At 41.0% G+C, this 144,179-nt stretch overlaps 6 protein-coding genes and 1 non-coding gene across 7 annotated transcripts; all 7 read right to left on the bottom strand.

The window, feature by feature from the left end:
• Positions 1–36,924: 36,924 nt before the first annotated feature.
• TRNAG-GCC (transfer RNA glycine (anticodon GCC)) lies at positions 36,925–36,995 on the bottom strand. The gene has a single exon. It is a non-coding gene; the product is annotated as a tRNA-Gly (tRNA).
• Positions 36,996–42,111: 5,116 nt separating this feature from the next.
• LOC132709850 (vomeronasal type-2 receptor 26-like) lies at positions 42,112–54,705 on the bottom strand. The gene is made up of 4 exons (XM_087894414.1): positions 54,412–54,705; positions 49,444–49,671; positions 44,026–44,152; positions 42,112–43,037 (listed from the first exon to the last, which is right to left on the bottom strand). The coding sequence occupies exons 1-4, from the start codon at positions 54,703–54,705 to the stop codon at positions 42,115–42,117; spliced, it is 1,572 nt and encodes a 523-aa protein (XP_087750540.1). The 3' UTR covers positions 42,112–42,114.
• Positions 54,706–64,939: 10,234 nt separating this feature from the next.
• LOC117657451 (vomeronasal type-2 receptor 26-like) lies at positions 64,940–76,941 on the bottom strand. The gene is made up of 5 exons (XM_087893227.1): positions 76,922–76,941; positions 74,795–75,086; positions 70,750–70,971; positions 69,117–69,243; positions 64,940–65,861 (listed from the first exon to the last, which is right to left on the bottom strand). Exons 1-5 carry the CDS (start codon positions 76,939–76,941, stop codon positions 64,963–64,965), a joined length of 1,560 nt encoding a protein of 519 aa, XP_087749353.1. The 3' UTR covers positions 64,940–64,962.
• On the bottom strand, positions 72,642–73,487 carry LOC148113645 (vomeronasal type-2 receptor 116-like). Its single transcript, XM_087891548.1, has one exon. It carries the CDS (start codon positions 73,485–73,487, stop codon positions 72,642–72,644), a length of 846 nt encoding a protein of 281 aa, XP_087747674.1.
• A 4,082-nt stretch (positions 76,942–81,023) lies between the features above and the next one.
• Positions 81,024–105,965, bottom strand: LOC117657450 (vomeronasal type-2 receptor 26-like). Its single transcript, XM_087891729.1, has 5 exons — positions 105,675–105,965; positions 94,939–95,802; positions 93,490–93,717; positions 84,359–84,485; positions 81,024–82,303 (listed from the first exon to the last, which is right to left on the bottom strand). Exons 1-5 carry the CDS (start codon positions 105,963–105,965, stop codon positions 81,402–81,404), a joined length of 2,412 nt encoding a protein of 803 aa, XP_087747855.1. The 3' UTR covers positions 81,024–81,401.
• Positions 105,966–109,389: 3,424 nt separating this feature from the next.
• On the bottom strand, positions 109,390–122,906 carry LOC132709872 (vomeronasal type-2 receptor 26-like). Its single transcript, XM_087893226.1, has 6 exons — positions 122,665–122,906; positions 120,379–120,670; positions 119,556–119,879; positions 117,218–117,445; positions 111,508–111,634; positions 109,390–110,460 (listed from the first exon to the last, which is right to left on the bottom strand). The coding sequence occupies exons 1-6, from the start codon at positions 122,904–122,906 to the stop codon at positions 109,559–109,561; spliced, it is 2,115 nt and encodes a 704-aa protein (XP_087749352.1). The 3' UTR covers positions 109,390–109,558.
• Positions 122,907–125,062: 2,156 nt separating this feature from the next.
• Positions 125,063–142,907, bottom strand: LOC132709871 (vomeronasal type-2 receptor 26-like). Its single transcript, XM_087891728.1, has 5 exons — positions 142,617–142,907; positions 141,047–141,910; positions 129,187–129,414; positions 127,123–127,249; positions 125,063–126,125 (listed from the first exon to the last, which is right to left on the bottom strand). The coding sequence occupies exons 1-5, from the start codon at positions 142,905–142,907 to the stop codon at positions 125,224–125,226; spliced, it is 2,412 nt and encodes an 803-aa protein (XP_087747854.1). The 3' UTR covers positions 125,063–125,223.
• Between the last annotated feature and the right edge of the window lie 1,272 nt (positions 142,908–144,179).

Below are 144,179 nucleotides of genomic sequence, written 5' to 3'. Positions count from 1 at the left end.
TATTTGGTACTTCCGAGTTTGGTATTTATTCTGCAAATAATCAATCCATTTCTTCCACTCCCATACATAAGTCTCTTGAGTCCCGTCTTTTAAGTATGCTGTTATCTTCGCCATTTCTTCAAAACTGGCCATCTTCAAAGTCCATTCTTGAATTGTAGGCATATCATCCCTTTTCCAATATTGACCAATCAGTAACCTAGCTGCTGTCACCATATACAATATCAATTTTGTTTCACCCACTGAAAAACCCTTAACTATACCCAGGAAATTTTTTTTTTCTTCAAGACATTTTGCATAACCCACCAAATTTTTATCCAAAAAGCCTTTGCTTTCTTGCATGTCCACCATATATGATAATAGGTAGCATCTAAACAATCACATCTCCAACGATCTTTATTAGGCTGACATACAGTGGTGAAAACCTTACTTTTCTAAGAGGCAATAGGACTGGTTTGTGAATTTTGGAAGGGAGGGCGGGAGGGAGAGAGAGAGGAACGAAGTAAGTAAGTAAGTAAGTAAGTAAGTAAGTAAGTAAGTAAGTAAGTAAGGAAGGAAGGAAGGAAGGAAGGAAGGAAGGAAGGAAGGAAGGAAGGAAGGAAGGAAGGAAGAAGATGTACTTTATCTACATCCTCTTATTGAATACAAACTCTCCACTGAACCTGGCTTTCTAGGAGCATCTTTATACCTCACTAGGAATATGCAAATATCATCATGAAATCTTCCTCTTTATAAGCAAGGTCCTCATTTTAAATCTTTACATTTCCTTCAAATCGTACATTCAGAGTTAAGGAAAAATAGTTTAAAAAGAGACTATGAATTTCTTGCTATTTTTCTTTTCCCTGATAGCCATGCCAAAATGTAAGAACGCCATTTTAGAGAAAGCAACTGTGACTTTTTATTTTTCAGAGGCTTGTGAATCCTGATTATTTTTTTGTCTTTTACTTCTTTAGGGTCACTTTCTGAGGTGCAACTTGTGTCATCGGGGCCAGGAACTGTAAGACCAGGGCAAAATCTCAACTTGGTCTGTAAAGTTACTGGTGTCTCCATCACGAGTAGTAGCTATACTTGGCACTGGATCCGTCAGCCTCCAGGGAAAGGCTTAGAATGGATAGCCAACATCTACCCTTATGATGGCAGAAAATGGTACTCATCTTCTCTTCAAAGCCGCACCACCATTGCTTCAGACAACTCCAAGAATGAATATTCCCTTCAGTTGAACTCCGTGTCAGCTTCTGACACTGCCATGTATTATTGTGCCAGAGAGACACACTGACTGATTTTGTCTGCTCTTCTGGGCAAAAACAGGAAACTGATTCTGACAGGGCATTTCTGTTCCATGCAGCAGATCAACATTCAGACAAATGAAATCATATGAATTCTTGGAGTAAATTTTCCCAGAAAAAAAAAACATTCTTAATGAATGTACTCAGTCACTGAAATGTTTAATGAAAAGAAGGAATGGGGGTGACATGATAGCAGTGTTTTAATATCTAAGGAGTGGCCACAAAGACCAGGGGGTCACCCTGTTCCTCAAAGCACCTGAAGGCCGGACAAGAAGCAAAGGATGGAAATTAATCAAGGAGAGAAGCAACCTAGAACTAAAGCGAAATCTCTTGACAGTCGGAACAATTAATCAGTGAACAACCTGGCTCTAAAAATTGTGGGTGCTTTAACACTGGAAGTTTGTTAAACACTTGGAAATCTGAGAGATTTCATCATCAGAGATGTAAGGGATCTTGGAGATCTTCTTTTCCAACACCATGTTTTGGGAAGAGGCCCTATAACATTTCAAACAAATGGTTGTCCAATCTCTTCTTAAAAGCTTCCAGTATTGGACGATCCACAACTTCTGGAGGCAAATTATTCCACTGGTTGATTGGATTCATTGTCAGGAAATTTCTCCCTAGTTCTAAGTTGCTTCTGTCCTTGGCTAGTTTCCATCCATTGTTTCTTATTTTACCTTCTGGGGCTTTGGAAAATAAAGGTATGCTTTAGACATTCTGTATCTGAGAGACTTAGTACATATGTTTCTGTATATGCAATGAATTTATTGAAGGGATGTGATTTATTGACAATGTACTGTGTTATTTTTTAAATTTTGTTGATTGTTGGATATTGTGAATCTCCTAGAATTGGCTTTTGGAATAAGCACACTTAAATATAAGTTCAAATGTATAAAAAAATACATCTCTTTAGTGATGGGGAATTGTAGTATAGCTGAGGTGCCTTGTAATAAGAATGGAAAAAAGGGAAGGGAAAATCTAGAGGAACACAAAAGAAGAAAATATGGAGGCAGAGTGATTTAATTTTAATTTAATTTAATTAATTCAATTTATATGGTGCTGCTCTCCGAATACTCAGGGCAGCTCACAATACATTTAAAAAAATCATTATAAAAAACATTTAAAAATTAAAAACGTTAAGAACATTAAAAACTCATTCACGCCATTCATGGCCAGATCTTGCCAGATCACAAGAGCGAGATCAACGGCCCCAGGCATGCCGGAAAAGCAAGGTCTTCACTGCTTTTTGGAAGGCCAATAGGGTGGGGATAGTCCGGACCTCAGGAGGTAACTAGTTCCAGAGAACTGGGGCAGCCACAGAGAAGGCTCTTCCCCGTGGGCCCGCCAGCTGGCATTGTTTAGCTGATGGGACCCGGAGGAGACCAACTTTGTGGGATCTTTCCAGTCGCTCGGAGCTATGCGGCAGAAGGCGGTCTCAAAGATAACCTGGCCCTGAGCCATGTAGGGCTTTAAAGGTAATAACCAACACCTTGAATTGTGACCGGAGACCAATAGGGAGCCAGTGCAGCTCACGGAGAATTGGGGTAATGTGGGTGTACCTAGGTGCACCCACGACAGATCTTTTCTAAAACTCAAGACAGCTATGGCTAAAACAAAGGAAAATGAGAAATTAACAGAAATTAATAGAGTAACAGAGTTGGAAGAGAACTTGTAGGTCTTCAAGTTCAACCCCCTGTTCAAGCAGCAAACCCTACACCACTTCAGACAAATGGATGTCCAATCTCGTCTTAAAAACCTCCAGTTATGGAGCACCCACAACTTCTTGAGGCAAATCGTTCCACTGGTTAATTGTTCTCACTGTCAGGAAATTTCTCCTTAGTTCTAGATTAGTTCTCTCCTTGATTAGTTTCCACCCATTGCTTCTTGTTATGCCTTGCACCTCTGGCTCACTTGTAATTTACAGATTGTCTTCTAGGGCTGCCCCATGCAGAGAGTCTTGAATGAGCTTTTCTTATTAAGTACCATAACATTTAAAAATATGTAACAGAGTACGTAATATATAGAAATATAAAATTTCATATCTTGTTGCAATTCTCTCTTAGTAAGGAGCAGCATTTAGGATCACTTCCCTTGTTTACATGTTCTTAATGTAGATAATTCTCTTTTTGGAACTCCAAGAGGGAAGACAGAGAGGTGACCATAAGTGGAGAAGATGGATTTTCACTAGTGATCGCTGTCCCTCAGGGATTACATGGGACCTGAGATATGCATTGTCCAGTGTAGAAGACAATCTTGAATGCAATTAATTATTTTTGAAAGATCTTGTCATTCAAATCTTTGCCCCTCAGTTTAATTGTCTATATTACAACAGACGCCATTGCTATGCTGTTGTGAATAGCTCAAGAATGTCAGTCTATACTCAAGCCATGGTTTTCTATACTTGTCATAATTTTGAGATGTTCGAGGAAACATCATGGGTCAAGAGAGCAAAAACCTCAGGAAAAACAACTTCCGACCTGTTTGCCTATACTAGGTATATTTCTGAATTTTTCAGAAAGCTATTTCTCTCTGAATAGCTAAGTGCTAAGAAGAAACATCATGGGTCAAGAGAGCAAAAACCTCTGGAAAAACAACTTCCGACCTGTTTGCCTATACTAGGTATATTTCTGAATTTTTCAGAAAGCTATTTCTCTCTGAATAGCTAAGTGCCAATCAAACAGCAGAATTCAAAGAGGAAGTCCAATATGGGAAATAAGACTTTTTTCTCTGACAAGGTATGAGTGTGGTCTCAAAGGGAAATTTGTCCTAATTAATATTGGGAAATTTGCCCAAAGATCTTGATTACGCTGACATACAGTGGTGAAAATCTTACTTTTCTAACAGGCAATAGGGCTGGTTTGTTAATTTTGGAAGGAAGGGACGGAGGGAGGGAGGGAGGGAGGGAGGGAGGGAGGGAGGGAGGAAGGAAGGAAGGAAGGAAGGAAGGAAGGAAGGAAAAAGATAGACTTTATCTACATCCTCTTATAGAATACAAACTCTCCACTGAACCTGGCTTTGTACGAGCGTGTTTATACCTCACTAGGAATATGCAAATATGATCATGAAATCTTCCTCTTTATAAGAGGGTCCTCATTGTAGATCTTTATATTTCCTTCAAATTGTACATGTCAGACTGAAGGAAAAAGACTTTAAAAACAGACTATGAATTTCTTGTTGTTTTTCTTTTCACTGATAGCCATGCCAAAATGTAAGAACACAATTTTAAAGAAAGCAACTGTGATTTTTTAAAAGATGCTTGTGAATCCTGATCATTTTTTTGTGTTTTACTTTTCTAGGGTCACTTTCTGAGGTTCAACTTGTGTCATCGGGGCCAGGAACTGTAAAACCAGGGCAAAATCTCAATTTGCTCTGTAAAGTTACTGGTGTCTCCATCACTAGTAATAGCTATGCTTGGGACTGGGTCCGTCAGCCTTCAGGGAAAGGCTTAGAATGGATTGTTAGAATCTACCCCTATGATGGCAGAAAATGGTACTCATCTTCTCTTCAAAGCCGCACCACCATTGCTTCAGACAACTCCAAGAATGAATATTCCCTTCAGTTGAACTCCGTGTCAGCTGCTGACACTGCCGTGTATTATTGTGCCAGAGATACACATTGACTGATTCTGCCTTCTCTTCTGGGCAAAAACAGGAAACTGATTCTGACTGTGGTTTTTTTGTTCCACGCAATAGATCAACATTCAGAGAAATGAAATCATTTGAATTTTTAAAATTCATCTTGAGACTATGACAAAACTCATTCTACCCAATTGATCTCTCTGTCTGAATGCACCCCAGTTAATTGAGATGAGTTTTATAAAGCAAAACTGTAGGCATAAGTCTTGATGGCATGGAAATGAGATGCTTTTTTTGCAGGGGTAAAAATGGGGTAAAGCTCGGATCACAATTTCCTTAAACAAAATGAAAAGAATCAGAAATGGTAGGAAAAGAAAGCTATCGGAGGTGTACACAGACATAATAGCAGTCTTTTGCTATGGGAGGTTCACACAAAAAGAAGGAGTGGACTTTTTTCTTGTGGGATGTTTAAAACAATGGATTAAAAAGCAAAATAATAATAATAATAATAAGGAGATGTCTATATAAGGTATCAAGCATGCTCCAGGCTTTCCAATGGCATGTTTAGTTCTCTTTCACTAGTGTTCATAAGTCATAAGTCATAAGTTTATTTGTCAAGCATATATAAGATAACAGGTAAAAGTATAAACATGATTTAAATGCATGAAAAGAGTAAGTAAAAAGGAATATTAGGACAGGGACGGTAGGCACGCTGGTGCACTTATGCATGCCCCTTACAGACCTCTTAGGAATGGGGTGAGGTCAATAGTAGACAGTTTAAGGTTAAAGTTTTGGGGGTTTGGGGAAGAAACTACAGAGTCAGGTAGTGCATTCCCGGCATTGACCACTCTGTTACTGAAGTCATATTTTCTGCAACCGAGTTTGAAACGGTTTACCTTGAGTTTGTATCTATTATTTGCTCGTGTATTGTTGTGGTTGAAGCTGAAGTAGTCATTGACAGGAAGTACATTGTGGCAGATAGTTCTATGTACTCTGCTTAGGTCAGACTGAAGTTGTCTAAGCCCAAAATTTGAAGTCTGGTGGCATAAGGTATTTTATTGCGGTTAGAGGAATGGAGGACTCTTTTCGTAAAATATCTCTGACCTCTCTCGATTGTATTTATGTCCCATATGCAGTGCGGGTTCCAGACAGATGAGCTGTATTCAAGAATTGGTCTAGCAAATGTTTTGTATGATCTAGTTAGTAGTACTACATTACCAGAGAAGAAGTTACGCAAGATTAGGTTAACTACTCTTAATGCTTTTTTGGTAATGTTGTTACAGTGGGCTCGGGCACTTATCGGTCATCTGTCAGAGGAACTAGATTAGATCTCACACCAGATACAGAGCTAGGCTGTTTTTTGTCAGAGTATGAATATTCATAGACTGGAATAGAACAGCCAATGGGGACTGTTGGGATAGACATGGTAAGAGGTCAGCCATTAGGGACTGGCTGGAATAGGACATGGTACCAAGGTCAGCCTATGTACAGGCCTAGCAACTAAATCAGCCAATGAGGGCTGTTTGGGAGCTGAAACAGTTTAGAGCCTGGGTGTGGCTTAGGTTAACTGATATGTATAAATATAAATTGTGTTCTCCTATTATTGTCCTTCCTTCTGTTAACTGTGCTTCTGTGATTATGCTTCTGATTCTGAGAACTGCTCTTGGTATTGTATATATGTCTCATGTATTATTATTATGTACATAAAGAAGTTTCTTATTTAATGAATCCTGCTGCATCAGTTATCTGTGTGTGCTTTCTGGATGTGATTTCTTCCACAAACTCTGGCAGTTTTTTCTTTAAGATCATTTTCAGCTCTAAGATTTAGGTCAGGATTTCATGATACAATTTTCTTATTTTCTTCTTTCTCACTTCTCACAGCAGAGGCCCATGCAGAAGCTAAACCCCCTTTATAAAATTTGAATCACAGAGAAAACTCAGTGAAAGAAATACTCTGGATTGAAACAACAACAAACATAAGGGTCTTAATCTGGAATTAAATTAAAAACAATCTTTGATCTTGGGATGAGGTAAAAATGTCATATGCATTTCTTAGTTTATATGGTTAGTGGATGAGCAATTGAAAATAGCTCTTGGTTAATAGGGTTAACCAAGAAACCCCAACTCTAACCTGAGGTTCTCAAATAATTATGGTCACAAAATATGAAAATGTAGGCAAAGAAGAATTCCAAAAAGCCATTCCTTGTGAAAAAAGATGAGTATCAGATGTTTTGTCAATAGCCTATTTCCAAAACAATCAATACTTTTCCTTCTTAAAACAAACTCTACTGCAAAGCCAAGTATATTTTTTTTCAATATTTTACAAACCCTAAGTGAGACAGCTTACATAGTTTAGTGGCTAAGGGACTAGATCTATGGTGTACTTTTGGTTCATACTTAAAATATTGGGCATATCTGCATTGAATGTTGCACTTCATTATAAATAGGGTCACTTGTCCTGTCTATAGGATTTACCTCTCTCTCCCTCCCTCCCTCCCTCCTTTCCTCTATCTGTGTCTGTCTGTCTGTCTGTCTATAGAATAGAATAGAATAGAATAGAATAGAATAGAATAGAATAGAATAGAATAGAATAGAATAGAATAGAATAGAATAGAATAGAATTCTTTATTGGCCAAGTGTGAATGGACACACAAGGAACTTGTCTTGGGTGTATATGTTCTCAGTGTACATAAGGAGAATAAAATTTATTTATTTTATTTTATTTATTTATTTCAAAATTATATACCGCCCTTCTCCCTGAGGACTCAGGGCGGTGTACAGCCAGATAAAAACATATAATACAAACATTAAAAACAATTAAAAGAAATATCTCTGTTTGGCCCCAAATTTAAAAAGACAAAACCAATTAAAATTATTAAAATAATTTGTTAAGCCTGCCCGGCTTGCTGAAATAAGAAAGTTTTAAGGGCGTGGCGGAAGGCACCGAGGTCTTGGATTCTCCTTATCTCTGGGGGCAGCTGATTCCAGAGGGTAGGACCTCCCCCTGGGAGCATACGGGTCGATGGGAGGTTGTCGGTGGCAGCAGGCGGTCTCGAAGGTAACTAGGTCCTATACCATGGAGCGCTTTAAAGGTGGTAATCAACACCTTGAAGCACACCCGGAAGACCACTGGGAGCCAGTGCAGCTCACGCAGGAGCGGTGTTATGTGGGAGCGCCATGCAGCTCCCGTAACTACCTGAGCAGCTGCATTCTGGACCAGTTGGAGCCTCTGGGTGCTCTTCAAGGGGAGCCCCATGTAGAGAGCATTACAGTAGTCCAGGCAAGAGGTGACGAGGGCGTGAGTGACTGTGCACACGGAATCCCGATCAAGAAAGGGGCGCAACTGGCAAATCAGGAGAACCTGACAAAAGGTCCCCCTGGCCACAGCTGTCAGATGTTCCTCCAAGGACAGCTGCGTATCCAGATTGCGCGCCGTCTCCATGGGGGCCAAATACTTGCCCCCAATAGTCAGCAATGGAGTCAGCTGACTATATCGGGATGCCGGGAACCACAGCCACTCAGTCTTGGAAGGGTTGAGCTTGAGCCTATTCCTCCCCATCCAGATCCGCACAGCTTCCAGGTGCTGAGACATCACTTCAAGGGCATCGTTGGGGTGGCCTGGGGTGGAGATGTACAGCTGGGTGTCATCAGCGTACTGGTGGTATCTCACCCCAAAGCCATGGATGATCTCACCCAGCGGCTTCACATAAATGTTGAACAGAAGGGGCGAGAGGACCGACCTCTGAGGCACTTGACAAATGAGAGGCCTCGAGGTCGACCTCTGCCCCCCTGCCAACACAAACTGCGACTGGTCAGAGAGAAAGGGGGAGAACCACTGTAACATGGTGTCCCCCATCCCCAACTCTTCCAACCAGTGCAGCATAATACCATGGTCAATGGTATCAAAAGCTGCTGAGAGGTCTAACAGGGCTAGAACAGAGGAGCAACTCCTGTCCCGAGCCCTCCAGAGATCATCAACCAACATGACCAATGCCATTTCCGTGCTGTGCCCAGGCCTGAAACCCGACTGGAACGGATCTAGATATGATGTTTCCTCCAGGAATTGTGGAAACTGTTGTGTGACCACACTCTCAACAACCTTCGCCACAAAGCAAAGGTTGGAGACAGGGTGATAGTTGGCCAATACTGCCGGGTCCAGGGAGGGCTTCTTGAGGAGAGGCCTCACCACCGCCTCTTTCAAGGTAGCGGGGAAGTGGCCCTCACTCAGCGAAGCGTTGATAACACCCTGGAGCCACGTCATCCGGGGTCACAGAGTCAAACTCTTCCCAGATGATGTTCTCAAGACTGTTCCTCGTCACCCTGCCTGGATCTACCCAGTCAGAGTCCAAATCCCCCCAGATCTGAGCGATTTTGTCATACAGATATCGTCTGAAATCCTCAGCCCTGCCCTCCAGGGGATCCTCTCGCACTCCCGGTTGAAGCAGGGAGCGGGTCACCCTGAACAGGGCCGCTGGACGATTCTCTGATGATGCAATAAGAGCAGAAAAGTAGTTAAACTTTGCCACTTTTATCACCACTAGGTAGGTCTTAATATGCAACCTTACCAGTGTTCGATCGGATTCAGCAAGACTGGCCCTCCAATCACTCTCCAGGTGTCTTTTCTGGCGCTTCATCTCCCTCAGTTCCTCAGTGAACCAAGGAGCCACGAGGGATCTGCACCAGGTCAGAGGCCGCAAAGGCACGACTCGATCTAAGGCCCCAATAGCGGCCTGATCCCAGGCCGCCACCAGGTCCTCGACCGAGTCATGTGCTAGATCCTCAGGAAATGGCCCAAGCTCCATCTGGAATCTATCAGAATCCATCAGGTACCTGGGGCGGACCCATCTTGTAGGCACCGCCTCCCTGCGGTGGGGTGTAGCAGTTTGAAGGTCTAGGCGAAGGAGCAAGTGATCTTACCATGACAAGGGTTTCACGTCTATATCCCCTATAACAAGACCACTCAACCACTGGCCAGAGACAAAAATCAAGTCCAGAGTGTGACACCCCCCCCCGTGGGTGGGGCCATGAACTAGCTCGGTCAGGATTCACAAGCATCTGGGGGGTGGGGAAGTCCTTCCTCCCTCCCTCCCTTCCCTCCCTTCCAAAATTCACAACCCAACCCTAATGCCTGTTAGAAAACTAAGATTTTCACCACTGTATGTCAGCCTAATCGAGTAGGTGAGATGGCTAGCATAATAAAAATAAATAAAACAATAAAGCAATAAATAAAGCAATAAAGCAATGAGCATAGAGAAGTTTGGATGAATATCTGGATGGGGCTGACATAAGACTGTGAAAAAGTGACATGCTACAAGGATGAGGAATGGTTTTGTATTGTGATCTGAGGAAGGAAGGAAGGAAGGAAGGAAGGAAGGAAGGAAGGAAGGAAGGAAGGAAGGAGGGAGGGAGGGAGGGAGGGAGGGAGGGAGGGAGGGAGGGAAGGAAGGAAGGAAGGAAGGAAGGAAGGAAGGAAGGAAGGAAGGAAGGAAGGAAGGGAGAATAGAGGTTGAAAGGACCTTGGAGGTCTTCTAGTCCAAACCCCTGTTCAAGCAGGAAACCCTATACCATTTCAGATAGGTGTCAAGTCTTTTCTTGAAAATGATCAGTGATGAAGCCACTACAACCTCTGAAGGCAAATTGTTCCACTGGTTAGCTGTCTCCAACTGTTAGGCAATTTCTCCTTAATTCCAGGTTGTTTCTCTCCCTGATTAGTTTCCATCCATTGTTTCTTGCCCTGCCCTTTAGTGGTTTGCAAAATATTTTGACCTTCTCTTCTTTATGGTAGCCCCTCAAATACTGGAATCCTGCTACCATGTCACACCCTAGTCCTTCTTTTTTTGTCTAGATTGGTTTTGATATCAGTTGATATCGATTGATATCAATATGCTATTGATATCCTTAAGTTATATTCATCCAAGAGGAGCTGAAGAAGCTTCTTGGATGAGAAGCAAAACGTCTTCAAAGAAGAACCGGAAAGTCCAGTTGCCTCTTGAAAAAAGCACCTTTGGATCAGTAAGAGACATTTCCCATATGCTTCCTCATATTACTTTGTTGTCTGAGTCTTCTAAGTACTAATGAAGTACAATAGGGGAAAGTTGGGTTCTTCTTTGACATCTACTTATCTCACAAGTTATGATGAGGCACTCAACAAGGAACATTTCCAAGCACATTGATAGCTAATGAGTGAGGGTTGCAATGGCCTATAGGTGGAGCTCTCTCAAAAGGAAACTTGCCCTAATTTACATTATAATGAATATTGGGAAATTTGTCCAAAGATCTTGATTAGGTTGACATACAGTGGTGAAAATCTTAGTTTTCTAACAGGCATTAGGGTTGGGTTGTGAATTTTGGAAGGGAGGGAGGGAGGGAGGGAGGGAGGGAGGAAGGAAGGAAGGAAGGAAGGAAGGAAGGAAGGAAGGAAGAAAAAACATAGACCTTATCTACATCCTCTTATTGAATACAAACTCTCCACTGAACCTGGCTTTCTAGGAGCGTCTTTATACCTCACTAGGAATATGCAAATATCATCATGAAATGTTCCTTTTTATAAGGAGGGTATATTAGATCTTTACATTTCCTTCAAATTGTCCATGTCAGACTGGAGGAAAAAGACTATAAAAAGGGACTATGAATTTCTTGCTGTTTTTCTTTTCCCTGATAGCCATGCTCAAATGTAAGAACACAAAATTAGAGAAAGCAACTGTGACTTCCCCACCCCCCAGATGCTTGTGAATCCTGATTGTTTTTTGTCTTTTACTTCTCTAGAGTCACTTTGTGAGGTGCAACTTGTATCATCAGGGCCAGGAACTGTAAGACCAGGACAAAATCTCAATTTGGTCTGTAAAGTTATTGGTGTCAACATCACTGATGGTAGCAGTGCTTGGCACTGGGTCCGTCAGCCTCCAGGGAAAGGCTTAGAATGGATTGCCAGAATCTATAATGAGGAAAAATTGTATTTACCTTCTCTTCAAAGCCGCACCACCATTGCTTCAGACAACTCCAAGAATGAATATTCCCTTCAGTTGAACTCTGTGTCAACTTCTGACACTGCCGTGTATTATTGTGCTGTATAAGCACACTGATTGATTTTGTCTGAGCTTCTGGGCAAAAACAGGAAACTGATTCTGACAGGGCGTTACATTTAAAATTGCACTCAGTCATTGAAATCATTTGAATTTTTCTGAGGAATATATCTCCAAGAAGAACATCAAAACAGTGGCCTCAGCAGTGAAATTCATGTTGAGACAATAACAAATCTCTTTCAAACCCAATTGATCCATCTGTCTGAATCCACTAAAGTTAATTGATACGAATGTTATGATTTTTTTTTTTTTGCAGCTCACTTACACAGATTGAATTAAACAAAATGAAAAGAATCAGAAATGGTAGGAAAAGAAAGCTATCTGTGGTGTTGACAGATATAAAAGCAGTTTTTCCCCTATCTGAAGGCTCACACAAAAAGAAAGGGTAGATTTTTTCTCTAATGTCTCTCACAGAATGATCAGACTTATGAATTAAAATTACAAAAAAGGAGATGTCCATACAATGCATCGAACATGGACCAGTTCTTTTTCACTAATGGTCTTTGCATCCATCCATCCATCATATCTATTTGTCTGTCTCTCTCTCTCTCTCTCTCTCTCTCTCATCTATCTATCTATCTATCTATCTATCTATCTATCTATCTATCTATCTATCATCTTTCTGTCTCTCTCTCTCCCTAGTTTTCCATCCATCCATCCATCCATCCGTCAACTCACAAAGCCCTGACATCTCACTAATGGTCTGTCTGTCTGTCTGTCTGTCTGTCTGTCTGTCTGTCTGTCTGTCTGTCTGTCTGTCTGTCTATCTATCTATCTATCTATCTATCTATCTATCTATCTATCTATCTTATCATCTATCTATCTACCTATCTATCTATCATCTCTCTCTCTTTCTCTCTAGTTTTCCATCCATCCATCCATCCATCCATCCATCCATCCATCCAGTCAACTCGCAAAGCCCTGACATATCCGTCCATCCATCATCTATCTATCTATCTATCTATCTATCTATCTATCTATCTATCTATCTATCATCTATCATGTTCTACATCATGTTCTACATCAAATGTAATATTCACATCTTTTCTGACTCCAATACAATAGATTGGTTGTCATCTTTAAAGCCCTTCCAGGGCATGGGACATGAGGAACCATTCTGAGGAACCATTTTGTCCCAATTACATAGACCCATCCCACCAAATAGGGAGTCAGGTAGGGAGTTTATGCTTTTTAATCCATTGGGTAGGGAGTTTTGACTGGCGGGCCTTTGAGGGCCTTTCCCTGCATTTTATGGATTGTTACTCAGAGAATTGACGCAAGATCCCATTCTTTCCGTTTTCTCAAAGTGTATTAACACCTGACTTTGCCAATTTCAAGGGCCTAAAGGTATGTTGCAGCTCTGGAGATGGATAGTGCCCAGTCAGAGTATACTCCTGCTGTCATGTTAACTTTCTGATCTTCAAATTTTAACTTGATTTATTTTTCTGTGTAAGAAGTAACTACTTTTTAATTCATTTTAAGCTATATTTTTCTTCATGTATTTATATGGATTTATTATATAGTTGAAAACAGCTAAGAATCACTTAGGTGAGGTGGATAGATAGATAGATAGATAGATAGATAGATAGATAGATAGATAGATAGATGATAGATAGAGCAACGGGTATTGAGAAATTTTCTCAAAGATCTGGATGGGGCTGATGTAAGACTGAAAATCTGGCCTGAGCTACAAACATGAGAAATGATTTTGCACTGTGATCTGAGGAAAGAAGGAAGGAAGGAAGGAAGGAAGGAAGGAAGGAAGGAAGGAAGGAAGGAAGGAAGGAAGGAAGATGTTCCAAAGGTGTTTTTTCAAGAGACAATTGGACTTTCTGGTTTTTCTTTGAAGACGTTTTGCTTCTCATCCAAGAAGCTTCTTCAGCAAAGAAAGAATACAAATTAATGAATACAAATTCTCCACTGAATCTGGCTTTCTAGGAGGTTCTTTATACCTCACTAGGCATATGCAAATATCATCATGAAATATTCCTCTTTATAAACAGGGTCTTCATTTTGGATTTTTAAGTTTTCTTCAAACTGTTATATGTCAAATCAGAGAAAACTCGTTTAAAAAGATACGATGAATTTCTTCTTGTTTTTCGTTTCTCTTCTAGCCATGACAAAATGTGAGTACTTAATTCTAGGAAAGCTAACTATGTGATTATTCTTTTCAGAGGCAGGTGAACCCTGATAACTTCTTGTCTCTTACTTCTTTAGGGTCCCTTTCTGAGGTTTAACTTGTATTGTCAGGGCCAGGAACTGTAAAGCCAGGACAAAATCTCAATTTGCTCTGTAAAGTTACTGGTGTCTCCATCACTAGTAGTAGCTATGCTTGGAACCGGATCCGTCAGCCTCCAGGGAAAGGCTTAGAGTGGATTGCCAGAATCTTCCCCAATGATGGAAGCAAATGGTTTTGCTCTTCTCTTCAAAGCCGTACCATCATTGCTTCAGACAACTCCAAGAATGACTATTCGCTTCAATTGAACTCCATGTCAGCTTCTGACACTGCCGTGTATTATTGTGCCAGAGATACACACTGAATGATTCCGCCTGCTATTCTGAGCAAAAACAGGAAACTGATTCTGTTGATTTCTGTTCCATGCAGTAAATCAACATTCAGACATGTGAAATGCAAAGAAAAGTATCTGAAATAGTCCACAGATTTAATAGCAGTGTCTCACTATCTGAAAACTCAAACAAAAAGAAGGGATCGACTTTTTTCTCGTGACACGATTGTTAAATCATAAATTTACAACACAGGGCTTTCCACAGGATTTCTACATCTACTTCTCTAAATTCATAGACTTGCTGTTCATATAGCAGAGCTAGCTATATCACGGATATTTTCAATCTATGCCTGTTGCAGTGCTCTATCCCTACCTGCCTGAAGACATCCATTATAGTGCCAGTCCCTAAGCAGACAGTAGTGGTATCCCTTAATGATTATAGACCAGTAGCTTTAACATCTGTTGTCATGAAATGTTTTGAGAGGCTGGTGTTGAACTATATTAAGGCTAGTCTTCCATCTACTTTGGACCCATACCAATTTGCATATAGGGTTAATAGAACAACTGACGATGCTATGTCCTTTGTTGTCCATACTGTATTGAATCATTTGGAACAACAGGGGACATATGTGAGGCTGTTATTTGTGGATTATAGCTCTGCCCTTAACACCATTCTACCCAACAGGTTGTTTCTTAAAATGTCCAATTTGGGTATAAATCAGAGGATTTGTTTGTGGATAAAGGATTTTCTGACAGATAGGCCACAGTCAGTAAGGATGGGATCTCACCATTCCTCTACTATGATACAGGAGCCCCCCAGGGTTGTGTGCTAAACCCTTTCCTTTATTCCTTATATACACATGACTGCATCTCATTGTATAACACCAACACAATTATTAAATTTGCAGATGACACAACAGTGGTGGGGCTCATTAATAAGAACAATGAGTCTGCTTATAGAAAGGAAGTACAAGGAAGTAACACCAAAAAAACTTTATAAGAACTTATAGTTGACTTCAGGAGGAAGAGAGATGTACAAATAATAATAATAATAATAATAATAACAACAATAATAATAATAATAATAATAACAACAACAACAACAACAACAACAACAACAACAACAGCAACAACAGCAACAACAGCAACAACAACTTTATTGTCATCGTACAACGAAATCCACTTAACACCCAAAGACCAGGTCCAACACACATAACAATCCCCAAACACCCCCCCCCATTGTACATTTATTATTATTTACCATTGTACATAAATGGTGAGGAGGTGGAGAGGGTGGGTAGTTTTAAATTTCTGGACATTTATATCTCCGAGGACCTCTCATGGACTATGAATGCTAACATGCTTGTGAAGAAGGCACAGAAGAGGCTGTACTTCCTGAGAATGCTCAGGAAGATAAATCTATCTCAGCATCTACTTCTGTCCTACTATCGCAGCACCATTGAGAGTGTCCTGACATACGGCATTCTTGCATGGTATGGGAGCAGCTCTGCAGCGGACAAAAAAGCTCTACAGAGAATCATTAAAACTGCCCAGGATATCATCAGACTCCAGCTACCAGCCCTGGACGACATCTTCGAATCTTGCTGTTTGAGAAAATTGCATAACATTCTCAGAGACTCTTCCCATCCTGCTTACAATCTTTTTGGACTTGCCTTCTGGCAGAAGATACAGAACAATTAAAACTCATACCATACATTTTCTGAATAGTTTCTATCCCAGAATTGCTGCAGTCATTAAGTTACTAATCCAGTTGTTAAATGAATCTGGCTTTGAAATAATAGAAAATACTTGTAGCTCTGGTTTTAGATTTTGGCAGTGCTTTGCTCTCCAGGCTTGTTTCAATTTAGTGTCTGAACGTTTCATTAGTTAACAACATCAGCAGGATTTTCTTGTCCTATCCTCCATAGCTTATAAATGTCTTGTGTGCCCATGTGGTCATTTGGTTGTTTGATTGATTTGGAGCTATATTTAAATTCTGAGCAGCTAATTGGTTCTCTTGTTGATTGGTTGTTTGACTGGTCTGGTTTCTCATATATCCATATGTTGCATCTAGATCAATATGCTTGTTAATTGTTCCTTTGGTAAAATTCAATAAATTAACGTGTGTGGCCGGTGTTGGCATGACCAATGATTTTTTTATCCTTTCCGATCAAACTGGTTGTCAGAGTTTGTTGCAGCACACACAAGCAGACTATTAAGCAGGATTCAAATGTCTTTGTATACATCACAACACATAAGGCACACAATACCCTTGTAGGTTTTTCCACATTGTAGAGAAGAGAAATAGCAAGTACAAACACAGCACAAAATAGAAGCACAAAATGGAGAAGGCAAAATGGAGGAGAGAGAAGCTAGTGCCCTCAAGCTTATATACAGAACAGTGAAGGCTCCAAAATGTCTCGTATGGTCCCATACAACAAATACTATGTTTCAGTTACCAAACAGTCCTCATTGGCTGACCTGTTGCTATGCCCTATTCCAGTTCATGAATATACTCTGACACTGGTGTTGCTTATTATCAATGTGGGTTGAGAACATTTTTGGTCATGCTGTTTCACTGCTATTTGATAGATTTAGGCTTAGAATAACTTTATTGTCACTTTGAATGTACACTAATCGGCATACATTAAAATGAATTGTTGTACATTGGAGGAGGGTCACCACCTCCAATGTACACTCCATAAACATGACAAATTAAACAAATACAAAATTGTTGAGTCCCAAATTCATCTTGAGACTGTAGGCACAAGTCTTGATGGCATGGAAATGAGATGCGTTTTTGCAGCTCACTACATGGGTAGAAATGGGGTACAGTTTGGATCACAATGTCCTTAAACAAAATGAAAAGAACCATAAATGATTGGAAAAGAAAGCTATTTGAGATGTACACAGTTTTAATAGCAGTCCCCCCCTCCCCCATCTGAAGGCTCACACAAAAAGAAAAGGTAGACATTTTCTCTACTGCCTCTCATTGCATGATCAAACCCATAGGTTAAAATTGCAAAGGAGGAGATGTCCATATAAGGTATGAATCATGGACAAGGCCATCCAATGACGTGGTTAGTTCTCCTTCACTAATGGTCTATCTGTCTATCTGTCTATCTATCTATCTATCTATCTATCTATCATCTATCTATCTATCTATCTATCTATCTATCTATCTATGGATATCTGAGGAGTCAATTGTAATTGTCCCAATTACATAGACCCATTCTACCCAGTCAAGCAGGGAGGTTATGCTATTTATCCCATTGGATAGAGAGTTTTGATTGGCGGGATCTAGGACATTTTATGGAATATCTTACTTGGAGAATTGAGACAGAATCCCATTCTTCCCATTTCCTCAAAGTGTGTTAAGACTTGACCCTAACCCTGGTCTTCAAATTTTAACTTGATTTATTTTTCCGTGTAAGATTTAACTACTTTTTAATCAATTTTAAGCTATATTTTTCTTCATGTATTTATATGGTTTTATTATATAGTTGAAAATAGCCCAGAATCACTTAGGTGAGGTGGATAAGATAGATAGATAGATAGATAGATAGATAGATAGATAGATAGATAGATAGATAGATAGATAGATAAAGCAATGGGTATTGAGAAATTTGCTGAAAGGTCTGGATAGAGCAGATGTAAGACTGAAAATCTGGCCTGTGCTACAAGCATGAGAAATGGTTTTGTATTGTGAACTGAGGGAGGGAGGGAGGGAGAAAAGAAGGGAGGGAGACAGGGAAGAAGGGAAGGAAGGAAGACATTCCAAAGGTGCTTTTTCAAGAGACAGATTGGACTTGTTTATCTTTGAAGACGTTTTGGTTTTCATCCAAGAAGCTTCTTCAGCAATGAAAGATGACTCTCTTAATGTTTTGTTTTTGTTTTTATTGGATTTGTATACCGCCCTACTCCCGAAGGACTCAGGGCGGTGAACAGCCACAGAATAAAACACATAAATACAAAAAATTAAAATAGAATAAAAACGAATTAAATAATTTGGCTGAGACAAATTAAAATACCCAATAATTTAAAAAACAAATTAAAATTTACATTTAACAGGGGAAAAGATTTAGGCAAGGCCAGCTTGATGAAATAGGAAAATCTTGAGCGTGCGACGGAAGGTGCGCAGATCCGGGATCCTCTGTATCTCTGGGGGGAGCTCGTTCCAGATCGTAGGTGCCCCCACAGAGAAGGCTCTCTCCCTGGGGGCCGCCAGTCAGTGTTTGGCCGACGGCACCCGGAGGAGCCCCTCTCTGTATGGGAGCGTACTGGCCGGTGGGAGGCTATTGGTGGTCCCATAGATAACCAGGTCCTAAGCCATGGAGCGCTCTAAAGGTGATAACCAAAACCTTGAAGCGCACCCAGAAGACCACTGGGAGCCAGTGCAGCTCGCGCAGGAGGGGGGTCACATGTGAACTCCACTTCGCTCCCATAACCACCCACGCGGCCGCACTCTGCACCAGTTGGAGCCTCCGAGTGCTCCTCAAGGGGAGCCCCATTTAGAGAGTGTTACAATAGTCCAGACGAGAGGTGATGAGGGCATGAGTGACTGTGCGTAAGGAGTCCCAATCTAGAAAGGGACACAACTGGCGAATCAGGCAAACCTGATGAAAAATCCTCCCGGTCACGGCCATCAAGTGCTCTTCTAAAGACAGCTGTGAATCCAGGAGGACGCCCAAGTTGCGAGCCCTTTCCTTGGGGGCCAATGATTCGCCCCCAATAGTCAGCGATGGCACCAGCTGACTATATCGGGACGTTGGAAACCACAGCCACTCGGTCTTGGATGGGTTGAGCCTGAGCCTGTTTCTCCCCATCCAGATCCGTACGGCCTCCAGGCACCGGGACATCACTTCAAGGGCATCGTTGGGGTGGTCCAGGGTGGAGATGTACAGCTGGGTGTTGTCAGAGTACTGGTGGTACTTCACCCCGAAACCACGGATGATCTCACCCAATGGCTTTACATAAATGTTGAACAAAAGGGGCAAGAGGACCGATCTTTGTGGCACCCCACATATAAGGAGCCTCAGGGTCGATCTCTGCCCCCCTGTCAACACAGACTGTGACCGGTCGGAGAGAAAGGAGGAGAACCACCGTAATACAGTGCCTCCCACCCCCAACTCTTCCAACCGGTGCAGTATGATACCATGGTCGATGGTATCAAAAGCCACTGAGAGATCTAACAGGACCAGGACAGAGGAGCAACCCCTGTCCCGAGCCCTCCAGAGATCATCAACCAACGTGACCAATGCCGTTTCCATGCTGTACCCAGGCCTGAAACCCGACTGGAACGGATCCAGATACGTTGTTTCATCCAGGTACTGGGGAAGCTGTTGTGCAACCACACTCTCAACAATCTTCGCCACAAAGCCACAAACTCTCCACTGAACCCAGATTTCTAGGAGGTTCTTTATACCTCACTAAGCATATGCAAATATCATCATGAAATATTCCGCTTTATAAACAGGGTCTTCATTTTGGATTTTAAAGTTTTCTTCAGACTGTTATATGTCAAACCAGAGAAAACCCATTTTAAAAGATACAATGAATTTCTTCTTGTTTTTCGTTTCTCTTCTAGCCATGACAAAATGTGAGTACATAATTCTAGGAAACCTAACTATGTGTTTATTCTTTCCAGAGGCAGGTGAATCCTGATAACTTCTTGTCTCTTACTTCTTTAGGGTCCCTTTCTGAGGTTCAACTTGTATCATCAGGGCCAGGAACTGTAAAGCCAGGGCAAAATCTCAATTTGCTCTGTAAAGTTACTGGTTACTCCATCACGAGTCGTAGCTATGCTTGGAGCTGGGTCCGTCAGCCTCCAAGGAAAGGCTTAGAGTGGATTGCCAGAATCTTCCCCAATGATGGAAGCAAATGGTTTTGCTCTTCTCTTCAAAGCCGCACCACCATTGCTTCAGACAACTCCAAGAATGAATATTCCCTTCAGTTGAATTCTGTGTCAGCTGCTGACACTGCTGTGTATTATTGTGCCAGAGATACACACTGACTGATCCTGTCTGATCTTCTGAGCAAAAACAGGAAACTGATTCTGTTGATTTCTGTTCCATGCAGTAAATCAACATTAAGACATGTGAAATGCAAAGAAAACTATCTGAAATAGTCCACAGATTTAATAGCAGTCTCTCGCTATCTGACAGCTCAAACAAAAAGAAGGGGTCGACTTTTTTCTCGTGACACGCTCAGTGGTGGGTTCCTCCTGGTTCTGCCTGGTTCTGCCGAGCCAGTAGCAGTGATGATATGATGTCACCAAATCGGTTCTGCCCCCCCCGCCCCCCCACCCCCATGTTATTCTTACCTTTCATTTGGCCCCACCCCCAATCTATTGCTGCCTCCTGAGTCCCAGCTGATGGGCTATAAGGAAAAAAACTGTTTAAACTCTTGCCGTGGGGCTTCAAAGGGCCGCCCTACAGCTGATCAGTAGTAAAAGGCAGTTTGGTGGTAAACCGGTGCCTCCAAAAACAAATGAGTAGACCGGTGCCTGCAAAAATACATGAGTAGACCGGTGCTTGCAAAAATACATGGGTAGACCGGTGCTTGCAAAAATACATGGGTAGACCGGTACAGCTCTGCAAGCAGTTAAAAGCCTGGTAGACCAGTACCTCTGTTGAGTCCAATGGGAGAAGGGTGGTATATAAATTGAATAAATAATAATAATAAATAATAATAATAAATAATTTCTATTCTGACTTTTAGACAGGTCATTCTTACTAATCCTAATGTTAATACACATGTTTATGTTAAGACATAGTCCTTTATATAAAGGTGTATATTCTTATTTCTACCTCTATTCCAGTTTTTAATCAAGCCATCATTATATTAGAAAAAAGAAGAAAAAAATAATTATTTTCTATCCATCATCTCTTGCCCATTTTAATACTTCAATTCTTATTCGTTTTTTGGCTTCCCTCCCATACTCATCTCTTGGATCTTTGTCTCGATCAACATATGTATCTTCATTATTCCATCTAAATAGTTCTCCCATCTCTATCCCCCTAAACTGCCAGATCTCCAGAGTGTCCACCCATACCCCTATCTCCCTTTCAAAGACATCTTCCAGGTTATCCAATTCCATCTTTGTATCTCTCAAAATACTTTTCTCGTCATGCTTTTTTGTTTGGTGATTTATCTGTTCTGTCTTTTCCTCCATTCTTTCCACCACATTCTCTCTTTCCTGGACTCTTTGATCTTCATTCATTGTCAGTTGTATCATATTTTCTATTTTGTCACTTATGCCTTTGATTAAATTTTTTATCTCTCTGTGGTTCTTTGTCATGGTATCCCTAATGCTTTGAAACATCCATGTCATTTCTCTTGAAATCTCACTCATTTCCCCCTGATAGAGCATCTTGTCTTAGTTTAATAAGACACTTTTAGTCAAGGAGAAAAACAATATATTCAGTTCTAATTTTGCTCATCAAAGAGTTCAATAATCGTATCTCTTTATATTTCAGGATTATTAATCAATTCCATTTAAGTAGTCCAGGCAGTTTCTGCAAAACAAAAGTCAATTTACTTTACTTAAGAGCCTTCCTTATTCTCACAATAGTAAAGTAATTAATTATAGAACAGTTAGTATCACCACAATCCTTCAAAAAAAAAAAAATGTTGCTTGTTTCTTCTGTCAGAATTTTCCTAGATTTCTAGGGGTGTAGTATATTCCATTGACCAGTAGATGGCAGCATCAACAGAGGTTTCAGCACTTGTTTCAAGAATAATAAATTAATTAATCCAAATTTAATTCAATTTATAGAGACAAAATTGAGTACTTGAGGAAATTCAGGTAAATAGTTCCAGCATTTTATAATGCCTTTCCATAACAATGCCTACCTAGTTAAAAATCCATTTTTTTTATAGTTAAAAGGTCTTTAACTTTTCTCCCATTAGTTCCTTTCATTTGCATCCAAGGTTCTTCTTTTTATGGTTGTTCTCCACTTTAAAAAAAGATAATTCTAAGAGTCTCTTTTCCTGGATTTTCTTATTTTTTTCTTTAAATTTAGGGACTAAATACAAAATAAATAAATAAATAAATAACATCTACTCACCCAGCTCCAATCACTGTTCATTTATACCGCTCCTGCACATTTCTTAGTTGTTTCCCAACTGCCCCATCTCATGGCAGCCATCTTTAGGCTGCCTCTTCTCCTTCTCATGGCTGAGAGGGAAACCCCCCCCCCCCGATCAAGCAGGAGAGTTGTGAGTCTCCACGACCTCTCAAGGCATCCCTCTTTGCTTTGCCTCCCCCTACAGAGTGGCTTTGGATCCTCTCGGAGCCAACCAATAGGGAGGACTCGGCACGGGAGAGCAGAGACCCGCTTCTCGTGTCTGATCTTGCAGCAAGGTCAGATGGAAGTCTCCTCTGTAAGCAAAGTCTTGATGGCATGGAAATGAGATACATTTTTGCAGCTCACTACACGGCTAAAAATGGGGAGGTGTTTGGATCACAATGTCCTTAAACAAAGAATTAGAAATGGCAGGAAAAGAAAGCTATCTGAGGTGTGCACAGATACGATAGGATTTTCCCCACATGATCAAACCTGTGGGTTAAAATTGCAAAGAAGGAGATGTCCATACAATGTATCAAGCATGGACCAAGCCATCCAATGGTGTAATTAGTTCTCTTTCACTAATGGTCTATCTGTCTGTCTGTCTGTCTGTCTGTCTGTCTGTCTGTCTGTCTGTCTGTCTGTCTGTCTGTCTATCTATCTATCTATCTATCTATCTATCTATCTATCTATCTATCTATCTACCTACCTACCTACCTACCTACCTACCTACCTACCTACCTACCTACCTGTTGTGGAAATAGGGAATTAAAGAAACATCCCTTTTAGGGCAGACAGAGTCAGCTTATTTATTTATTTCAATAAAGGATCAAACCCTGATATTGCTACCAAGAGTTTGAACGAAGTATGATTTTCAGCTCAAAGCATTTATACAGTTTCAAACAAAGGATTCTGTGAAGTCAGCAATTCATATGGTCATATACATTTGTCATTTTTAATTGACATTTCCTAATTACTGAGTTTGTTACTATCTTTGCAAAAACAGTTATAATTCTTCTTAAGAAATTACTGAAGCATAATCTGGTCATCTCCTCTCTCCGACCTTAAAATGTAAATCACCTAGACTGTCCTTATCTGTGACAACTGAGAGGCCTTGAAGTAAAAAATCCTACTTGAAAGGAATGTGCCTGCTTACGTGCTGGATACAATTACAAGCATTTTCTCTTTTACAATATTAAGAACAAAGAGGGCCCTTCAGTGATCATCTAGTTGGATCCGCTTTTACTTTATTTATTACTTTATTTGTCACTTTCCACATTATACCTACCTACCTACCTATTTATGTATCTATCTATGTATCTATCTATCCATCCATCCATCCATCAATCCATCCATCTATCTGCCAATCTATCATCCATTCATACCTCATTGGTCTTATGCAAATATCATCATGAAATGTTCCTCCTTATAATCAGGGTCCTCATTTTAGATTTTTACATTTTCTTCAAACCATATATGTCAAACCCGTTTAAAAAGATACAATGAATTTCTTTTTGTTTTTCTTTTCTCTTCTAGCCATGACAAAATGTGACTGCTTAATTCTAGGAAAGGTAACTATGTGATTATTCTTTTCTTTTCAGATGCAGGTGAATCCTAATAACTTCTTGTCTCTTCTTTAAAGAGAAAGTCCAATATGGGAAATAAATTTTTTTTCTCTGACAGTGTATGATTGTAGTCTCAAAAGGAAACTTGTCCTAATTTACCTTATAATGAATATTGGGAAATTTGCCCAAAGATCTTGATTAGAGTGACATACGGTGGTGAAAATCTTACTTTTCAAACAGACCTTAGGGCTGGGTTGTGAATTTTGAAAGGAAGGAAGAGAGAGATGGAGGGAGGGAGGGAGGGAGGGAGGGAGGGAGGAAGGAAAGAAGGAAAGAAGGAAGGAAGGAAGGAAGGAAGGAAGGAAGGAAGGAAGGAAGGAAGGAAGGAAGGAAAAAGATAGACTTTATCTACATCCTCTTATTGAATACAAACTCTCCACTGAACCTGGCTTTCTAGGAGCGTCTTTATACCTCACTAGGAATATGCAAATATCATCATGAAATCTTCCTCTTTATAAGCAGGGTCCTGATTGTAGATCTTTACATTTCCTTCAAATCGTACATGTCAGATTGAAGGAAAAAGACTTTAAAAAGAGACTATGAATTTCTTGCTGTTTTTCTTTTCCCTCATAGCCATGCCAAAATGTAAGAACACAATTTTAGAGAAAACAACTGTGACTTTTCTCCCCCCAGATGCTTGTGAATCTTGATTATTTTTTGTCTTTAACTTCTCTAGGGTCGCTTTCTGAGGTTCAACTTGTGTCATCGGGGCCAGGAACTGTAAAACCAGGACAAAATCTCAATTTGCTCTGTAAAGTTACTGGTGTCTCCATCACGAGTAGCGGCTATCTTTGGCACTGGATCCGTCAGCCTCCAGGGAAAGGCTTAGAATGGATTGCCAGAATCTACCCCAATGATGGCAGAAAATGGTACTCATCTTCTCTTCAAAGCCGCACCACCATTGCTTCAGACAACTCCAAGAATGAATATTCCCTTCAGTTGAACTCCATGTCAGCTTCTGACACTGCCGTGTATTATTGTGCCAGAGATGCACACTGACTGATTTTGTCTGCTCTTCTGGGCAAAAACAGGAAACTGATTCTGACTGATTTCTGTTCCATGCAGTAGATCAGCATTCAGACAAATGAGATTTAATAGCAGTCTTTCGCTACCTGAAAGCTCAAACAAAATGAAGAAGTCAACTTATATAGGATATAGGAATAGACATGCATTCATAAACAAGAGGAAACAGAAATTGTAGAAATGAAATTGTGTACGCTGTTAATTATATGTATATATGTAAATAAATTAATATTAGAATTATATGTATAAAGGATACATTGAAATAAAGGAGAAAAATTGGATAAGTAAGAAATATTTTACCAATGTGAACTTGTTGGAAAGAAAAAATTGTTACAGATTCCTTTTTGTTTTTTGTTTTTTAAATGTTTAATAAAAAATATTTTTAAAAAAAGAAGAAGGGGTCGACTTTTTTCTCGTGGCACTATTGATCTTCCCGAGTTATTTGTCAGAAGAACTAGAGCACAGGTAGTCCCCGACTTACGACAATTCATTTAGTGACCCTTCAAAGTTACAACAGCACTGACTTATGACCGTTTTTCACACTTCTGACCATTTCCGCATCCTTATGATCCCATGATCAAAATCCAGATGCTTGGTAACTGACTCATATTTATGACGGTTGCAATATCCCAAGGTCATGTGAAATTTGATAAATAAATAAATAAATAAATAAATAAATAAATAAATAAATAAATCCTCTTTTGCGACCTTCTGACAAGCAAAGTCAATATTCACTTAAAGAACTGCAGTCATTCGTTTTAACATCTGTGGCAAGGAAAATGTCGTAAAATGGGGCAAATCTGACTTGACAACTGTTTCACTTTAGCAACGGAAATTTTGGGCTCCATTGTAGTCGCAATCGAGGTCTATCTGTAGGCCTCTTACTGAATAGAGCAGAGGTGTCAACCTCAAGGCCTATGGGCTGTATGGAGCCTCTTGGAGCCACTCTGGAAACAGCAAAGGACTGGCCCAAGGTGTTTCTGCCAGTGAAAACGGGCTCCCAATCTCCGTTTTCAGCTGGGACGGCCTCCTGCAACCCTCTGCCAGCAAAAAGAGCTCAGGAGGGCCGCACCGTTTTCGCTGGCAGAGGTTGCAGGAGGCTGTAGCAGCCAAAAACGGAGCTCAGGAGCCTGTTTTCGCTGGCAGAGTGCTCAGACCACCACAGGTGCCTGTCCGAGTTTGTTGCAGAAATCAAATCCAGAAAGCACACACAGGTAACCGATTCAGCAGGATTCATTAACTTCTCTTTATATGTAATATAACACATGAAAGAAATATACAAGACCAAAATGCAGATTCTTCCAACGAGGTAGTAGTTACAAGCAAAAAGAGGCAGAGGAGAGCAGAGTTCTCCCAGCCTTGCGCACGCTCACTGCACACACCATGTACGTCTTCTGCGCATGCGCCCGGCCACAAAAACATGGCTAAATAGGATGGCATTACATCAGGGCGGGTAGCAGTCACCGCTACCAGTTCGCCAGAACCAGTCCAAACCGGCTCTATACCACCTCTGACCCTGAGGGATAGGAATCACGGAATGTTGTGTTGGGGGGGTGGGGTAGGAGAGGTCTTGGCAGGCCCAGGGCAAGGCCTGTGGTAGACCTCGTAGGACTTCCCCTAGGGCCGTGATGGCGAACCTATGGCACGCGTGCCACAGGTGGCACGTGGAGCCATATCTGCGGGCACGCAAGCATTGCCTTAGCTCAGCTGCAGCGTGCACGTGCACACCGGCCAGCTGATTTTCGGGCCTTTTGGGCCCGAAGTCAGGAAACAGCCTCAGGACTGGAGGCCGTTTTTGCCCTCCCCAGGCTCCAAGAAAGCCTCTGGAGCCTCGGGAGGGCGAAAAACGGGTCTACCTGGCCCACTGGTAACCTTTTTGCCGTCACATGCCAAAGCGGGGGGAGTGTGGAGGGGTCACGTGTGCATGCGTGGGTGGGCGGGGCACAGGGGGCATTCAATTTTGGGTATGGGCACACTCGCACACAACCCCCCCCGTGCTCCCCCCGCTTTTGGCACGCGACGGCAAAAAGGTTAGCCATCACTGCCCTAGGGCTTTGAGGCATCCCATGCTTTGCTTAATGACCTCAAGTTTGTTTAATAACTGCTTTGGGAAAAACAGGGATAGGGAGGGGGTGTCGTAAGGGAAGTGATGAAACAAGTGCTTCGCTTAATGACCGTCACAACTTCCAATTGAAATGGCCAGGTTCCGTTAGGGTCATGAGTCAAGGACTTCCTGTACATATTTAAATTTCTTTATGTATAGTCACCATGTCTGGATTTTCTCTAAAAGATTGCTGGCAATGTCATTTCCCTTGAGGAGAAAGATGGAATGATGGGCATTGTGTTTATATAGTGGAAATAGTCTACCTAACATTGTTTTCCTTACTTTGGTTAGCATTATGAGAGATGTCTAAAAAAAAGTCAGGTTTTTCTAAAATTAACCAATCTCCAAGCAGATGACAGTGGTCTATATTATTCCTCAAAAGAGAGAAATGCACACTGAGAAATCACTTCCTGATGCATCACAAAAACTGTTTGCCTGGTCAAATAAACAAATTACAGCTTTATCATTTTGCACCTGCTAGAAACAGGATGTGTTTTAACCCTCCTCTGCTGAAGTGTGAACTCTTGTCACATTCACAGACTTAAGGTTTTTTAAAAGCTGGTTTTCCTTTCCTTTCCTTTCCTTTCCTTTCCTTTCCTTTCCTTTCCTTTCCTTTCCTTTCCTTTCCTTTCCTTTCCTTTCCTTTCCTTCCCTTCCCTTCCCTTCCCTTCCCTTCCCCTGCCTTCCCTTCCCTTCCCTTCCCTTGCCTTCCTCTCACCTCACCTCGCCTCGCCTCGCCTCGCCTCGCCACCCCTCCCCTCCCCTTCCCTTCCCTTTCCTTCCCCTCCCCTGCCCTCCCCTGCCTTCCCTTCCTGGAAGCAAATAAGCAACCAGTACACCTCACGTAAAAAACAGTGTAACATGTGTCTCTCTAGGACCCTCTAGAACTGTCCCACCAATACAATCAATTCAAATAATTTAACAACTGGTTCTCTGCCCTAATGTCCAGTTGGGTGGCCATGGGGTGTTACAGGCATCACTTGGCCTCCTGCATCCCCCTGGGAGCAAAAACGTTCCATCAGGGGGCGCTGCCCTCCCATCCCCCTTTTGGGCCTAGTAGGCCTTGGGGCGTGGCCAGGGGATGTTACAGGCAGAACTCAGCCTTCTGCAGCCCCCTGAGAGCAAAAACAGGCCATGGGGGGTACTGCCCTCCCCATCCCCATTTTGGCCTAGTAGGCCTTCCTGCAGCCTCCTGGGAGCAAAAACAGACTGGGGAGGGCGTGCCATACCCTCCCCCCCGTACCCCATTTTGGGCCTAGTAGAGCTCTCTGCACTTACTGGGAGACAAAACTAGGTGTGTGGGGACTCCTGGAAGGGGAAGGGTGGGGAGAGGAGGGGCATGTCCAGCCACCAGTTTAACAATCGGTTCACCACAACCAGGCTGAACCGGCTGAATCCCACCACTGAATCTGTACCAATTGTATCTTCTGAATACTGAATGGGGTAGCCCCAAGTAGAGAAAATTTCAGTAATCCAAACAAGAGATAATATGGAAATGAATGACTGAGTGCAGGGCCTGAAACTATAATAGCCACATGGGTGACAGTACAAGATATTCTAAATCACTAAAACCCTTTTCTAGTTGGTGGAGCATTTCTCCTCTAATTAATTTCCTTCTCTTTAATGGCAGAACAAAAATCTTTGCTTTATTTCCTGTCACCCTGAAGCATTTTCAAGTGTTGTGCAAGGTTAATTGGTTGCATAACACGCTGTGATTAAAAAAAAAAATATCAGTGAAATTTTGGGGTGAAAATTTGATTCTTCTTCAAGATGATGGAAGATTCTAGAATTGTGCCACATGGAATTATTTGGAGCTGTAAAGAGAATAACATAAGGAATCCAGAGACCTTGAGGCCTTCAAAAGAGTTTCCCTCGGTGCCATAAAAGGCAGGAGCACAAGAATAGTGGGACTTACATTATGGCAGCAAACATATTATTTAATTCACTAAGCTGAATTTTATTTTATTTTATTTTATTTTATTTTATTTTATTTTATTTTATTTTATTTTATTTTATTTTATTTTATTTTATTTTATTTTATTTTATTTTATTTTATTTTATTTTATTTTATTTTATTTTATTTTATTTTATTTTATTTTATTTTATTTTATTTATGACCCTGTAATCCAGGGTGTCAAACTCAAGGCCCATAGGCCCATGATCCAGCCCATGAGGTACTTAGATCTGGTCTGTGGGGCCACCCTGGAAACAGCGAAGGACTGGTCTGCAATGCCTCTGTTAGCAAAAACAGAGCTCGGGGGGGGGGGCTGTGTGCGGCCCTCACGAGCTCTGTTTTCATTGGCAGAGGGTTGCAGGAGGCCATCGCAGCCGAAAATGGAGCTCGGGAGCCCATTTTCTCTGGCAGAGTGCTTGGGCCATCACAAGCGCCCCCAACAAGAGTGACATTGAGCTGGCCACACCCTGGCCCCCTGAGGTCAGACACAACCCTGATACAGCCCTCAATGAAATCAAGTTTGACACCCCTGCTGTAATCCCTTTCATTGGGATGGAGTTGGGGCAACTGAATGGAGCATTTACTGGCTGGATTCCCTTCTTGACGCCTATGCCAAGTTCACAGCAATTACTCATTGAACCCAGGGAGAGAAATATCTGCTGCTACCTAAGATCAAACTCACAGCCTCCTGATTGTGAGGCAAGAGCTCCATCTCTAGACCATTGTTGGGGGCAATATGCTAACTCTGTAAACCACTTAGAAAGGGCTATAAAGCAGTGTGAAGCAGTATATAAGTCTAAGTGCTATTGCTATTGTGCCACTATTATTGTTATTATTATTTTTATAAGAATTTATTTATTGGCTTATTATTGTGATCACCTTACTAGACCTGGAGGCCTTCAAAAGTGCTTCCATCATTAAAAGGCATGAGCATGAAAAGCAGAGAGACTTATATGACTGCGGCAAACTTCATTGAAATTCAGTGAGGTGAATTTTATTATTTGGGTTAATAACAAACTTCATGCTGTGGGAAGCCACGTACACCCCTAGAAGAATGAAATATTTTGAGAAATATTTAAAAAAGGCAGGGTAAAATATTTCCCCTAAAAATATTTAAAAAAAAATAAAATCTTAAGGGAGACAGAAACTCAGAGTCCCAGCTCCCTGTCCCCAGTAGATATTTTTTGTGCCCATTAAGAAAGATTGGGCCATCCTATCTACAAAACAAAAGAACTTCAGCTCCAGGATGATGGGATTAAGACATGACCCTTCAGGACATAATAGGATTAACCCACTATCATTTAGCAGCAGAGCTCACTACATTGCACAATCTCCCAAGGACCTTGCATCACCCTCCGAAATTCAACCAAACTTAGCTCAGACAACCTATAGAGCCAGCTATGACCCCTACATAACCTCTACAACAGCCAATAGAATACATGTTCTTGCACAGGAACAGGAAGCTCAAACACAGAGCCCAGAGAAGGTATACCACCAACTCTCAACTCCATGTGGTCAGTTGCCCAGAACCCCTGTGGTTCTGCTTCTTCATTAAACCATCTTTCCAATCAGCCTTCAGCCTCCATTTTGTTCCCAGTGCCTTTCTCCGAGCTTATTGGATATTTCTTCCAACAATGCATAGTGGAGTATAATTTTGCTGCAATGTTGATTTGAACATGTGTCATTTAATCAGTGCTCTTTTCACGTATCTAATGATTTAGCCTTCGCATGAAGCTATCTTTTGCTCTTTACCCATTAGAATCTAATTTCTTGGTGTTTTTTTTTTTTTAATATCCATTTATATTTTCAAAGTAGTATTAACTCCTAGCAAATGCCTGGATAAGTCCCTACATTTTTATTTTTATTTTTTTTTACTAATGGCTTTATCACACACTGGCTCATAGACTACCCATGTGGTTTTCTCAGAAATAAAGATAATGCTTATTGCTAGGCCTTTGTATTTTATTTTATCTTATCTTTTAATATTTCATTCCATTTAGTTTTTATTTTATTTTGACATAAAAATGTGCTGACATATCTTTGCCTAACATAAAGTTGACAGGAGGTGTATGGATTTGTCAGTCTTAAGATCTGCATAACATCATTCAATGAACTAAAAATATGTGAGAAGAATAAAATCCCAAATTATTTTGGTTTGAAATAATATAATACGCTTGTATTGGTTTGAAACTTGGCCATAGTTTGCAATTTGAAATATCTATTTTTCATACTGGAATATGAACTTTAAAAAACACATATTTGTCACAGAGATGATATTTTCTTAAGAAGCAGAAAGAGGCCTGCAGATTGCTAATTGCCTTATCAGAAAAGTTAGATGTGAAGAAGGGGGAGATAATGAGAATTACCAAGAGGGCATTACAACTTTTCTTCTTCAGCCGTTGTTCTGACAACACTAATCACTCTATCATTAAGTGATTCTCTGAGGTGTAATTACAACACAGAAAGTCTGGTTAACTAACTGACACTATTCCTGTCAGGACTTGTATTAATTCTTGGGTTGAATCAGCAACTAAAAATATGAATGTTTGTATCTGCTGGCCATAAAGCATGCCAAAGTAAGATAACTAATGGCCAATTCGACAGACATCTTATTATGCCGTTGTTTATTTTCCAAGATAATGACTCTGCAATTTGACTTTAGATGTTTTGTCAGACTAGGTGTTTGAACAAGAAAGTTCCAGACCTTTGAGACTTGCAGTCCCCAAGTGAGTTTCTCACAAAGTATCTCAGCACTTTTCACAGCTGAGATAGTTTTCAACTTTCTCCTAACTTTTCTGACATGTAAACTGAATGGCTCAGAGGACACGAAAGTGGCTTAGAGAAGTCAACGCACACAATCACACAAAGACACAAACATACCCAACTTTGATTTACATCTCTAGAGTCACAATGTGATTTTTTTCCTCCTGGTGAAAAATGGGCAGCTAAAGCTAGGGCTGACCCTCTCAGCATTATATATTGTATTTAAAAATAGGATTAAAATAATAATAAGATTAATAATTCATAATTAATAATAATAATTTTCTGAAGTGTAAATGGATGTATTCAGTCAAAAACTTGTGAGTTTGAATAAATGCACATTTTAAAAAATAAGTGACACACAATCTAACTATGTAGGAAGTTAGCACCCACCCCACTCCTGGAAGAATGAAATATTCTAGGAAATATTAAAGAGGCAGAATATTATATTTCCCTCGATGAGAAAAGGAGAAACATGTTTTTAAAGACAAAGCAGCTTCCTGCAGTTCCCTACCCACCCCCCATTCAGCTCCAGGGTGATGGGATTAAGACATGGCCCTCAGGACATAATAGGATTAGCCCTCTATCCATCTCACCACATGGTACCTGGGAATATTATATCACCCAGCAAGGCTTAACCAAGCCTGGGACACAGACAATTTACCAAGTTAACTAAGACCCCCGCCCCCTGGGAGTCTGATAGCCAATGGGATACATTTCTTATACGGGAACAAGAAACTTTAAGGCAGGGCCGAAGACAGTGTATACATATATCCCTCTCTCCACTCCATGTGCCTTTTTGCCTAGGACCTTAAACCATGTGGTCCTGTCCACCATTAAAAACCATCTTTCCAAACAGCCACCATGTTTCCAGTGTCTTTCTCCCCAGTTGGAACTAAACCCAGATGAACATTTTTTCCGACAAGAGAGAGAGAGCTATCCTTTAAAACATGGATTTGTACACACACACACAGTGTGTGTATGGTTATCCTTTAAATTTGTATGTATATAGAACAGAACAGAACAGAACAGAATAGATTTTTTTATTGGCCAAGTGTGACTGGACATACAAGGAATTTGTCTTTGGTGCATATGCTCTCAGTGTACATAAAAAAAAAGATACGTTCATCAACAATCATAAGGTACAACACTTAATGATAGTCATAGGGTACAAATAAGCAATCGAATCATACAATCAATATAAATCATAAGGATACAAGCAACAAAGTTACAGTCATGCAGTCATAAGTGGGAGGAGATGAGTGATAGGAACTATGGGATTAATAGTAGTGCAGACTTAGTAAATAGTTTGACAGTGTTGAGGAAATTATTTGTTTAGCAGAGTGATGGCGTTTGGGAAAAAACTGTTCTTGTGTCTAGTTGTTCTGGTGTGCAATGCTCTATAGCGTTTTTTTGAGGGTAGAAATTGAAACAATTTATGTCCAGGATGTGAGGGGTCTGTGAATATTTTCACAGCCCTCTTTTAGACTCGCGCAGTATGCAGGTCTTCAATAGCAGGCAGGTTGATAGTAATTGTTTTTTCTGCAGTTCTAATGATCCTCTGAAGTCTGTGTCTGTCTTGTTGGGTTGCAGAGCCAAATCAAACAGTTTAGAGGTGCAGATGACAGACTCAATAATTCCTCTGTAGAACTGAATCAGCAGCTCTTTGGGAAGTTATGAGCTTTCTGAGTGGGCGCAGAAAGAACATTTTTTGTTGTGCTTTTTAATGACGTTTTTGATGTTAGCTGTCCATTTTATATGTGTGTGCATACATATACATTTGAATGAATTGGCCCCACAACTCCAATGAACTGGTTATCCTTTAAAATGTGTTTGTGTGTGTGTGTGCCCCAGGGGTGGGTTCTAATTTTTTTTACTACCGGTTCTGTGGGCGTGGCTTATTTTGTGGGTGTGGCTTGGAGGTCATGTGACCAGGTGGGCATGGCTAGCTGGTCAAAGTCATTTCTGGAAGGTCCTCGCACTTACGACCAGTCCTCGCACTTACGACCCGACTCATTTGTTTGCTTTTAACACTGATCAGCTGTAGGACGGCCCTTTGAAGCCCCGCGGCAAGAGTTCAAGCAGTTTTTTTTCCCTCCAGTGATCAGCTGGGACTCAGGAGGCAGCAATAGATTGGGGGTGGGACCAAATAAAAGGTAAGAATAACGTGGGTGGGGGGGGTGGGAGGGCGGGGGGGAGAGAACCGGTTCGGTGATGTCATATCATCACTGCTACCGGCTCGGCCAAACCGGACCGAACCGGGAGGAACCCACCACTGGTGTGCCCACCTGCCCAATCTTACAGCGACAGGGCCACTTCAACTCCCCTCATGTGCCTACTTCTTTCTCCCTCATCTATGCCTTTTTGTCCATATGTTACAATGTAAAATAGTCCCAGAAATTCATAGCTATGGGGGCTGCTTGACATACTCCAGTAAGCCTCAGGTACCACAGCCTACCCCAGATAGCTGCAGCAAAAATTTGTTTGCCGATCTGCCTTGTCTCCCAGTTCCACACACTGATCCTTTTGTGCCCTCTAGCATGGCCATTATAGAACCATTGATTAACATTTTGCTGTGCACTCAAGACCCTGTTGTTCCGCCAGGCCGGGCTATCAACATAATAATTTTAAATTGGGTGTTTTAAATTTCTGGGGTTTTAAATTGAGCCGAATTATTTAATAATTTTAAATTATTTTAATTGATGTTTGTCTTGTGCTTTTAATAGGCTGTACACCGCCCTGAGATCTTCGGGAGAAGGGCAGTATAGAAATAAAATTATTATTATTATTATTATTATTATTATTATTATTATTATTATTATTATTATTATTATTATTATTATTACAATTTAATGTATTATTGTAGCGGCAGCCAAAAAAGCCAATGCAATCCTAAATTGCATTAAGAGAGGGATACAATCCAGATCAAGGGAGGTACTGATACCACTCTATAAAGCCTTAGTAAGACCACACCTAGAATCCTGCATCCAGTTTTGGTCATCGCACTATTAAAGAAAGGTGTTGAGACTCTAGAAAAAGTGCAGAGAAGAGCAACCAGGATGATGAGGGGACTGGAGGCTAAAACAGACGATGAACAGTTGCAGGAACTGGGCATGGCTGGTCTAGTGAAGAGGAGGACCAGGGGAGACAGGATAGCAGTCTTCCAATATTTGAGGGGCTGCCACAGAGAGGAAGGGGGTCAAGCTATTTTCTAAAGCACTCGAAGGCCAGACAAAGAATAATGGATGGAAATTGAACAAGGAGAGATTTAACCTGGAAATAAGGATAAATTTTCTGACAGTGAGAACACCCAACCAATGGAACAGAAGTTGCCTTTGGAAGTTGTAGGAGCTTCATCACTTGTGGCTTTCAAGAAGAGATTGGACTGCCATTTTTCAGAAATGGTGTAGGGTCTCCTGCTTGGGTGGGGAATTGGACTAGATGACCTACAAAGTCCCTTCCAACTCTGTTAATTTGTTAAATACAATCACAGGATTAAGTCTCCATTTGTGATGTGTTATGCGGTGGCTCAGTGGCTAAGACGCTGAGCTTGTCGATCGAAAGGTTGGCAGTTCAGTGGTTCGAATCCCTAGTGCCGCATAACGGGGTGAGCTCCTGTTACTTGTCCCAGCTTCTGCCAAACTGTTGTGGCTCCGTTGCCTGAGCCTGGGCTATCGACAGATGCAGACTCTGAGAGTGAGGAAGAGGAGTTGGCAAGGCCTCCCTCTCCAGGACCCTCCTCTCTGGCAATGCCTCCGGAGGACACCGAAGGCCAAAAGATAGGCTCAGATCCAAGCACGTCCCCACAGCCACAGGTGGACAGTGATGAAGGAGATAAGTGCTGGCTGGACCCTCGCCAGAGGCGCAGGTAGAAGCGTGCGCAGCAGAGGGGAAGGCGTGCCAGAGATTAGCTGAGTCACTGGACCACACCCCACAGGGTATAAATGTGGGTGTGGTAGCCGGTTCAGTTTGTGACGAGCAAAAACTAGAAATAATCCATGATCTCTGTGTTACTGGACTTTGCCTGCTTTATCGGACTGCATTTGGATTAATCCTTGTATTATTGAAAACTCTGCCTGTTTTATCAGAATGCTGGCAGTCTAATCTTTGTTTTGTGTGAGTAAAGTCTGAATTGGCAGCTAGCAACTGGGTTGCTGCCAGCTTTATAATCAAAGAGTTTTGTTGTGTGTCTTATTAACTCCGGGCCATCTGTGGGGGTGCGTGAGTGGAACGGAGACAGAACACAACCTAGCAGTTCGAAAGCACATAAAAAATGCAAGTAGAAAAATAGGGACCACCTTTGGTAACAGCATTCCATGTGCCTTTGGCATTTAGTCATGCCAGCCACATGATCATGGAGACATCTTTGGACAGTGCTGGCTCTTCAGCTTTGAAACGGAGATGAGCACTGCCCCCTAGAATCGGGAAAGACTAGCACATATGTGCGAGGAGAACTTTTACTTTTACCTTTATGCTTCCTATATGTGTCCACTTGGGATATGAGAGAAAGCTGTGTTGAATTGGCAAAGGGGAGGCCAAACTGAGTTCTAAAATCCAGTAACAATTTGCATATGCAAACGGTAATGTAGTTATAATGGAAGTTTCCATTTTTTAAAAAATAGCAGTTCTATCAGGAAATAAAGAGACTTGACACAGAGGGTCAAAGAAATTGTCCCAGTTTTATTAAACCACCACCACCAACAAATTGCTATATATTTGTACTTATCAGTCAGGCTCTCAGACTCTCTAATCCTACCATTTTAAATATTTTATTTTCATTTATTTTATTTATTTATTTATTTTGTCAAGCATGTGTAAGATAACAGATATAAGTATAAATATGATTATGAATACATGAAATGGATACAAATAAACGGGGACAGCAGGACAGGGACGGTAGGCACACTGGTGCGCTTATGCACGCCCCTTAAAAAAGTTGTGTTGCATTGGCCGGGAATCGAACCCGGGCCTCCCGCGTGGCAGGCGAGAATTCTACCACTGAACCACCAATGCTTGGATATGTCTACAAGGCTTACTTTCCCTGTCTTAAATATCTTCTCCAGTGCCTAGTTAAAAGAAGATTGTGTTCGCAAATAGAACACTCCCCCACACACCTTTTTATTACATGTGTAGAAAGTTAGCACCCACCCCTCTCCTAGAAGAATGAAGTATTTTGAGAAATATTTAAAAAGACAGAATATTATCTTTCCCTAAAGGAGAAACATATTGCTAAAGACAGAAACTCAAACCCTCAGCTCCCTGCCCCCAAGGAGATACTAAGACTAGGCCAGCCTTTAGAAATGCAGATTTAGTAATCCATTATTCCCAGCAGCAAGGTCTGAACACAGATAGGATTAGACCTCAGCCCCTTCATTGCATTACCCGGCAAGCTTCAACCAAGCCTGAGACATAGACAACCTACAAAATTAGCTATGACCCCTGCATAGCCCCCTGGAAATTTGACAACAACCAATACCCTGTTTCCCCACAAAAGGAGCCTTGGTGGAGCAGCAGACTAAAGTGCTGTTAAAGTAGCACGTAGCTGCCAGCTGCCTGCAATTACTGCGAGTTCAAATCTCACCAGGTTCAAGGTTGACTCAGCCTTCCATCCTTCCGAGGTAGGTAAAATGAGGACCCGAATTGTGGGGGCAATAAGCTGACTTTGTATAAAAAAGAACACCGCTTAGGGGGGGCCAAAAGCCCTACTAAGCAGGTATATTCAAAAGTATGAAGGCTATTGTTTAACACATTGTAAGCCTCCCTGAGTCTCCAGAGAAGGGCGACATATAAATTGAACCAATAAATAAATAAAATAAGACATCCTCTGATAATAAGCCCAATTGGGCTTTTGAGCCCATGCGCTAAAATAAGCCTCCCCTGAAAATAAGCCCTCCCCGAAAATATTTAAACGCAGAGCTGGAAATCAGGCAAGACGGCAAGAGGAGCCTGATCTTGCTCCATGCGCCCCAAATTAATAAGACCTCCCTGAAAATAAGACCAAGCACTTATTTTGGGGTTCAAAAAAATATAAGACAGAATATATTCCTTGCACAGGAACAGGAAACTCAAGGGCAAGGCCCAAGAGAGGGTATAAATACCCCCTTCTCTCTCTCCTCCATATGTTCAGCTGCCCAGGACTTCAAACCCATGTGGTCTTGTCCATCAATAAATCTTCTTTCCATCAGCCTCCATGCTTCCAGTGTCTTTCTCCCACTTGGAACTGAACCAGATGGGTATTTTTTCCAACACATGTAACATATATATGTTGTGGCCCGTCAGTGGCCGGTGCAGCTAGTAGCTGATTCCAACATTGAGGAGGCTGGTGTGGTGCTGCGCCAGCAGCCTGTGCAGCTGGCACTCAAGTCGGACAATGAGGAGGCTGGAGAAGATGTGGTGCCAGGGGCAGGGATTCAGCTAGGGCCTTCAGAACCTCCAGAAGCTCCCTTAAGTGAAGCGGACAAAGAGGAGGAGCCTCTTCTCGATGCACAAGCACGCAAAGCTGTAAAAAGGCAGGAGTGTCTCCTCAGGAGGAGGTCTCCTCGAGAGTAAGGCTTGGGGCTAATTGGCCACTCCCTTAGCCTTATTTATCCTCCCTTATTTAAGGAGGAACGCTGACTGAAGCAATTTGCAGGGAACAACTCCGTTCACATACCTTTGTGTCTTGTCTTGCTTATCTTATCAGCTTCCTGCAAATTGCTTCTGGGCATTCTGCCAACCACAGTAAGCTTTCAGTATTATTCTTTGAATTCTTGGTGGCTGTTAATGCAGTTAATTAACAGCCGTTGTTGTAAAAAACTGGTTTATTTAACTAAAGTTTGAACGGACTTTGTGTATGCTGTGTTATTTGGGATTCGTAGCTGGGATAGAACAATATATGATTCATGTAAAAAAAAAGGGGAGGGCTTCTTGTTAGCCCTACTAGGAAATGAATCTTAGACCAGGCTATCAATTCCACAGGAAGGATAAAGCTAGTTTTAGAAAGATTGGCTACAATAACAAAATATTGCAAGTCTGATTGTTCTGTACTTTCCTCTTCATTTTATATTCCAGTGAAGCCAGAAGGCATCTGCTGTCTGAGCAGCTTCCTAACATTATGTTATTGCTCTGGACTTTTTCAGCCCATGTTGGCTAGGTAACAGTTTCTGCATTCTACCAGACGATCATACCAGTGGTGGGTTCCAACCGGCTTTACTACCAGTTCTCTTCGTGCACGCGCTTCGTGCTCCTCTCACATGCGCACCAAACTTGCACTCCGCGCAAGCGCGTTAGGTATCTGGCCAGCTGAGGTGTGGCAATCCACTCTGCCGCACCTATCAGCTGGGCTAAAAAAGAAGAAATAAAGGTAGGAATAATGCAGGGGCAGACAGGAGGGCCCAGCTCCTGGACAAAGAGAACCGGTTTGGTGACGTCACATCATCACTGCTACCGGCTCGGCCGAACCGGGCTGAACCGGGAGGAACCCACCACTGGATCATACTCTTTATTCTGAACATTTTTATTATGTGGTTGTGGTCATCAGCTTGACTTTTTTGATCCTCTGCAGATGGTCCTGGTACTTGGCATACCCTATAAGAGCCTTTGTAGTACAGTGGTCTAAAGCACCCTGTTATTAAGAACAGCTGCCTGAAATTACTGCAGGTTCGAATCTCGCCAAGGCTCAAGGTTGACTCAGCCTTCCATCCTTTCTAAGGTAGATAAATTGAGGACCCAGTTGTGGGGGCAATAAGCTGACTTTGTATAAATATACAAAAGAATGAAGGCTATTGCTTAGCACATTGTAAGCCACCCTGAGTCTCCGGAGAAGGGCAGCATATAAATCAAATTTTAAAAAAAAATTAAAAAAATAATAATAAAAAAATAATATAAAGGTATCCCTGGAAGACCAATGTTAATTAATTTTCCATAGCACCCCATTCTGCGGATGAATTAAAAACCAAATTAAATTTGGTTATAAATTCAGAGGTGGCTAGAAAAAATGGTTGGACACCTATAGAATTTAAGACAGAATTATTTCTATTAGGCATTATAACAGATCGCTATATCAAAGGGTCAATATACTTAATACTACACATCCTTTTTTATATATAAAAGTTTTTTTAATTTTTTAACAAACATACACAAACAAACAAACAATGCATTTTTTCTGAACAGAGTATTGGCCGAGTCACAAATTTGTACAGCTTTTAGTTATCTCCAACACAATTTATATATTTCACTTTTTGCCATATTCTTTCTCTCTAATTTTTATTTTCTTTTCCTTGTTTCTTCTGATGTATAACCAATATTACCATTTGCCCTAATCTCTAATCTTAGTCAGTTTTTCTTTTTCCCCCTCCTCTCATTGTTTTCTCCAAGTTAAAACCCTTTAATTTAAAATCAACCATTTTTCTAATACCTAACCCTAACTCTAAATCATCATATTCAAATATTTTCCCATTGCACATCCTGAGGGCAGCGAGAATGGTATATGGACAGCAATGAAAATTTAAACTGCTTTTAAATTTTATATGTTGTGTTTTACCGTGGCTGTTCACCGCCCTGAGTCCTGTTAGAGAAGGGCGGTATACAAATAAAAATAAAATAAAATAAAATAAAATAAAATAAAATAAAATAAAATAAAATAAAATAAAATAAAATAAAATAAAATATAATATAATATAAAATGAAATGAAATGAAATGAAATGAAATGAAATAAAATAAAATAAAATAAAATAAAATAAAATAAAAAGATAAATAAAACACCCCTTCAGAAAATGAGATAATAAGGAAGATATTAGTGTGCGCAGAGATGGATAGATTAATGTTAGAATTAAAAAAACAAAGAAAAGTCAGAATATTATGACTCATGGAACAGATTTTATCAATGGCTGGAAGCACTAGGTGGGAATTGGAAGATAAAAAATTTAGGCTAAATAGACCCAGAATGAGATATTATATATGTGTCAACTTTGGAAGCCATATTAGGCCAGAAACTCCAATGTTGCCACCTTCTCTTTTGGGGGGGGGGGCAGAGAGGCAAGAGTTTGTTGGGGGACCAGGAAGGGAGGGAGGGTTGCCTCATAAAGACAGCTTGGCTTGCCACTCAGCTCCAATGAAAGAGGGGAGGATCGCCCATCACCAATCACCATTTCTTCTACCTGCCACCCAATTGGCTGGTTTGAGAGCCAAAGGCCTGGATCAAACGGTGTCTAGCCGACTGGACAGGGACAAAGGGTGAGGGACCCATGGAGAATGGCCGGGGGAGGGCCAGCAGATGAGGAAAGCCACCTTTGATGTTGCCACCTTCTCATGTGTGGGAAAGTAGGAGAGGGGGTTAGTAGACATAATAGCATTCTTCCTGTTGGTCAAGATCAGGGCAATCCCGCAACCGGAGAAGGAGTGGTCAGGGGGCTGGATTGGGATGTAACGGATGTTGATTGGAGCGTGTGACCGACTGGGTGGAAAAGGAGATGGTTTTGGCAGCTTTGACTTACTGAAGGAAAACCCAGGCTTTTCAGATTCGGGTTTTCCCAGATGTGCCAGTTTGCCTATTCTAGTAAAGAGGACTTTGGAAAATGCTTGCTTCCGCGTCTTTACTTGGAGTTGGGGTTTTTTCTGGAACGCTGACATTATGCATTAGAATGAATACGTTGGTCAAAAATAATTGTACAAAACTAGCACTGTGTAAGTACCATGTTTCCCTGAAAATAAGACTCTGTCTTCTATTCTTTTGAAACCTGAAATAAGCGCTTGGCCTTATTTTCGGGGAGGTCTTATTATTTTGGGGCACGTGGAGCAAGATGGGGCTCCTCTTGCCGTCTTACCTGATTTCCAGTTCTGCTTTTAAATATTTTCAGGGAGGGCTTATTTTTGGGGCGAGGCTTATTTTAGCGCATGTGCTCAAAAGCGTGATTGGGCTTATTATCAGGGGATGTCTTATTTTTGGGAAAACAGGGTAGCATATGTGTTATTTGTCTTTCTCTTTGGTTTTCATGGTGGAAGAAATGCAAGGATGTCATACTGAGTTCGGTATACTTATATTTAAATAATAAAAAACACCAAATTAAAACCCATTATCTCCTTAATGAGTATAGGTCTTGTGCCAAGTCCCAAGCTTAACACCTTCTCCAAGATTACTTTTATCTGGGATCTCTAGGAATTAAGGGAGAGAGAAAGACAATTCTTTCTACGTTGATGCTCTTTTTTGTTCAGTTCAGGCCTTAACACAATAATGTAGCATTTGGGAGAAAAGATACAGCCAAGCAAGCCAGCACTGGAAGCTAAGATGGAGAAGACCTCCACAGCTACCATGTATTTCCCTTTGGTGCTGAAATAGGTAGGAACAAAAGACAACCAAATGCTGCAAAACATCAGCATGCTAAAAGTGATGAACTTGGTTTCATTGAATGTGTCTGGCAACTTCCTGGCTAGAAAGGCCACGATGAAACTGAGGATGGACAGAAATCCCATGTAGCCCAAGACAAGGTAAAACATGATGGGAGAACCCGCATTACACTCTGCTAAGATCTCCGTTGCCTTGGAGTGTTTGTCTAGGTAAGGAAATGGGGGAAACATTCCTAGCCAGAAGGCACAAATGCTTACTTGAATCAAAGAGCAGGAAAAGACAATGGAGAATGCCAGTCTTTTCCCCAACCATTTCCTCATCTTAGATCCTGGCTTGGTGGCCATGAAAGCTACAACCACAGTTATGGTTTTGGCCAACACAGAAGAAATGGCCATTGAAAAGATGATGCCAAAGGTAGATTGTTGGAGGGAGCAGGTCACTTTTCCTGGCTGTCCAAGGAACAGCAAAGAAGAGAGGAAACAGAGTAGGAGGGAGACAAGAAGAATATAAGTGAGATCCTGGTTATTTGCTTTGACAATGGGCGAATGTCTATGCTTAATAAATAGTCCAAGCACCCAAGCTGTGGTTACTGAAAAGCAAAGAGCAAATGAAACTAGAATGACTCCTAAAGGTTCTTCCAATGCCAGAAAGCTTATTATTTTGAGCACGCATCCATCTTGCTCCATGCGAGGATACTGATCTTCTGGGCATTCGTGGCAGTCATCCATATCTGGAAGAGGAAATAGAAGCTCAAGGAAGATTATTGCTCTTTCTGACTTCTTTATACATGTGTTGTGACCAGTGCTGTTTAATTTCTAATGAAGCCTAGGTCAGAACCAGGGGTGAGTTCTACTTACCTTTACTACCGGTTCGCGCTGGTTCTATAGAACCGGTAGTAAAACCAGCGGGAGGTTCCATCCACTGACCCAACATCATCAGAATGCTTCTGCACATGCACAGAAGCTTCTGCGTGCGTGGCCCCATTGCAAACTGGTAGCAAAGGGAAGTAGAACCCACCCCTGGTTCTGACCTAGGCTTCGTTAGAAATTAAACAGCACAAACATAATCCCGACAAACCTCTTTAATTCATACGGCTGTAAATTACTTTCATTTACAGTATAGTCCGCAAGGCTTGATAAACAGTCTTTCAGAGGAAGGTTATCAACACCTACCTATCTCCCGTGGAACGCTGCCATAGAGCTAATTTCCAGGCGCAGGGCAAGGCCAAACTTGGCACAGAGTCACAAACAGAAGTTTCAACTCTTGAATCAGCCAGATGAACTAATTGCTTCCTGCAATTAGCTCATGTCCCGTTCGCTTCTCTTTTATCTCTTATGGGAGGGGCCAATCATCTCCAAGCCTTAGTCCCAAGTCGACCCTGTTTCCTTAATTGTTCCTGGCAGCTCTGCGCATGCGCACACTGGAAACAGGCTCACTCTGTTCTTCTGCCTCGCTGATGTCAGACTCCGGAGACTCCAGAGGCAGCAAAGAATTACCAGATGGCCTTGGCCCCCTCTCTGCCTCTGACTCAGAGCCATCGTCTGAGTCCTCCCCAGACTCCAGGACTAGCCCACATTCCTCCCCAACCTCCTCACTGTCTGAATCTACTGCCAGCTCTGCTGGCCGCTGGCGGGCCACAACAACATGTCAATGGCTCAGTTAAAACAAATACCCAAGCAGAATCCTTCCAAGTTCTGCCCATCAGAACTTTTATGTACCTCTTTGGGTTGAAATCTTCCCTTCTCCACATGGAGCACAGTCATAGCAGCAAAACATTGCTCCTTCCTTCTTTGTTTTTTGTTCTCCGGGATGGCAGGAATCACTGCACACCGAAAGGGGAGTTACCTTGGCCATAAAAATAGAAGAAAAATGGAGGATAACACAAAAAATTGAGGTTAGTATTGCTGTGGCCCGCCAGCTGCCAGTGGAGCTGGAGCCAGATTCAGACAATGAGGAGGTTGGGGAGGAACTTGGGCCAGTTCTGGAGTCTGGGGAAGGCTCTGATGGATGCTCTGTGTTGGATGCAGAGATAGAGCCAGGGCCGTCCAACATTTTCCACCCACCAGAGAGGCAGCTGCCTTTGGAAGCTGAGATGAGTGAGGAGGAAGAACAGTTGGAACCTGTTCCAGATGCACATATGCGCAGAGCTGTTAGAAGAGGTGAGCAACAGAGGACAAGGAGTCAACTCAGGAAGCAAAGCACACATGGACACTGAATTCCTCCCTGGCTGGGGAATAAATGGAAGGAAAGGGGAGTGGTTGTCATAGAGACAACAGTTCGTATTTCTGAAGATTTTGCTCATGGTGTTTCATGCCACAGAGACTCCTTGCCAGAACTTAATTTGCAGCCTTTCAGTAGGAGCTCACAGCCTTGCAATTATTGCAAGGAACTGATAAGGTCTGTTACTGCAGTTAACTCCTTGAAGGACTCCTGGCTGGACTTTTTGGTGGGTGAATGCAATTAATTCACAAGAGGTAAATAAAGAAGGGGTTTTTTTTGTAACAAGGAATCTATTTCTTGCTTCTGCTAAGGCTGGGTCAGTACAAGTATTTGAAACAAACATATTCTTTCAGAAATATCATGCCTGAAATCATTGATTGGGGATTGATTGGATTTAGTCTTCCGCTCCTCCCAAATCAATTTAGGGCAGGGAAAGAACTTTCTGTGAAACCAAAATGCATTCTAAAACATCCGATGGAATAGAATAGAATAAAAGAGTAGGAAGGGACCTTGGAGGTCTTCTTGTCCAACGCCCTGCTTAGGCAGGAAACCTTACCCCACTTCAGACAAATACACAGATGGATAGGAATACATCAAATTATATTCAGATGCTGTAAATCAGGGGCATCAAACTCAAGGCCCGGGGACAGGATCCGGCCCACTGGGTGTTTAGATCTGGCCCACGGGGGCTGCCCTGGAAACAGCAAAGACTGGCCTACAGTGCCTCTGCCAGAGAAAATGGAGCTTGGGAGGGCCACAGGTCCCAAACTCCGTTTTCGCTGGCAGAGGGTTGCAGGAGGCTGTCGCAGCCAAAAACGGAGCTTGGGAGTCCATTTTCACAGACAGAGCACTTGGGCCACCACAGGCATCCCTGATATGAGTGATGTTGAGCTGGCCACACCCACCCTGGCCATGCCCCCCCTGGTCAAACACAACCCTGATGCAGCCCTCAATGAAATTGAGTTTGACACCCCTGTTCTAAATCATAGCAATAGCAATATCACTTAGAGTTATTTGTTTGTTTGTTTGTTTGTTTGTTTGTTTATTTATTTATTTAAATTTCTATACCGCCCTTCTCCTTTCGGACTCAGGGCGGTGAACAGCCAAAAATAAAACATTCGTACACAAAAGTTAAAATAGTTTTAAAATAATTAAATAAAGTTTGGCGCATAATTTAAAACATTTCAATTAAAATCAGTATCAATTTTAAAAAACCAATATAAAATCAGGCCAGCCCGGCTAACTGAAAGAAATAGATTTTAAGGGCCCGACGAAAAGTCCGGAGGTCTGGGATCATTCGTATCTCTGGGGGTGGATTGTTCCAGAGGGTAGGCGCCATCACAGAGAAGGCTCTCCCCTGGGGGTCGCCAGCTGACATTGTCTGGCTGATGGCACCCTGAGGAGGCCCTCTCTGTGGGAGCGAACTGGCCGGTGGGAGGCAATTGGTGGCAGAAGGCGGTCCCGTAAGTACCCCGGTCCTAAGCCATGGAGCGCTTTAAAGGTGATCACCAACACCTTGAAGCGCACCTGGAAGTCCACCGGAAGCCAATGCAGCTCGCGCAGGAGAGGAATCACATGGGAGTGCCCCAAAGTGAATATATCACTTCACAGTGCTTTACAGCCCTCTCTAAGTGGTTTACAAAGTCAGCCTATTGCCCCCAACAATCTGGGACCTCATTTTACTGCCCTTGGAAGGATGGAAGGCTGAGTCAACCTTGAGCCTGATGAAATCTGAACTGCCAAATTGCAGGCAGCTAGCAGTCAACAGAGGTAGCCTGCCGTACTGTATTCTGACCACTGCACCACCATGATTCATGATCAACCTGTTTTGGAAATATGATTTGATTCAGATGTTTGACTAATGGTGCTTCATTTTAATCTCTGAATTGGTGCTTGAATAACAGAATAACAGAGTTAGAAGGGAACTTGGAGGTCTTCTAGTCCAATCCCATGCTGAAGCCAAAGACCCTATACCAGGGGTATCAAACCTGCGTCGTCATGTTGTCGGCACATGATATATTGTGATTTTTCCCCCTCCGCTAAACCGGGGGTGGGCGTGGCCAGTGCGTGATACATCCAGCATGTGGGCTGTGAGTTTGACAGCCTTGCCCTATACCATTTCCAACAAGTGGTTGTCTCAACTATTTTTGGAAGCCTCCAGTATTGGAGCATCCACAACTTCTGAAGGCAAGCTGTTCTATTGATTACTGTATTTTTCGGAGTATAAGATGCACTTTTCCACCCCCAAAAAAGAAGGTGAAAATCGGGATACATCTTATACTCCGAATGCAGCTCCACCCAGTTTCTCAAATGGAGGTTTCAGAGTCTGAAAAAAGCATCAGAAATGAAGCTTCATAAAAGAAGACCCCAAACAGGGCTTCAGAGGCTTTTTTTTCTGAAACTCTGTTTTGGAGGCTTTCAGAGGCAAGAAAAAAAGTTTTTTCTGAAGTGGAGTTTCAGAAGTTTCAAAGGCAGAAAAAAAAGCAAAAAAAAAAGCAAGGCACAGAGCTCACAAGCAAGGAACCCATTGCTAAAATTCACTTCTGGGAACAGCTTCCGGGTGCGATTCAAGGTGTTGGTTACCACCTTTAAAGCGCTCCATGGCATTGGACCTGGATACCTTCGAGACCATCTTCTGCCACCAGTAGCCTCCCACCGGCCAGTCCGCTCCCACAGAGAGGGTCTCCTCAGGGTGCCATCGGCCAAATTATGTCAGCTGGCGACACCCAGGGGGAGGGCCTTCTCTGTGGGAGCCCCTGCCCTTTGGAATGAACTACCTCCAGAAATTCGTAAAATCTCTGATCTCTGTGTATTTCGCTGTGCCCTCAAAACCTTGTTGTTCCACTGCTGGGCTATCAAGGTAAAGATTTTAATTGGTTTTTAAAAATGGGATTTTAAATTTGGGGTTTTAAATTGAGCCTATCATTTAATAATTTTAATTATTTTTAAATTTTGTCTGTCTTTGTGCTTTTAATCAGGCTGTACACCACCCTGAGTCCTTCAGGAGAAGGGCGGTATAGAAATAAAATTAAGAAAGAAGAAATAAGCTGATTGGAGGTATTCTGGGAGGCCGATCCACCCACCAATCAGCTTTTTTCTTATTTTCCTCCCAAAAAAACTAATACTCCAGTGCGTCTTATACTCCGAAAAATATGGTAATTGTTTTAAGTGTCAGGAATTTTTTCCTCAGTTCTAGGTTGCTTCCGTCCTTGATTAGTTTCCATCCATTGCAGCAGTGGGATTCACTTACCTTCCCTACCGGTTCACAAATGTGAGCAGTGCTCGCGCATTACATCCGGGTGGGTGGACAGAGCCTCCTGCAGTTGCCGCTACCAGTTCGCCCAAACCAAACAGAACCTGGGGATGGCTGGCAGGGGAGGAAGGAACTGTCCTTTGTGTCGTTTGCATGGGAAAATGCTACTTCTGTAACCATTTAAGTTTCAGTAAAGCATACTCTTGGCAAAAGAAATGGCCAGGAGCCTTTTTTTTCTAGAGGACGAAATTGTGATCTGGTGCTTTGGAAAATACATTGACTCCTTTTCTTTGTGGCAACACTCCAGAAGATAGGTTTAAGATACAGAAGGATCTTGACAGACTTGAACATTGGGCACTATCTTAAAAAAAATGAAATTCAGTGATGAAAAAAAGTAAGGTTCTACATTTAGGCAAGAAAAACAAAATGCACAGGTCCCGTATAGGTGGTACCTTGCTCAATAGTAGTAACTGTGAGAGGGATTTTGGAGTCCTATTGGACAACCATTTAAATATGAGCCAGCAGTGTGCAGCAGCTGTCAAAAAAGCCAACACAGTTCTAGGCTGCATAAACAGAGGGATAGAATCAAGATCACGTGAAGTGTTAATACCATTTTATGAGGCCTTGGTGAGGCCACACTTGGAATACTGCATCCAGTTTTGGTCGCCACAATTTTAAAAAGATGTGGAGACTCTAGAAAGAGTGCAGAGAAGACCAACAAAAATGATTAGGGGACTGGAGGCTAAAACATATGAAGAACGGTTGCAGGAAATGGGTATGTCTAGTTTAATGAAAAGAAAGACTAGGGGAGACATGAAACCAGTGTTCCAATATCTGAGGGGTTGCCACAAAGAAGAGGTAGTCAAGGCAGAGGTGGGTTTCAGCAGGTTCTGACGGGTTCCGGAGAACGGTAGCAGAAATTTTGAGTAGTTCGGAGAACCAGTAGTAAAAATTCTGACTGGTCACACCCCCATCTATTCTCTGTCTCCCAACTCCCAGCTAATTGGGAGGAAATGGGAATTTTGCAGTAACCTTCCCCTGGAGTGGGGTGGGAATGGAGATTTTACAGTATCCTTCCCCTGCTACGCCCACCAAGCCATGCCCACCAAGCCATGCCACGCCCACCAAGCCACACAGTTAGTGTGGGAATCAGTGGAAGAACTTGCCTCCAGAAGTTGTGAATGTTCCAGCACTGGAAGTTTTTAAGAAAAGATTGGATAACCATTTGTCTGAAGTGGTGTAGGGTTTCCTGCCTGGGCAGGGGGTTGGACTAGAAGACCTCCAAGGTCCCTTCCAACTCTGTTATCATATTATATTATATTATATTATATTATATTATATTATATTATATTATATTATATTATATTATATTATATTATATTATATTATTATATTATATTATATTATATTATAATATTATTATAATATTATTATTATATTATATTATATTATATTATATTATATTATATTATATTATATTATATTATATTATATTATATTATTATATGAATTTTGGTAAATATGTTGAGGAATGGTATTATTTTCTACATCTCAAATTTCTGAATGGGATGTATAGTACTATGCTATAAAGTATTATAGTGATGGATTATGCAAAACTTTAATTTCACCTTTAGTTTCATTTCCCTAATCAAAGAATCCCCACCTGATTAAAACTCCTGTGCCACTCGATTATATTTTTATTAATCGTGAGTTGGTTTCTTCCTAGCGCCTTGTGATCCACTTTTCCAATTTTGACTCGATGGAAAGACATGTTTGGAAATACAATTATGTTTATTATATCAAATTCAGCAATCATTTCTTCGTTTCCATTAAAGGACACCTCTTCTCCCGCAGAATTGTTAAATGAAATTTCCCGAAGAAATGGGTGGAGCTAGTGCAGAGAGAAATAATAATAAATAAAAAAAACAAAGGTGAAATTTCATGCAGAATTTTTGCAAATAGCAAAAAAAACCAAAAACAAAGATGTCCCAAAGCAGAGGTGGGATTCACTTACCTTCCCTACCAGTTTGCAAATGTGTGCATAGTACTCGCGCATTACATGAGGGTGGGTGGGTGGAGGCTCCCGCAGTCGCCACTACTGGTTTGCCTGAACCAGACAGAACCGGCTGAATCCCACCTCTGTCCCAAAGGTGCTTTTTTTCCGCAAAAGCCAACTGGACTTGGTTGGGTTTTTTGCTTCTCATCCAAGAAGCTTCTTCAGTTCTAGAAGCTTCTTCGATGAGAAGTGAAACATTTTCAAAGAAGAAAACAAAAAAAAGTCTTTAGAAAAAGCATCTTTGGGACAACCAGGATCTGGGTGATTGAGAATCTCCACAGCAGGGGTTGGTTCTAAATTTTTTTACTAACGGTTCTGTGGGCGTGGCTTATTTTGTGCACGTGGTTTGATGGTCATGTGACAATTCTTTAGGATTTAGCAGAGGTCCTGGTCTATCAGGCTTTTAACTGCTTGCAGAGGTGTACCGGTCTACCCGTTTGTTTTTCAAGGCACCGGCCTACCCATTTGTTTTTTTGAGCGCACTGGTCTACCACCAAACTGCCTTTTAACACTGATCAGCTGTACGGCAGCCCCTTGAAGTCCCGCGGCAAGAGTTTAAACAGTTTTTTTCCTTCTAGCCGATCAGCTGGGACTCGGGAGGCAGCGAATAGATTGGAGGCGGGGCCAAATAAAAGGTAAGAATAACACGGGTGTGTGTGTGTGGGAGGGCCCAACTCCCAAACAAAGAGAACCAGTTTGGTGACATCATATCGTCACCCAGGCCGAACCGGGAGGAACCCACCACTGCTCCACAGACAAAAAGCAGATATCAAGAAAGGCAATTATTTTTGTATCAGCTTCCTTTTCTAAGATTGCACATGGCTTGTTTAATAAATAAGAAGTTCAAAAGAAAGTTGTTGCTGATGTTGATGCTACTATTAACGATTTAAATATTGTGTTAATTTGTTCTGTATTGAATCATGTTTTATCATCTGTCTGCATTTTGACATATCTTTTAATATGGAAAGCAGTTGGAAAGTATGTTCTTCCTACCCTGTTTCCCCCAAAATAAGACATCCCATGATAAAAACCCAATTGGGCTATTGAGTGTATGGCAATAAGGCCAAGTACTTATTTCAGGGTTCAAAAAAATATAAGACAGGGTCTTATTTTCGGGAAAACACGGTAAAACAATGTTTTATCAACTACAGTAGTGGCCACAATTGTGGAAACCTTTTGGGAAAAGTGTATTTTTGAGGTTTGATGGCTAATAACACCACTTTTCTTTTTTGGGAGTTTCAAGATAATCATATTCCACTGCTGGAATAGCCTGGGAATAGCCCAGACCTTAGCCCAATGGAAAATCTATGGAGCCGACTAAAGAAACTTGTTAATCAGAAGCGACCCAGCAATAAAACCCAGTTAACAGAAGCAATCATTCCAATCTTGGTTTCACATCATAACACTTGCAGAACTAAAAGACTTGGTTCACTCCATGGGAAGATACTGTAAAGCCGTAATTCCTGCTAAAGGTTACCCAACTAAGGATTAACTGACATGGTGATCTTTTTTGTATATCTCGTTTTTTCTATGGTGATAATTTTTGTATATCTCATTTTTTTCTACGTGTTTCGCTTTTCTTCTTTATCCTGTAACTGCTATTCTAATGGCAAATCCTTCATAAAAGTTATTGCATTACATTCTTGATTAAATCATTTTTCCATTGAAATTTAATTTAATTTAATTTAATTTAATTTAATTTAATTTAATTTAATTTAATTTAATTTAATTTAATTTAATTTAATTTAATTTAATTTAATTTAATTTAATTTAATTTAATTTAATTTAATTTAATTTAATTTAATTTAATTTAATTTAATTTTTTAATTTAATTTAATTTTTTAATTTAATTTATATGCCGCCCCTCTCTGAAGACTCAGGGTGGCTCACAAAAAAAAAAAATTAAAAATTAAAAACATTAAAAGCATTAAAAACTCATTCACGCCATTCATGGCCGGATCTCACCAGATCACAAGAGCGAGATCAACGGCCCCAGGCCTGCTGGAAAAGCCAGGTCTTCACCGCTTTTCGGAAGGCTAATAAGGTGGGGATGGTCCGGACCTCAGGAGGTAACTGGTTCCAGAGAGCTGGGGCCGCCACAGAGAAGGCCCTACCCCACGGACTCGCCAGCTGGCGTTGTTTAGCTGACAGGACCCGGAGGAGACCAATTCTATGGGATCTTACCGGTTGCTGGGAGCTATGTGAAGGCGGTCTCGAAGATAACGTGGCCCTGAGCCATGTAGTACTACTCCAAAAAAAAAGTGGTGTTATTAGCAAGTTTTAGAAAATACACTTTTCCCAAAAGGTTTCCACAATTTTGGCCACTATGATATGTCTGCATTCTGAGATATCTTTTGATATGGAAGACAGTCTGGACATAATGACAATGAATAAATGAATGAACAACCTTTTCTCAGTGGCTTAATCTACAGATTGTTTCACTTGCATCTGACTCTGACAGATACTATTTCATTCTTGTTGGAGACATTACCTGCCAAGCTTCAACTTTTCCCAATCTGTACTTGGATCTAGCGGAAACTCTGGTGTGCAAAGCATGTGCTACAGCAGAGACAGCATTGTAGATGCTATAGCTGTGTCCAGTCATGTCCATTTCAAACACAAGTCCAGGAAGGCTCCTTAGCTGCTCCTGCCCACTGCATGTTCCATCATTTTTTGGTAGCACGCCAGAATCTGGAAAAGAACAGTCAAAGGCTTGCGCCCAAAAGTCCTTGAGAAAATTGTCATTTTGGTCCCAGTGTGGTTTTACATCTTGAAGGAACATTTGAAACTGTGCACATTCCCTTGAGTGAATTGACAAGGAAATGGTGCCATGGAACAAATCGATATTTTCTTGCAATAAGAAACTCGTCGTAGCAAAATCAATCTGGGCTGTTGTAATCCATAGTCTTCCAAAAGGTGCATTATCGTGAAAACCTGAGCCTGCCATAGTTACCAACATGCTCAGCCGCATAATAGTGAGAGTCTCACCATAAATTAACCACGCTTGAGTTTTCATGTCCTGCAAACGTAGAGACATTTTCCAAACCAACTGATGTAGGTCTTCAAAGGTAAGCAGGAGGCTTTGGTTGGGGATTCTTTCTGTGAAGGCTGAACAAATGCCATTCTGAGAGAGCAGTGGCCTCAGGACTTTCAAGAATGATTCTCCACTGTCACCTTCCAGAATGAAGAGTCCAATCCAAGTCCATTGGAAGTGCTTGAGCAAATGGATAATCCCCATGTACAGATGGCTTTCATTTGGGACCATACGGTAGAAGGAATTACCGTGTCTCTCATTATGTCCTTGTGAACCAAATGATCCATAGGTCAGCTAAAAAGAAATGCAAAGATGTTTTGTAGTGTTGAGCTGTAAAGCACACCAGTGGTGGGATTCAGCCGGTTCGCACAGGTTCGGTAGAACCAGTAGCTAACTTTTTGTGCAGTTCAGCAAACCGGCTGAATAGCACCCCTCTCCATGCCTCTCCCCTCCCCTCCCAGACACTCTTTGCCTCACTGCCCACCTGCTCACCTGGCCACCCAGCTGCTCACCCGACTGGGCGGCAGGGTGAGTAGCTGGGCATGACAAGGAGTGGCTGGGAGGGGAGGGGCAAGGCAGGGCCGGGCTGGGCATGGCATGACAAGGAGAGGCTGGGTGCAATGAGGTGTCCCTCAGTGTGAGTGATGTCAAGTTGGCTACGCCCACCCAGTCACATGACCACCAAGCCACGCCTACCCAGCCAGTTATTAGGACAGAGAACCGGTTGTTAAATGATCTGAATCCCACCACTGAAGTATACCAATTGTGTATGTACGTACACAATTGGTGTGCTTCACCAGGCTTAAAGTTGACTCAGCCTTCCATCCTTCCAAGGTGGGTAAAATGATGAGCCAGATTGTTGGGGGCAATATGCTGACTCTGTAAACCACTTAGAGAGGATTGTAAAAGCGGTATATACAGTATGTCTGAGTGCTACTGCTATTGCTATGTAGATACATTTGTGAAGGGTAACATTAAGGTACTGTTTGAGTGATGTGGTGGCCTAGAGGTGGAACTCTCACCTCACAATCAGGAGGCTGTGAGTTTGATCTTAGGTAGAGGCATATATTTCTCTCTCTGGGCACAATGAGAAAATATCTGCTGAACAAAACTCCGCACTGGCGACAGGACGGGCATACGGCCAGTAAAATGCTCAGCTCCATTCAGTTGCTCAGACTCCACCCCGCAAGGGATTACGGGGTCATTAAATGACCCAAAAAAATCATTAGTGTACTATTTGAAATTATAAGTAATGGTGCAACGTTTCGAATCATTTATATTACAGATATATGTTACATTCCTCTGATTCTAGAGATTGCATAAATTTACAGGACAATCAGAATTAATCTTGAAGACTTGATATATTACCTCTGCACTGGGAATATAATGCCTGCAAATGTTACCTAGGAATCCTGCAATACAGATATTCTTATATTCCTATACTGATAATCAGCAATTTCTATTCCCAGCTAATATATGCCTTTCTGAAAATCTCCCGCAAAATGTCTGAATATCCCCACTTCTACCTAAATAAATCTTACCTGTGGAATCTCATAGAGACTTAAGATATCTGCCATAAGGAAGGAAATGTCAGAATTCATTGCCCCAATAACGGCTATTACTTTTTTTCTCTGGCTACCACATTCATAGTTGGGGATAAATTTGTCTGAATTGAAAAGAAGGTCCAGGGCAGTCCGATAGGTCATTTTTGCATTATAATAGCTGTCAAATATATGGAAACCAAGAGTGATATTGGGTAAGATTTGGGGGTTCTTGTTGACTTCATGTGCAGAGAATGCCAAAGCCAAGATGTGCTGGTAAAACTTTGTGATCATGCTGTGAATAGAATCAAAACTTTCTGTCATTAGTCAATTGTGTAGGACAGGGGTCTGCAACCTTAAATACTCAAAGAGCCATTGGACCCGTTTCCCACAGAAAAGAAAACACAGGGAGCCACAAAAACTGGGAGGGTGTGGCCAACTCAACATTGCTCACTTCCACCAGTCACATGACCCCCCCCTAGCCACGCCTACCCAGCCGGTCATTAGGGCAGAGAAACAGTTGTTTTTTAACAGTTGTTAAAAAAACAACGGGAACAACAAAATCCTTTTGACATCTCTCTCTCTCCCCTCTCTCCCTCCCTCTCTCTCCCCCCTCCCTCTCTCTCTTATCTCTCTGTCTCTGCCCTGGCCACTTCTACATCCCCCACCATCGCCCTTACCTTCTCAGGCCAGGCGAGGAGTGACTGGGAGGAGAGGACAAGGTGTGGGGCCAGCCAGTGGGATCACCTGACAGGGAACCACAGCAGAGGGCCCAAAGAGCCCCATGTGGCTCCAGAGCTGCAGGTTGCTGACCCCTGGTGTAACACTTGCATGTTTTAAAAGTTTGCATCTTTTTTTTTTTTTAAGATGATCACTCTTTTTCTCTTTCCTTGATCTACCCCAATCTGTTGACATGGAATGGAAACTTTTGATGATACAATTTTGTTGCTAAGGTATGTCTGACTCTTTGCAACCCCATGGACCACAGTACATCAGGCCCCCTGACCGCCACTGTCTCCCAGACTCTGCCCAAAGCCATGCCTGTTGTGTCAATGACACTGTCTAATCATTTCAAACACTGCCATTCTCCCCATGAATATCTCAGGGGCTGCCCCAAAGAAGAGGTGGTCAACCTGTTCTCCAAAGCACCTGAAGATAGAACAAGAAGCAATGGGTGGAAACTAATCAAGGAGAGAAGCAACTTAGAACTAAGGAGAAATTTCCTGATGGTTAGAACAATTCATCAGTGGAACAACTTGCCTCCAGAAGTTGTGAATGCTCCAAAGCTGGAAGCTTTTAAGAAGAGATTGGACATTGTATAGGGTTTCTTGCCTGAGCAGGGGATTGGACTAGAAGAACTCCAAGGTCCCTTCCAACTCTGGTATTGTATTGTATTGTATTGTATTGTATTGTATTGTATTGTATTGTATTGTATTGTATTGTATTGTATTGTATTGTATTGTACTCTACTCTACTCTACTCTACTCTACTCTACTCTACTCTACTCTACTCTACTCTACTCTATTCTATTCTATGGAATTTGCTTCTTCCTGTGTTAGAATCTCCTCTGCATTTGTAAAGACGGGGGGAGAGGGGTGAGATCACAGAAAGCTGCTCCTTAAAGAAATGTTGCTTAATTCTTAGCAGATGGTCTCATGAGTATGAAATCCGTAGTGAATCACAGAGAATAATAAAAAATAAAGAAACCATTAGAGAGCATTTCACCAAGGCAGCCTTCAGTGGCACCATCTTGGATCAAGAAATTATATTCTATTCTATCCCCATCTCCTTTTACCTTCAGTCTTTCCTAATGTCAGGGTCTTTTCCAATGAGTTGATGAGACATTATAACATTATTGATTGCTTTTGTTTGGATGTGACTAAAACCCTTGTAGCTTCTTTTCAAGCCTTATTCCTAGGCATTGGGGTGTCCAAGACTGTAGGGGAAATGAAAAGACTATTGTCAGTTTTGGAAGACAATTTTCTTTTTGTTTCTAAACTTCCACATATTTTAGCTGGGGAAGTTGGGAGGGGGTTATTATTGGAGTGGCAGAAAGTTAGTCATAACTGTCACTGCGTTAAGTGTTTGCCAGCTGAGCGTCCATCCTAAGATTTACGGTAGCCTGGCCAGAGAACCTTATCTGTAGTAATAGAGATAAGGCTGACCTTGTGAGACATTGGACTACTGCGCATGTCTACATTCTTTCTTTTCTAACTTCCTGATCTTCCTTTGTCTGGTAACGATGTAGTTAGCTAATTTGTTTTACTTTTATAATAAAATGTTTCTTAGAATATATACTTCAGGTTTTCTTTCATTGAGAGTATACACCATGGAAAACAAGATTCATTCACCTCTAATTAATTACAGTTTCCCCAGGGGGGGGAACGAGGCTGATTCACACTTCGACAATAACAACATTTCGTACTCAAGGACTTTTGCCTGCATCTGATGGAGACTGCCTGAAGATTTTATCCGGTGGAGTGTGAAGAGTTGATTGGACAATGTGATGAATTTGGGGGTGTGGGACAGGGCTATGAACTCTTAGCTGGGTGGGGAAAACCTAGAAGCTTTCAGATTCAGGTTTTCCCAGATGTGCCAACATGACATCTCTAATAAATTGGAACTTTGAGGAACCTCATGTCTCAGAGCTTTATTTTGTTGGGGGTGTTCCTTGGAACCCTGACAACTATCTTATATCTATCTACAGTATCTCCTTGACTATGAAAGCAACATTGTTCTCCCTTTGTTCTTCATGTTCTGAATAACAAACATGATCTTCTGATTGAAAGAGTCCAATTCCAGAACATTTCAGTTCACTGATACCTAAGAAGTTAATGTGTTATTGGTTCATTTCAACGTTAACTGTGTTGAGCATCCCATCTTCATATTTCTTATGGTCTGTGCTCTCACTGTAATTCTGCCTTTGGAGGTCCAGCTTTTCTTTTCGTACACGACAATATCAACTAGCAACTAGCTATTCCAGGGTCTTTGATCTGATTGCATTGTAAAAAGCATTAACACTCCGAAAGAACCTCAGCATTTTCTCAGGAGAATATTGAATGCCATCTGACCCAAAGGGCCCATCTTCTGACACTATATTGCCAGTCACTTTATACTACCTTTCTAAGTGGGCTTTCTTGCTAAAATAGAGGAATAGTTTAGCATTGCCTTCTGCATGGTATGAAATTATGCCTTTGCCATTGTCACGAAACCGATCATCCACCTCCAGCATTTCCTATATCATTGATGCCTACTTGCTTTAATTAGCTGAGATTATCTTCATATCTGGGTATATGATCATCACCATCATCAGTCTGTCCATTGTCTATCCACTGCAGGATGAATGCCTCTTCTGCATGTTTCCAACCGATACAAGTCCTGAGTTTTCTTTTGCCAATTGTCGATTTATCTTGTTTTAGATGGATCGACAACTCATCGCTTCCAGGGACACCACTACCACTACAATCAACTAATGTAGCAGAATTGCTTCAGCAGAATTATTATATAATGGCTTTCTCCAGTGGTGGGATTCAAATAATTTAACAACTGGTTCTCTGCCCTAATGATTTCTTCCAACAACCAGTTTGCCAAACTACTCAGAAAGTTAACAACCGGTTCTACTGAAGTGGTGAGAAGTGGCTGAATTCCATCACTGGCTTTCTCTAAGTTGGAAGTCTGCTAAATATGTTATATTTCAGTTCCCATAATTCCTGGTATTAGAGAGATTGCAGTCCAATGGATGACAGCTACAAATAGAACAGTGACTAGAGTGGTAGTTTATGCTATTTTGAGCTGAGGAGAATACCCTGCTTTTACTTCCTTATGCAATTTACAAGAATTGAGCTCTGTCCATCCAGTGGATCAAGGCTTCAGTTTAAACATTTCACTGCTATACTGTATGTTATAAAGCGCATATCATCTCACATGCAACATGTTTATGAGGAATTCTAAGACAGAAATGTATTTATTTAGACAATTTAACCCTGACTCTTGGAAATACAATCCTAAATATTTCAGAATTAAATAAAACTCATTATAGATGGTAAATTCAAAATAAAAAAAATAAAAATATATTTAAAAAAGACTATCTTATAGAATAACAGAGTTTGGAAGGGACCTTAGAAGTCTTCTAGTCCAAAACTCCAGCTCAGGCAGGAAACCCTATACATTGTGGGCTGCCAAGGATACCAAGAAATGGATAATAAAAGCAAATCAACCCAGTGTTCTCATTGAAGCACAGATCAAATTATTCTACCCAGGTCACGTCATATGATGTTCTACCTTGGGTAGAAAAGGCTTTAATACTAGGAAAAGTGTAAGTGGGCAACCAGTGAACAGATGCAGTTACAGTGTCAATGGTTGCATCCGTGGAAGACCTGAAGGACTAAGTTAGGGACAGATCATCATGGAGAAAAATCACGTCATTGTTAAGCAATAGCACTTAGACTTACAGTATATACCGCTTCACAGTGCTTTATAGCACTCTCTAAGTGGTTTACAGAGTCAACATATTGCCCCCAACAATCCGGGTCCTCATTTTACCCACCTCAGAAAGATGGAAGGCTGAGTCAACTTTGAGCCTGATGAGATTCGAACTGACAAACTGCTGGCAGCTGGTGATCAGCAGATGCACTCTAACCACTGTGCCACTGCAGGTCTTAAGAGTCAGTCATTCAATAAAGTAACTTATGTTTCTTTATAAAAATATATGAATTAGCATCCTCCGAAATAAATCGATTTCCCATAAGTGAAAAATAGATTTTTAAAAAGTTTGTAGAAATTATCTCTAGCTGTTCCATACTGGGTAGGAATCTTTTATCATTCTATATTTTTAAAAAGAAAATGTGTAGTTCCTTCTATACTGTTCTTATAGATATATATATCCTTTGGACAGCTTCTGCAAATGCTATTATGAAGGTATAATATTTGCCTACAGTTGCTACCGTGTTTCCCTGAAAATACATCCTACTCTGAAAGTAAGTCCTCGCCTAACTGAAGGCAAAATAAGCCCTAATTAAGACCCCACACACTCTGGGGTGAACAGGTAAAAATTAAGCTAGGGTAGGGATGGAGCTGCCCTACTATTTACCCTCGGACAGTTGTAGCCACACCTCACACATCTTGGCCCATTTCTTCCTGAGCCGGCAAGGCTTTCCTAAAGGCTCTGTAGCCAAAAACACAGCTCTGGATCAACCTGGATCTCTGTTATCGGCTGCAGAGGTCTTTCCTAAAGGCCTTTCCTGAAGGCCTCTCTAGACGATAACAGAGCTCCAGACTGATCCGGAGCTCTGTTATCGGCTGCAGAGGCCTTCAGGAAAGCATTGCTGGTCTTGCCGGCTGAAGAAGTTCCTGAAGACCTCTGATAATGAAAAGGAGGTCAGGGGCAACACACTCAAATGAGGTAAATCAGTGGACACCACTGCCACCACTTGAAAATAAGACCTGGGGCCTTTTTTGGTGGCAAAAAAACATATATAAGACAGGGTCCTATTTTTGGGAAAACATGGTATTACTTCAGTTCAAATCACAAAACTCCTTGAAGTCTACATATGAAATGCAACTTTTCAGCAAAGGAGTGTGCTGATGATCTTACATGGGGTTGGTCTTCCAGGGACCATAAGTCTGAGTCTCTGAATCCATAAGTTCCCAAGCCACCCAGAAAAGTGCCTTGGTGGCACAGCAGACTAAAGTACTGTCAAGTAACACCAGCTGCCTGCAATTACTGCAAGTTCAAATCTCACCAGGCTCAAGGTTGACTCAGCCTTCCATCCTTTTGAGGTAGGTAAAATGAGGACCTGGATTGTGGGGGCAATAAGCAGACTTTGTATAAAAAAGAACACCGCTTTGGGGGGGGGGCGAAAGCCCTACTAAGCAGGTATATTCAAAAGTAGGAAGGCTATTGCTTAACGCATTGTAAGCCTCCCTGAGTCTCCAGAGAAGGGCGACATATAAATTGAACCAATAAATAAGTAAATAAATAAATAAAAAGTGAAAAAGAAGGAACTGCTTACACTGGTAAATCAAAGCCCGTCTCCTCAGAAGGCTGTCTGCGGAAAAGAAGTTTCGGAAAAAGTATAATGATAAGAGAAACAATCCCACCAATGGTGAAGTCTCCAGGCTGATACCATTCATGAGGAACAGGGACAGGATCAACAGAAAGACATTTTGTACCGCCTTCTTCACCCATCACGGGAGGCAATGAAAGTAGTAACACCATAAGGAACACTAACTGAAGGCAAAGCCTATCTCTAGAAAGAGACATAATTGAGCCTAAATCTCACTCTTATTGCAAATAGAGATAGATCAGTTGGTCTTAATCAAAAAGAGTAAGACGTAAACTTCTATTTACCTTAGAAAAAAGAATATGTCCTAGTATATAACTATTAATACTGGGAGGGACGGGGGCGGGGGCAGATGCTGAATTCTGATCAAGATACAGTGACTTTGAAGCCAATGTTGCAGAGTGTTAGTACAGCCCTCTCTCCCTTTTACTCTTAATTGCAGCTTTGAGTAGGGAAAAAAAGAGCAGGATTTCAACCAGCTGATAAGCAAGTCAAGACTTGTTATGACCTGCATTTGGGGAAATTGCTAAAGGGATTAGCAAAGACACCAGTGATCATGACTGAAGGGGAAAAAATGACTTTTGGGGGGTTAAGTTTGGATAGCAAGGACAACCTTACATTGGTGGTGGGATACAGCTGGCTCGGGCTGGTTGCTAAATTGCTGGCTGGCTCTGCCCCTTCCTGCCCCTTCCAGGAGTCCTCATGGGCCTTTTTTGCTCCCGGGAGGCTGCAGGGAGACCTACTAGGCTCAAAATGGGACATGGGGGGTATGGTGTAGGCCCCCCGCAGCCCGTTTTTGCACCCAGGAGTCTGCAAGGAGGCTTCTAGGCTCAAAATGGAGCATGGGGGGGGTCGGTGCACCCTCCCTCATGGCCCATTTTTGCTTCAAGAGGGGTGCAGGAGGCTGAGTGCTGCTTGTCACACACCCTGGCCACGCCCACCATGGCCATGCCCACCCAGCTGGTCATTAGGGCAGAGAACCAGTTGTTAAATTATTTGAATCCCACCACTGCCTTACATGCAATTCTAGGTGGATTTTCCCCCTCCTGCTTTTGCTCATCAGTGCAAGTAGTATTCTGGTAACCATAAATGAACAAAAGTTATCAGCTTTACAGTGATCTGTGATTTTCTATATCCTAAATCAGTGGTGGCGAACCTTTTTGCCATCGCAGGCCAGGAGCGGCGGGGGGGGAAGGTTGTGTATGCGCCCTGACCCTGTGCATGCACGTGACCCCCCTCCCCCCCACTCCTGGCCACAATGGTCCATTTTTCTCTCTCTCCAAGCTCCAGAGCCTTTCTTTCTGTCAACTTCCTGATTTCCTGCCTCCAGAGGGCCTCTGGGGGGGGGAGGCCATTTTTGCCCTCCCCAAGCTCCTAGAAAGGCTCTGGAGCCTGAGGAGAAAGAAAAACAGCTTTCCCCATCACCACCCCGAGGCCCTCTGGAGCAGTTGTGGGTTCTAACTGGCTTTACTACTGGTTCTCTTTGTGTACGCGCTTTGCGCGTGATATAACAGCAGAAAACCATGTAAGTGATTTTCAGCAGTTCTAATCAGAGATTGGGTCTGGTTGAAGAAACAAAAGGCTATATAGGGGAAAATATATAACTCTGGGACATTGGAATGTTTATTTCTGTTCGCAATCCAACCAGCGATGGGGTTTAGAAAGGCTTATCACCAGTTCGCCAGTGCACGCATGCTCGCTTTGCGCATGTGCCTTTTGCACATGTGCCCAACCTTCTATGCATGTGCCCGGCCTCAGAAACATAGCTAAATAGATGACTTTACACTGGGGCCCACCCACAGTCGCTGCTACCAGTTTGCCAGAATCAGTCTGAACTGGCTGAATACCACCTCTGAATCAATTAATACTTTAAAAAGTGGTCACCAATCTTTCTGTTTTTTTGGACCAGCAATGGTGCTGTGGTGAGAAGAGGACAGGGGATGATTTTGTACATGTGCCCATCACTTGCTCAGCCTAGTTCCCAATTGGCCACAGCTAGGTACCGGGCTGTAGACTGGGAGTTGGGGACCCCTAATTTAAAACATCTTATTAAATGTTCAATGGTTATTTACATAATGTCAGCCTGAGTTCATAGGGCTTTTACCTTTACGTAGAAATAATGGAAATGATAAGAATGATGGCAATTATGATGGTATAATAAAAAAAAAGCAGGGACGTGGTGGCAGTTCGAAAGCACATAAAATATGCAAGTGGAAAAATAGGGACCACCTTTGGTGGGAAGGTAACAGCGTTCCATGCACCTTTGGCATTTAGTCATGCTGGCCACATGACCACGGAGACGTCTTCGGACAGCGCTGGCTCTTTGGCTTTGAAACGGAGATGAGCACCGCCCCCTAGAGACAACTAAGCACATATGTGCAAGGGGAACTTTTATCTTTACCTAATAAAGAAACAAGGTTCAATTCTGTTTTAAGAGTGAGCTTTATTTAAAAAAGGACGGTACATATCATTCCATAATGTTTGCTTTTTAATCTGTACACAAATCTACTCAGGTCCAAAATAAATCACCCCAAAAACTTGCAAGTAGACACACAAATTGCTTGTATGCAGAGGATGCAGTCCTTCTTTCACAAGTATTAATTGGTCTTGAACCAGGTATAAATGCTTCGGTCAATAACTGCCTTGAGGAAGCTCTTAAAATCAACTATAGTTAAACTAAGATACTGATCTCTGCAAATAGAACTAAACCGTAGGCCTGGAGGATAAATGGCTAGAGCAGGCCTGTCAAACTGGTGGCCCATGGGCCAGATACATCGCACATAGGCCACGCCCACTCTGGCTCCACGAAGGCAAAACACACCGCAATACGTCACCATCCAGCCCGTGACGCGATCGAGTTTGACACCCGTGGGCTAGAGTATTGAACAAAGGAAATATTTTAAATATTTGGAAATGGTTTGCCTTAGTTCCACCAAACACAATGCACACCAAAATTACACCGTACAAAACGCTTAAGAAACAGTGGCCACCGTTCAGTTTTTTCATTTCTTCAGAAGAGCACAGCATATTCCAGCAGCATTCAAGCTATGTTCAGGTAAGACTCATACACAACTACTTTTTGGTGCCCACTGTTCTGACCTAGGCTTCCTTAGAAAGTAAACAGCACAAACTTAGTCCCGGCAAACCTCTTTAATTCAAACGGATGTGAATTATTGTCATTCCCAGTCTGAAAGGCTTCTCAAATAGTCTTTCAGGGGAGTGTTTACAAACACTCTTGGAATGCTGCCAGAGAACTAATTGCCAAATGCAGAGCAAGGCCAAACTTAGCACAGAGTCAAACGGAGCTTTTCCAGAGCTTTTCTCAACCAGATGAACTAATAGCTTCCTGCAAAAGCTCACGTCCCGTTCGCTCCTCTTTTATGTATTATGGGAGAGGCCAATCATCTCCAAGCCTTACTCCCAAGTCAACCCTGTTTTCTTAATTGTTCCTGTCTTCTGGCAGCTCTGCACATGCACATACTGGGAAAAGGCTCACACTGTTCTTCTGCCTCACCGATGTCAGAGACTCCAGAGGCAGCAAACAACTACCAGATGGCTTTGGCTCCCTCTCTGCCTCTGACTCAGAGCCTTTCCCAGACTCCAGGACTGACCCACGTTCCTCCCCAACCTCCTCTCTGTCCAACTCTGCTGCCAGCTCTGCTGGCCGCTGGTGGGCCACGACACCCGCATAAGATACTGAAATTTCTGTATTCTTCTTGAAAAGGGTCCAGTCTAAATTCTGGTTTCTAAGAGCTATATTCCAGGTTGTAGTTGTAGCAGTAGCAGCAGCAGCAGCAGCAGCAGTAGTAGTAGTAGTAGTAGTAGTAGTAGTAGTAGTAGTAGTAGTAGTTATTCATCGCACAGTCAGCTAAATGTTCAGACTAGGTTTGGCATTTTTGTCTACCTATCAAGTTCTTACCTAGGATCTGGGATAGGCAAATCTGGATGTTAGCCAGTGTTACAGATATCGCCGCAGGATGGAAGCAGTTCCAAATAAAGCCACCTTCTGCAATTGACTGATGGCAAATTTGTCAATGCCTATGGTGTTCAAGTTGTGGTCCAGTTGTTTTGAGACTGTACCCAAGACACCTATTGCTATTGGTACTACCCTTGCTTGCCTTTGTCATAGTCGTTCTATTTCTATTTGTAGGTCTTTATATTTTGTTAACTTCTCCAGTTCTTTCTCTTTCAGTCTCAAGGCACTGCCACACATCATCATCATCATCATCATCATGTGTATGACTATGTTATAGTAGTCAGGAGACCACAATGCTATTACAGAATAGTAGGTTGGCTTGCCAAATTATCAGTCCTGTTATAGGAAATGATTGCACACTTTCCAAAGTGTGCCACAGGGTGGTGGTTGACTTCACACCAGAAAGAACATACAAGCTGTTGTGTTAAGTAATTAATTAAATACATACATACACAGACACATATACATATACCTGCATATATACCTACCACACAAAGAACACATAAACTTTGCTTAATTGCTTTTTCTTAACTGCTGCTTGTTGTTTAATTGAGGTCTCAGCAGAATAATGTAGCACTTGGGGAAAAAGATACAAGACAGCAATCCACTACTGGATGCTAGGATGGAGAAGATCTCCACAGCCACCATATACTTCCCCTTTGTGCTCAGATAAGTAGGGACAAAAGTCAACCAAACACTACAAAACACCAGCATGCTGAAGGTGATAAACTTGGCTTCATTGAAAGCATCTGGCAACTTCCTGGCAAAAAAAGCCACCATAAAACTAATGATGGCTAGAAATCCCAAGTAGCCCAGGACAAGATAGAACATGACAGCAGATCCCACGTTACATTCTGCTATGATTTCACTGGTGAGGGACTGCATATCCAGATTTGGGAAGGGAGGAGAGGTTGCCATCCACCAAGAACAAATACTTGCTTGAACAAGGGTGCAGGAAATAACAATGGAACCGGCCAGTTTTCTCCCCAACCATTTCCTCATGTTGGACCCTGGTTTGGTGGCCATGAAAGCTACAACTACGGTGATGGTTTTAGCTAATACACAGGAAACGGCCACAGCAAAGATGATGCCAAAAGCAGTTTGGCAAAGAAAGCAAGTGGTCTTGTTAGGCTGCCCCAAAAACAGCAAAGGGGAAAGAAAGCAAAGGAGAAGGGACAGAAGGAGTGTAAAGGTAAGTTCCCGGTTGTTGGCTTTGACGATGGGAGTGTCTTGGTACTTAACAAAGGTTCTAAGGACAAAAGCTGTAGTTATAAATAGGCTAATCCCAACCAAAGCTAAACTCATCCCTAATGGTTCTTTATGAGACAGAAAGTTTAAAGTCTTGAAAACACATCGATCGTGCTTCTTGCTTGGATATTGATCTTCTGGACAAGGGGAACAGTCAACCATATCTGGACATTGAAAAAAATAATTTAAAAAATTGACCACGTGTAGCCCAAGAGACATTTTCCATATCTTATTCAACTTAATCCCTCCCTATTGAACATTGTTGTGTTATCCTATGTCTTAATGTTGTATGCAGTTGGTATTTAACCAAACCCTTAGCAAGTATAGCATTAACTTTTATTTGGTGTCTTTAGAGTTTATAGATATATTCTTCCTTTGAAAACAAGATTTTGAGGAAGTTCTTGTTGTTCTCTGAGATTGATTGTTTTCTTGCAGATGTTTCATTACCCAAGCTACGATGTTACCTATTGAAAAGAAAGTTTGTCCAAAGAAGTGAAAAGGGCTATGAGTGACTGCATGTGTCAACCCTGGAGCCATCTTGGAATGATGAGCCTTGGTGGCGCAGCAGATTAAAGTACTGTTAAGTAACACCAGCTGCCTGCAAGTTCAAATCTCACCAGGCTCAAGGTTGACTCAGCCTTCCATCCTTTTGAGGTAGGTAAAATGAGGACCCGGATTGTGGGGGCAATAAGCTGACTTTGTATAAAAAAGAATACCGCTTAGGGGGGGCCAAAAGCCCTATGGAGCAGGTATATACAAAAGTATGAAGGCTATTGCTTAACGCATTGTAAGCCGCCCTGAGTCTCCGGAGAAGGGCGGCATATAAATTGAACCAATAAATAAATAAATAAATAATGTCTTCAGGATGGAACGTCCATCCAGCTTCACTTGCCACAGTGAGGCTGGATGGAGCTGTGGGAAAGGGAGGGGGGAGTAGAGATAGCTGGGGGAATATGTAGCCAAAATAACATTCTTTCTTCTGGGAACCAAGGACACTCTCACCAGCACCTGAAGGATCTTGGATGGGAGCCATCCAGATTTGGGAGGGTGACCTACCTGATTGGGGCATGTGATGCTTGTGTGTAATGGGAGGAATTGAATTGGGTGAGGAAAACCCCGGGAACTTCAGAGTCGGGTTTTCACCCCCTGTGCCAATATGACATGCCTAATAAACCTATACTTTGAGAAAGGCTCTAGCCTTGGAGTTTTGATCTCATCTGGGCTGTTACTTGGAACCTGACAATATGCTTTGTTCCATAATAAATGAGTGTTGGTCAGGTCAGAAGAAACATAAAGATGCTTTGCCAATAAAATTGCACAGAAAGGTATCATAAATAGTATTGATATAAAGTAGATTTAGCTAGATTTCTTTTCCAATTCTGCTTCTAATTTTGTTTGCTTATGATTTATTCCCTCCCCCCCTTTTTTTTTCTTCTTTCAATATAGGTTTTTAACCTAAGGGAAAATAGCATGTTGGAAATATATCTATGCAGCTAACGTTATTGTGGGAAGGATCTCCCAAGGACTTGCTAAGAGAATTGAATGAATGAGCCAGAACGGATCTTGAGGGACCTCTTCTTTGTGGCAGCCCCTCAAGTTCTGGAGTACTGCTATCACATCACCCCTAATTCTTCTTCTCTTTAGATTAGCCAAAGCCAAATCCTGCAGCCATTCTTCATATGTTTTAGTCTCCAGGCCTTTGATCATCTTATTTGCTCTTCTCTGAAAATCTGTTTGCAGATTTGTACTGTATTAGCATCTTTCATGTTGCAATGATGCCAAATTTGCTCAATTTTATCCTCAACCCCTTCTGTGTTTTGACAACCTGAACACCTAAATAAGTGTTAACATAACCTAAAGATTTCAATGTGAAATATCTCTGCAAAGCTTTAGCAAAATTCTCACTCATCTGCTCATTTGTACCAATATAAACAATATCAGTCCAGACTGTCTTATCTCTGTTGCTATAGATACGTGATAAAGTTCTCTGGCAGGCTACCGTAACACTCAGAATGGACGCTCGGCTGACAAATACATAACGCAGTGACATTTGGTTCTATGCCTCTGTTTATACAACCCAGGATTATATTACCTTTTCTTGGCAGTGGCTGCACACATATTCAAGTGATCATCCACTAAGACTCCAAGTCCCTCTCATAGTTACTGTATAATAAGGCTGCTTTTCATTAGGCCGCATCAGGGGTGAAATCCAGCAGGTTCTGACAGGTTCTGGAGAACTGGTAGCGGAAATTTTGAGCAGTTCAGAGAACCGGTAGCGGAAATTTTGAGCAGTTCAGAGAACCGGTAGCGGAAATTTTGAGCAGTTCAGAGAACCGGTAGTGGAAATTTTGAGTAGTTTGGAGAACTGGCAAATAGCACCTCAGGCTGGCCCCAGAGTGGGGTGGGAATGGGAATTTTGCAGAATCCTTCCCCTGCCACGTCCACTAAGCCACACCCACCAAGCCATGCCCACAGAATGTACTAAAAAAATTTGGATTTCACCACTGGGCCACATACATATTAATGTGTGTTTGTGTGTGTGTATATACATGGATATTCACACACACACAAACACTATGTCCCAAAGGTGCTTTTTCAAAAGGCAATTGGACTTTATTTTTCCTTGAAGATGTTTCACTTCTCATCCAAGTAGCTTCTTCAGAATCTTTTGAAAAAAGCACCTTTGGGACAACCATGATCTGGCTGACCAAGACTCTGTATAGACCAGGAATGCCAAACACAAGGCCCAAGGGCCAGATCCGGCCTGTGGGGTGCTTAGATCCAGCCCATGGGGCTGTCCTGGAAACAGCAAGGGACTGGCCCGTGGTGCCTCTGCCAGCAAAAACAGAACTTGAGAGGGCTGCAAGAGCCTCTCAGGCTCTGTTTTCGCTGGCAGAGGATTGCAGGAGGCCATCACAGCTGTAAACGGAGCTCATGAGGGGCTGTGTGTGGCCCTCCTGACCCCGTTTTCACTGGTAGAGTGTTGCAGGAGGCCATAGCATCCAGAAACGGACCTCATGAGGTGCTCCGTGTGGCCTTCCTGGCTCTGTTTTCACTGGTAGAGTGTTGCAGGAGGCCATTGCAGCTGGAAACGGAGCTTGGGAGCCTATTTTCACTGGCAGAACACTCAGGCCCCCAAAGGCACCCCTGACATGAGTGATTTCAAGCTGGCCAGGCCCACCCTGGCCCCCCGAGATCAAACACAACTCTGATGCAGCCCTTAATGAAATTGAGTTTGACACCCTTGCTATACATCTATATAAAGTATATTTCTTTTGTTGATTTCTCACTAATGACCCCACTGAAAATCGTTATACTAGGAATCAGTTTCAGTTTCCTGGCTGATTAACACAAAAATGCATTTCAGACATGTTCACTTGCATGAATGCATGTTGTTAATATTTATTGTGCTACATTACCTATTTCATGTGAAATCTTCCCTTCAGGGCAGGGAGCGCAATCGTAGCAGCAAAATTTCTCCCCTTCCTTCTTTTTCTTTTGGTATCCGGGCTGGCAAGGATCACTACACAGAGAAAAGGGCAGAACCTATCCATAAATGTGAAAATAATTTAGGATGGAAAAACTGGTTTTCAAAAATCATAATATTACTTAGTTAAAAAAAGCCTGAAGGAGTCCAGTAGTATTCGTTTTAACTTACAAATTTCATTAAAAACCATAATTTTTCATGAGTCACAGCTCACTTCATCAGATACGTAGATGATATAGGATTTAAATTGGGTTGAGGCAGGGAGAAGGGAAGATAGATCAATGATGCAGCTGCAGGTTTCATATATGCCAGATTAGCAGTATTTTTTTTTTCAATTAAATCTTTGTGATTTAATGAGACATACTCAATGATAGATGATATAAGAGTCTTCAACCATCTAGCTCCATGTTGGCAAATCTATGGAACGCATGCCAGAAGCAGCATGCAGAACCATTCCACGGAAGATGCACAGCCTCGCTGGTTCGTCTTCCGCGTTCCTGTGCAGACACGCACACCAGTTAGCTGGCCTTCACGCATGTGAGAGCACCAAAACCTGGAAGAGCAGCACCCGAACTTCCAGGTTTCCTTCACACGCATGCATGACGGACAGCTGTTCATCAGATGCGCGTCCATGCCAGAAACCACAGGTGCTGGTGCCTGCATGCGTACAGAAATGCTGCTTTTCTGGGTTTTGGCGCTCCCGCAAGGCCACACAATCCATGCGGGATGGTTTTGCGTGCCATTTCCTGCACGCAGGTCGGCATGCAGTGATGTAAAAGGTTAGCCATCACTGATCTAGCTAATCTTAGACAAACATGGCTCTCCTCCTATAGTGACTGCACACTGTGATGTGGAAAACAAATTATTCTCTTCGTTTCGAAATATAACTACCCATACAGGACCAGTTCCTAAGCCAGAAGAAATGTTTGATCCATCAAATGCCTTTTCAGATGACGGAATAGCCAGTTCAAAATGAAAAAGGTCTTCTGCAGTCACGACATAAGCCTAAAACTGAAAATCAGGCTTGTCAAATGTTACATCTTTTCTATCCTGCTCTACAGAGTAGAGAATTGGTCTCTGACAGAAAACCACTTGAAGAAACTAGAAGCATTTGAAATGTGGATTTACAGACGGCTGTTACATATAAGCTGGGTTAACAAAATCACAAATGAGGAGGTGATAAGCCGCCTGGGAAATCAAAGCCCTTAAAAAGGGAAAGTTGGAGTATTTTTGGACATGTGATGCGACACCCAGAAAAATACCACATCCTTCAACCTTCACTTAATCCTTCAGGGAAAAATTGAAGGCAAATGAGGCCCAGGCAGAAGAAGAACATCATGGCTTCAAAACCTAAGGGACTTGGTTTGGACAAAACTCAGCAGCACTTTTTCATATGGCTGTTGACAAAAATATGATTGCCAACATGATTGCCAACGTCCGATGACAGACATGGCAGAAGAAGAAGAAGAAGAAGAAGAAGAAGAAGAAGAAGAAGAAGAAGAAGAAGAAGAAGAAGAAGAAGAAGAAGAAGAAGAAGAAGAAGAAGAAGAATTGAGAAATCACACCTGGTTGAAATGCCTGTGCCAACTCATTTTATCTTGATAAAAGCTGAAGGTTTGCTCTTCTTTGGAATCTATTCTCCCAATTTGTATTTTAGTGAAGGAGTTATTTGGGAATATCACCATCTTCATGATATCCAGGCCAGTGGCGACCTCCATTCTATCATTAAAAGTCACACTTTCTCCAGCTGAGTTATTAAAGGAAATGCCTTGAAGGAACCAGTGAAGCTGTCAGGAAAAGAAAGAATAGCTAAAACATCACATCTAATATGTAATGCGAAAATTGACACAAGCTACATTTCTCCTTGTTGATCGATTGCTACATATTTTATCTGAACCCTGTTTCATTTACTAAAATGTTCCTGATAATAAAGCCATTTAGAACAAATAACAGAGTTGGACGGGACCTTGGAGGTCTTGTAATCTAACCCCCTGCTTAGGCAGGAAACCCTACACCACTTCAGGCAAATGGTTATCCAACATCTTCTTAAAAACTTCCACTGTTGGAGCATTCACAACTTCTGGAGGCAAGTTGTTCCGCTGATTAATTGTTCTAACTGTCAGGAAACTTCTCCTTAATTCTAAATTGCTTCTCTCCTTGATTAGTTTCCACCCATGGCTTCTTCTCCTACCCTCAGGTGCTTTGGAGAATAACTTGACTCCCTCTTCTTTGTGGCAGCCCCTGAGATATTGGAATACTGCTATCATTTCTCCCCTAGTCCTTCTTTTCATTAAACTAGTCATACCCCATTCCTGCAACCGTTCTTCTTATGTTTTAGCCTCCAGTCCCCTAATCGTCTTTGTTGCTCTTCTCTGCACTCTTTCTAGAGTCTCCACATCTTTTTTACATCATGGCAACCAAAACTGAATGCAGTATTCCAAGTGTGGCCTTATCAAGGCATCATAAAGTGGCCATAACACTTCATGTTATCTTGATTCTATCCCTCTGTTTATGCAGCCTAGAACAGTGTTGGCTTTTTTGACAGCTGCTACACAAGGCTGGCTCACATTTAAATGGTTGTCCACTAGGACTCCAATATCTCTCTCACAGTTACTACTATCCTACTACATTTCATTATGTAGAAATTACCTGTCAAGGTTGAAGATCAAGTTTGAAGGCTATTTCATTTACCAAAAATGTGTTCCTAATAATAAAGTTATTTCATTTTGGAGAAATTACCTAGCCCCACCCCATTTGTGTCAGAAGCACCTAAGACGCTTCCAGGCTGAAAGAATTAGCAGGCAACATTACTGTTGCCCTGGAGATGCCCAGTTGGGGGTCTCCTTTCATGTTAATGTGCCTACTGAAGTGGTACCTATTTATCTACTTGTGATTACTTGCTTTCGAATTGCTAGGTTGGCAGGAGTTGGAGCCAGGGGTGGACTTCAAAAATTTTAGCAAGGGGCTCCCTGCCCAGTTGCTGGGTGGACATGGCCATGGTGGGTATGGCCTAGTTGGTCTCCTATACCACAGCTGGGGCGGGGGGGGGCATTTTTGCCCTCCCCAGGCTCCGGAGGTTTTCCTCGAGCCTCCAGGAGGGCAAAAACAGCCTCCCCAGACTCCAGAGGCCCTCTAGAGGCCGGAAACAGGCCTGAACTTCCTGAAGTTCCTGAACTTCTGGTAAGCCCGTTTTTCACCCTTCCCCAGCCTCCGCGTGCACCCTGCACTTACCTGCATCCAAAACGGGCCATGTGGGGACTCCTGGGAGGGGTGGAATGGGGTGAGTGGGCCAGCCAGGAGTGGAAGTTGGCGGTTTTCCGAACTGCACAGAATCTTAGCTAGAGGTTCTCCCGAACCCCTGCGAACCCCCAGCAGCCCACCCTTGGTTGGAGCGAATGATGGGAGCTCATCCCACCACAAAGGAACACTCTGTTCTTGAATGCAAGCTTGCAAATTATCAAACCAGTGTCCTAATCACTGGAACCACCATGATCCTTATTACCTGCCAAGGTTGAAGATCTTGACGCTCAAGTCTCTTTCTTTTCACTGATGCTCGGTGGAGGGACCTAAATGAAGTCATGGCATGTAAAGCATGCGCCAAAAGATAGACAGCATTAAAGATGCTGTAACTGTGGCCAGTCATCTGCATTTCAAAAACAGAACCTGGAAGCATCTCCAACTTCTCTTTGCCAGTGCATACTTTATCGTGCTCTACTGATTCTTTGGAATTTGAAAATGTACAGTGAAAGGCTTGCTCCCAAAAGTCTTTTAGAAAATGGTCACCATGTGCTGAGCAGCATTTCAGGTTCTGAAGGTAGGTCTGAAACCCTAGAGGTTCATTTGAAGGGACTTCAAAGGAAATGGTGCCTTGGAATAATTCTGAATCCCAGCTGGTTACAAGGCCCATGACTGTGAAATCAATCTGCGCAGTCACAATCCACAACCTCCCAACTGATGCGTTTTCTGAATAATCAGACTCCATTTGAAACATTAACGAACTCAGCCACATCACCGTAAGCGTTTCTCCATACACAGCAAATATTTTGGCTTTGTGGTCCATGAAGGATTTATAAATGCTGGAGGAGACCTCGCTGATTTCAGTGAAAGAAAGCAAACGGCCTTGGCTTGGGATTCGTTGTATGAAGGCAGAACAGATTCCATTCTGGAAAAACAAAGGTTCCAAGGTTTGCAAGAAATGGTCTCCGCTCTCGTCTCTCAAAACAATGAGTCCAACCCAAGTCCATCCAAAATGCTTCAGTAATTGGACAATTCCTGTATACTGAGGGGCTTCATTTGAGACCATGCGATAAAAGGAAGGAAATTGAGTTGGGTTGTTTTGTTCAGAGGCAAAAGAACCATATGTGAGCTGAAAGGAAACGCAGATATATTTGATTAGATTAGTTTAACAGAGTTGGAAGTGACCTTGTAGGTCAACTAGTCCAACCCCCCACCCAGGCAGGAGATCCTACACCATTTCTGACAAATGGCAGTCCAATGTCTTCTTGAAAGCTTCCAGTGATTAAGTTCCCACAACTTCTGAAGGCAAGCTGTTCCATTGGTTGATTGTTCTCACTGTCAGGAAATTTCTCCTCATTTCTAGGTTGAATCTCTCCTTGATCAATTTCTATCCATTATTCCTTGTCTGGCTGTCGGGTGCCTTGGAAAATAGCTTGACCCCATCCTCTCTGTGGCAGCCCCTCAAATATTGGAACACTGCTATCATGTCTCCCCTGGTCCTTCTCTTCACTAGACTAGCCATGCCCAGTTCCTGCTACTGTTCTTCATATGTTTTAGTCTCCAGTCCCCTAATCATCTTGGTTGCTCTCCTCTGCACTCTTTCTAGAGTCTCCACATCTCTTTTACATCATGGCGACCAAAACTGAATGCAATATTCCACTTTTTCTAGAGTCTCAACATACTTTTTTTTTTATAGTATGGTGACCAAAACTGGATGCAGTATTCTAGGTGTGGTGTTACTAAGGCTTTATAGAGTGGTATTAGGAACTCACTTGATCACCTCTCAGTCTTTGTGACTGCCTTTTTAGAACACGGAGTCTCAGATCATGATTTGAATGCCTTTTCTTCATTCAAAGTAAACAGTGCTGGTTTATGGGAAAATGAAACCATTTCTAAGGAAAGAGTAACAATAAAGAAATCTGTTCAAATCCATTATTCTGCCTTATTTCGCTGTTTGTTTGTTTTTTGTCAACCACAATGACTTAACTTTGTTTTGAATAGAGTCAAACATTCATTGCCAGTCAAATCTTTCTTCCTTTTTTTTCTATACTATAATATTGTTGTAAAAATAAATTGCATGGGTATCTACTCCATCTTAATTCATAATCAAATCAGTATACCCTTCATAGTGGCATGAGAGTCAGTTAAGGCATTGGATTGCAAACCAGGTGACTGTGAGTTCTAGTCCTTCATTTGGCATGAAGCTAGCTGGTTGACCTTGGACCAGTCGCTCTTTCTCAACCCTAAGAAGGAAGCAATGGCAAACCACTTCAGAAATCTTGGCAAGAAAACTGTAGGGACTTACCTAGGCAATCACCAAAAGTCAAAATATAGACTAGAAGGGACAAAAAAAAATGCCCTTGAAGATCTTACCTGTGGAATTTTATAAAGGGTTAAGACGTCAGACATGTGGAAAGAGATATCGGAGCCAAGTCCACCTATGATGGCCATGAGATTTTTCTGGATGTTGCATGCATAGTTGGGGACAAAATTATGGAATTTGAAGAGTAGGTCCAATGTGGTCCGATAAGTCATCTTCTCATTGTAGTAACTATCATAGATGTGAAACCCGAGGCTGACATTGGGCAAGATCTGAGGATTTTGGTTAATCTCATTTACTGCAAACGCCAAGCTGAGGACATGTTGGTAGAACTTTGTCACTATGCTGAAAGACAGTTATGTTCAAAATTGTACAATGTATATAACTGGTTTTTTTTTTATCAGCCTCTGGATCCATTTTACTTACTACAAGCCATCTAAAATTTGGGGGGCGGGAAATCAATAGAAACAAAATGAGTTGTTGGTTAGGTTTTGTGAAGACAAGCTGCATAAATACTCAGAAGGAGAGGAGAAATAGCCAAAGAGAAGTATAAGACTAAAAAGAATAGTAGGAACTTAGGTGAATTCCTGAAAGGCTTAGTTACCATATTTTTCGAACTATAAGACGCACCGGAGTATAAGACACACCTTAGTTTTTGGGGAGGAAAATAAGAAAAAAGCTGATTGGGGGTGGATCGGCCTCCCAGAATGCCCCCAATCAGCTGTTCCTAGAAGTGAACTTTAGCAACAGGTTCGTTAGTTGTGAGCTCTGCGCCTTGCTTTTTTTCCAACCTCTGAAATCTCCATTTCACAGGCTTTTTTCCAGCTTCTCAAACAGAGATTTCAGAAACTTTTTTCAGCTTCTGAAACCACCATTTCAGAGGCTGGGTGGGGCTACATTTGGTGTATAAGAGGCACCCAAATGTTCACCCTTTTTGGGGGGGGGGAAGGTACATGTTATTTATTTATTTATTTATTTAATATAATTTGTATGCTGCCCTATCTCTGTAGGACTCAGGGCGGCTCACAACAAATAAAAACAAACCCAATAAAACATAAAATACATAAATATGCATACATAAAATACATAAATGTATAAATATATAATTTAAACATATATTAAAACCCATTAAAATAATCAAAAAACTCCTCAGTCCAGTCTGGGCGATGTGAACAGCCATGTTTTTAATTCGCGGCGGAAGATGCGAAGGTCAGGAGCCAACCGAAGCCCCAGGGGGAGTTGATTCCAAAGAGTGGGCGCGCCCACAGAGAAAGCTCTATCCCTGGAGGCCGCCAGCCGATATTGTCTAGCTAATGGCACCCGGTTATACTCTGAAAAATATGGTAACTTTGGAATCAATACAGAGAATATAAATAAGGGATGTCAGTATTATCTCCCCAGGGGGAGAGCCTTCTCTGTGGTGGCACCTGCCCTCTGGAGCAACCTACCCCCAGAGATACGCACGATACCAGACCTCTGGACTTTTCGTCAGGCCCTGAAAACACATCTATTTTATCTAGCCGGGCTGGCTTGACCCCATCCTTGCGGTTTTAAATTTATAATTGGTTTTAATTGGGTTATTTTAAATTGATGGCCAAGATCATTTAATGTTTTTTAAATTGTTTTTAAATTTTATATGTTGTGTTTTTACCGTGACTGTTCACCGCCCTGAGTCCTGTTGGAGAAGGGCGGTATACAAATTAAATAAATAAATAAATAAATAAATAAATAAATAAATAAATAAATAAATAAATAAATAAATAAATAAATAAATAAATATTATATCAGAGAAGTGTATTAAAAAAAATTAAAATGCAAGCTCCAAAAAAAGAAAATAAAAAACATACTTTTACAAACTGGAAACAAGATTGGATAAGCAAAGCACACTCCCTAGTGAAGCTTTAAAGCAGCCACGAGCTGCTCTTACAGCTGTTTCAAAGACGTCTCTTTTGTATGGGACTTCCAAAGCAAAGTACAGTAGCTGAAGAAGCTTCTTGGATGAGAAACAAAACATCTTCAAAGAAAAAACAGAAAGTCCAGTTGCCTCTTGAAAAAAAAAACATGGGACAAAATACAGTAGATAAGCATTCAGACATACATGCAGAAAGCTGGGGAATGGATCCTTGTTTCTGCCACAGTCACACACCACTTTACCAGCGGTGGGTTTCAGAAATGTTTACCACCGGTTCGCCGTGCTCATGCTCGCTTCCGCACATGCGCTTTGCTTGTGTGTGTACCTTCTGAGAATGCGCCTGGACTCGAAAATGTGGCTAAATAGGACAGCATTATGTCTGGGTGGGTGGACGGGCTCACCTGCAGTCGCCGCTACCAGTTTGCCCGAACCAGTGCGAACCAGAAGAATACCACTTCTGCATTTTACATATTGAGATGGATTGGTCATAGAGATAGAACTTGGGCTGAATCAAAAATAAATGGAAGGAAACATGAATGATTCAAAGGGAAGGAACAGAAGAAAATTCTGTTTGGAAGAATTGGATCAGATCCTCAAAAAGAGGAACTTTTAACATATACCATATTTTTCGGAGTATAAGATGCACCTTTCCCCCTCAAAAAAAGAGGGTGAAAATCTGGGTGCGTCTTATACTCTGAATGTAGCCCTGCCCAGCTTCTCAAACTGAGGTTTCAGAGGCTGAAAAAAGCATCAGAAACGAAGCTTCAGAAAAAAAAAAGCCTCCAAACATTCCGGGCAGCTGATCCACCCTCCAATCAGCTTTTTTTCTTATTTTCCTCCCCAAAAATAAGATGCGTCTTATACTCCGGTGCATCTTATACTCCTAAAAATATGGTAACTCATACAATGGGGTTGTTAACCTATTGTAACATACTGTTAGCTGAAAGGGTGAGAGCCTGTTTGGTGTAGTGATTAAGGAATCAGGCTTAGAAACCAGCAGTCCAAGAGTTCTACCTCTGCCTGGAGCACAAATGGGTGACCTTGGACCAGTTACTGTCCCTCAATCCTAGGAAGAAGAAGGCAAGGACAAACCACTTTAGAAAATGCCACCAAGAAAATTGAATGGACTAGCCCAGGCAGTAGCCATTGACATCACAAACAAGATGCTGAGACTTTGGAAAAAGTCCCAGAGAAGAGCAACTAAGATGATTAAAGACCTGGAAACAAATATATGTGAAGAAATGGTTGCAGGATTTGGTTTTGGCTAGTCTGGAGAAAAGAAGGACTAGGAGGGACATGAGAGCAGCATTCCAGTATTTGAGGGGCTGCCACAAAGAAGACAGGGGGGTTCAAGTTAGAATAGAATATTAGAATAGCAGTTACAGTATAAAGAAGAAAAGGGAAACATGTAGAAAAAAATGAGATAAACAAAAAATTATCACCATAGAAAAAATGGGATGTGCAAAAATTATCACCATGTCAGTTAATACTTCATTGGGTCACCTTTAGCCTGAATTACAGCCTTACAATATCTTCCCCCTGGAGTGAACCAAGCCTTTTAGTTCTGCAGCTACACCAAGATGGAATGATTCCTTCAATTAACTGGGTTTTATTGCTGGGTCGCTTCTGACTAACAAGTTTCTTTAGTCGGCTCCATGGGTTTAAGGTCAGGGCTATTCCCAGGCCATTCCAGCAGTGGAATATGATTATCTTGAAACTCCCCCCCCCAAAAAAATGGTGTTATTAACCATCTAACCTAAAAAAATACACTTTTCTCAAAAGGTTCCCACAATTTTGGCCACTACTGTAGATGGAGAGAATACCAGAGAATGTTTAGGTTAATCCTTCACTCGTTTCCCCACTTCCTTTCATTCATCCTTAGACGTTGCAAGTATGAACTTCTGAACCACCTCATGCATTCTGAACCATCTCATGCATGCATCTCATTCATTCATTCACTCCTACATACATTCATTACATTTTGCATATCACCAAATCCTGTGATTTGCAAAGTTGCTCAACCAACTCTTTTCTTTCACAGAAAAAGAGAATGGAGTTGCTCTAAAAATCAGGTCCAAGAGTTTCTTACATTGGAAATTTGAAGCTCAGGTCCTGTGAAGGTTGTTTTTGGAAGGAAAGTTCATGAAAAAAGTACCACATTTGAGATGTAATCCCACCTATGAGGAAGTCACCTGGCTGATAGGATTCGTGAGGAATAGGAATAGGATCAGGTGAAAAACAGTCTCTTGAACTGACATTGTTTCCCACATAAGGTAAAAATAAAAACAAGACTTCTAATATCATCATCTAGCTGCAGATTAGGTGCTCATATCCCCATCAAGAACCTTATCACTGAATTTGATTTCAGCAAAGTGTTCCAGCAACATTCCACAATGAGAAGTGTCATAGCATGGAAAGGGAAAATAAAATTAAAAAACTCAGCCACATTTGCGTCTTCTCCCTGGCTAGCCCAACCGTGAATGACCAGGAGTAAAGGGGTTTTATAATCAGGTTTAAACTTACACATCAGCTGTTTTTCTTTTCTCTTTTTTTTAACTTTGGGAAATCTGCTGGAGTTTGCAATTGAGAAATAGCAATTATTACGACTGGCGTAATTGCAGGGAAGACAATGAAAGCTGTAACAAGGAATCCCTATCGTATAGCACAGCAACAAGAAAGCAAAAGATAAAATAATTTAATAAGTTGCATTTATTTTGTGGGTTAAGTCAAAGAAAAAAGTTTAGGATGACCACATTAATGGACAATAGGAGAATTTAACAGAGTTGGAAGGGACCTTGTAGGTCATCTAGTCCAACTCTCCACCCATGCAGGAGACCCTACACCATTTCTGACAAATGGCAGTCCAGTCTCTTCTTGAGGGGTGTGATGCTAGTTCACCTCCTCGTGGTGCACCCTGGATAACACAGTAGTGTGAACCAAGTGACTAGCAACAAGTGAATTCTTCTACATTGAAGAATTGAGGACATCTTTGTAGAACTGCTGGCTCTCTATGGATAAACAACTATAAGTCCATGCATTTGCCATATGCTAAATAAATAAAATAAGGAGAATTTGAGTTCAGACAGAATTACGTAAAATGTATTATAGGTAGAAGTGGAACTCCATTGGGTCTTTTTAATGGTTTACTATTGGTCGGCTGTGAAATCAAATTCTGGTAGATAGGAGCGAAGACACAAATTACCAAATCTTCTATTTTTCATTCAGAAGAAGGGGGTCTATGATTTGGGTCTCTGCAGTAGTGGGTTGCAATTTCGGTCACTACCGGTTTGTTCGTGGGCGCAGAAACATTGCATGTGCAAAAACATCCAGGTGAGTGGACGGAGCCTCCCGCCACCACCACTACCAGTTCACCAGATCTGGGGGCAAACCGGTAGCAATTCACAACTGGGTCTCTGCCTGGATTCATGACTACTGCTAAAAATTCAGGTGGAAGCTATGACTTGGAAATCTTTTTGTCCAGTTCTGATTAACGTAACAACTGTCACCTTCCCTGGAATGGATTGCTACCGTGACTTCAGATAACAGATGAACAGAGTTTTAGGTTATCTAGTCCAACTCCCTCACCCAAGCAGGAGGCCCTACACCATTTCTGACAAATGGCAGTCCAATCTCTTCTTGAAGGCTTCCACTGATGAAGCTCCCACAACTTCCGAAGGCAACTTCTGTTCCGTTGGTGGATTGCTCTCACTGTCAGAAAATTTCTCCTTATTTCCAGGTTGAATCTCTCCTTGATCAGTTTCCATCCATTATTCCTTGTCTGGCCATCAGGTGCCTTGGAATAATAGCTTGACCCCCTCCTCCTCTCTGGGGCAGCCTCTCAAGTATTGGAACACAACTTGCGAGGGCTGCATGTGGCCCTCCTGGGCTCCCTTTTTGCTGGCAGAGGATTGCAGGAGGCTGTCGCAGCCAGAAACGGAGATCACAAGGGGTAGCATGCATGGGGCCCTCCTGGGCTCCATTTTCGCTGGCAGAGCATTGCAGGAGGCTGTCACGGCCGGAAACAGAGCTCAGGAGCCCATTTTCACTGGCAGAGCACTTAGGCCACTAAAGGGATCCCTGACAGGAATGATGTCAAACTGGCCATGCCCACCTCTGATGCAGCCCTCAAACACAACTCTGATGCGACTCTCAATTAAATCGAGTTTGACACCCCTGTCCTAGATAATATTGTGGATGTTATATAAGCTACTTAGTTATAGAACTTTAGGACCCTGGCATTCTTCTGGACAGGATTCCAGATTCCTTGTTGATTTGCAATACAAGATGCTTTCCTCTGATCATTGCAATATAATGCTCGGAGGAGAAGTGTGAGAACTTTGTATGGCTGTATTGGAGAAGTTGCACAAATACAATGGCTCAGACAATAAATGTTTTAATCCCCAAATCTTATACAGACAATTTGAATGTAGTAACAACAGATAATAAAAGAAAATCCATTCATGCAGTGTTTCTCAACTCCAAGAAGGGTGCACTACAGATTCCAGAATTCTGCAACTATCGTTGCTATTAATGATTATTCCAGAAGTTCATATACCTGGAATTTCCTCATGTTGGGCAACATTACTTTAATCCTTTCTTCTTATTAGCTGATCCTTGGTATTCAGCTCAGATCTCAACAGAATGTAGCATTTAGGGGAAAAGATATATGATATTACAATGAATTTTTGATCCCAAAATCTTACACGTACTAATCAACATTGTACCAGAAAGTAAAGGAATTGAATTCTTCAGTTCTTTCTTCTTACTAGCTGATCCTTGGTATTCATCTCAGGTCTCAATATAATGATGTAGCATTTAGGGAAAAAGATACAGCCCAGTAATCCAGCACTAGAAGCTAAGATGGAGAAGATCTCCACAGCCAACAAGGCTTTTCCCGTGGAGCTCAGGTAAGTTGGAACAAATAGCACCCAAACACTGCAAAATACCAGCATGCTAAAGGTAATGAATTTGGCTTCATTGAAGCTGTCCGGTAATCTGCGAGCACAGAAGGCCACAAAGAAGCTAGCAAGAGCCAGGAAGCCCATGTAGCCTAGGACACAGGAGAACATGACCAGAGAGCCTTCGTTACATTCATTGATGACGGCCTCGGTCACAGAATGCATGTTCAACTGTGGGAATGGAGGGGAAGATCCTAGCCAGATGGCACAAAGGCTAACTTGGATGAGAGAGAAGAAAAGGACAATGGAGGTTGCCATCCTTTTTCCCACCCACTTCTTCATATTGGAGCCTGGCCTGGTAGCCATGAAGGCTACAACCACAGTGAAGGTTTTGGCCAAGATGCAAGAAACAGCCACGGAGAAGATGATGCCAAAGGTTGGTTGTCGGAGAAGGCAAGTGACTTCACTGGGTTGACCAATGAACAGGAGAGGACACACAAAGCAGAAGTGGAGGGAGATAAGGAGAATGTAGGTGAGGTCCCGGTTGTTGGCTTTGACCAGAGGGGTATCTCTGTGCTTAAGAAATATTCCTAATATGAGAGCAGTGATCACCGATAATGAAATAGAAACGGAGGCCAAAGAAAACCCTAGACGTTCCTTGTAAGAAAGGAATGTTACAACTTTGTGGATGCAGTCATCTTTTCCTTTGGTTGGGTATTGGTCTTCTGGACATTTGAAGCATTTTTCCATATCTTTAAGACAGTTGGACAGAAAGGAAAGAAGGAAGAAAGAATTCAGGTCAATTTATGTATAGCACTTTGTCTCCCAAGCAGAGTTGTTGTAACATCCTGCATGTTTATGTGCACATGTATCTATACGTGTGTGTATATGTGTGTGTATATGTGTGTGTGTGTATATATATATATACATATATATATGTTTTCTCAGGTTTTCGCGGGTGTTTGTATGTAGGTCTTTGGTTATTCGGGTCTTCTCCCACGTAAAATTGAAGTGTCTTGGCGACGTTTTCGACGAAGTCTCATTCGTCTTGGCGACATTTCGACGAAGTCTCATTCGTCATCTTCAGGCTGGTGTTCTCGGCTTCGTGCTTCCAGGAGCAAATTTTGTTTCGTCGAAACATTGCCAAGACACTTCCAATTTTACGTGGGAGAAGACCCGAAGAAGACCTACATATATATATATAGTAAGGTAAAGGTTCCCCTCACACATATGTGCTAGTCCTTCCTGACTCTAGGGGGCAGTGTTCATCTCCATTTCAAAGCCGAAGAGCCAGTGCTGTCCGAAGACGTCTCCATGGTCATGTGGCCAGCATGACTAAATGCCAAAGGCGCACAGAATACTGTTACCTTCCCACCAAAGGTGGTCCCTATTTTTCTACTTCCATTTTTTACCTGCTTTCGAAGTGCTGAAGTTGGGACCAGTAACGGGAGCTCACCCTGTTATGCGGCACTAAGTATTTGAACCGCTAAACTGGTGACCTTCTGATCATGTTCTGTCCCAGCTACGGATCCCAAAGAACACAGCACACACAAACTCTGAACAGAACTTAGTTTACTCTAATAACACAGTTTTAGCAAATGCCAGCTGTTAATAAGCGTTCTTAACAGCCTGCCAGAATTCCACAGATAAGATAGTCAGAGTCTTACTGAAGTTGGCAGAAAGCCCAGAAACCAGGTTGCAGAGAAATCCCAAACACGATGATTAGCGAACTAAAGTTGTTTCCTGCAGCTTGTTGCAAGCTGCGTCCTTTCTTAAATACGCTAAGGGAGTGGCCAATTAGCCCCAAGCATTACTCTCAAGGAGACCTCCTCCTGAGGAACCACTCTTGCCTTTTGGCAGCTCTTTGTGCCCGTGCATTGAGAAGAGGCTTCTCCTTTTCATCGTCTGTACTTAAAGGAGCCTCTGGAGGTTCTGAAGTCCCTGACTGGATCCCTGCCTCTGGCACCATATCTTCTTCAGCCTCCTCGCTGTCCAACTCGAGCGCCGGTTGCACTGGCTGCTGGTGTAGCACCATACCAGCCTCCTCGTCGTCAGGTTCAGCAACAATATGCGGGCCACAACAGATCGATAAGCTCAGTGTCTTAGCCACTGAGCCACCACATCTCTTGTATATGTATGTGTATGTGTGTGTGTGTGTGTGTATGGATGGATGTGTGTGGGGGGGGTACGCATGTCTGTCTGTCTGTCTGTCTGTCTGTCTGTCTGTCTGTCTGTCTGTCTCTCTCTCTCTCTCTCTCTCTCTCTCTCTCTCTCTCAGTGTGTGTGTCAACTTGACCTCATGATTACGACATTCAGTAAGAAACAATTGTGAAAATTGTGAGTCCTACTCCCACCTTAGACAGAAAATCAGTTGGATGACCTTCACTCAGAGCCACCAAATGTAACATGGACTGCTTTGGATTTCACATAAGTAGAAGAAGATCCAAAGGTGCTTTTTCAGGAGGCAACTGGACTTTTTGGTTTTTCTTTGAAGATGCTTTGCTTCTCATCCAAGAAGCTTCTTCAGCTCTTCTTTAGCTTCTTGGATGAGAAGTGAGTGCCATATGATGGAGTGAGCTCCTGTCCTTGCCACAGCTTCTGCCAACCTAGAAGTTTGAAAGCATGCAAATGTGAGCAGATAAACAGGTACCACTTTCGTGAGAAAGTCACAGCACTCCTTGACAATATGCTGGCTATGTATTCAAGAGATGTCAGTTTCAGAGTTCTGGTTAGCTAACTGATGCAGCATCTTACATTACTGCTGTTAGATGAGAAACAAGAGACTGTTATAGCAATGGTTAATGTACCTGTTTTGCTTGAAATCTCCCCTTCAGGGCAAGGAACACAGTCATAGCAACAAAATTTTTCCCCTTCCTTCTTTTTCTTGTGTTTTCCACGATGGCACTGTTCATTACACACTGAAAGGGGACAGACCTAATATAAACAGAAAAGAAACTGGAATGAGAGAGATGCATTTAGGTATATCTATGTACAGATGGTCCTTGACTTACAACAGTTCATTTAATGACCATTCGAAGTTTACAACTGGATTGAAAAAAGTGATTTATGGCTGTTTTTCACACTTACAACCTTTGCAGATCCCTATGATCATGTGATCAAAATCCAGATCCTTGACAACGGTTCATATTTATGAGAATTTGGGGAGGGGGTGTTCCCATCTGCTCTAACTGAACTTCTTTTGTCTAGTTTAGGTGATATTTTTCCTTTATTTCCTTAATGACTTTGTTATTAATTGATCTATCTAGACCCGTACCAGTCGGGCTTCAGGCGGGGGTACAGCACAGAAACGGCATTGGTCACATTGGTGGATGATCTCTGGAGGGCTCGGGACAGGGGTTGCTCCTCTGTCCTAGTCCTATTAGATCTCTCAGCGGCTTTTGATACCATCGACCATGGTATCATGCTGCAGCGGTTGAGGGGGTTAGGAATAGGGGGCACCGTTTTGCGGTGGTTCTCCTCCTTCCTCTCCGACCGCTCGCAGTTTGTGTTGGCAGGGGGACAGAGGTCGACCTCGAGGCGTCTCACATGGGGGGTGCCGCAAGGGTCAGTCCTCTCGCCCCTCCTGTTCAATATTTATGTGAAGCCGCTGGGTGAGATCATCCGTGGTTTTGGGGTGAAGTGCCATCTGTACGCTGATGATACTCAGCTGTACATCTCCACCCCAGACCACCCCAACGATGCCCTTGATGTGATGTCTCGCTGCCTGGAGGCCGTGCGGGTCTGGATGGGGAAGAACTTGCTCAGACTCAACCCCTCCAAGACCGAGTGGCTGTGGCTTCCGGCGCCCCGATATAGTCAGCAGGTGCCATCGCTAACTATTGGGGGTGAATCTCTGCCCCCCACAGAGAGGGCTCGCAATCTGGGTGTCCTTCTGGATGCACGGCTGTCTTTAGAAGAGCATATGACGGCCGTGGCCAGGGGGGCCTTTTATCAGGTTCGCCTGATTCACCAGTTGCAGCCCTTTCTGGATCGGGAAGCCCTACACACGGTCACTCATGCCCTTGTTACTTCCCGGTTGGACTATTGTAATGCTCTCTACATGGGGCTCCCCTTGAAGAGCACTCGGAGGCTCCAACTGGTCCAGAATGCAGCCGCGCGGGTGGTTATGGGCGCAACTCGTTGTGCCCATGTGACACCCCTCCTGCGCGAGCTGCACTGGCTCCCAGTGGTCTTCCGGGTGCGATTCAAGGTGTTAGTTACCACCTTTAAAGCACTCCATGGCATAGGACCCGGGTACCTCCGAGACCGTCTTCTGCCACCAATAGCCTCCCACCGACCAGTCCGTTCCCACAGGGAGGGTCTCCTCAGGGTGCCGTCAACCAAGTTATGTCGACTGGCGGCGCCCAGAGGGAGGGCCTTCTCTGTGGGAGCCCCAGCCCTGTGGAACGAACTGCCCCCGGAAATTCGTAAGATCTCCGACCTCCGGGCGTTTCGCTGCGCACTGAAGACCCTGTTGTTCCGCCAGGCCGGACTAACAACACAATAGTTTTTAAATTGGGATATTTAAATTTATTGGGGTTTTAAATCTGAGCCACTTTATTTAATTATTTTAAATTTTATATTGTTGTTTTCTTTGTGTTTTTAAACAGGCTGTACACCGCCCTGAGTCCTTCGGGAGAAGGGCGGTATAGAAATAAAATTATTATTATTATTATTATTATTTGTCCCAAATGTGCTTGTTCATAAGACAACTATCAGCCCTGGAGCCATCTTGGAACATCTTCAGTGTTGCCACAGTGAGGCTGGACTGAGCTGTGGGAAAGAGAGGGGAGGAGTACAGATTGCTGAGGTGAATGTGTAGCCAAAATAACATTCTTTCTTCTGGGAACCAAGGACACTCTCACCAGGACCTGGAGGGGTATGGATGGGACACATACAGAATGGGGAGAGAGACCTGATTGGGGGCATGTGTTGGTTGTGTATGATGGGGGGAAGAACTTTGGACTTTGAACTGGGTAGGGAACTTCAGAGTTTGCCTTTTGAAAAAGCATCTTTGGGACAACCATATCCTGGATGACTGTGAATCTCCATAAAGCCTTAGTAACTCCTTATCTATCTCCTGAAGGAATCTTTTAGACAACATTCATGGCTACCCAGCCACTTTACATGCCTGCTTCATCTTTAGGTATGGAAGCTTCAGTCTAGTCTCACAAACTGTACTGATTCACTTTACAACCTTGAGAAAAATGTTGTAAAGTCAGCCACACAACTCAATAACTGCTTTGCATAACAGTGGGAATGTGATGGTTGTGTATGATGGGGGGGGAGAACTTTGGACTTTGAACTGGGTGGGGAAAACATGGGGAACTTCAGAGTCGGTTTTTACCAGCTGTGCCAATATGATATGCCTAATAAATCTCCACTTTGAGGAAACCTCTGGCTATGGAGTTTTGATTTCATTTGGGCTTTTACTTGAAACCCTGACAGCAACTGGACTTTGTTTTTGTTTGAAGACATTTTACTTCTCATTCAAGAAGCTTCTTTAAATCTTCAGTTAGAATTGAAGATGTTTCTTGGATGAGAAGCAAAACATCTCCCTTTTGAAAAAGCACCTTTGGGACAACAATATCCTGGATGGAAGAATAGAATAGAATAGAATAGAATAGAATAGAATAGAATAGAATAGAATAGAATAGAATAGAATAGAATAGAATAGAATAGAATAGAATAGAATAGAATAAGAGAGTTGGAAGGGACCTTGGAGGAAACCCTACACCACTTCAGACAAATGGTTATCCAAAATCTTCTTAAAAATTTCCAGTGTTGGGGCATTCACAACTTCTGCATGGATGACATGTGAATCTCCATAAAGACTTAGTAATTCCTGAAGGAATCTTTTAGACAACATTCCTGGCTACCCAGCTTCTTTGCATGCCTGCTTCATCTTTAGGTATGGCAGCTTCAGTCTAGCCTCACAAACTGCGGTGATTCACTTTACAACCTTGAGAAAAATGTTGTAAAGTCAGTCACACAACTCAATAACTGCTTTGCATAACAGTGGAAAATCTGGTACCAAATATGGTCATAAGTCAAAGAACTACCTGTATACAGAAATCATATTTTCAAAAAATGGTTGCATATGGTAATATTTGGAAAAATCTAGGTCCCAAGTCTATAAAATAAACAAAGCATCACATATTGCATTTGTACTTTAATTGAGGTAAAAATCAGATTTAGATAGGATTCTGCCAATGTTAATAAAAATAGAAAGATTGAGGTTTCACAAGAAACCTGATGTTCAGCCTCATGTTATTTTGGTTTGACTGTCAAGGTTTTGTAGTAAAGATAATAACAGTCCTATTATTTATTTTTATTTATTTATTTTTATTTTATTTTTCAATTTATATACCGCCCTTCTCCCTGAGGACTCAGGGCGGTGCACAGCCAGAATTAAAAACATGAAATACAAATATTAAAAAGAATTAAAATCTATATAAATTTGGCCCAAAATTTAAAAAACCACAAACCAATTAAACATTTAAAAATTTTAAAAAATTTCTTCCTAAGCCAGCCCGGCTTGCTGGAAAAAGTGGGTTTTAAGGGCACAGCGGAAGGCACTGAGGTCTTGGATTCTCCTTATCTCTGGGGGCAGCTGATTCCAGAGGGTAGGTGCCCCCACAGAGAAGGCTCTCCCTCTGGGGGTCACCAGCCTGCATTGTTTGTGTCAGGTATGCTTCCTTCAGTATCCAGGAAAGAAAACCCCAAACTCAAGCATTTTGAAGAATCTGGTACTTTTACTGAATATGAAAAGATTAACATCCCAGTGAAAAGCTGGAAGTGATCAAAACGCGCGAAATGCATCTACTAAGCTTCTTCCCCCCCTCGTGTTTATAGTTTCTCAGCCAATCTAAAGGTCTTCCAAAGGTCAGGTGGCAACACGTCTGGCAGCGTCATCCATCAGGAATGTCAGGACAGTTGGTCAGCCATCCCCTTCTGAAATGTAGTTTCGATTTCCCCGAAGTACCCTCCTACAAAGACAAACCCCCTCCTGCTCTCTTCCCCCCCTCTGCTCCATACCTAATCCCTCCCCGTTTCTTATGGCAGCTAAAGCAGGAAAGCTGATGCTGACAGTTTGGCTGATGGCACCCTGAGGAGGCCCTCTCTGTGGGAGCGCATGGGTCGCTGGGAGGGCGTCGGTGGCAGCAGGTGGTCTCAAAGATAGCTAGGCCCTATGCCATGGAGTGCTTTAAAGGTGATAACCAACACCTTGAAGCGCACCCGGAAGACCACTGGGAGCCAGTGCAGCTCACGCAGGAGCAGTGTTACATGGGAGCGCCATGCTGCTCCCATCACTACCCGCGCTGCTGCGTTCTGGACCAGCTGGAGCCTCCGGGTGCCCCTCAAGGGGAGCCCCATGTAGAGAGCATTGCAGTAGTCAAGGCGAGAGGTGACGAGGGTGTGAGTGACTGTGCACAGGGAATCCCGATCAAGAAAGGGCCGCAACTGGCGAATCAGGCGAACCTGATAAAAGGTCCCCCTAGTTACAGCCGTCAGATGTTCCTCCAAGGACAGCTGCCTATCCAGGAGGACTCCCAGATTGCGAGCCCTTTCTGTGGGGGCCAAGGACTCGCCCCAATACTCAGTGATGGAGTCACTATCCTATTATTTAGGATAATGTGTGAAAGCCATTGAGAAACCAAAATTGGGAACTGGGGGAAAGAGAAAGTAGAGGCAAGGAAGCAAGTGGAATAATATGGAGAAGTGAAGGAACACTTGCTTGAGGTCTTTCAAACATGGCAATGTTATATATGCTAAATCATATATATGTGATGTGAAATCAATGTTAGTGATGCATCTCGAAAACATGGGCTCTCTCAAGAAACCACAAGAATTCATACAGTACCTGTTTGAAAGCTCTATCCCACAAAATCATATCGTCACTGATGACAAATTCATCTTCTTGGGGGCCATTTGGATTGATCCATCCAATTTTCACCCTCTCAAAGGACCTGTTTGGAAAAATGACCATCTGCACAATGTCAAATCCACTTCTCATTAGTGCTGGATTCCCAGGAGGTGACGCGAGGCTGGCTCCAGGGGATTATAAATGCTTCGCTGGGTGAGGGTGATTTCACCACCGCCTTGGACCCGGCAATGTTGGTTAATTATCGTCCGGTCTCCAACCTTCATTTTGTGGTGAAGGTTGTCGAGAGTGTGATTGCGCAACAGCTTCCCCAGCACCTGGATGAAACGATGTATCTGGATCTGTTCCAGTCGGGCTTCAGGCCCAGGTACAGCACGGAAACAGCATTGGTCGCGTTGGTAGATGATCTCTGGAGGGCTCGGGACAGGGGGTGCTCCTCTGTCCTGGTCCTGTTAGACCTCTCAGCGGTCTTTTGATACCATCAACCATGGTATCATGCTGCACCGGTTGGAAGAGTTAGGAGTGGGGGGCACTGTACTACGGTGGTTCGCCTCCTTTCTCTCTGGCCGGTTGCAGTCTGTGTTGGCAGGTGGGAGAGGACATATGTGGGGTGCCACAAGGGTTGGTCCTCTCACCCCTTTTGTTCAACATTTATGTAAAGCCGCTGGGCGAGATCATCCATGGTTTCGGGGTGAAGTACCACCAGTACGCTGATGACACCCAGCTGTACATCTCCACCCCGGACGACCCCAACAATGCCCTTGAAGTGATGTCCCGATGCCTGGAGGCCGTGCGGATCTGGATGGGGAGGAACAGGCTCAGGCTCAACCGATCCAAGACCGAGTGGCTGTGGTTTCCGATGTCCCGATATAGTCAGATGACGCCATCGCTGACTATTGGGGGCGAATCGTTGGCCCCCACGGAGAGGGCTCGCAACTTGGGCGTCCTCCTGGATTCACGACTGTCTTTAGAAGAGCACTTGACGGCCATGACCGGGAGGATCTTTCATCAGGTTCGCCTGATTCGCCAGTTGCGTCCCTTTCTGGATCGGGACTCCCTACACACAGTCACTCATGCCCTCATCACCTCCTGCCTGGACTATTGTAATGCTCTCTACATGGGGCTCCCCTTGAGGAGCACCCGGAGGCTCCAACAGGCGCAGAGTGCGGCCGCGCGGGTGGTTATGGGAGCGACATGGCGCTCCCGTGTGACACCGGAGTCCTTCGGGAGTAGGGTGGTATACAAATCTAAATAATAATAATAATAATAATAATAATAATAATAATAATAATAATAATAATAATAGCTGAACTTCTTTTGTCTGGTTTAGGTGATATTTTTCCTTAACGAATTAGTTATTTGCCAAAATGTGCTTGTTCATAAGAAACTGTCAATGCAGGAGCCATTTTTGAATGTCTTCAGGGTTGCCACAGTGAGGCTGGATGGAGCTGTGGGAAAGAGAGGGGGAAGGGAGGGGGAGTATAGATAACTGAGGGGAACATTCTTTCTTCTGGGAACCAAGGACAGTCTCAAAAGCACCTGGAGAGGCATGGATGGGAGACATCCAGAATGGGGAGACAGATCTGATTGGGGAATGTGATGGTTGTGTATGATGCGGGGGGAAGAACTTTGGACTTTGAACTGGGTGGGGAAAACATGGGGAACTTCAGAGTCGGTTTTTACCAGCTGTGCCAATATGATATGCCTAATAAATCTCCACTTTGAGGAAACCTCTGGCTATGGAGTTTTGATTTCATTTGGGCTTTTACTTGAAACCCTGACAGCAACTGGACTTTGTTTTTGTTTGAAGACATTTTGCTTCTCATTCAAGAAGCTTCTTTAAATCTTCAGTTAGAATTGAAGATGTTTCTTGGATGAGAAGCAAAACATCTCCCTTTTGAAAAAGCACCTTTGGGACAACAATATCCTGGATGGAAGAATAGAATAGAATAGAATAGAATAGAATAGAATAGAATAGAATAGAATAGAATAGAATAGAATAGAATAGAATAGAATAGAATAGAATAGAATAGAATAAGAGAGTTGGAAGGGACCTTGGAGGAAACCCTACACCACTTCAGACAAATGGTTATCCAAAATCTTCTTAAAAATTTCCAGTGTTGGGGCATTCACAACTTCTGCATGGATGACATGTGAATCTCCATAAAGACTTAGTAATTCCTGAAGGAATCTTTTAGACAACATTCCTGGCTACCCAGCTTCTTTGCACGCCTGCTTCATCTTTAGGTATGGCAGCTTCAGTCTAGTCTCACAAACTGTGTGGTGATTCACTTTACAACCTTAACAAAAATGTTGTCAAGTCAGTCACACACAACTCAACAGCTGCTTCACATAATAATAATAATAATAATAATAATAATAATAATAATAATAATAATAATAATAATAATAATAATTTTATTTCTATACCGCCCTTCTCCCGAAGGACTCAGGGCGGTGTACAGCCAATTTAAAACACAGGACACAACAATGATTAAAAATTAAAATAATTAAATAGATTTGGCCGATTTAAAACCCCAAAAATTAAAATACCCCAATTTAAAATTATTATGTTGATAGCCCTGCCTGGCGGAACAACAGGGTCTTCAGTGCGCAGCGAAACACCCGGAGGTCGGAGATCTTACGTATTTCCGGGGGCAGTTCATTCCACAGGGCTGGGGCTCCCACAGAGAAGGCCCTCCCCCTGGGTGTCGCCAGCTGACATAACTTGGCTGATGGCACCCTGAGGAGACCCTCTCTGTGGGAACGGACTGGTTGGTGGGAGGCTATTGGTGGCAGAAGACGGTCTCGAAGGTACCCGGGTCCTATGCCATGGAGCGCTTTAAAGGTGGTAACCAACACCTTGAATTGCACCTGGAAGACCACTGGGAGCCAGTGCAGCTCACACAGGAGGGGTGTCACACGGGCACAACGAGTTGCGCCCATAACCACCCGCGTAGCAGCATTCTGGTCCAGTTGGAGCCCCCGAGTGCTCTTCAAGGGGAGCCCCATGTAGAGAGCATTACAATAGTCCAGCCGGGAGGTGACAAGGGCATGAGTGACCGTGCGCAAGGTGTCTCGGTCAGGAAAGGGCTGCAACTGGCGGATCAGTCAAACCTGATAAAAGGCCCCCCTGGCCACGGCCATCATATGCTCTTCTAAAGACAGCCGTGCGTCCAGGAGGACACCCAGATTGTGAGCCCTCTCTGTGGGGGGCAAAGATTCACCCCCAATAGTCAGCGATGGCACCTGCTGACTATATCGGGACGCCGGCAGCGGAACAGTGGAAAATCTGGTACCAAATATGGTCATAGGTCAAGAGCTACCTGTATACAGAAATCATAATATTTTGAAAAGTAGTATTTGCAAGAATCTAGGTCCCAAGCCTATAGGATAAACAAAGCATCACATTTTTCATTTGTACTTTAATTGAAGTACAAGTCAGATTTAGAGCCTGAGAAACAGCTTATGTCCCAGAGCAGTAACTAAGTAGAATTCTACTGTATAGTGCAATACTAAAAAGTATCAGGGGTTTTCAATTCAATTGTGTAGAATGTGAAGGTTGTGATTATTATTGTTGTTGTTGTTGTGGTGTATATCAGTGTATGATGTACACTGAAGGTGGCATTTAATTTTGTTGTACGAGGTGCAATGACAATAAAGTAAACTTAAACTTAGAGAGGATTCTGCAGATGCTAATAAAAACAGATAGGTTGAATTTCACTAGAATGAAAATAAGAGGGACAGATGTTCAGCCTTATGGCATTTTGGTCTGACTGTCCAGGTTTCGTAGTAAGGATAATAACAGTCCTATTATTTGGGGTGATGTGTATGAAAGCCACGGAGAAACCAAAATTGGGAACTGGGGAAAAGAGAAAGTACAGGCAAGGAAGCAAGTGGAATGATATGGAGAAGTGAAGGAACACTTGCCTGAAGTCTTTCAAACATGGCAATGTTACCTATGCTAAATCCAGACCTCATTTGATGTGAAATCAATGTCGGTGATCCAACTGGAGAACATGGGCTCTCTCAAAAAACCACAAGAATACATACCTGATTGAAAGCTCTAGGCCACAAAATCCTATTGTCACTGATGACAAATTCATCTTCTTGGGGTCCATTTGGATCTATCCATCCAATTTTCACCCTCTCGAAGGACCTGTTTGGAAAAATGACCATGTGCACAACGTCAAATCCACCTCTCATTTCCTTTTGCTCATTGAAGGACACTGTCTCACCAGCAGAATTGTTGAAAGAAACCCTTTGAAGATACGGATGGAGCTAATGGAAAGCCAAGAGGGAAAAAAAAGAAAAGCTTACAATATTTATTATTTATTTATTATTAAAATTTATATGCTGCCCTTCTCCCATAGGATTCGGGGTGGCTCACACAATAAAAACCACAACAATATAATACTAAAAACCAATCCGAATTTAAAATCCCCAAAGCTAAAAGCCTTATAAATGAACCCTTTCTTCATTTAGAAGAAAGAAAACAAAAGGGATGAATATTCATTTCTGCTTGCAGTTAGAATGACATAATTCTACTTCCCTAATTCCAGTCATTAATTCTGATTAAGAAATATTATGACCTCACAGACCTCAAATGAGCCTCAGGCTAATTTCTTCTCCATCACTTACCCAGAATAGAATAGAATAGATTGTGATTGGAACACAAGGAATTTGTCTTTGGTGCATATGCTCTCAGTGTACATAAAGAAAAAGTAAAATATATTCATCAATATATTCATATATATATATTTGTCAAGAATAATAAAATACAACACTTAGTGATAGTCATAGGATACTAATAAGTAATCTAATCATATTAGGAAACAATAAAAACAATATAAGTTGTAAAGATACAAGCAACATGGATATAGCCATAAGCATGAAGAAATAAGTCCTAGTAAGGATGAGGAGAAAAAGAATAGTAATACAGTCCTAGTAGTGAATTTGACAGTGTTGTGGGAATTAGCTGTTTAGCAGAGTGATGGCATTCAGGAAAAAGTTGTCCTTGTGCCTTGTTGTTCTGGTGTGCAGAGCCCTATAGCATTGTTTTGAGGGTAGAAGTTGAAACAATTTATGTCCAGGATGCGAAGAGTTTGTAGATATTTTCACAGTCCCCTTTTTGACTCATGCAGTATACAGGTCCTCAATGGAAGACAGGTTGGTAGCCATTGTTTTTTCTGCAGTTCTAATTATCCTCTGAAGTCTGTGTCTGTCTTGTTGGGTTGCAGAGCCAAACCAGACAGTTTAGAGGTGCAGATGACAGACTCAATAATTCCTCTGTAGAACTGAATCAGCAGCTCTTTGGGCAGTTTCAAAAAGTTGCCAGTTCTCCGAACTACTCAAAATTTCCGCTACTGGTTCTCCAGAACCTGTCAGAACCTGCTGGATTACACCCCTGGTCTGTGGTTAAGGGCTACTCATGGAAATAGCTGAAGAGAAAAAACCAATCTGAACATGGGCATAAAAGAGTTCCGTTGTTTTTACAATTACCTGCCAAGGTTGCAGCACAAAAGGTTCAGCAGTTTTCACCTTCCTGAAGGATCTCTGATGGGACTGAGACGACAACATGGCATTCAAAGCATGTGCTGCTGCATAAACACCGTTATAGATACTGTAGCTATGTACAGTGGTTCCCATCTCAAATAGAGGCCCGGGGAGGTCCTGTAATCTCTCTTTTCCAGTACACGTTTCATTCTTCTCTATTTCCATATCAGGATTTGGAAAAGTACAGTCAAATGCTCGCTCCCAAAACTCCTTCAGGAAGCCCTGACTTTTGGTCTTGGATGGTTTTATGCCTTCAAGAAACTTATTGAACCCTGGAAGATCTCTTGAGTGAAATGTAAAGGAAATGGCACCCTGGAAAAAATCCAGGTCCCAACTTCTTTGCAGGAAGGATAGTGTGAAATCAATGCCACTTGTCATGACCCATACTTTCATAAATGAATCTTTTAATTTATTTCTGGGGTCTTGTAGGAATAGAATGAATCTCAGCTGGACCAGCGTCACTGATTCTCCATAGAGGAGGAACACCTTGGTTTTGTGATCAGTTAAAGCTACATTGTTATATGAGGTTATTTCCATCATTTCTTCAAAGTTATCCAAACGGATGCGCTGTGGGATTTTTTGTCTGTAAGCTGTGCAAATGCCATTCTGGAAAAGCAAAGCTTCCAGAGTTTGTAGGAACTTCTGTCCATCGTCATTGTCATGAGTGAAGATCCCGATCCAGGTCCATCCAAAATGTTGAAGCAATTTAAGAATCCCCAAGTATTGTTTGGCTTCGTTGGAGACCATGGAATACAATGAAGGGACCAGAGTGGAATCAACCTTCCCAGGGACCAGTGCACCGTAGGTGAGCTACAAATATAATATATAGGTGAGTTACAAAAATAATTATGACTTTTAAAACCAGCAGACAGCTTCATCTCTGTATGTCTGATTTTGCTACCATTTTTTAAATAACTTATCAGTGCATAGAAAACCATGCAATATTTTTTGGCCAGATTAACAGAAGATTAACAGAATTGGAAGGGACTTCATAGTCAAGCAGGAGACCCTACACAATTTGTGATAAATGGTAGTCCAATCTCTTCTTGAAAGTCTCAAGTGATGAAGCTCCCACAATTTCCGAAGGCAACAATCATAAACCAATCCATTACTATCTACTTAGAGACTAACAACCTACTCTCTAACAAACAATTTGGCTTTAGAAAAACAATTGTCCTACAATCTGCAACTATTACACTGCAAAAACATATGGACTTCAAAACTCAACCAGGGTAAATCAATAGATGCAATTTATATAGACTTCTGTAAAGCCTTCAAATCAGTGGTACACAACAAGCTACTTCTAAGACTAAAATCTTATGGCATTTCCGGATTCCTGCATAAACTGGAATAGCTGCATTTCTATCAAACAGACAGCAAGTAGTCAAATTAGGGAACGCCTTATCTAACCCTGCACCTCTTAAGAGCGGTGTCCCCCAAGGCAGAGTTTTAGGACCCACACTCTTTATACTTTATATAAATGACCTTTGTGATCATATTATAAGCAACTGCGTTCTTTTTGTGGATGATGTAAAACTATTCAACACCATTGACAGTGCTGCTACTCTACAATAAGACCTTGACTATGATAAGGTTGACTTGATAATGTCTATAGAGTGAATTCTTGGGTGGCAAGGCAAAGGCAACTGCCTAGAGATGTGGTGATATATTTTACAGATAGAAGAATAAGAAATGACATCTTACAAAAGTCATTTGTTTCTACTATTCAAGTGGATGGAAGAGAGATTGGGATCTACAAAGAGTTGCCACCTAAGATGCTAAGAGATAGAAAAGACTTTGGATTTTTGGTGACTGAATTAAAGAAACAACAAATTCCATTTAGATGGGACACTCCAGTTGGCATAATATTGAGGTATCAAGGAGAGAGATATCGATTAAACACTCTTCAAAAAGCGGAAGAATTCTATTTTAATGTTTTTAAATCTGGTGCAGCATCTCCACGTACTTCTTCGGTGTTAGCCATAGTGGAGGGTGAGAAAGAGAAGCAATTTGAACAAGAGCTTGAAGAGCAGAGGAAGCAGATGGAGATGGAGGCAATGGAGACCCAAGGAGCAACAGAGTTTTTTTTAGATAAACCCCTGTTGGATCTTCCCTTAGAGGCTTTAGCTGAACCACCTAAAAATACAAGAGAAGTGGCAGCGGATCTTGACCTGATGTTGCACAGTGCTAAAGACCAGCATATAACTCGAGCAGTTTACAAGCAATTTCTAGAGAAACAACAACATCAGAGCTCTAAGCTACCACAAGATAAACAGGGAGTCAATGGTAAAGCACAAAAATTCGAAGCCATGGGAGGAGCTAAGCCGAAGACTACTAGTCTGGAACAGCAACTTCAGCAAATGCTCTTATCGCTTCAGGAAACTACAAATGACAATTAAGTTTTTATCTTGGAATGTGAACGGATTGAACTCACCACAGAAAAGGAGGAAGATATTTCATTATTTGAGACGATTTAATAATGATGTTATTTGTTTACAGGAAACTCATATTAGAATACAAGATCAAAAATATTTGATAAATTCTAGATTAGGAACACAGTTTATAGCTTCAAATTTGGAGAAAAAGAATGGTGTAGTGATTTATACAAATAAAAGACTGCCAACAAAAATTATAGAAGCAGATGATTGTGGAAGATATATAGCAATAGAACTTCTTACAGATAATGGTCCAATTTTGGTGACTGGAATTTATGCTCCTAACCAGCAGCAAGAAAACTTTTATAAATTATTGCATTCTAAAATACTACAATGGGACTATAGATCTATCCTACTTATGGGAGATTGGAATGGAGTAATAGATCCTAAAATAGATAAGAAGAGCTTGGCAAAATCATGTGTCAAACTATCACAGTTTTTTTTTTTTTTTTTTTTTTATGAAAGAAGATTTGGAATTGAAAGATATATGGAGAGTGCATAACCCAAAAGAATTGGACTTTACTTTTTTTCCAGATAGACACAGATCCTTCTCTAGGATTGATTTTATCTTACTTACAGTCGATTTACTCTCAAAAACAAAGAAAACAAAGATATTTCCGAGGACTTTATCTGACCACAGCCCGGTATGGATAGAAATAGAAATGGGAAAGAATGAGAGAAGATCTTGGAGAGTAAATGAAAATTTGTTTAGATATGAAAAGAATGTAAATGAACTTAAAAAACAAATGAAGGAATTTTTTGAAATGAACTTGAATAAGGGTACCCCATTGAAATTGTTTGGGATGCGAGCAAGGCGTATATGCGGGGGTTACTGATTTATATGAATTCTAAACATAAATCAAATCGACAAAGAAAAAGATTAGAATTGGAAGGGGAGATAAAGAAAAAAGAGCAGTTGCTTATAAAAAATCCAACAGATGAAAAATTACAAGGAGTTATAAAACTTTTGAAAGATCAATTCCATATGCTCACAGCGGAACAAGCAGCAACTAACTTACAATTTGTGAAACACAATACATTTTGTAATGCCAATAAACCAGGCAGATGGTTGGCTTACACATTGAGGAAACAGCAGAGTACTCGGACTATTGGGAGTATTGAGTATAGAGGGAAGGAAGTATTTCAACAAAGACTAATTAAAGAAGCCTTCTTAGATTATTATACCAAACTTTATGCTAAAGATGATATACATAATGAACTTATAAATAAATACTTAGAAGAAAAGAGAGTTATAAAAATTTCTAATGATCAAAAGGAAAGAACGAGTTTACCAATAACAGCTGAGGAGATTATTGTTGCTATTAAACAACTGAAAACAGCTAAAGCTCCAGGAACAGATGGTTTAACTGCGGTGTACTATAAAACTTTACAAGCAGAAATGATTGAACATCTTAAAGACTTATTTTGTAGCATACAACAAGGGGGAAAAATACCCCCTTCATGGAAATCAGCTTTTGTCTCTCTGATACCGAAAGAGGAGGCAGGCTCTACAAAACCGGAAAATTTTGGACCAATATTTCTCCTGAATATGGATTATAAAATTTTTGCGAAAGTATTAGCCAACAGATTAATGCCAGTTATTCAAGAGGTGATTCATCATGATCAAGCAGGATTTATAGAAGGCAGATATATGAAGGATAATGTGAGGCAAATTATAGACTTATAGTCTATAATTGAGAAGAATAAACAGATCTCTGCAGTGCTGGTGTTTCTGGATGCGGAGAAGGCCTTTGATCGAGTGAATTGGAACTTTCTATTAAAGACTTTAAAAAAGATGGACTTTGGGGATCAGTTTGTACAGGCGGTTTCAGCAATTTATCAAGAACAAACAGCACAAATTATTATTAATGGAAGCTTAACTACAAATTTTAGTATAGAAAAAGGCACAAGACAAGGTTGTCCGTTATCCCCGTTGTTGTTTATTCTAACTTTAGAAGTCTTGTTGAATACAATACGGGACTCAAGCACTTTGAAGGGAATAGTGATAAGGCAAGAAGATTACAGAACAAGGGCATTTGCAGATGATCTGGTTGTTACCCTAACACAGCCGATGGAATCAATAATTCAGATGAAAGACTTTATAGAAGAATATGGTATGGTATCAGGATTTAGACTGAATCAGAAAAAAACCAAGATGATAGTTAAAAATATGACAGTTGATCAAAAGAAGGAACTGGAAAGGAAGGCAGGCTTTGAAATAGTATCAAAGGTGAGATATCTAGGAGTTCAAGTTGCAGATTCAAATATAAAACTGTTTCAAAATAATTATGAGGTGTTGTGGCGAAAGGTACAAAAGGATATGGAAACCTGGAAAAAACTGCAGCTGTCTTTACTTGGAAGAATAGCAGCAGTTAAAACGAATGTTCTGCCTAGATTTTTATTTTTGTTTCAAATGATTCCAGTGCTTAAGAGTGATAAATACTTGATGGAATGGCAAAAAAGAAGTGAATAAGTTTGTTTGGAATGAGAAAAAGCCAAGAGTTAAATTGAAAATTATGCAAGATATTCGTGAAAGGGGTGGTCTTAAACTTCCAAACCTGCGATTGTATTATGAAGCTGCAGTGTTTACACAAGCAAGTGATTGGTTTGGAAGGACAAAGACTGGAATATTGAATATAGAAAGTCATGATCTTGAATTTGGTTGGCATGCATATTTATTTTATGAAAACAAGGTGGATAAAGTATTTAATAGCCATATACTTAGAAGCTCCTTGATGAGAGTATGGAAGAAGCACCGACTCAAATGGGATTATAAAATACCATTGTGGTTGGACCTTGGTCACATTATACGGAATATAAATATAAAGTAACTCTGGGGGGTTTTATACAAAGAAGTACTTTTTAATGATGGGGGCAGATGGCAACTAAAGACATTGAACACACTGTTGGAAGAAGGGATTAATTTAACTTGGTTACAGTATAATCAACTTCAATTGAGATGGAGAGAAGATCAAAAAACTGGTTTAATGTTGCATGAAGAAGAATTGGTTAGACAGATAAAAGAGAAAGGCCCAATGCATATTAAGAGGGTTCATAATGTTTTGTTAGAAAGAGACTCAGAAAATGAATTGGTTAAAGATTGTATGATAAAATGGGCGCAAAATTTTGCAGAACCAGTTATGATGGAAACGTGGGAAAAAATATGGGTTCAGAATGTTAAGTTCACACAGTCGCAGAATTTGAGGGAAAATTTTTATAAAATGTTTTATAGGTGGCATTTAGATCCTAAGAAACTGTCATGCATGTATCCTAATGTTCAACTGAAATGTTGGAGATGTGATTGCTTAGATGCTACATATTATCATATATGGTGGACATGCAAGAAAGCAAAGGCTTTTTGGATAAAAATTTGGTGGGTTATGCAAAATGTCTTGAAGAAAAAAATTCAATTTTCTCCTCAATTGTTTTTACTGGGTATAGTTAAGGGTTTTTCAGTGGGTGAAACAAAATTGATATTGTATATGGTGACAGCAGCTAGGTTACTGATTGGTCAATATTGGAAAAGGGATGATATGCCTACAATTCAAGAATGGACTTTGAAGATGGCCAGCTTTGCAGAAATAGCGAAGATATCAGCATACTTAAAAGACCGGACTCAAGAGACTTATGTATGGGAATGGAAGAAATGGATAGATTATGTGCAGAATAAATATCAAACTAGGAAGTACCAAATAGCCTTTAGCTAAATGTTGTGTAGAAATGTATAATTTATAGGGGGCAAAATAGCTTATTGTTATGTAGAAATGTATAGTGCACAGGGGGGAGAATAGAGGGGTGGTAATATATGATATAATATAATGTGGATGGATTTCACCTTGGGGAAGTCATGGGGAGAGGGGAGGGTTTGGGGGGGTTAGGGAGGGATGTGGGGGGAAATGGGGGAAAAATTGATATTTGTAAAACTTTTTCAATAAAAAAAAAAAGACCTTGACTATGTGTCAGAATGATCAAACAATTGGCAACTCCAAATCTCAACCAATGCTCTTTTTAACACATTGGCATAAAAAATCCGGAACACAAAATACAAACTGGACGGAAGTGACCTAACAGACGACCCTCACTCTGTTAAAGACCTTGGAGTACTCATCTCAGATGATCTAAGTGCCAGAGCTCACTGTAACAGCATTGCTAAAAAAGCATTAAGAGTTATTAACTTAATATTGCATAGCTTCATCTCTGGTGATATTGAACTGCAAACTAGGGCATACAAAACTTTTGCCAGATCAATTCTTGAATACAGCTCATCTGTCTGGAACCCGCACTACATATTGGACATTAATACAATTGAGCAAGTCCAGAGATATTTCACAAGAAGAGTCCTCCACTCCTCTACTCACATCACATTACTGTACCTTATGCCACCAGACTCAAAATTTTGGGCTTAGATAACTTAAAACTTCACCGTCTTCGGTCTGACCTAAGCATAGTACATAAAATCATCTGCTACAATGTCCTACCTGTCAATGAATAGTTCAGCTTCAATCAAAACAATACCAGAGCACACAATAGATAGAAACTCATAGTAAACTGGGACTTCCTGTTTGCTGCTGGCCGCCGCCAGACGTTCCTTTGGGATCGTCAGCTTCCACTGCCTGTCAGAGCCGCCTTCACAACGGAACGGCGGCTCGAAAAAACTCCGTTCCCATGAGGAAACGGAGATAGAGCCGGCAGGGGTGGGTAGAACTCTCTGCAGAGTCCCAAAAGTTTTTCTTTTACTTTTGGGATGGAGCGGATGAGATGCCCCATATCCCCAGCCGTTGCTCCGGGCTTTGGGAGACCTCTGCTAATGCAGAGCCAGGCGTCAAAAGCAAGCTTGCGAATTTGACAGATTACTCAAAGAAAATGTGAGCTGGACCTGTAATACTGAAGCGCAAGTATTTTACTTATCTTTTAAAAATTACTTAAGAGAATAGAGGAAGAGAAAGAGGAAAAAAGTTTCTTTTTAAAATGGCGTCTGCCGTGGCTGGAGAAGAGTTTGAGAGGGAAAGTTCTTCCGTTTTTTATTATTACAATGTAGCGGAATAAATACCACTGGCTACATTTGTAGACAAAACTCCGCTCCTGTTTTTGTTTTTCTCTTTTTTCCCTGGAGGCTTGAGTGTTGCTGGCTGGAAGTCTTTTGTCTTGTTTTTTTTTTTTCTTCTTCTAACAAAGCCTGCTTAGGCGGAAACATGGCACTGAGGCTTGTGAAGTCAGACAAACAAATAGGTGGGGGGGATTCCCCCACTAAGAATTTAAAGCAACATGTTTTAACTCTTCAGTCCCAGAAACCTGATTTTAATATAATAGAATTTCTCTTAGAGGAGATTGAAAGAAGGGATGAGATTGTGAATCAGCAACTTGAAAAATTTAAGCAGGAAATTAAGGAATTGGTGAAATCCAAGTTTGACTTTTTGCAGCAAAAAATTTTAAAATTGCCAGAATTCATGATTCGGTTGGATACAAATACTAATTTACTAGAGTCAAAAATGGATGAAATTCAAGATAAATTGGACAATAGAATTCAAAAAATTGAAAATGATTTGTTAAATATTCAGGATTATAGTTCAGAAGAAAAATTTAAAATGGATGCTGACCAAAAGTCTGGTAATGTAGAATATCTGGAACAGAGGATTCAAAAAGAGGTTCTAAAGATACAATATAATTTCACAGAATATGCAATAAGACTTAGAGGTTTGCAGGAAAATAACAGAGATGACTTAAGGAAAATATCTTCTGAATTTCTAGCTGGGATTTTAAAGATTCAACCTGAGGAAGTGTTTTGTAGGATTGACAGAGCTTATCGAATAAACTCTTGGACTGCCAAGCAAAGGCAATTGCCTAGAGATGTGGTAATCTATTTTTCAGATAAAGAAATTAGGAATAAAATTGTGCAAAATTCCTTCAATTCTAATTTGCAATTGTATGGAAGAAAGATTTGGATTTACAAGGAACTCCCACCTAAGATACTAATGGAAAGGAAGAAATTTGGCTTTCTGGTGTCTGAGTTAAAAAGGAGAAATATTCAATTCCGGTGGGACGTCCCAGTTGGTATTATATTGAGATATCAAGGAGAAAGATACCAGTTAAATACTGTTGAAAGGGCGGAAGAATTTTATCAAAATAGGTTGAAAATGAATTTAACGTCTTCAGATATAATACAGGATAAGCAGAAGGAGCTGGAACTAAAGACAGAGACTGTACCAGATAAATTGCCTTTGGATTTATCGGATACCCCAGCTGGATTATCTACAAATTTGAGAGAAGTGCCATCTGATTTTAATGTGATGACTTATCAAGGCAAGGACAAGCATGGAAACCAATTAGAGGATATACAAGGGATAAAAAAGAAATGCGAGACACAAAAAATTAGGATGGAGGTCAAACCCACAAAAAGAAAACAAAAAAAGAAATAGGTTGTACAAAAATAGAAATTTCTAACCCAAGCAACAGTGAAGCCAGTGATTTTAAAATATGAATGATTATGTGAAAACATAGAGGAGGCGACATATTGGTCAATATCATCCTGAGGATAGTGGCAGATCTCTGCATTGCCGTAATTTTGGGACATGGAAAGAGCCTCAAATTGATGGTTTTGAATTATCTACTTTGAAACTTCTTTTTGTGTTGATAAATATATTATAATTATCTTGAATTATAAGGCAAGAGAATCACATTGGGACATGCAGAAGATCGGGTTGTTACCCAATACGATGATGGAAATTAATAATCCTGATGAAACCCACAATTATTATTATATGGAATACAATTATAATGTCACTCGGGTGGTTGTTTTTACTTTTATATATATAAGAAGATGTTTACTACTGATGGGGGCAGATATGATTGGAGATCTTGAATAAACTGTTGCATCCGCAAGCTATGTCACCCTATTATGGATGTTGGTTTTAACAATCCAGTGGAAAGACTTCAAGAAGATATTATATGGACTATAAATTTAAAGTTATTGTCTTTTCTTTTTTTATTTAGATATAATGGAATATATATATATATATATTTTTAAGTAGTGTGGGCAGTGAATTAAAGATATCAAGAATTGTTGTGTATGGTAAATTTGTAAGACAGTGGGTGAATAAGCTAGCTACAGACTGATTAGTTTAAGAAAAGGGATTTTTAAGTGATACATTTAGGGGAGTGGAGGAAATGGATAGAGTGGAATAAATGTTAAATTAGATTTTATGGGGAGCCCGCTTTGAAATGTTATTAAAGTAGGACTTATTGTATAGTTTTAAAGTGGAAGGTGGTTTTGATTTGTTGCAATAATGCATAGATATAAAACACTATTATGCTAAATTAGAGTTATTTTATAATAGTTATAGTATAATGTGTTTTTTTTTTTTTTTTCTCTTCTTCTTTTCTGAAATGTATGGATAAAGGGGGATTTATAATACTTTTAGTAAGTAAAGGTCAGTATTTTGAGGAGGGAGTAAGTAATCTGTTATGAATTAGGGTTTTTTTTTGTTACGAAGAAGTCACAGGGGGGGAAGGGTGGGGAGGGGGGGTTAGGGAGGGGGGGGAGGGGGGGGGAAAAGGGGGAAAAATTTGTATTTGAAAACCTTTTCAATAAAAAAAAAAAAAGAAACTCATAGTAAACTGATCAAAACTAGACTGCAGAAAATACGAGGTCTGTAAGGGGCATGCATAAGCACACCAGCGTGCCTACCGTCTCTGTCTAATGTTTTATTTTTTTCGTATCCTTTTCATGTATTTATAATTATGTTTACACTTGTATCTGTCATAAAATACATGCTTGATGAAAATAATAATAATAATAATAATAACAATAACAACAACAACAACAACAACAACAACAACAACAACAACAACAACAACAATTTCTGTTCCATTGGTGGATTGTTCTCAGTCAGAAAGTTGTCTGGCCTTCTGGTGCTTTGGAAAATAGACTGATTCCCTCCTCTCTGTGGTAGCCCCTCAAATATTGGAAGACTGCTATCATGTCTCCCCTGGTCCTTCTCTTCACTAGACTAGCCATGCCCACTTCCTGCAACCATTCATCTTAAGTTTTAGTCTCCGGTCCCCTAATCATCCTGGTTGCTCTTCTCTGCACTTTTTCTAGAGTCTCAACATCTTTTTTATAGTGTGTTGACCATAACTGGATGCAGTTAATTAGCCTTTCAATTAGTCTTTCCTCCTTTTAGAATCACCAGGAGTTTAACATGAGAAAAAAATACATAATTTCCATGTTTTATAATGCAAGACCCCTACCTGTGGAATCTTGTAGAGACCAAGGATATCTGCCATGTAAAAAGAGGTATCAGAACCAAGTCCTCCAATGATGGCTATCAGGTTCTTCTGTCTAGTACATTTGTAGTTGAGAAGAAAGCTCCTTGATTTGAAGAGCAGGTCCAAGGTGGTCCGATAAGTCATCTTTGCATCATAGTAGCTGTCGTAGATATGGAATCCAAGCGTAACATTAGGCAAGATCTGGGGATCCTCATTGATCTCCTTCACAGCAAAGGCCACGGCAAGGGCATGCTGGTAGAACTTTGTAACCATACTGAAAATAGAAGTGCATTTTTTTTCCAAACATGTGCAGAAATCAAGCTTCCAATGTTTACAAAGCTACAAAGCAACCTCAGCCAGCATCCTATTCATGTGTACAAAAACACTCTTTTACTTGAAGTTTTTTCTAAACTCAATTACATAAGCCCACCTAGTTTTTAAACTGTGATTTGCAATAAAAAAACTTGAGAGATTGAAATCAGTTAAATGCAACACTATAAGAAATATTAATTTTTTAATTGAATTGAATTTTTAATTGTAATTGTATTTCTTTTTTAAAAAAGAAAAAACATAGTTCACTATTCAGAATTATTTGGTAAGAGGGGTTGTTGTATATATTCAATCAATTGATCAATACATTTAAAAGTTTAGCATAGAAGCCATTAAAGGGGGAAAAAAATGAAGAAGGGCTGGAGCACAGGGGCCACAAGGACAAAAACACAATTGTTATTTTTGCAAGAAGACAAGGAAAGGTTGAATAGAAAGTTCTGTTACATAAAATATAGCATTATAATTGATGAAGCTTCTTGCAGAAGAAGCAAAATATCTTAGGACATAGAATAATAGAGTTGGAAGGAACCTCATAGGTCTTCCACTCCAACCTCCTGCTTGAGTAGGAGATCCTATATCTGTCTGCGGAGATTTTCAGTCATCAGGGTCATGGTTGTCCCAATGATGCTTTTTCAAGAGGCAATTGGATTTTCTGGTTTTTCTTTAAAGACGTTTCACTTCTCATCAAAAGAAGCTTCTTCAGCTCTGAGAAGCAAATCATCTTCAAAGAAGGAACAGAAAGTCCATTTACAATACCTCTTGAAAAAGCACCTTTGGGAGACCCTATATTATTTCAGACATATGGTTCTCCAGTCTCTTTTTGAAAGCCTTCACTGGTAGTCTTCCATCTTCTTCCTCTTCCTCTTCAAATAAAAACAAACAAACAATCCAGTTGTCTTTTGAAAGAAAAGACATTAAACCTTCGAGATAACTATGACCTGGATTTCTGAGAATCTCCATAGGTAAAAAAACTTACTCAGAAAAGTCAGCTGAGACCTTTGAGGGCATTTCCTCAAATAGATCTTCACTGAACGCATACGTAAACTGAGAGGTCGTCCCACCAATGAGGAGGTCAGCCGGCTGGTACCACTCATGAGGAATGGGGATAAGATCACTCTGGTGACATTTCAGACTGGCTATATTTCCCACTAAGTTAAGGATCAGAGTCAAAATCATAGATTGTTTCATTGTCTGAGAGAAAATCTCAGTTTTTGGCATCTGTACAGTCTAGTTCATTTCAACTGCCATTTTAATCTGCCTCTCATTGGGACCATTATCATTTTTGAGAAAAATTAGATTGGTTCCCACTTAACAAGGAGATCAATGCAAGTCGATGTGTATCAACTGAGCCTGCTAACATTCTAACTTCAGATGGATACCAGTAGATTAAAAAGGAAGAAATTTGAAAAATTAACTCTTCAGAAACCCACTTACATCAGGTCCCTCCTCCCAGTTTTGAATATCAGAGGCATAATAGACATGTTCAGACTTATTTTCTCTTGGGAAATAGTTGAACAATAGGTTGGCTGAAACAAAATTGATTTGACTAAATCTGGAGAGAGATAATTCAGAGAATAATTCTTTGAATGCTGGGTTTGGAATTCTAAATAACTTTTTTTTGCTAATAATTGTATTTTCTTTCTTCCTTCAAGTTTGGAAGGTGGTGTGGCATATTGAGTTAGCAAGTGTGCTATGCCACCCATCTATGCCCATCTAGTTTTGCTGACGCAACTGCAACCACCCAGCCATACACACCTAGCGGCTGTGAGTTGTCCCCTTCTTTCAAGAGGAGTTGGAAAGGAGGTTACGTACATGGATAGGGGTTTCCAACAAATCCTTTGGCAGCCCTTTATGTTCAATCATTGCTTGGTGACGCAATGCTAAGAAAGTAGAATTTCAGTCTAACTATGGCCACAGTCAGAAGTTTGATCCTGGTTGACTCAAGATTGACCCATCCTTCCCTCCTTCCAGGGCCAATAAAATGAAGATTCAGATTGTTGGGGGCAAAATTCTGACACTGCAAACCACCCTTAGAGTCATGTAACACACTACGGAGTGGCATATAAACTATAATAGCCTTTGCTATTGCTGTACCAGTGACTCTCTAACACACATCAACTCGGGTGTCATTTTCTTTATTCTGATTAACTCTTAAATGGGACTCATGGCTCTTGCCTGTCATGTCAGATGATTTCAGTGTGCTTTTGTGCATGTACACCACTTTCTCTGGAGTTTTTCTATGCCGCTTTCAGCTTTCTGCTTCTCACGATATGGCTTTACTTTGGGCCTTATAACAACTATTACCGTATTTTTCGGACTATAAGACACACTTTTTTGTCTCCAAAAAGGGGGCAAAAATGTCTGTGTGTCTCACAGACCGAATATTGCTGAAGCCCCGCCCACCTGCTGGCCATTTTTTGGCCTCTGCATGCCCCATTTTTGGGCCTTTATTTTGGTTGGTTTTCAGGGCTTTTTTCTGCCCATTTCCCCCCAAAAAAGGGCCAAAAAAGCCTTGAAAATGGGACATAAAAGCCCCCAAAATGGGCCAAAAAAAGTCAAACCTCTGCTCAAGCAGAAAACCCTGCTAGACAAATGTTTGTCCAAACTCTTCTTAAAAACCTCCAGTGTTGGAGCAACACAATTTTTGGAGATGAGTTATTCTATTGATCAATCATTCTAACTGTCAGGAAATCTCTCCTTAGTTCTACCTCGGTCCTCTCCTTGATTAGTTTCCATTCAATGTATCCTGTCCTGCCTTCAGGTGCTTTGGCATATAGGATGATGCCCAGCTTCTTTGTGGCAGCCCTTTAGATATTGGAACACTGCTATCTTGTCACCCCTTGCTCTGCCAAAATAGTTGCCATTGTCGGTAATTTGGTACCCAGAGGATGGGGAGCTCTGAAGCAAAGCAATCTGACATCTGGGCATCATTATGTGGAGTTCTGTTGACCAGAAATATCTTCTGGAGAATGAGCAAAACCCTAAGAATGCATTGATGCCAATAAAAGGAAAAACTGGAGAAAAACCAGGAGAAACATTTGAAGAGGCATTTTGTAAAGCAAGCTTAGACAGCCATTTTCACAGGAAGGCTGAAAGATCTTCCCAGGTCATCTGAGAATGTCCAGACAGGACTTACCTTGACGTTATTGATAAAGCAAATCCACAAACATGTGAAAAATGCCTTAGAACACTTGAAGTCAGAATGCCAAGCTCTTTATAAGATTGGACTACCTCAGAGGAGAGGTTCCAATGCTTTGTATATCCCTCTTGATAAAGAAGCTAAATATTATTAGGCAAACAGAATTGATGATAATTGATGTTTGAATCCCCAAATCTTGCCCATACTAATAAACATTGCACCAGAAAGGAAAGATATCTAATATTGTAACTCTTTATTCTTATTATCTTCACCATAAATCTTGGTAAAGAAGTTGAATAATATTAGGAAATATAAATGACATTACAATGAATTTTTGATCCCAAAATGTTACACATACTAATCAATATTCTACTAGAAAGTAAACGAATTGAATTCTTCAGTTCTTTCTTCTTACCAGCTGATCCCTGGTATTCATCTCAGGTCTCAACAGAATGATGTAGCATTTAGGGAAAAAGATACATCCCAGTAATCCAGCACTAGAAGCTAAAATGGAGAAGATCTCCACAGCTGACAAGGCTTTTCCCGTGGAGCTCAGGTAAGTTGGAACAAATAGCACCCAAACACTGCAAAATACCAGCATGCTAAAGGTAATGAATTTGGCTTCATTGAAGCTGTCCGGTAATCTGCGAGCACAGAAGGCCACAAAGAAGCTGGCAAGAGCCAGGAAGCCCATGTAGCCTAGGACACAGGAGAACATGACCGGAGAGCCTTCGTTACATTCATTGATGATGGCCTCGGTCACAGAATGCATGTTCAACTGTGGGAATGGAGGGAATGATCCTAGCCAGATGGCACAAAGGCTAACTTGGATGAGAGAGAAGAAAAGGACAATGGAGGTTGCCATCCTTCTTCCCACCCACTTCTTCATGTTGGAGTCTGGCCTGGTAGCCATGAAGGCTACAACCACAGTGAGGGTTTTGGCCAAGATGCAAGAAACAGCCACGGAGAAGATGATGCCAAAGGTTGGTTGTCGGAGAAGGCAAGTGACTTCACTGGGTCGACCAATGAACAGGAGAGGACACAGGAAGCAGAAGTGGAGGGAGATAAGGAGAATGTAGGTGAGGTCCCGGTTGTTGGCTTTGACCAGAGGGGTATCTCTGTGCTTAAGAAATATTCCTAATATGAGAACAGTGATCACCAACAATGAAATAGAAATGGAGGCCAAAGAAAACCCTAGAAGTTCCTTGTAAGAAAGGTATGTTACAACTTTGTGAATGCAGTCATCTTTTCCTTTGGTTGGGTATTGGTCTTCTGGACATTTGAGGCATTTTTCCATATCTTTAAGACAGATAGAAAGGAAGGCAGAAAGAAAGATTTCTGGTTAATTTGTGTATAGCACTTTGTCTCCCAAGGAGAGTTGTAACATCATGAGTTTGTGTGTGTTTGTGTGTATCTTTATATATATCTTTAGATAGATGAGAGATGATAGATAGATAGATAGATAGATAGATAGATAGATAGATAGATAGATAGGTAGGTAGGTAGATAGAGTGGTGAGATGCAACCAGTTTTTAAACAACCGGTTCTGTGTGCGCAGAGTTCAAAACACAGCAATTTGAAGCTCAGCTGTTTACATTTTAAGGCAGCCCTAGTAAGTAGAACAGTGGAGGTGCAGAAATCAGCTGTGCCACGCGAATCAGCTGAGCCAGAAAGAAGGAAATTTAGGACAGGATAGAGCAGGGACGGGTGGGTGGGGCCAGCTGATTATCAGAACTACTGGTTCACCTGAACCAGTCCGAACTGGTAGCATCCCACCACTGGATGGATGGATGGATAGATAGATAGATAGATAGATAGATAGATAGATAGATGATAGATAGATTCTGCAAGGAACCAGAAGATTGTGAGTTCTACTCCCACCTTAGACAAAAAGTCAGTGGGGTGACCTTCACTCCGAGCCACCAAACGTAACATGGACTGATTTGTATTTCACATAAGTCGCAAAGCCCCTAACGTGCTTTTTCAAGAGGCAACTGGACTTTCTGGGGTTTTTTTTTAAAGACGCTTTGCTTCTCATCCAACAAGCTTCTTCGGCTTCTTGAATGAAAAGTGAAACACATTGGATGACAAGTGAGTACCATGTGATGGGGTGAGCTCCTGTCCTTGCCCCCATCTTATGCCAACCTAGCATTTCAAAAGCATGCAAATGGGAGCAGATAAATAGGTACCACTTTGGCGGGAAAGTAACAGAACTCCTTGACATCATGCTGCCTTTGTACTCAAGAGATGTCAGTTTCAGAGTTCTGGTTAGTTAACTGATGCAGCAGTTTATATTACTGCTGTTAGATGAGAAACAAGAGACTGTTATAGCAATGGATAACGTACCTGTTTTGTTTGAAATCTCCCCTTCAGGGCAAGGAACACAGTCATAGCAACAAAATTTTTCCCCTTCCTTCTTTTTCTTGTGTTTTCCACGATGGCACTGTTCATTACACACTGAAAGGGGACAGACCTAATATAAGTAGGAAAAAAAACTGGAATGAGAGTGATACATCCAGGTATCTCTATGTACAGGTGGTCCTTGACTTACAACAGTTCATTTAGTGACCATTCAGAGTTTACAGCAGGATTGAAAAAAGTGATTTACAGCCATTTTTCACACTTACAACCTTTGCAAATCCCTGCAATCATGTGATCAAAATCCAGATCTTTGGCAACTGGTTCATATTTATGAGAATTTGGGGAGGGGGCATTCCCATCTCCTCTTGCTGAACTTCTTTTGTCTGGTTTAGGTGACATTTTTCTTTAATGACTTAGTTATTTGCCAAAATGTGCTTGTTCATAAGGCAACTGTCAATGCAGGAGCCATTTTTGAATGTCTTCAGGGTTGCCACAGTGAGGCTGGATGGAGCTGTGGAAAAGGGAGGGGAAGTATAGATAACTGAGAGGAACATGTAGCCAAAATAACATTCTTTCTTCTGGGAACCAAGGACACTCTCACCAGCACCTGGTGGGGCATGGATGGGAGACATCCAGAATGGGGAGACAGACCTGATTGGGGAAGGTGATGGTTGTGTATGATGAGGGGGAAGAAGTTTGGAGTTTGAACTGGGTGGGGAAAACATGGGGAACTTCAGAGTTGGGTTTTACCAGCTGTGCCAATATGACATGCCTAATAAATCTCCACTTTGAGGAAGTCTCTGGCTATGGAGTTTTGATTTCATTTGGGTATTTATTTATTTATTTATTTAATTACATTTATATGCCACCTTTCTCCCGTAGGACTCGGGGCGGCACACAGCATAAAAACATGTAACAATAAGAAATCCTAAAAACAGCCAATATAAAACCCCAAACAGAATAAAATCTCATAGCAGATCTGGGAAATTGCTGAAACAGCCATATCTTCTCCGGTGCGGAAAGTGCGGAGGTCAGGGGCCGTCCGGAGCCCAATGGGTAACCCATTCCAGAGGGTCGATCCGGCCACCGAGAACACCCTCATCCTGGGGGCCACCAGCTGACATTGACTGGTCGATGGCACCCGGAGGAGGGCAGCCCTATGTGACTGCACAGGGAGGTGGGAGGCCGGTAGGAGGTGGTCCTGCAAGTACCCCGGGCCCATGCTATGTAGGGCTTTATAGGTGAGTTGTTACACGGGAGTAACGGGAAACTCCCTTAACAACCCGTGCGGCCTCATTCTGGACCAGCTGGAGCCTCTGGGTGCACCCCAAGGGCAGTCCCATGTAGAGGCCATTGCAGTAATCCAACCGAGAAATAATGAGAGCATGAGTGACTGTACGGAGGGCATCCCTATCTAGGAAAGGGCATAACTGGTGCACCAGGTGAACCTGTGCAAAAAAAACCCTTGTCACGGCCGTCAGATGATCCACCAAGGACAGCCGAGAATTAAGGAGGATGCCGAGATTACGAACCCTTCCAGAGGGAGTCAGTGACTCCCCTCCCATCTGAAGTGATGGGGCAACTAGATCAGCATCCACAGCCACTCAGTCTTGGAGGGGTTGAGTCTATTGTTTAATGCATTGTAAGCCGCCCTGAGTCTCCGGAGAAGGGCAGCATATAAAAATAAATAAATAAATAAAAAATAATAATAAAAAAAAGTCTGAGCCTGTTTCTACCCTTCCAGACCCGTACCGCCTCCAGGCACTGGGACATCATGGAAAGGGCATCCCTGGGTTGGTCTGGGGTGGAGATGTAGAGCTGGGTATCATCAGCATACTGATGATACCTCACCCAGAAACTATGAATAATCTCACCCAGCGGCTTCATATAGATATTAAAGAGCAGGGGGGAGAGAACTGACCCCTGCGGCACTCCACAGGCGAGGGGCCTTGGGGAGGATCTCTGACCCCCTGCCCAAACAAACTGCGTACGGCCCAAGAGATAGGAGGAGAACCACCATAGAAAAGTGCCTCCCACCCCCAACCCCCGGAGCCATCGCAGTAGGATACCATGGTCGATGGTATCGAAAGCTGCTGAGAGGTCAAGTAGCACTAGAATGGAGGAAAACCCCTCATCCTGGGCCTGCCAGAGATCATTCACCAGGGTGACCAATGCCATTTCCATGCTGTGCCCACTCCTGAAACCCAATTGGTATGGGTCCAGATAATCCGTTTCCTCCAGGAATTGTGGAAGTTGGTATGCCACCACAGACTCAACAACCTTCACTATGAAGCAAAGGTTGGAGACAGGATGAAAGTTGTTCAAGGAGGCCGGATCCAGAGCAGGCTTCTTGAGGAGGGGTCAAACCACCGCCTCCTTAAGTACGGCGGGGAAGACTCCATCCCTCAAAGAAGTGTTGATAATCGCCTGGATCTAGTCTCCAGTCACCTTTCTGGTTGCCATAACAAGCCAGGAGGGACATGAGTCCAACAAACATGTGGAGGCCCCCAATCTACCCACAATCCTGTCCACTTCATCTATGGAAACAGGGTCAAAATCAACCCAGATGTTACCTTCAAGACTAGCTCCCACTTCCTCGTCAGATCCTACCCAGTCAGAGTCTAAACCCGTTTGGATCTGAGTAACTTTGTCTTGCAGAAATTGTGCAAAGTCCTCAGCACTGCCTTGTAAGGGGTCCTCCCTCGCTCCCTGATTGAGGAGGGAGTGGGTCACTTGGAACAAGGCTGCTGGGCAATTTTCTGCAGATGCAATGAGAGCAGTGAAATAGTCCCGTTTCGCCGCTTCCATTGCCACAAGATAAGACCTAATATGGGTTCTTAACTGTGCTCAATCAGATTCGGAATGGGATAATCTCCAACAGCCTTCCCGGCGTCTCTTCCGATGCTTCATCTCCTGCACCTCTGCAGAAAACCATGGAGCTACCCGGGATCCCTGTCGGCGGAGAGCCGCAAAGGGGCGATTCGATCCAGTGCCCCGGTGGCGGCCCATTCCCAGGCATACACCAGGGCCTCTGGTGAATCGCTGGCTAGGTCAGTGGGGAAATGTCCCAAGCTTCGTCAGAAACCTATCAGAGTCCATCAGGCACCTGGGGTGGAACCAACAAGTCAGTTTCGCCTCCCAGCAGTGGGGGTTGACAGACGGAAAGTCTAGTTTAAGGAGGGAATGGTCAGTCCATGACAGGGGTTGGATAGAAAGTTCATCCCTACCCCGAGCATTTATCCATTGCCCAGAGACAAAAATCAGGTCAAGTGTGTGAGCACCACTGTACAACTGTACAACTTGAGTCAGGTCCATGACCGCCATGGAGGCCATGAACTCCCGAACCAACTCAGATGTCTCACCGGCTGACGGGAGATTAAAATCTCCCACAAACATCAGGTTGGGGAGCCCAACCGTCAGTTCGGCTAAGACTTCGAGCAGTGCAGGCAGGACTGAGGATATGCAGCTGGGAGACAGGTAGGTAATCAACAAAGCCAACTGCACTCCAGGATCCCATTTCAACAGAAATGATTCACACCCGCCTATCTGAGGGACAGTGACCACTCTAGGTCTAATTCCCTAATAACAACCGCCACCCTACCACCCCTCCCATGAAGTCACGGCTGGTGCAGTACATGGAAGCATGGTGGACACAAATCAGAGAGGTGAACCCCCCCCCTCTGGGCCCAACCAGATCTCTGTGATACAAGCCAGGTCTGCATCCCCCTCGTCAATCAAATCTCGTACAAGCCTTATTAACAACGGACGTGGCCTTAAAATACACCAGCCGGAGTCCCGGGTTCCGCACTCCTAACCCCTCAGGGACATAGGCAGAACCACGAGGGTCATAGCGCTGAACCCGCTGCAAGCAGCGGGGATGCGCACCTCTGATATCCGAACGTCCTCTGTTCCCTCCACCACCGTACCTCCCAACCACCACAATGATAGAATGACCTTCAGTCCAGCATTCTCCTCCCGCCCCCCCGCCATCCCCGCTGGTGCCGTCTGACATTTTAAGGGTTTCCGTCTGAACCCCTTAAATTTTTCCTTAAAAAATTCCCCCAAAACCCCCTCAACCTCCTCTTTGCACCACCTCTTGGGGTTCCAAAACCCGTCATCAAGGTAGGCCCTCGATAGTATGGAGGGCCAGACCTGGGAGAGGGGGGAGTCTCGCAGTTCAAGAAGCTCGGCCGCTGAGTACACCCAAAAACTGAAAAGATGGAGATGACATCTGGCCATGGTTCCATAGGATAGTCTAGAAAGTCCTGGAGCCGAGAAGCAGGCAACTTTTACTTGGAACCCTGACGGCAACTGAACTTAGTTTTTGTTTGAAGACATTTCACTTCTCATTCAAGAAACTTCTTTAGATCTTCAGTTAGAATTGAAGATGTTTCTTGGATGAGAAGCAAAACATCTGCCTTTTGAAAAAGCACCTTTGGGACAACCATATCCTTGATATAATAGAATGGAATGGAATGGAATGGAATGGAATAGAATAGAATAGAATAGAATAGAATAGAATAGAATAGAATAGAATAGAATAGAATAGAATAGAATAGAATAGAATAGAATAGAATAGAATAGAATAGTTGGAAGGGACCTTGGAGGTCTTCTAGTCCAACCCCCTGCCCAGGCAGGAAACCCTACACCACTTCAGACAAATGGTTATCCAACATCTTCTTAAAATTCCCAGTGTTGGGGCATTCACAACTTCTGCATGGATGACATGTGAATCTCCATAAAGACTTAGTAACTCCTTATCTATCTCCTGAAGGAATCTTTTAGACAATATTCCTGGCTATCCAGCCTCTTTACATTCCTGCTTCATCTTTAGGTATGGCAGCTTCAGTCTAGTCTCACAAACTGTGTGGTGATTCACTTTACAACCTTAACAAAAATGTTGTCAAGTCAGTCACACACAACTCAACAGATGCTTTGCTTAACAATGGAAAATCTGGTACCAAATATGGTCATAAGTCAAGAGCTACCTGAATACAGAAATCATAATATTTGGAAAAGTAGTATTCCCAAGCCTATAGTATAAACAAAGCATCACATTTTTCATTTCTACTTTAATTGAAGTACAAGTCAGATTTAGAGCCTGAAAAACAGCTTATATCCCAGAGCAGTAACTAAGTTGAATTCTACTGTATAGTGCAATACTAATGCAGTATCAGGGGTTTTCAATTCAATTGTGTAGAATGTGAAGGTTGTGATTATTATTATTGTTGTTGTTGTTGTGTACATCAGTGTATGATGTACACTGAAGGTGGCATTTAATTTTGTTGTACGAGGTGCAATGACAATAAAGTAAACTTAAACTTAGAGAGGATTCTGCAGATTCTACAGATAGGTTGAGATTGCACTAGAAAGAAAATAAGAGGGACTGATGTTCAGCCTTATGGCATTTTGGTCTGACTGTCCAGGTTTTGTAGTAAAGATAATAACAGTCCTATTATTTGGGGTGATGTGTGTGAAAGCCACTGAGGAACCAAAATTGGGAACTGGGGAAAAGAGAAAGGACAGGCAAGGAAGCAAGTGGAATGATATGGAGAAGTGAAGGAACTCTTGCCTGAGGTCCTTCAAACATGGCAATGTTACCTATGCTAAATCCAGACCTGATTTGATGTGAAATCAATGTCAGTGATCCAATTGGAGAACATGGGCTCTCTCAAGAAACCACAAGAATACCTACCTGATTGAAAGCTCTAGGCCACAAAATCATATTGTCACTGATGACAAATTCATCTTCTTGGGGTCCATTTGGATTGATCCATCCAATTTTCACTCTCTTGAAGGACCTGTTTGGAAAAATGACCATGTGCACAATGTCAATTCCACCTCTCATTTCCTTTTGCTCATTGAAGGACACTGTCTCACCAGCAGAATTGTTGAAAGAAACCCTTTGAAGATACGGATGGAGCTAATGGAAAGCCAAGAGGAAAAAACAGAAAAGCTTACAACATTTAGAAGAAAGAAAACAAACGGGATGAATATCCATTAGATTTCATTTCTGCTTGCAGTTAGGGTGACATAGTTCTACTTCCCTAATTCCAGTCATTAATTCTGATTAAGAAATATTATGACCTCACAGACCTCAAATGACCCTCAGGCTAATTTCTTCTCCATCAATTACCTAGAATAGAATAGAATAGAATAGAATAGAATAGAATAGAATAGAATAGAATAGAATAGAATAGAATGGAATGGAATGGAATGGAATGGAATGGAATGGAATGGAATGGAATGGAAGGGAAGGGAAGGGAAGGGAAGGGAAGGGAAGGGAAGGGAAGGGAAGGGAAGGGAAGAGGAGGCTAGGGAATGGAATGGAATCTAGAGTAGAGTAAGAATAGAATAGAATAGAATAGAATAGAATAGAATAGAATGGAATGGAATGGAATGGAATGGAATGGAATGGAATGGAAGGGAAGGGAAGGGAAGGGAAGGGAAGGGAAGGGAAGGGAAGGGAAGGGAAGGGAAGAGGAGGCTAGGGAATGGAATGGAATCTAGAGTAGAGTAAGAATAGAATAGAATAGAATAGAATAGAATAGAATAGAATAGAATAGAATAGAATAGAATAGAATAGAACAGAACAGAACAGAACAGAACAGAACAGAACAGAATAGAATAGAATAGAATAGAATAGAATAGAATTCTTTATTGGCCAAGTGTGATTGGACACACAAGGAATTTGTCTTTGGTGCATATGCTCTCAGTGTACATAAAGAAAAAATAAAATATATTCGTCAAGAATCATAAGATACAACACTTAGTGATAGTCATAGGATACTAATAAGTAATCAAATCATACTAAGAAACAATAAAGACAGTATAAGTTGTAAAGATTCAAGCAACATGGATATAGCCATAAGCGTGAAGAAATAGGTCCTAGTAAGGATGAGGAGAAGAAGAATAGTAAAACAGTCCTAGTAGTTAATTTGACAGTATTGTGGGAATTAGTTGTTTAGCAGAGTGATGGCATTTGGGAAAAAGTTGTTCTTGTGCCTTGTTGTTCTGGTGTATAGAGTCCTATAGCATTGTTTTGAGGGTTGAAGTTGAAACAATTTATGTCCAGGATGCGAAGAGTCTGCAGATATTTTCACAGCCGCCTTTTTGACTCATGCAGTATACAGGTCCTCAATGGAAGACAGGTTGGTAGTAATTGTTTTTTCTGCAGTTCTAATTATCCTCTGAAGTCTATTTCTGTCTTGTTGGGTTGCAGAGCCAAACCAGACAGTTTTAGAGGTGCAGATGACAGACTCAGTAATTCCTCTGTAGAACTGAATCAGCAGCTCTTTGGGAAGTTATGAGCTTTCAAAAAGTTGCCTGTTCTCCGAATTACTCAAAATTTCCACTACCGGTTCTCCAGAACCTGTCAGAACCTGCTGGATTTCATCCCTGGTCTGTGGCTAAGGGCTACTCATGGAAATAGTTGAAGAGAAAAACCCAATCTGAACATGGGCATAAAAGTGTTCCGTTGTTTTTACAATTACCTGCCAAGGTTGTAGCTCAAAAGGTTCAGCAATTTTCACCTTCCTGAAAGATCTCTGATGGGACTGAGAGAACAACATGGCATTCAAAGCATGTGCTGCTGCATAAACACCGTTATAGATACTGTAGCTATGTACAGTGGTTCCCATCACAAATAGAGGTCCGGGAAGGTCCTGTAATCTCTCTTTTCCAGTACACATTTCATTATTCCCTATTTCCATATCAGGATTTGGAAAAGTACAGGCAAATGCTCGCTCCCAAAACTCCTTCAGGAAGCCCTGACTTTTCGTCTTGGATGGTTTTATGCCCTCAAGAAATGTATTGAACCCTGGAAGATCTCTTGAGTGAAATGTAAAGGAAATGGCACCCTGAAAAAAATCCAAGTCCCAAGTTCTTTGCAGGAAGGATAGTGTGAAATCAATGCCACTTGTCATGACCCATACTTTCATAAATGAATCTTTTAATTTATTTCTGGGGTCTTGTATGAATAGAATGGTCCTCAGCAGAACCAGCGTCATTGATTCACCATAGAGGAGGAATACCTTAGTTTTGTGATCAATTAAAGGTTCATCGATATATGAAGTTATTTCGATCATTTCCTCAATGTTATCCAAACAGAGGCGCTGTGGGATTTTTTGTCTGTAAGCTGTGCAGATGCCATTCTGGAAAAGCAAAGCTTCCAGAGTCTGCAGGAAATTCTGTCCGTCGTCATTGTCATGAGTGAAGATCCCGATCCAGGTCCATCCAAAATGTTGGAGCAATTTAAGAATCCCCAAGTACTGTTGGGCTTCGTTGGAGACCATGGAATAGAATGAAGGGACTAGAGTGGAATTAATCTTCCCAGGGACCAGGGCACAATAGGTGAGCTACAAATATAATTATAATTTTGAAAACCGGGGGACAGCTTCATTTCTGTATGTCTGATTTTGTTACCATTTTTGAAACAACTTGTCAGTTCATAGAATTGGTTTGTCAATGCACAGAGAACCATGCATTAGTTTGGGAACTGTTTCTAAAGTATTAGTGCATAATTCATTTCCAGCAATATTTTTTGGCCAGATTAAAAGAGTTGGAAAAGACTTCATAGGTCATCTAGTCTACCCTGGTCCTTCTCTTCACTAGACTAGCCATGCCCACTTCCTGCAACCATTCGTCTTAAGTTTTAGTCTCCAGTCCCCTCATCATCCTGGTTGCTCTTCTCTGCACTTTTTCTAGAGTCTCAACATCTTTTTTTATAGTGTGTTGACCAAACCTGGATGCAGTTAATTAGCCTTTCAATTAGCCTTTCCTCCTTTTAGAATCACCAGGAGTTTAACGTGGGAAAAAAATACGTAATTTCCATGTTTTATACTGCAAAACCCCTACCTGTGGAATCTTGTAGAGACCAAGGATATCTGCCATGTAAAAAGAGGTATCAGAACCAAGTCCTCCAATGATGGCTATCAGGTTCTTCTGTCTAGTACATTTGTAGTTGAGAAGAAAGCTCCTTGATTTGAAGAGCAAGTCCAAGGTGGTCCGATAAGTCATCTTTGCATCATAGTAGCTGTCGTAGATGTGGAATCCAAGCGTAACATTAGGCAAGATCTGGGGATCCTCATTGATCTCCTTCACAGCAAAGGCCACGGCAAGGGCATGCTGGTAGAACTTTGTCACCATACTGAAAATAGAAGTGCATTCTTTTTCCAAACATGTGCAGAAATCAAGCTTCCAATGTTTACAAAGCTACAAAGCAACCTTAGCCAGCATCCTATTCATGTTTACAAAAACACTCTTTTACTTGATGTTTTTTTTCTAAACTCAATTACATAAGCCCACCTAATTTTTAAACTGTGATTTGCAATAAAAAACTTGAGAGATTGAAATCAGTTAAATGCAACACTATAACAAATATTAATATATTTTTTTTGAATTGAATTTTTAACTGTAATTGTATTTTTTTTTTTAAAAAAAAGAAAAAACATTGTTCATCATTCAGAGTTACTTGGTAAGAGGGGTTGTTGTACATATTGAATCAATTGATCAATAAATTTAAATTTTTAGCACAGAAGCCATTAAAGGAAAAAAATGAAGAAGGGATGGAGCACAGGGGCTGCAAGGACAAAAACACAATTGTAATTTTCATGAGAAGACAAGGAAATGTTGAATAGAAAGTTCCATATGTATAGAAAATTGTAACTGACATCAAGTTTATTGCATTATTATAAGTGAATGGAAAAACCACAGCTCAAGTCAACCTGCTATACAATATAGCACCATAAAAGTATATCTTTAATATAGTCACACTTTGTTTATATTATTTTGCAAGCTAGATATTGTAACTGTTTTCACACCAAAGAAAATAGAGGCTGACTATTTTTGTTGTTGTTTCCTAGTACTTTACCTTTCTCTAGAATTTTAGGCCATTGTTTCAAAATAAAAAAAATTATCCATAAGGATGGACCAATGCACTGGTTACTTAACGGTAGGGCTAATACTGAGTAAGGTATTATAGTTTATGAAACATTATCTCTCACAGACAAAGTTCCTCAGTTCCACCTTTGTTGTCAGTCTGGCTAATATTTGCAGGTGTAGTGACCAAAACACACACACACACACAAACATATTCTGTCAAAGTTCCATTTTTTTCTTGCAAAAGGCAACTGGACTGTTTCTTTATTTGTGTCTTCATTTTCCAAGGTATCAGTGTAGACTATCAGTCATCCAGATCATAGTTGATATAGTTGTCCAGTTGCTTTTTGAAAAAGCACCTTTGAGATTCTTCTCAAAGATGCTGCATCAGTTATAATGATAACCAATGAACATTATGTGTAACCTATAACATTATAACTGTTGTATAATCTATAGCATTATAACTGATGAAGCTTCTTGCATAGGAGTCTGGTGGCTCAGCAGACTGATAGCATTCTGATTAACACCAGCTGTCTGCAATTAAAGTAAGTTCGAATCTCCCCAGGCTCAAGGTTGACTCAGCCTTCCATCCTTTCTAAGGTAGGTAAATTGAGGACCCAGTTTGTGGGGGCAATAAGCTGACTTTGTATAAATATACAAAAGTATGAAGGCTATTGCTTAACACACTGTAAGCCGCCCTGAGTCTCCGGAGAAGGGCGGCATATAAATCGAATTAGAAAAAAAAAAAGAAGAAGAAGAAGCAAAATATCTCAGAAGATAGAATAATAGAGTTGGAAGGAACCTCGTAGGTCTTCTGGTCCAACCTTCTGCTTGAGTAGGAGACCCTATATCTGTCTGTGGAGATTCTCAGTCATCAGGGTCATGGTTGTCCTAACGATGCTTTTTCAAGAGACAATTGGACTTTCTGGTTTTTCTTTAAAGACGTTTCGCTTTTCATCAAAAGAAGCTTCTTCGGCTCTGAGAAGCAAATCATCTTCAAAGAAAGAAGAGAAAGTCCAGTTACTGTACCTCTTGAAAAAGCACCTTTGGGAGACCCTATATTATTTCAGACATACAGTATGGTTGTCCAGTCTCTTTTTGAAAGCCTTCACTGGTAGTCTTCCATCTTCTTCCTCTTCCTCTTCAAATGAAAACAAACAAACAAACAATCCAGTTGTCTTTTGAAAGAAAAGACATTAAACCTTCAAAATACAGTAACTATGACCTGGATTTCTGAGAATCTCCATAGGTAAAAACACTTACTCAGAAAAGTCAGCTGAGACCTGAGAAGGCATTTCCTCAAATAGATCTTCTCTGAACGCATACACAAACTGAGAGACCATCCCACCAATGAGGAAGTCAGCGGGCTCGTACCACTCATGAGGAACAGGGAGAAGATCACTCTGGTGACATTTCAGACCGGCTATATCTGCCACTAAGTTAAATATCAGAGCTAAAACCATAGATTGTTTGATCGTCTGAGAGAAAATCTCAGTTTTCGGCATCTGTACAGTCTAGTTCATTTCAACTGCCATTTTAATCCGCCTCTGATTGGGACCATTATCATTTTTGAGAAAAATTAGATTGGTTCCCATTTAACAAAGAGATAAATGCAAGTCGATGTGTATCAACTGAGCCTGCTAACATTCTAAATTCAGATGGATACCAGTAGATTAAAAAGGGAGAGATTTGAAAAATTAACTCTTCAGAAACTCACTTACTTCAGGTCCCTCCTCCCAGTTTTGAATATTGGAGGCATAATAGACATGTTCAGACTTATTTTCCCCTGAGAAATAGTTGAACAATAGGTTGGCTGAAACAAAATTGATTTGACTAAATCCGGAGAGAGATAATTCAGAGAATAATTCTTTGAATGCTGGGTTTGGAATTCTAAATAACTTTTTTTTGCTAATAATTGTATTTTTTCTCTTCCTTCAAGTTTGGAAGGTGGTGTGGCATATTGAGTTAGCAAGTGTGCTATGCCACCCATCTATGCCCATCTAGTTTTTCTGGCCCAACTGCAACCACCCAGCCATACCCACCTAGCGGCTGTGAGTTGTCCCCTTCTTTCAAGAGGAGTTGGAAAGGAGGTTACATAGGGATTGGAAAGGAGTTGGATAGGGGTTTCAACAAATCCTTTGGATGGCCCTTTATGTTCAATCATTGCTTGGTGATGGAATGCTAAGAAAGTAGAATTTCAGTCTAACTATGCCCAGAGTGAGAAGTTTGATCCTGGTTGACTCAAGATTGACACATCCTTCTCTCCTTCCAAGGCTGATAAAATGAAGACTCAGATTATTGAGAGCAAAATGCTGACACTGCAAACCACCCTTAGAGTAATGTAACACACTATGGAGTGGCATATAAACTATAATAGCCTTTGCTATTGCTATACCAGTGACTCTCTAACACACATCAACTCGGGTGTCATTTTCTTTATTCTGATTAACTCTTAAATGGGACTCATTGCTCTTGCCAGTCATGTCAGATGATTTCAGTGTGCTTTTGTGCATGTACACCACTTTCTTTGGAGTTTTTCTATGCCACTTTCAGCCTTCTGCTTCTCACGATATGGCTTCACCTGGGGCCTTATAACAACTATTACCGTATTTTTCGGACTATAAGACACACTTTTTTGTCTCCAAAAAGGGGGCAAAAATGTCTCTGTGTCTCATAGACTGAATATTGCTGAAGCCCTGCCCACCTGCTGGCCATTTTTTGGCCTCTGCATGCCCCATTTTTGGGCCTTTTTTTTTGGTCGGTTTTCAGGGCTTTTTTCTGCCCATTTCCCCCCAAAAAAGGGCCAAAAAAAGCCTTGAAAATGGGACATAAAAGCCCCAAAATGGGCTAAAAAAGTGAAACCTCTGCTCAAGCAGAAAACCCTGATAGACAAATGTTTGTCCAAACTCTCCTTAAAAACCTCCAGTGTTGGAGCAACACAATTTCTGGAGATGAGTTATTTTATTGATCAGTCATTCTAACTGTCAGGAAATCTCTCCTTAGTTCTACCTTGGTCCTCTCCTTGATTAATTTCCATTCATTGTATCCTCTCCTGCCTTCAGGTGCTGAATGATGCCTAGCTTCTTTGTAGCAGCCCCTTAGATATTGGAACACTGCTATCTTGTCACCCCTTGCTCTGCCAAAATAGTTGCCTTTATCGGGTTTTTGGTACCCAGAGGATGGGGAGCTCTGAAGCAAAGCAATCTGACTCCATCATTATGTGGAGTTTTGTTGACCAGAAATATCTTCTGGAGAATGAGCACAACCCTAAGAATGCATTGATGCCAATAAAAGGAAAAACTGGAGAAAAACCAGGAGAAACATTTGAAGAGGCATTTTGTAAAGCAAGCTTAGACAGCTATATTCACAGGAAGGCTGAAAGATCTTCCCAGGTCATCTGAGAATGTCCAGACAGGACTTACCTTGATGTTATTGATAAAGCAAATCCACAAACATGTGAAAAATGCCTTAGAACACTTGAAGTCAGAATGCCAAGCTCTTTATAAGACTGGACTACCTCAGAGGAGAGGTTCCAATGCTTTGTATATCCCTCTTGATAAAGAAGCTAAATATTATTAGGCAAACAGAATTGATGATAATTGATGTTTGAATCCCCAAATCTTACCCATACTAACAAACATTGCACCAGAAAGGAAAGATATCTAATATTGTAACTCTTTATTCTTATTATCTTCATCATAAATCTTGGTAAAGAAGTTGAATAATATTAGGAAATATAAATGACATTACAATGAATTTTTGATCCCAAAATCTTAAACATACTAATCAACATTGTACCAGAAAGTAAAGGAATTGAATTTTTCAGTTCTTTCTTCTTACTAGCTGATCCCTGGTATTCATCTCTGGTCTGAACAGAATGATGTAACATTTAGGGGAAAAGATACATCCCAGTAATCCAGCACTAGAAGCTAAAATGGAGAAGATCTCCACAGCCAACAAGGCTTTTCCCGTGGAGCTCAGGTAAGTTGGAACAAATAGCACCCAAACACTGCAAAATACCAGCATACTAAAGGTAATGAATTTGGCTTCATTGAAGCTGTCCGGTAATCTGCGAGCACAGAAGGCCACAAAGAAGCTGGCAAGAGCCAGGAAGCCCATGTAGCCTAGGACACAGGAGAACATGACCGGAGAGCCTTCGTTACATTCATTGATGATGGCCTCGGTCACAGAATGCATGTTCAACTGTGGGAATGGAGGGGAAGATCCTAGCCAGAGGGCGCAAAGGCCAACTTGAATGAGAGAGAAGAAAAGGACAATGGAGGTTGCCATCCTTTTCCCCACCCACTTCTTCATGTTGGAGTCTGGCCTGGTGGCCATGAAGGCTACAACCACAGTGAGGGTTTTGGCCAAGATGCAAGAAACAGCCACGGAGAAGATGATGCCAAAGGTTGGTTGTCGGAGAAGGCAAGTGACTTCATTGGGTTCACCAATGAACAGGAGAGGACACAGGAAGCAGAAGTGGAGGGAGATAAGGAGAATGTAGGTGAGGTCCCGGTTGTTGGCTTTGACCAGAGGGGTATCTTTGTGCTTAAGAAATATTCCTAATATGAGAGCAGTGATCAAAGACAATGAAATAGAAATGGAGGCCAAAGAAAACCCTAGAAGTTCCTTGTAAGAAAGGTATGTTACAACTTTGTAGATGCAGTCATCTTTTCCTTTGGTTGGGTATTGGTCTTCTGGACATTTGAAGCATTTTTCCATATCTTTAAGACAGATAGAAAGGAAGGAAGAAAGAAAGATTTCTGGTTAATTTGTGTATAGCACTTTGTCTCCCAAGGAGAGTTGTAACATCATGAGTTTGTGTGTGTGTGTGTGTGTGTGTGTGTGTGTGTGTGTGTGTATCTTTATATATATCTTTAGATAGATAGATAGATAGATAGATAGATAGATAGATAGATACAGTAGACAGACAGACAGACAGACAGACAGACAGACAGACAGACAGAGAGACAGACAGACAGACAGACAGACAGACAGAGTGGTGGGCTGCAACCGTTTTTTAAACAACCGGTTCTGTATGCGCAGCATTCAAAATACAGCAATTTTAAGCTCAGCTGTTTACATTTTAAGGCAGTTCTGGTAAGTAGAACAGTGGAGGTGTGGAAATCAGCTGTGTGTCGCGAATCAGCTGAGCCAGAAAGAAGGAAATATAGGACAGGGTAGGGCAGGGACAGGTGGGTGGGCCTAGCTGATCATCGGAACTACTGGTTCACCTGAACTAGTCCGAACCGGCAGCATCCCACCACTGGATGGATAAATAGATAGATAGATAGATAGATAGATAGATAGATAGATAGATAGATAGATAGATAAATATGTATTTCACATTAGTAGAAACATGCTTTTTCAAGGGGAACTTTCTGTTTTTTCTTTGAAGATGCTTTGCTTCTCATCCAAGAAGCTTCTTCAGCTTCTTGAATGAAAAGTTAAACTCCTTGGATGACAAATGAGTACCATGTGATGAAGTGAGCTCCTGTCCTTGCCCCATCTTATGCTAACCTAGCATTTTTAAAGCATGCAAATGTGAGCAGATAAATAGGTACCACTTTGGTGGGAAAGTAACAGAACTCCTTGACATCATGCTGCCTTTGTACTCAAGAGATGTCAGTTTCAAAGTTCTTCTTAGTTAACTGATGCAGCAGCTTATATTACTGCTGTTAGATGAGAAACAACAGACTGTTATAGCAATGGATAATGTACCTGTTTTGTTTGAAACCTCCCCTTCAGGGCAAGGAACACAGTCATAGCAACAAAATTTTTCCCCTTCCTTCTTTTTCTTGTGTTTTCCATGATGGCACTGTTCATTACACACTGAAAGGGGACAGACCTAATATAAGTAGGAAAAAAAACTTGAATGAGAGCGATGCATCCAGGTATCTCTACGTACAGGTGGTGTTTGATTTACAACAGTTCATTTAGTGACCATTCAAAGTTTACAGCAGGATTGAAAAAAGTGACTTCCAGCCGTTTTTTACACTTACAACCTTTGCAAATCCCTGTAATCATGTGATCAAAATTCAGATCCTTGGCAACTGGTTCATATTTATGAGAATTTGGGGAGGGGGTGTTCCCATCTGCTCTAGCTGAACGTCTTTTGTCTGGTTTAGGTGACATTTTTCCTTAATGACTTAGTTATTTGCCAAAATGTGCTTGTTCATAAGGCAACCGTCAATTCAGCAGCCATCTCTGAATGTCTTCAGGGTTGCCACAGTGAGGCTGGATGGAGCTGTGGAAAAGGGAGGGGGAGTATAGATAACTGAGAGGAACATGTAGCCAAAATAACATTCTTTCTTCTGGGAACCAAGTCTCACCAGCACGTGGAGGGGCATGGATGGGAGACATCCAGAATGGGGAGACAGACCTGATTGGGGAATGTGATGGTTGTGTATGATTGGGGGTGGGGGGAGAACTTTGGACTTTGAACTGGGTGGGGAAAATATCGGGAACTTCAGAGTCGGGTTTTACCAGCTGTGCCAATATGACATGCCTAATAAATCTCCACTTTGAGGAAACCTCTGGCTATGGAATTTTGATTTCATTTGGGCTTTTATTTGGAACCCTGACAGCAACTGGACTTTGTTTTTGTTTGAAGACATTTTGATTCTCATTCAAGAAGCTTCTTTTCATCTTCAGTTAGAATTGAAGATGTTTCTTGGAGGAGAAGCAAAACATCTGCCTTTTGAAAAAGCACCTTTGGGACAACCATATCCTGGATGGAAGGATAGAGTAGAGTAGAGTAGAGTAGAGTAGAGTGGAGTGGAGTGGAGTGGAGTGGAGTGGAATGGAATGGAATGGAATGGAATGGAATGGAATGGAATAGAATAGAATAGAATAGAATAGAATAGAATAGAATAGAATAGAATAGAATAGAATAGAATAGAATAGAATAGAATAGAATAGAATAACAGAGTTGGAAGGGACCTTGGAGGAAACCCTACACCACTTCAGACAAATGGTTATCCAACATCTTCTTAAAAATTCCCAGTGTTGGGGCATTCACAACTTCTGCATGGATGACATGTGAATCTCCATAAAGACTTAGTAACTCCTTATCTATCTCCTGAAGGAATCTTTTAGACAACATTCCTGGCTACCCAGATTCTTTACATGCCTGTTTCATCTTTAGGTATGGCAGCTTCAGTCTAGTCTCACAAACTGTGTGGTGATTCACTTTACAACCTTAACAAAAATGTTGTCAAGTCAGTCACACACAACTCAACAGCTGCTTCACTTAACAGTGGAAAATCTGGTACCAAATATGGTCATAAGTCAAGAGCTACCTGTATACAGAAATCACAATATTTTGAACAGTAGTATTTGCAAGAATCTAGGTCCCAAGCTTGTAGGATAAACAAAGCATCACATTTTTCATTTGTACTTTAATTGAAGTACAAGTCAGATTTAGAGCCTGAAGAACAGCTTGTATCCCAGAGCAGTAACTAAGTTGAATTCTACTGTATAGTGCAATACTAATGCAGTATCAGGGGTTTTCAATTCAATTTTGTAGAATGTGAAGATTGTGATTGTTATTGTTGTTGTTGTTGTTGTGTACAACAGTGTATGATGTACACTGAAGGTGGCATTTAATTTTGTTGTACAACAACAAAGTGGAATGATATGGAGAAGTGAAGGAACACTTGCCTGAGGTCCTTCAAACATGGCATTGTTATCTATGCTAAATCCAGACCTGATCTGATATGAAATCAATGTCGGTGAACTATCTGGAGAACATGGGCACTCTCAAGAAGCCACAAGAATACATACCTGATTGAAAGCTCTAGGCCACAAAATCATATTGTCATTGATGACAAATTCATCTTCTGGGGGTCCATTTGGATTGATCCATCCCATATTAACCCTCTCGAAGGACCTGTTTGGAAAAATGACCATGTGCACAACATCAAATCCACCTCTCATTTCCTTTTGCTCATTGAAGGACACTGTGTCACCAGCAGAATTGTTGAAAGAAACCCTTTGAAGGTAGGGGTGGAGCTAATGGAAAGCCAAGAGGAAAAAAATAGAAAAGCTTACAACATTTAGAAGAAAGAAAACAAAAGGGATGAATATTCATTAGATTTCATTTCTGCTTGCAGTTAGGGTGACATAGTTCTACTTCCCTAATTCCAGTAATTAATTTTGATCAAGGAATATTTTGACCTCACAGACTTCATATGAGCCTCAGGCTAATTTTTCTCCATCACTTACGTAGAATAGAGTAGAGCAGAGCAGAGCAGAGCAGAGCAGAGCAGAGCAGAGCAGAGCAGAGCAGAGGAGAGAAGAGAAGAGAAGAGAAGAGAAGAGAAGAGAAGAGAAGAGAAGAGAAGAGAAGAGAAGAGAAAGAAGAGAAGAGAAGAGAAGAGAAAAAAGAGAAGAGAAGAGAAGAGAAGAGAAGAGAAGAGAAAAAAGAGAAGAGAAGAGAAGAGAAGAGAAGAGAAGAGAAGAGAAGAGAATTCTTTATTGGCCAAGTGTGATTGGACACACAAGGAATTTGTCTTTGGTGCATATGCTTTCAGTGTACATAAAGAAAAAATAAAATATATTCATCAAGTATCATAAGATACCACACTTAGTGATAGTCATAGGATACTAATAAGTAATCAAATCATACTAGGAAACAATAAAAACAATATAAGTTGTAAAGATATAAGATATAGCCATAAGTGGGAAGAAATAGGTCCTAGTAAGGACGAGAAGAAGAAGAATAGTAATACCAAGTAGTTAATTTGACAGTATTGTGGGAATTAGTTGTTTAGCAGAGTGATGGCAGTCTGGAAAAAGCTGTCCTTGTGCGCTGTTGTTCTGGTGTGTGTTGTTTTGAGGGTAGAAGTTGAAACAATTTATGTCCAGGGGTCTGTGGATATTTTCACAGCCCTCTTTTTGACTTGTGCAGTATACAGGTCCTCAATGGAAGACAGGTTGGTAGCCATTGTTTTTTCTGCAGTTCTAATTATCCTCTGAAGTCTGTGTCTGTCTTGTTGGGTTTCAGAGCCAAACCAGACAGTTCTAGAGGTGCAGATAACAGACTCAATAATTCCTCTGTAGAACTGGATCAGCAGCTCCTTGGGCAGTTTGAGCTGTCTGAGTTGACCAAACTTTCAAATAATCGTGGAAAGTATCATTTCAGATTTTAAAGGGGTAGAACCCAATATGGAATGAGTCTTGATCATGTTCCCTTCTTCATATGCAATGGCTAAGAAAAATGTGCAATTCCTTTCATTGTTTCATAGTTCAGCCAGTAGGATTTCAATTTCAATTCAGAATAGAGCTGGAAGGGACATTGGAAGTCTTCTAGTCCAACACCCTGCTCAAGGAGAAGATCCTATATCATTTCAGACAATTGGTTTTCCAGTCTCTTCTTTAAAAAAAAAAAAAAAGATCCTCATTTCTCTTTCAATCTAAAGTTTCAAATCCTAGGAAACACAATCACAATCACAGAGATGGTGCTATATAGAAAATATAACGTATATATTTTTTTATAATGTCGGGGCCACGTTTTCTGTCAAAAATAATGCAATTTGGAGACCCAAACTTTGAAGAAACTGTTCTAGCATGGTATGAGGAAGCATCGATTAAAATGAATGTGTTACCACGAATACTATTCTTATTCCAAGTAGTACCCATAAAATTAGGAAAAAACTTTTTTAAAGACTTAAATAAATTAATAGCGAACTATATTTGGCAGGGGAAAAAAAACCAAAATCAAAATATAATCACTGCAAGATAGTAGAGAAAGAGGAGGATTTGGACTCACAGATTGGGAAATTTACTATAAAGCAACTTCACTTATATGGATCAAGGACAGGATGGAATTACGAAACAAAAGAATGTTAACATTAGAGAGATACGATTTACAGAGAGGGTGGCATTCATTTTTATGGGAGGGAAAAAATAGACAACATTACTATTTTCAACGACATTTAATCAGAGGCACTACTACAAACAGGGCAAGGGATAAAAAAGAATCACTATGATAAAATTCCAGAATGGTTATCCACAATGGAGGCACAAATTTACCCAAATGCATTAGACATTGACAAAATGAAAAGATATAAAGATTTGTTAAATAGTCAAGGGGAATTGAAAACAATGCAAGAATAATCTACACCCAGAATTGGAAAAACAGTAATGTACTAACCGAAGATAATTTGATCAAAAAAGTTTTGGAATGTGCGGAAATAGATAAATTTACAAAGGAGATACAAGGAAAAGAGGAAACAGAATATTATGTAGTGTGGGAGAAATAGTATGAATGGTTGGAGGAGAGAGATAAAAGGCAAGGAAAAATCAAATAATGGTTGAAATAGGAGTAGAAGTACAATAACAAATATGAGGAAACAAAAACTGTAGAAATGAAATTGTGCACATGGGTATTTATATGTATATATGTAAATAAATTAATTAATATTAGAAGAATATGTACAAAAGATACTGTTGCCGTAATTCGAGGATCAGACTCAATAATAAGCTCAGCCTTCTTATATTCAAACAGAAGATAATTTATTTACAGAAGGCATTCTTTATTCACAGAGTGATTGCAGAAAGAAGCAAGGGGAATGAGTGTGCATCATCTTTTATACCAAGGAGGCGGGGTTAAAAGTGGTTAGTGGTTAGTGAGGAATACATTAGAAGAAGGAGAATGAGTTAACTATTGACACTCCTGGATATATATATTTCTTTCATTCAAGAATGAGGCATTTACACATGACAAATCCCCCTCTAAATGCCAATTTGATACACAGCAATGATTACATTCAGAATTAGAATAATATTGAATACATAATTTAGAGGTTAAATATTTATGTTGTTTGGATTGTAAAGGTTTAGTCAATATATCAGCTATTTGTTCTGTAGTGTCACAATGAATAGCTTTGATGAACCCATTTTCAGATAATTGTCTTACATGTTTGTATTTGATATCTATATGTCTAGATCTTTGGCCAATAGCGTCTGCTCTTGATATCTCTATTGCGGCTTTATTATCTTCATATATTGTGATGGGTTGTGATGGGCTCTTCCAAACATTAGTCAATAAGTCATTGAACCAGATGAGATTGTTAGCTGCTTTTGACAGACAAATATACTCTGCTTCAGTGGTTGAAGTGGCTACCAAATTCTGTTTCCCAGTATACCAGTAGACTGGGCAGTCGTTGAGGAAGAATACATAACCGGAAGTGCTCTTCCTACTCTTAGTGTCACCTGCCCAGTCAGCGTCAGCGTAGCAAGTGAGGATAGGCTCTTTAACATTGTTTGGTTCTAATAATAGACAGAAATCTAAACTGTGTTTCAAATATCTCAATACTCTCTTAACTGCTTCCCAGTGGTAAATTAGAGGTTTACTGACATATCTAGACAACAAATTAAGGGGTAGAGCAATATCAGGTCTGGTCCAATTAGCAATATACAAAAGAGAACCGATAACTGATCTATAAAGCGTATTGTCATTAAATTCAGGAGATGATTCATTCATGTTTTTTATGAAATCAATCTGCATTGGAGTGTCACAAGGTTTTGCATTATTCATATTACATTTGTTCAAGAGCTCAATTATTTTATCCTTTTGTGATAAGCTAAATCCTCTTTTGGTCTTATTGATGTGTTTGTAGGTATTTGTTTAGTTTCCCCAATGACTTTAGTGAGAAATGTTCTCCTAGTTTTGTTACAAAAATATCTCTCTTGTCTTTATCTTTGCCAATATACAAAATGTCATCCACATAAATTAATACAAATTCTAATGATTCACCTTCTCTTCTAATGAAAAAACAATTATCCGCCGTTGTGGCATTGAAGTTCATGATCTTGAGTACATTGACCAAGCATTCATACCAACGTTTGCCGGATTGCTTTAATCCATACAAATTTTTATTCAGTAACCATGTGTCATTTCTATTTGTGTTTTTGCTGTGTGGAGCTCTTACATAAATTTCTTTATCAAGTTTGGCATGTAGATATGCAGTTTGTATATCATATTGAAAAACTTCAAGATTAAGAGCTGAGGCTATCACTAAAGCTGTCTTAACACTTTCAGTTCTCACTGTGGGAGAATAAGTGTCAGTATAATCTTCAGGGTATCTCTGAGCAAAGCCCTGTACTACTAATCATGCTTTATATAGTGTGTTACCCTCTTCTAAATTTTTAATCTTAAATATCCATCTAGTGCCTATAACTGTTTTATCCTTTGGGACTGGTGCTGGAGTGAATACGTTAAGTTCTCGTAAGCTGTCCATTTCTTTGGCCATGGCTAGTTCCCATTTGTTTCTTTCTTCTAAAGGGAGTTTCAATACGTCTTCATAAGTGTTTGGTGTTGGTGTTTCATTATGTATGTGCATTATATAGTCTTTAAATCATTCAGGTACTTGATTTCTGTTACATCTAATTGTTCTTTCTGGTCTATCATTATTATCATGTAAATATCTAGCCTCCTTTTGTGTTAATGAATCTATTTTGATTTTGGGACAATTTCCTATCCACATTTTGGTATTGTCCTTTTGTGTGTTACAAGTTTGTTTTTCTTGTTTTGTTTTGCCTTGTGTTTTGATATTGGGCCTTGTTATTGGAAGTATTTCATTGAGATGTATTTTAGACCAATTGGTTTGTTCATGAAATACAGCGGTTCTAGAGATTATGAATTTGTTGTTACTGTCAATAAATCTATATCCTTTCGTACCTGTCTCATAACCCATGAATCTAAGCCTTCTGGACACATTATCCCCCTTATGCCTTAATTGTTTCGGTATATGTACATCTGCTGTAACTCCAAACACATGCATGTGGGCTATCTGAGGTTTTTTATTATACATCAATTCATATGGCGTTTTGTTTATGACGCTAGACCAAAGTCGGTTGAGTGTATAATTGGAATATAACAGGGCTTCTGACCAGAAATGCTTACCTAACTCTGCATCCTCTAATGTACATCTAATCATAATTTGTAGTGTCGAGTTTCATCGTTCTACTACTCCATTTTGAAAAGCAGAGAAAGGACTAGAGGTGAAATGCAACATCCCCTTTGATTTTAGCCAATGAGAGAATTCTCTTGACATGAATTCAGATCCTCTGTCTGTCATGATTTGTTTGATTTGTATATGATGTTGTGTCTCTACATGTTTATGAAACTCTTTAAATTTTTGAAATGCTTCATCTTTATGTCTTAAGGTGTAGACAAAGCCATAACGACTGAAGTCGTCTACAATAGTGAGAAAATATCGTTTTTTGTATGTAATTGATGGAGTTAATGGACCAACTAGATCCATATGCACTAGATTAAAAATATGATTTGATGACCTTGTTGGCTTTTTGGGTCTGGCCTTAGTTTTCAGTTTTGAAGATTTACATACTGAACATTCCAGGTAATTTTTACAGTCTTTTATTCTGACACCTTCAGCGTGTTCACTCATTTTTTGTATTACAGGAAAACTGGCGTGCCCTAATTTTCTATGTAGTATGTGTGCACATTCATCATGAATTGGCTTTCCAATTATGGGTTTTCTGTTTGTGTGTGTATTGTTGACAGATGCGGTTTCATCATCATGTTCTGTTTCATGTTCTTCATTGTCACTATCTATATCATTTTCTGTTTCTGCGTTAGTGTTAGATTCTATGCTTGAATTTATGTTGTGTAACCATTTTTCTTCTGTAATTAAGTATGGTAGGTCTCCTTTGATAATTATATTACCTATGTTCATTTTGTTTTTCTCTAGTGTTACCTTTCCCTTTGAGAATATTATATTTATGTTAGAGTCCCTGCTTAACTTTATTGCACTGAGAATGTTGTGAGGTATTTTGGGTATTAATAGTACCCCCTCTATTTTCCCTAGACCGGGTAATTCTACATTTCCTCTTCCAACAACTTGGACTTCCTCTTGATTTGCTACCTTAATTAAAAATTTATTTTCGACAAAGGAAGATAATATTTTCTTATCATGTGTTGTGTGATTTGTTGCTCCGGAATCAATGAGCCAAGCACTGTCGTTTGAGTCTTGATTTTTGATTTTTGTGTGTTTATCTATTCCGTATAGTGATCCGGACTTCCTGTCTCTTGAGTTGTCTCTGCCCCCTCTATGTTCTCTAAAGTTTGGCGAATTTCTGTGCCTATATCTGTCAATGGATGATTGTCTATCATGATATCTGTTTCTTGTGTCATATCTTTGTCTCTCTCTAGGAGGTTTTGGACAGTCTCTTCTATAATGTTCTTTAGACCCACAGTTATAACACTCTATTGTGTCCTGATACCTGTCTTGGAATACTACCCTTTTGATCTGTCTATGCTCTTTATGGATATTGTAGCGACTTTTTCTCAAATTATCTTCAGCAATTAATCTGTTAGATAAACTCTCTATAGATAGATAGCCTAAATTAATTGTATCTAGATGTGATATGAAGTTGTCCCATGATGAGTCTAAAGAATTTAAAATAACGCTTTTCATTGTCTGGTCAGATATTATTTCTCCCCTTAAATGTAGTTCTGCTCTAGTTGTGTTTAGTAATAGTAGATGTTCACTTATGGTAGTCCCAGGTTTTATCCTGGCTGAGAAAAAGTTTTTAGACATTCTAGTTGTGGTTGCCACACTTTCACTATGAAACAGTTTAAACATACAATGAATTATTTCTGAAACAGTTAAGTTATGCTTAATACTATGATAAATAGCAGGTGAGATACTAGAGATTAGTAAATAAAATGCTCTGTGATGTAGACAGTCCAATTTTAGTGTCCATGGTTTTTTAGGAGGGTTAGTTATGAAAAACAATAAATTTTCTTTTAAGAAAACAACCTGGAGTTGCTGACTCCATTCCTGTAAGTTAACACCATCTATTCTCAATTTGGGAAAATCATTAGGCAAATTTCCAATGTTATTTGTTGCATTACTTACAGCTGGTGGCTGTCCATGGTCCTGTATATGCTGATAATTGCAGAATGGTGTAGGGATGCTCACGACTAACCTGAATGGTTCCTTCTGTCTTTTATTGTCTCTAAGTTCGTCTGGACGTATTTGTGCATGCGCGTAGATCATTTTGTTCCTGAAGCCGTCGGGGAAGGGTCTCGCCGCTGCAGCTCCCTCGCAGTGCTCTTCCTCTGAAAATTCGCTTTCTGGCTCGACTTTAGGTGTCCAGGTGTGAATCGGGGTTTGTTTCTTTTCATTGTAGTCATCTCGGCTGAGGTTTCTGGCTCCCGGAAGTGTCTGCGGTGTGGGCGAGTACTTGCAAGATCCCCTGGGTTCGGGCGTTAGTGTTCTCGTCAGTCAGATCGGAGTGGATTTTAATAGATGCTGGGACGCTTGTGTGTTCGTTTCTGTATCTTCATTTTTGGATTGTGCATTTTGTCTTTTCTTTATTATTTGATCGACTGTCTTTGGTACTTTCGTTGATTCCTTTGAGATTTTTAAATTCGGGCCGAAGGCTGCAAAGAGTGTTTTCATAGCTGTTTCGATTTGTAGTTCAGTTGATGTTTCTTTGGTGTATCAGATTCTTCTGATGAGTAGAATTTTTCTTTTTTATTTCTTTTGCTGTATAGAGTTTTTCGCACCAGCCATTTTGAACTCTGCTTTCTGATTGGTTCTGGGTCAGTCATTTTGGTGGGCTGACAAATCCAAGATGGCTGCCATTCAAAATTTTGCGCGGGATCGCTAGTCTTTTCTTTAGTTATATTTTCATCTATGGGTAATTTGCTTACCATTTCGTGGTCTTTTGGTTCTGATGTGTTGATGTAGTTTTCTCTCACTGCTCCGCTATCTTTTATGATGTCTTGGAGGTTCGCGATGAGATTTTTGTCGTCCTTTTGGCTTTTCAGTAGTCTTAGTATTTGTAATCTGAGTGTGTTGTTTTCTGTCTTGCTCGCTTCTTGGTCGCTGGATTCATCGATTACCTCTTCATCGTCTGTAGTGAGGTTTTCAGATTCTTTTGTCATTTTTATTGTAGTTTCGTTGATTATTTCTTTTTTTTTTATTGAAAAAGTTTTCAAATACAAAATTTTCCCCCCTTTTTTTCCCCTCCCCCTCCCCCTCCCTAACCCCCCCTCCCCACCCGTCCCCCCCTGTGACTTCTTCATAACAAAAAACCTAATTCATAACAGATTACTTACCCCCTTCTCTAAATACTGACCTTTACTTACTAAAAATATTATTAATATTATAACATCCCCTTTATCAATACATTTCAAGAAAGGAATAAAAAAAAAAGACATTATACTATAACATTGTATAGTAACTTCTAATTTAGCAAAATAGTATTATAACTCCCAATTTGGCAATAATCTACCCTTTTTCTCCTCTCCCAAGCTTGTATCTATATATTATTACAACAATTCAAAACCACCTTCCACTTTAAAACTATACAATAAATCCTACTTTAACATTTGATCTATATATATTACTATAGCATTTCAAAGTGGCCCTCCCCGTAAAACCTAATTTAACATTTATTCCACTCTATCCATTCCCTCCACTCCCCTAAACATATCACTTAAAAATCCCTTTTCTTAAACTAATCAGTCTGAACTAGCTTATTCACCCACTGTCCTGCAAAATTATCATACACAACAATTCTTAATGTCTTTAATTCATTGCCCATTCTACTTAAAAGTATATGTATATATATTCCATTATATCTAAGTAAAAAAGAAAAGACAATAACTTTAAATTTATAATCCATATGATATCTTCTTTAAAGTCTTTCCACTGGATTATTAAAACCATCATCCATAATAGGGTAACATAGCTTGCTGATGCAACAGTATATTCAAAATCTTCAGTCATATCTACCCCCATCAGTAGTAAATATCCTCTTATATATATGAAAGTAAAAACAACCACCCGAGTGACATTATAGTTATATTCCATGTAGTAATAATTGTGGCTTTCATCAGGATTATTAATTCCCATCATCGTAGTGGGTAACAACCAGATCTTCTGCATGCCCCAGTATGACTCTTTTGCCTTATAATTCAAGATAATTATAATATAGTTATCAGCACAAAAAGGAATTCCAAAGTAGATAATTAAAATCCATCAGTTTGAGGCTCTTTTCACATCCCAAAATTACGGCAATGCAGAGGCCTGTCACCATCCTCAGGATAATATTGACCAATACGTCGCCTCCTCTATATTTTCACATACTCATTCATTTTTAAAGTCACTGGCTTCACTGTTGCTTGATTTAGAAATTTCTATTTTTATGCAACCTATTTCTTTTTTTCTTTTCTTTTTGCGGGTTTGATTTCCATCCTGGTTTCCTTTCTACGGATTGTGTATCAACTAGTCGGTTTTGATTCTGCTCTGTAGATTGATCTTGTTGGTTTTGTTTTTGTGTCTCATCTTTCTTTTTTGCCCCTTGTATATCCCCTTATTGGTTTCCGTGCTTGTCCTTGACTTGATAGGTCATCACATTAAAGTCAGATGCCACTTCTCTCCGATTTGTAAATAATCCAGCTGGGGTATCCGAAAAATCCAAAGGCAGTTTATCTGGTACAGTCTCTGTAGCTCGGTATTTTCCCTTTATTTCCAACTCCTTCTGCTTATCCTGTATTATACCTGAAGACGTTAAGTTCATTTTCAATCTGTTTTGATAAAATTCTTCCGCTCTTTCAACAGTATTTAACTGGTATCTTTCTCCTTGATATCTCAATATGATACCAACTGGAGCGTCCCACCTGAATAGGATATTTCTCTTTTTTAACTCAGTCACCAGAAAAGCAAATTTCTTCCTTTCCATTAATATCTTAGGTGGGAGTTCTTTGTAAATCCAAATCTTTCTTCCATGCAGTTGCAAATTAGAATTGAAGGAATTTTGCACAATATTATTCCTAATTTCCTTGTCTGTAAAATAAATCACTACATCTCTAGGCAATTGCCTTTGCTTGGCAATCCAGGAATTTATTCTGTAAACTCTGTCAATCCTACAAAACACTTCCTCGGGTTGAACCTTTAAAATCCCAACTAGAAATTCAGAAGATATTTTCCTTAAATCATCTCTGTTATCTTCCTGCAAACCTCTCAGTCTTATCGCACATTCTGTGAAATTATATTGTACCATTAAAACCTCTCTTTCAATCCTCTGTTGCAGATTTTCTACATTACCAGACTTTTGATCAGCCTCCATTTTAGGTTTTTCTTCTGAGCTATTATCCTGAATGTTTATCAAATCATTTTCAATTTTTTGAGTTCTATTGTCCAATTTATCTTGAATTTATTCCATTTTAGACTCTAGTAAATTAGTATTTGTAGCCAACTGTATCATAAATTCTGACAAACCATTAGCCACTTTAAAAAATTTTTGCTCCAAAAAATCAAACTTAGATTTCACCAATTCTTTAATTTCCTGCTTAAATTTTTCAAGATGCTGATTCACAATCTCATCCCTTCTTACAATCTCCTCTAAAAGAAATTCTATTATATTAAAATCAGGTTTCTGAGATTGAAGAGTTAAAACTTGTTCTTTTAAGTCGTTAGTGGGGGAATCCCCCCCCCACTACTTGTTTGTTTGACTTTATAAGTTTCAGTGCCATATTTCCGCCCAGGCAAGCTTTGTTAAAAAAAAAAAGACTTCTTTCCAATCAATAACAATATCAAGTCTCCAGGGAAAAAAAAGAGAGAAAAAGACACAGGAGCGAAGTTTTGTCTACAAATGTAGCCAGTGGTGTTTATTCCGCTATATTGTATTAATAGAAAACGGAAGGACTTTTCCTTTCAGCCTCTTCTCCAGCCGCGGCAGACGCCATTTTAAAAGGCTTTTTTTCTCCCCCTTTCCTTTCCTGTTTTCTCTTAAATAATTTTTTTAGAAGATAAGTAAAATACTTGCGTTTCAATATTACAGGTCCAGCTCACATTTTCTTTTAGTAATCTGTTAAATTCGCAGGCTTGCTCTTCACGCCTGGTTCTGCATTGGCAGAGGTCTCCCAAAGCCCGGAGCAGCGGCTGGGGATATGGGGCATCTCATCCGCTCCGTCCCAAAAGTAAAAAAAAAACTTTTGGGACTCTGCACAGAGTTCTACCCACCCCTGCCGGCTCTATCTCCGTTTCCTCATGGAAACGGAGTTTTTTCAAGCCGCCATTCCGCTGTGAAGGCGGCTCTGACAGGCAAAGGAAGCTGACGATCCCAAAGGAGCGTCTAGCGGTGGCCAGCAGCAAACCGGAAGTCCTCGTTGATTATTTCTTGATCTGTTTCTTATTGAGTCAGTCCAACCATCCTCTGCTACCAGATTGTTGCCGTAATTCGAGGATCAGACTCAATAATAAGCTCAGACTTCTTATATTCAAACAGAAGATAATTTATTTACAGAAGGCATTCTTTATTCACAGAGTGATTGCAGAAAGAAGCAAGGGGAATGAGTGTGCATCATCTTTTATACCAAGGAGGCGGGGTTAAAAGTGGTTAGTGGTTAGTGAGGAATACATTAGAAGAAGGAGAATGAGTTAACTATTGACACTCCTGGATATATATATTTCTTTCATTCAAGAATGAGGCATTTACACATGACAGATACATTAGAATAAGGGAGAAAAAATGTATGAGTAAGAATTTTTTACTGATGCAAAACTGTTGAAAAGGAAAAATTGTTAAAGCTTTCTTTTTGTTTTTGTTTTTTAAATGTTTAATATTTTTTTTTAAAGTGTTCCATTGTTTTTACAATTACCTGCCAAGGTTGCAGCTCAAAAAGTTCAGCAGTTTGAACCTTCCTGAAGGATCTCTGATGGAGCTGAGAGGACAACATGGCATTCAAAGCATGTGCTGTGGCATAAACACCGTTATAGATACTGTAGCTATGTACAGTGGTTCCCATTTCAAAGAGAGGCCCAGGGAGGTCCTGTAATCTCTCTTTGCCAGTACACATTTCATTCTTCTCTATTTCCATACCAGGATCTGGAAAAGTACAGTCAAATGCTCGTTCCCAAAACTCCTTCAGGAAGCCCTGATGTTTGGTCTTGGATGGTTTTATGCCCTCAAGAAACTTACTGAACCCCAGAAGTTCTCTTGAGTGAAGTGAAAAAGAAATGGCACCCTGGAAAACGTTCAGGTCCCAACTTCTTTGCAGGAAGGAGAGTGTGAAATCAATGCCACTTGTTATGACCCATACTTTCACAGGTGAATCTTTTAATTTATTTCGGAGATCTAGTACGAATAGAATTGTCCTCAGCTGGGCCAGCGTCACTGATTCTCCATAGATGAGGAACACCTTGGTTTTCTGATCAGTTAAAGGTACAACGATATATGATGTTATTTCCATCATTTCCTTATAGTTATCCAAATGTATGCGCTGTGGGATTTTTTGTCTGTAAGCTGTGCAGATGCCATTCTGGAAAAGCAAAGCTTCCAGAGTCTGCAGGAATTTCTGTCCATTGTCATTGTCATGAATGAAGATCCCGATCCAGGTCCATCCAAAATGTTGAAGCAATTTAAGAATCCCCAAGTATTGTTGGGCTTCGTTGGAGACCATGGAATAGAATGAAGGGACCAGAGTGGAATCAATCTTCCCAGGGACCAGGGCACCATAGGTGAGCTACAAATATAATTATGATTTTTAAAGCCAGCAGACAGCTTCATCTCTGTACCTCTGATTTTGCTACCATTTTTTGAATAATTTGTCAGTGCATAGAAAACCATGTATTAGTTTGGGAACTGTTTCTAAAGTATTAGTGCATAATGCATTTCCAGCAATATTTTTCGGTCAGATTAACAGAATTGGAAGGGACTTCATAGTCCAACCCCCAGCTCAAGCAGGAGACCCTACAGAATTTCTGACAATTGGCAGTCCAATCTTTTCTTGAAAGTCTGAAGTGATGAAGCTCCCACAACTTCCAAAGGCAACTTCTGTTGAATCTCTCCTTGGTCAGTTTCCATCCATTATTCTTTGTTTGGCCTTCAGGTGCTTTGGAAAATAATTTGAGCCCCTCCTATCTGTGGCAGCCCGTCAAATATTGGAAGACTGCTATCATGTCTCCCCTGGTCCTTCTCTTCACTAGACTAGCCATGCCCAGTTCCTGCAACCGTTTATCATATGTTTTAGTCTCCAGTCCCCTAATCATCCTGGTTGCTCTCCTCTGCACTTTTTCTAGAGTCTCAACATCTTTTTTATAGTGTGTTGACCAAACCTGGATGCAGTTAATTAGCCTTTCAATTAGCCTTTCCTCCTTTTGGAATCACCAGGAGTTTAACATGAGAAAAAAAATACGTAATTTCCATGTTTTATACTGCAAAACCCCTACCTGTGGAATCTTGTAGAGACCAAGGATATCTGCCATGTAAAAAGAGGTATCAGAACCAAGTCCTCCAATGATGGCTATCAGATTCTTCTGTCTAGTACATTTGTAGTTGAGAAGAAAGCTCCTTGATTTGAAAAGCAGGTCCAAGGTGGTCCGATAAGTCATCTTTGCATCATAGTAGCTGTCGTAGATATGGAATCCAAGGGTAACATTAGGCAAGATCTGGGGATCCTCATTGATCTCCTTCACAGCAAAGGCCACGGCAAGGGCATGCTGGTAGAACTTTGTCACCATACTGAAAATAGAAGTGCATTCTTTTCCAAACAGGTGCAGAAATCAAGCTTCCAATGTTTACAAAGCTACAAAACATCCTCAGCCAGCATCCTATTCATGTTTGCAAAAACACTCTTTTACTTGAAGTTTTTTCTAAACTCAATTACATAAGTCCACCTAGTTTTTAAACTGTGATTTGCAATAAAAAACTTGAGAGATTGAAATCAGTTAAATGCAACACTATAAGAAATATTAATATATTTTTTTGAATTGAATTTTTAATTGTAATTGTATTTCTTTTTTAAAAAAGAAAAAACATAGTTCACTATTCAGAATTATTTGGTAAGAGGGGTTGTTGTATATATTCAATCAATTGATCAATAAATTTAGAAGTTTAGCATAGAAGCCATTAAAGGAAAAAAAATGAAGAAGGGATGGAGCACAGGGGCCACAAGGACAAAAACACAACTGTTATTTTTGCAAGAAGATAAGGAAAGGTTGAATAGAAAGTTCTGTTACATAAAATATAGCATTATAATTGATGAAGCTTCTTGCAGAAGAAGCAAAATATCTTAGGACATAGAATAATAGAGTTGGAAGGAACCTCATAGGTCTTCCACTCCAACCTCCTGCTTGAGTAGGAGATCCTATATCTGTCTGCGGAGATTTTCAGTCATCAGGGTCATGGTTGTCCCAATGATGCTTTTTCAAGAGGCAATTGGATTTTCTGGTTTTTCTTTAAAGACGTTTCACTTCTCATCAAAAGAAGCTTCTTCAGCTCTGAGAAGCAAATCATCTTCAAAGAAGGAACAGAAAGTCCAGTTACTGTACCTCTTGAAAAAGCACCTTTGGGAGACCCTATATTATTTCAGACATATGGTTCTCCAGTCTCTTTTTGAAAGCCTTCACTGGTAGTCTTCCATCTTCTTCCTCTTCCTCTTCAAATAATAATAATAAAAAAAAACAATCCAGTTGTCTTTTGAAAGAAAATACATTAAACCTTCAAAATACAGTAACTATGATCTGGATTTCTGAGAATCTCCATAGGTAAAAACACTTACTCAGAAAAGTCAGCTGAGACCTGTGAAGGCATTTCCTCAAATAGATCTTCACTGAACGCATACATAAACTGAGAGACCATCCCACCAATGAGAAGATCAGCTGGCTCATACCACTCATGAGGAACAGGGATAAGATCACTCTGGTGACATTTCAGACCGGCTATATCTCCCACTAAGTTAAAGATCAGAGCCAAAACCAGAGATTGCTTCATCGTCTGAGAGAAAATCTCAG

Source organism: Pantherophis guttatus, chromosome 4 (assembly GCF_059756535.1).
Source record: "Pantherophis guttatus breed Tessera chromosome 4, ASM5975653v1, whole genome shotgun sequence".
Taxonomy (NCBI): Eukaryota; Metazoa; Chordata; class Lepidosauria; order Squamata; family Colubridae; genus Pantherophis; species Pantherophis guttatus.
This window is presented reverse-complemented; position numbering and strand designations above follow the sequence as displayed.

Excerpts from the sequence above, each read along its gene's own strand:
- LOC132709871 (XM_087891728.1), bottom strand. The coding sequence starts at position 142,907 with ATGGTGACAAAGTTCTACCAGCATGCCCTTGCCGTGGCCTTTGCTGTG. Across the intron at positions 129,415-141,046 it reads TTGAGCTGCAACCTTGGCAG|CTCCACCCCTACCTTCAAAG; the intron begins GTAATTGTAAAA and ends GCTTTCCATTAG. Across the intron at positions 126,126-127,122 it reads GGAGGTTTCAAACAAAACAG|ATATGGAAAAATGCTTCAAA; the intron begins GTACATTATCCA and ends TCTGTCTTAAAG.
- LOC132709850 (XM_087894414.1), bottom strand. The coding sequence starts at position 54,705 with ATGATCACAAAGTTTTACCAGCACATCTTGGCTTTGGCATTCTCTGCA. Across the intron at positions 49,672-54,411 it reads GTCTCTATGAGATTCCACAG|CTCCACCCATTTCTTCGGGA; the intron begins GTAAGATTTATT and ends TCTCTGCACTAG. Across the intron at positions 44,153-49,443 it reads GGCACAGGAGTTTTAATCAG|GTAACTCCCCTTTCGGTGTG; the intron begins GTGGGGATTCTT and ends TTTATGGCCAAG.
- LOC117657451 (XM_087893227.1), bottom strand. The coding sequence starts at position 76,941 with ATGAGCACGGCGAACCGGTG. Across the intron at positions 75,087-76,921 it reads ATGAGCACGGCGAACCGGTG|CATAGTGACAAAGTTCTACC; the intron begins GTAAACATTTCT and ends ACTGTCTTTCAG. Across the intron at positions 69,244-70,749 it reads GGCACAGGCATTTCAACCAG|GTTCTGCCCTTTTCTCTGTG; the intron begins GTGTGATTTCTC and ends ATTTATGGATAG.
- LOC117657450 (XM_087891729.1), bottom strand. The coding sequence starts at position 105,965 with ATGGTTACAAAGTTCTACCAGCATGCCCTTGCCGTGGCCTTTGCTGTG. Across the intron at positions 84,486-93,489 it reads GGCCTAGAGCTTTCAATCAG|GTCTGTCCCCTTTCAGTGTG; the intron begins GTATGTATTCTT and ends TGTTTATATTAG. Across the intron at positions 82,304-84,358 it reads GGAGATTTCAAGCAAAACAG|ATATGGAAAAATGCTTCAAA; the intron begins GTACATTAACCA and ends ACTGTCTTAAAG.
- LOC148113645 (XM_087891548.1), bottom strand. The coding sequence starts at position 73,487 with ATGGTCTCAAATGAAGCCCCTCAGTATACAGGAATTGTCCAATTACTG.
- LOC132709872 (XM_087893226.1), bottom strand. The coding sequence starts at position 122,906 with ATGCCGAAAACTGAGATTTTCTCTCAGACGATCAAACAATCTATGGTT. Across the intron at positions 117,446-119,555 it reads TAATTGATCACAAAACTAAG|CTCCATCCGTATCTTCAAAG; the intron begins GTATTCCTCCTC and ends GCTTTCCATTAG. Across the intron at positions 110,461-111,507 it reads GGAGATTTCAAACAAAACAG|ATATGGAAAAATGCCTCAAA; the intron begins GTACGTTATCCA and ends TCTGTCTTAAAG.